General features: G+C 42.7%; 1 protein-coding gene across 1 annotated transcript; it reads left to right on the top strand.

Moving 5' to 3' along the window:
* Positions 1 to 27,625: 27,625 nt before the first annotated feature.
* LOC311245919 (uncharacterized protein) lies at positions 27,626 to 91,499 on the top strand (the record flags this gene model as incomplete). The annotated part of the gene is made up of 8 exons (XM_084335943.1): positions 27,626 to 27,725; positions 33,642 to 33,734; positions 34,378 to 34,539; positions 60,522 to 60,637; positions 80,222 to 80,453; positions 90,415 to 90,584; positions 90,717 to 90,753; positions 91,477 to 91,499. The coding sequence occupies exons 2-8, from the start codon at positions 33,653 to 33,655 to the stop codon at positions 91,497 to 91,499; spliced, it is 822 nt and encodes a 273-aa protein (XP_084192069.1). The 5' UTR covers positions 27,626 to 27,725; positions 33,642 to 33,652.
* Between the last annotated feature and the right edge of the window lie 52,680 nt (positions 91,500 to 144,179).

Genomic DNA, 144,179 nt, shown 5'->3' on the forward strand with positions numbered 1-144,179 from the left:
CAAGTTGTCGGCTAGGATAATCACAACAATACTTCCGGTCCGGTCGGTGGGCTTCAAAATAAAAGTCTTAAACCGGAAAAGACGGAACGGTGGGCTTCAAAATAAAAGTTTTGGGAAATAAATTTCTCAAAAAAATTCTCTAACCGGTCGCAATAATATCGCTTATCGCGATATTTTCGGGGGCAATTAATCGCCCAGCAAAATGTGTTATCGTGGCAGGCCTACATCTAGATCATGTTAACTCTTTAATTGCCAAACCCGAGATAAGTCGGGTTAACTCGTCGATATTTTTATTCATTATTCATCCAGGGACCTTGGTGTTACCATAGGGAATGAGTCTGAGATCGCCAAAGTGCAATACCGGCCGCATCCAGCTAGATGGCGGTATCGAGCACCCTTCGAAACCTTATATCTTGCCCTGCGTTACACTCAAATGTCACCGGGCGCAGTTTTCTGGGTCAGGTGAGTCGAGCGGTTCTCCCGGTTGCATTGAAGCGCGTCAAATGCCCCCGATCCATATGTTGTGGTGGGTTATGTCGTGGACCAAATGGACATCGGATGGACCAGATGGCGATCAAACAATTGGAATATTATTTTTGGAATACTCCCGATCACAGGTAAGGACGATCTGACGTCAATTCTAGCTTGATCGTGCAATGTTATTATACCGATCCAGCTGATCAGCGTTTTTAGTGTTCAATACTAATGCCGTTACTGGCAATCAAACCATTTTGTTAGATCCAACAAATGTAATTTGTTTGGATCCAACAGAACAAATGACCGGGGCCGGACCGCAAATGACATCACGTCATAAATCAAGCTCTCCAGAGTTGACCCATTACCTATTGGTAAACAAACATATTGATGAAAATATACATTATAACTGCTGTGTGACATGGTTATGTGACATGGTTATGATGTTTATTCTTGAATACGTTTGAAAAAGAAAACGATAATTTTGTCACAGTCTGCTTGATTTATGACATGATGTCATTTGCGGTCCGCCGGCAGACCGCATGGGCTAAAGAGGTTAACACAATTTGCGCCAACAACGTTTATATACATGTTTGCTCGACAAGCATACGTTATTTGGTCCGTTTTTCTTTTTTTCAATTTTAATATTCTATTCAATGTCACGGACCTGTATGTTGCCGTTAAAAGGCATACTGGGACCCCGAGGGTGCAGTACCGGCCAGATCCGGCTAGGTGGCAGTATCGAGAGTGAAGTAAACCCTGTTCCAGACCGTGTGTTATGTTTAAACCCCTCCGGGCGCTGAATTTAGACGGAGCCAAGTAGATCGCTTCATCCGACCACTTCGAAACGCATCTAGCACACTCAATTAGGGATGTCCGATATTATCGGCTTACCGATATTATCGGCCGATATCGGCATTCAAATGTGATATCGGAAAATATCTGTATCGGTTACATTTTTTTTTTTTTTTACATTTCTATAACCTTTATTTACCCAGGCAAGCAAGTAAGAACAAATTCTGATTGTATTTGTCAAAAGTATGCATAATGTTGTGTTAATTCCACAACAAGAGATATGTAATGTGAATTACCTGAAATTATTCCATTTTTGGGGGGGGGGGGGGGAACCCTGCATATATCGGTATCGGAAATTAAGAGTTGGACAATATCGGTATAGGTAAAAAAGCCAATATCGAGCATCCCTACACTTGATCCATAAGTTGTGCCAAATTATGTCCGGGACCAGTTGGACACCAATACTGGAAATCGCGAGCAGACAATTGGAATACATCAATCGCTTTTTGGAATACGCCCGATTAAAGGTAGCAGACGTCAATTCCAGCTTGATCGTACAATGTTTTCATATCGATCCAGCGGATCAGCGTGTGTGGGGTTCACAACGAATGCCGTTACTGGCAATCAAAGCATCAGAAACGACCCCCACCCCCCCTTTCATGCATTCATGATGAAACATAATACAATACCTATTATATACATTTGATTTGGAAATAGTAGCGTGTCAGGGGATGAAACGCCAATGCTTTTATTAGAATTCACGTAGGGCCCTATAACTCAGCTCTCCAGGAATTAGCCTGGATCACTCCGAAACTATACTTATATTCACCACGGGATAACGTGCGAATGTATTCATGAAAAAATTTATTATTTTTTGCATCTTGGACAGAAGATAGTTACGGTCAAATGACCATAGTATTGTATCCATAGCTATAATATAGAATATAGATATAGCTCTACAAACAAGGTGACGCAGTCCTATCTTTTAAAGCCTGGCCTAGCTAGAACAGGATGAGGAAAATGGCCGGCGCTGAATGAGTTAAGAGAGAATGGGGCCATTTCTCTTACAAGGTATAACTACCCTACCCAGAAATCAATGTAACCCCCTCCTCCTCCCCACCTTGCAGCTTCCAGTCTGAGGCCTTTGTTATTCCGATGACTGTCAGTGTCTTGTGACCCTGCGTCTATCCCCAGGCCGTCTACAACAACACCCATTCATCTACACTCATTGCACACACTCACTTTAAACAAACACTCAAACTTAAAACTTGTGAGATCTTATAAGAGGATAAAGGAAAATAGTCAAGATAGTAATCAAGATTCAAGATTTTATTATCATTTAAAATAAAGTACAAAATAGAGCTGTATTAACAATAGCTCAGATTAATCATACCAAGTCGCTTTGGATAAAAGCGTCAGCTAAATGACAAAATGTAAATGTAGGGATGCCCCGATCGATCGATCGGTATCGGACGATATTTAGTAGTATAAATATGAAAAACATGATCCAATTCTCAGAGGAGTTGGAATCTCGCTGTCTTCTCTCCTACAGCAAGTTGATGACACAGGCACACACACGCTGCTGCAGTGCACACATTGCCCCTCCCCCTCACAGACCCGTCTTGTCAACAAATCCTCTCATTCGCTCAGAAGATGGCAAGAGTCTAGTGCAATAGCCTCCGCAACTTGTCGTGACAGCTCCTCTTTCAACATCACTGAAGCATTAAACAAAATGGTCCAGTAAACCATTTACTTTAGCAGGGCTTGACATTAAGGCTTGTCCTATTGTCCGGGACAAGTAAAAGAAAATAGTCAGACAAGCATAATACAATTTAACTTGTCCGGAAGGACAAGTAAAAAAAAAAATATATATATATATATATATATATATATATATATATATATATATATATATATATATATATATATATTCCCCAAACTAATAGTAATGTTATTCAATCTGATCAGAAAGTGCCTGTCTCACAGTGTCATACTGAAAACTCACAATCTCTGTACGTCAATATTACTTGTCCCGGACATACGGTGCCCTTCTTTTTTTCTTTCTCGCCTGATTTTCTGTGCTTTTCCTCCCATCCCAATTGAGTCGTTATGCCAATTCCCCCCTCCCCTACCTGGTCGTTGTGCGCATGTGCCCCCTACTGGTCGGTCTAGGGAGCCCTGAGGTCTACCACATGCTTCCTCCGACACATGCAGAGACAGCCAGCGGCTCTCTTTTCACCTGACGGCGCGGACTCTCATTGGTGAAGTGTAACGCGTGGGAGGTCACGCTGCCTTCACCACTTCCTAGAGAATATCTAGACAGCGCCTCTATAACAGACGGTCCTGCACAGTAGCGCAGCGACCGGAACAGGAAGTTGAGACGCTACTTGTAAATACACCTGCAGTCGTCCGAGACTTATTTGTATATTGTTTTCTTCTTTATTAAACTGGATGGAACAAATGGAATATCGTTCTTATTTATATACAAATATCTGGATGTAGTCCAACGGATATGATCAGTGGACTGTGGATCAGAGGAGGACGACGAGGTGCGCAAACAGACCGGAGAAAGTCGGATAGTCGACGGAGCCGTCGGCAAACAACACGGCACCTTGTCGACTTAAAGGACCAGGACACTGTTAACGTCGACAATTGGTATGGATTTTTTTTTGCTTTCATGGGATTATAGTGGACTTTTATTATTAGTTCCAACGGAAGATGCCAAAAGGGATTATTTTTTTGGAGCTACAGCTGTAGTCTGAAGTAATTTTTATACATTGGAAGCAAGCTATTAATTATTCATCCAAATAACTGACAATGGTGCTTATAAATGCAGAGTGCCCTATTGAGGATTGTGACTATGTAGCTGAGCATGTAGCGGCGGCCGTGGTGGCGGCCATGTTAAGTGTACACGCCACTATACATGTCGCAGGCGCAGCCCCCTGGGCGCCGGGCGCAAATGCTAAAATGGAGAAGCTAAAGCGTCCCTCCATAGCACTGGCCGGAACGGGCGAGGCCTGGTCATACTTTGTAACCCGCTGGGGTGAGTATAAAACAGGCACCAAGCTGGTCGGGCCCGACATAGTTTCACAGCTACTGGAGTGCTGCGAGGAGGATCTGAGGAAGGACCTCACACGCGCGGCAGGCAGGAGCCTAGCGGGCAACGACGAGGAGGACGTCCTCGCTGCCATGAAGGCACTCGCCGTTCGTGCAGAGAACACCATGGTAGCTCGGGCAGCCCTGTCTAACATGCGGCAGGGTTATGAAGAGCCCATCCGGTCGTTCCACGCCCGCATCAAGGGGCAGGCGGACACGTGCAAGTACCAGATGAAATGCACTAGGACAGGGTGCGACCAAGTCAACGACTTCACGGAAGAGATCCTACGTGACGTGATTGCCCGTGGCATTGCAGATTCGGAAATACAGCTCGACCTGCTCGGTGAGAAGAACCAGAACATGCCACTAAAGGACATGATCGAGTATATCGAGGCTAAGGAGTCTGGAAAGCGCTCTGCATCGCGCCTGCTTGACCCTCAGAGCGCGGACACGGTCAGCAATTCGTACAGGCGGGTGAGACAACAGGACACCCGCGCCAGAGGAGGAGCCAGGCTAGAGAAACCAAAGGCCAAGCCCGAAGGGGTATGCATCCACTGCGGCGAGGTGGGCCACGGCAAAACACCCCAGTGGCACGCCAGACGTGCCGAGTGCCCAGCATACGGTAAAAAGTGTCGGAAGTGTGGCCGCCAGAATCACCTCGAGAGGGCCTGCCTGGGTGGCCGATCGACTAGGCCCCCACCCGGAGAGACAGACTGGACGTGTGACGAGCAGACAGCAGCATTCGTTGAGCTATGCACAATCAGCACAGATGGCGAGTTACGCACGCTTCCCCTCGCTCACCACCTGTACGATGATATGTGCGACAAGTGGATGAAGCGTGCGTCCAGCCCGCAGCCATACGTCAACCTCACTCTCACCACCGAGCACGAGGATTACAAGGCTCTGGGTTTTGACCTCCTAAAACGCACCCGTGCAGTATCCCTGCCTGCTATGGCCGATACGGGATGCCAAAGCTGCCTGATCGGCATTAAAGTCGCTCAACAAATGGGCCTAAGCACAGAGGACCTCATCCCCGTATCCATGACCATGAAAGCTGCGAACAATAAGGGAATTCGGATCCTCGGAGCTGCGGTAGTCAGATTCGCCGGCAACAGTGGTGACGCTCGAAGGTTGGAGACACGCCAAATCGCGTATGTGACGGACACCTCAGACCGCATATTTCTCTCCCGCGCAGCCTGCGTGGACCTGGGAATGATCTCCGCCCAGTTCCCAACACTCGGGGAGGTGAATCTGGCGACATCAGAAGTATGTGACTGCCCGCGGCGTGCGGAGCCGCCGACCAGGCCAACCACACTCCCCATGTTGGCGATCGAGGCTAACAGGAAGGCGTTACGGAGACACTTGTTAGAACTGTACGCTCAGAGCACATTTAACACATGCCCCCACCAGACATTACCGAAAATGACCGGCCCACCACTCCGCCTCATGCTTAATGAGGATGCGACACCGGTTGCCTGTCACACCCCCATCCCCGTGGCCCTACACTGGCAAGAGGAGGTAAAGGCAGGCCTCGATCAGGACGTCCGCCTCGGCGTGTTGGAGGAAGTACCAATCGGTACACCGGTGACGTGGTGTCATCGCATGGTGATCTGCGCGAAGAAGACAGGCAAACCGCGACGCACTGTCGACTTCCAGGCCCTGAACAAGTATGCACTCCGCGAGACCCACCACACCCAATCTCCATTCCACCAAGCGAGATGTGTGCCTAACGGGAAACTCAAGACTGTGTTTGATGCCTGGAATGGTTACCACAGCGTCCCATTACACAAGGACGATCGCCACAAGACGACGTTCATAACCCCATGGGGCCGCTACCGGTACCTGTCGGCCCCGCAGGGGTACATGGCATCGGGGGACGGTTACTCGCGACGGTATGACGAGGTTGTCGCGGACATAGGCAACAAAACTAAGTGCATAGACGACACGCTACTATGGTCAGATACGATTGAGGAGAGCTACTTCCAGGCGGTCCAGTGGCTGGACATATGCGGCCGGAATGGAATAGTCCTCAACCCGGAGAAGTTCATTTTTAGCGCACCCACGGTGGACTTCGCTGGCTTTACAATCACCATGACTGATGTGCGACCGTGCAGTCGCTACCTGGAGGCGATACACGACTTCCCACAACCACGTAATGTCACGGACATCAGGTCGTGGTTCGGGCTGGTCAACCAGGTGGCCTACGCCTTCAGTATGGCCAAGCGTATGCAGCCATTCCGGAAGCTCCTGAAGAGTGGAGAACGCTTCGAGTGGTCCGCGGAGTTGGAAGACATATTCCGTGAGTCAAAGGATGTGATCATCGAAGAAATTGAGCGTGGTGTACGCATTTTTGACAAAACCAGGCCAACATGTATCGCCACGGACTGGTCAAAGGAGGGCATTGGATTCTGGTTATTCCAGAAACATTGCCGATGTATGCCAGTCAGACCCTTCTGCTGCACTGATGGGTGGAAGATAACCCTGGTTGGCAGCAGATTCACGCATGCGGCGGAGTCCAGGTACGCGCCCATAGAGGGCGAGGCTCTTGCGGTCGCGGACGCATTGGACAAGGCACGCTACTTTGTGTTGGGATGCGAGGACTTGATTGTAGCTGTAGACCATAAGCCGCTGCTGAGACTCCTTGCAGACAGGGCGCTCGATGACATACCAAACCCACGCCTACGGAACCTCAAGGAGAAGACCTTGCGTTATCGTTTCCGCATCGTGCATGTCCCGGGCATGAGGAACAAGGCGGCGGACGCCATGTCACGTAGGCCGGTTGGCACCACACGGCCATCACTTATGGACCTTCCAGATGACAACGCCCACCTCCCACCCAGTACGCATACAGATGTACTGTCCTTCCTACGCCAGACCGAGCCAGGGAATGACGACGACACTGAGGAGGATGACCTGGCATGGTGTGCTGCGGGCCTTGAATCATTGCGGTCAGTGACATGGGATCGTGTCAGGGAGGCCACCAGCAGCGATGGTGAGATGCGCACCCTGGAGGAAATGGCGACGGACGGCATCCCCGACTCAAAATTCGAGATGCCGACGACGATCCGTGACTTCCACCAGTACCGTGAGAACATCACATCAACTGATGGGGTGGTCTTGTACAAGGACAGGGTGATTATACCACTCTCTCTCCGCAGAGAAGTGCTGAGCGCCCTACACGCTGCCCACCAGGGCGTATCGATGATGACCGCCCGCGCAGAATCCTCTGTGTTCTGGCCAGGCATGTCGGCTGACATCAGCGCCACTCGGAGGAACTGCGAGCACTGCCACCGGATGGCACCTTCACAGCCTGGAGCGCCGCCAACCCCGCCGATCCCAGTTGTTTACCCTTTTCAGGCGGTGTGTTCGGACTTCTTCATGCACAGGGGCGTGCACTACCTCGTGACGGTGGACCGGTACTCAAACTGGCCGATCATCTCGAAGGCGACGGGGGGCGCCGCCGGCCTCATAAATCACCTACGTCGGGCCTTCGTGACGTACGGGACGCCAGAAGAGCTCACATCAGACGGGGGCCCAGAGTTCACCTCCACCGAGACCAGGTCATTTCTATACAGATGGGGCGTACACCACCGCCTCTCATCTGTGGCCTTCCCCCACAGCAACTGCCGCGCTGAGATTGGGGTAAAGACAATGAAACGCCTTATCACGGACAACACCGGCCCAAAGGGGGAGCTTGACACAGATGCTGTGCAGAGAGCGATCCTGCAATATCGTAACACACCTGACCCTGACACGAAAATATCTCCGGCAATGTGTGTCTTCGGCCGCCCGATACGTGACTTCATCCCGGTTGTACCTGGGAAGTACAGACCACACGAGACCTGGCGTGAGACACTGACGGCAAGGGAGGAGGCTCTCCGCAAACGCCACATCCGCACAGCGGATGCCTGGGCAGAGCACACAAAACGCCTCCCGCCACTCATGGTAGGGGACATGGTCCGTGTACAGAACCAGACAGGGCCCTACCCCAACAAATGGGACAGGACTGGCAGTGTTGTGGAGGTACGCCAGCATGACCAATACGTGGTCAAGGTCGACGGCTCGGGCAGAGTCACACTTCGGAACAGGAGGTTCCTGCGCAGGTTCAGCCCTGTTCGCAACAACCTTCCACCTCCTCGATCAATTTACGACGACCTGGCGACCCGTGTCACCGTACCACCAGCACTCGTTGTCACACCACGTCTGCCTGACCCCAACTGCGACCTTGTGTCCCCCACATCGCCACCGGTACTCACGTTGGCGAGCCAACCCCGGCGCGGGACGCTGCCTGCTTCGCACACGGTCCTTCAGGCGTCACCACCGGCCCCTTTGGACCTGGGAGCCGATCCCCCACCGGGGCCCACTGTGTCGTCCCCTGCACCTAGGGCGGACTTACGCCGATCCACCAGGGCGACCAGAGTGCCTGCCTGGCACAGGGACTATTCCATGGGCTAGTCACATAATGGACACATGATTTATATTCACATAGCCTGGGTGTGGGTTATACAGGTATTTGTCCACATTTTTGTGTGTTTGTTTATTATTATTTCTCAGCCTTTACACAGTATGTTAAAGACTCTGGGGGAGATAGAGAATATCTAGACAGCGCCTCTATAACAGACGGTCCTGCACAGTAGCGCAGCGACCGGAACAGGAAGTTGAGACGCTACTTGTAAATACACCTGCAGTCGTCCGAGACTTATTTGTATATTGTTTTCTTCTTTATTAAACTGGATGGAACAAATGGAATATCGTTCTTATTTACTTCCTGTCTTTTGCTGTGCAGGCGCCCAGACCTGACCTGTAGGAGTTGCTGTCCACAACGCCAGATTACCACCCCTGACTTCCCTCCCGCTAACTCAGCCAAACGAGTTAGTATGACGGCTGGCCCAAGCCGGAGGCAATGCTGACACCCGGATTCGAGACCGGAGTCTCTCGCATTGGTGACGAGCGCAATCTCCGCTGCGCCACCCAGCCGCTACGGTGCGCGTCTTCTGAGTGCTCGCTTAGTAGTTGACAGTGGCACGAGATCCGCGAAAATATCGGAATGTTTAACATCTTCCACCCGGAGCCTATTTTCTGAAAATCCGCCTAAAATACAGATAAGTAAATGGAATATTGCTACACTTCTACAAGGTCCATTTGCATATTCTTGGTATCTAGGGACATCTATGGACCTCAGTGAATGTATTTCCAGTGTCAGAAATATTGTGTCTATTACTAGGCTTGCTTAAATTGTGATGAAACAAAGGAGAATATGAATTATGATTTTTCTTTGCATCTTTGACAGTGAATAACACCATACTAATAATGACCAAACATTAAAAACTGCCACTGATTTCGTTCAGTACCTTTTTGAGATGATGTGTACAAAAAAATCTAAGGAAATGAATAAAGGGAAGATGATTAAACAGAAGGTTCTGTAGATACAGTACTGAATTCTACGGACCAATGCAATTTGAAATATTATTATAGGATATAGAATAGCAGGCTTATAAATTACCTTATTATAGCCAATTCGCACATTTATATATATATACATATATTATCTTTCAAATGGCCTAGTTAAATTTGGATTTAGTATCACCAGGCGTGCATAAGAACAGATAATGAAATCTACTGTACTTTTTTATTTTCACAGTGCAACCGTTTCGAAACTAATTTCAGATCTAATTGTTGCTACATGCTAACAATAAGGAAGAGAAACGAACTGCGTTTCAATATTTGTCAATAACATTACATTTTGTCGTATATTATCCCGAATAATAAGAGTTATTAAAATAATAGATACAGAACTATGAACCTTGAACCCCATAGATTCGTTCAGGAAGTGTAGTTTTGAAAAATGCCAACACAGATTCCAACGCAGATCCAACGCAGATCCGGAAGAGGTTAATAAAAGTTCATGCGGTACTGGCCATTCTCTCAGTCAAGGGAGCACTCGCAAATATGCTGCAATATTTGAAGAGTATAACGTTAAAAACAGCAGAAGATGGAGAACAGACACAGACTGACCAACAGTCTGTGGAGTGGCTAGCTAACTAACTGTACAAATCGATGCGATTGGCTTAGACCGTATTGTGTACGGTTGGCTGGCTGGCTGACTTGTGTTGTGGATTGGGGGTGGCCAGCTGGCTATCTGGAAGTCAGTAGTGCAGTAGCTGGCTGTTGTATTGTGAATTAAAAAAGGTAGCCAGCTGGCTATCTGGAAGTTAGTAGTGCAGTAGCTGGCTGTTGTATTGTGAATTAAAAAGGTAGCCAGCTGGCTGGCAGTTTGTAGTGCAGTAGCTGGCTGTTGTATTGTGAATTAAAAAAGGTAGCCAGCTGGCTGGCTGGCAGTTCGTAGTGCAGTAGCTGGCTGTTGTATTGTGAATTAAAAAGGTATCCAGCTGGCTGGCAGTTCGTAGTGCAGTAGCTGGCTGTTGTATTGTGAATTAAAAAAAGGTAGCCAGCTGGCAGTTCGGGGTGCAGTAGCTGGCTGTTGTATTGTGAATTAAAAAGGTAGCCAGCTGGCTGGCTGGCAGTTCGTAGTGCAGTATCTGGCTAGATAGCTGGCTAACGTTGGCCAATATAGCTGTAACTGAACGCCAATGATGCTAACCTTATGTGATCTTATGAGTTTCAGTTCATAGGAAAATACTTTGACTATAATGGTCAGAAGTAAATTAACTTAGATGCTGTTATGCTTAACACCCAGTACTATTCACTTTACTTAATTTCTAAGTAGGGATGCCCCGATCGATCGGCCAGCGATCGGTATCGGCCGATATTGAGTAGAAATATGAGATTGGGGAATTCCGATAATGCTTTCTTTTCGCCGATTGCGAAAACCGATCAATGAGGCGACCAATTGGTGTCATTGTCGCATGTTAATTAACCTAAAACATGATGTCGGTGGTGTGGAACTATTACAAAGTGTCTGAGAGTGATCTGCAATGTATGCCAGGATAAAATACCTCGTGGGGGAAGCAAGGTAAAACGTTTCAACACAACAAATTTAATAAGACAAAAGTCCCCCCCTTGAGGATCACACAGAGGAGCATGGAGAGTTTGTTAAGCTTACCACGGACGGCGCGGAGTAAAAAGAAAAAGGCAGATTAAGAACCAAAACGACCGCTGACGCAAACCACTTTAGAGAGCATCCGTGAGTATAACCGTGATAGTCAGAAGGCTAAGCGATCACAAGAAAAGTCATGAAATTCATAGGGCTGGACGGCCAGCCATTAAGTGTACTCTCCCAGCTGGTCACTGAAAGGCACAACTAGCATGCCGGATCTGGACCGGAGTCCGGACTTTGAGAATGCCTGTGTTAGACCTACAGTATAATACTGCCAGGCGCCAGCTGCTATAACAAAACCAAAAACGTTTTGAATTTGTTAGTTAAGTTTAGATCTGTATTTCTTATTGTTGTCATTATTATTATTATTATTAGTGTTTGTTACTGTTGAAAAAAAAAAAAAAAAAAAATGTACAATAAAAAAAAAAAAAAAAAACGATCGGTATCAGCAGTGTATCGGCCGATATGGCTCATAGACAATCTGTGATTAAATTATGGCTGTCTAATATGGCTGTTGCTTATCAATGACTTGTTTGCAGTCAACATTGTCGAAACGGATTATTATTATAATATATATATATATTTTTTAAATCGGTTCATTTCCGGTTGATACCTTTTTAGAAAAACGCTCGTTTTATGAAAGTTCCAGAAGAAAATAAAGATTCTGTGATAAACGCCCTTTACTGGAATACACTGGAATTACACAAAACACGTTGTAGAAATAGATTCCTTACCTCAGATCAGATGTTCTCCAAAAAGATTATTCCAATTCCTGATCGCCATTCCAAATAACGATCGCGTTTATTGATCCAACGCTGGGTACTGGAAACACACATTTTCCGCTGTTCTGAGGGTGGGCGATGACTTCGATCGTCTCCGGTTACATGTCTGACAAGTAAAATGTGGAAGCAGGACTTTTTTTTTCTCCATGCGTTTCATTCAATCCAATCCAAAGGGGTGCAGTACCATCCGGAGAGACAATAGGGGGCGGTATTTTCCCTGTTCGAGTTCAGACAGATCCCCACTGGTAACGTGAGGCTAGATTGATGAAAAATGAAGGAAATCGATAATAAAAAAATAAAACGATATCTCTCGTTGTTGGCACTGAACGGTTGGCATGAACTAACGAGAAATCTCGTCGTTGGCACTCAAAGTGTTAAGGTCCCCAGAGTTTGCACTGAATTAGGAACATCTGCTTTTAGCTTCTGTGCCCCCGACACATGGAATCTTTTGCAAAGAACTTTAAACTCAACACTTGAGTATCCATTGGTCAGTTTAAATCTATAATAGCCAACCATTTCTTTTAATTAATTAAAATTGTTTAAATGATTTACTTTTTTATTTCTATATTATTTTTGTATTGTGTATTATACCTATCGACATCATTGTAAATGTTCTTTCGAGATTAAATAAAGATTGAAATAGAAATTATGCTTAATGCACCATTGTGGATCGGCGGAAGTCTTTCATCTCTGTGTACAACAGAACACATAGCCTATAGTTAGGCCTACTTCAAGGATTACCAAGGATTGGTTGGCAACATTGTGACAAAGATTTAAATGTATGTTAATTACTCATTAATTAATATTATAATAATGTTTGGTAGTTGAAGGAATTCAATTGCGATAGACCTTTTTGTCATCAACATCATGACAAAGATGCACAAACATTTTGGCAACAGCAGTATTGTTTTTCCACAGCCAATTTAAAGGGAATACGCCAGGTTAGTGAGCTCAAACATGGGATGGGCAGTTTAATGGGTTTTAATAATCAAATATTCTATACAAATTTAATTGGTTAATCGTTTAACTGATCGTTTAACAAGAAAACAAAAAGCATAGTGTGCAGCGCACTGATCATTTAGCTACTGTGATCCTCACCTTCACTGAACAAATTATCATAATTGCTACAAATTATCATAATTGTTATCCATTTAGTCATCAAATAATATGTGACTGTGACCTCAAATCCCCAAAATAATGTCATCACTGGAACCCCCGACCCCATAAAACCCTATGGGGAGGTGTAGTGGTTACGTCATTGCTGTTTCCGGCCGGTCCACCTAGTTTGAAATGGCATTAAATTCTCTCGTTTAAAACGAATAAAGCATGAACATTTGCATGGTCTACCTTTCTGTGCGTATTCATCCACAATCTATAGCTCAACATGAAAATATTCGCAATTAACACTTTGAGCGCTACGCCTGGTTTTCCTTTTTACCGGCTGAATGCCACCATTGGCGCCAATGTTAACGTTAATATCGCCTAATCTATGTTTTAAATTATGGCTATGTGTCTAATCTGCCCATCGCATTATCAAAGACTATTTTCCAGTCAGTGCTGTCAAGGCAGATTGGTTTTTTATCGCGTCGTTTCCGTGTCAGAGCAGTTAGAAAAGCACCCGTTTTCAGATAAAAAAAACAGCTCATTCTGGAGCATTCTATGAAAATCGTCTTTTACTGGAATATTCCACAACGTTGATATTCGTCTATTCGTTTTCAAATAAACGCTAGATGATCAATATTATACGTGCACGCAAGCACATTACGGCCGCGCACGGATAATCGCTCCGTTGATTTCCTCTCGGACTTTTACAGTGAAACCGAAAGAAGACATTTCACAAAACAGCTTATAACTTCATCAAACTTACTCTGATTATCCCAACACTGATAACATAGAGTCCTTACCTGACATCAGATGGTATCCAACTGGTATATTCCAATTCCTGATCACCATTCGAAAAAATCGATACGTGTATGGATCCAACGCGATACAGTAGTACTCCATGATCCGCGGGGCTCTGAGGTTCCAGAATGAACTGTGGTAACCCCGGCTGGATCAGTGGACTGGAAAATGTGGAGTACCGGATTTTTTTCCCCATTCATTTTCATTGAGTCCATTCCAAAATTACTTATGTCATCTGGGAGACGACAGGGGGCGCTTTTTTCCACAATGATCGCCGGCGCCGCTCGGCTAGGCTCGGGTGATGCAATATGATTTCAGATCGCTAAAAAAACAAAAAAGAAAATCAGAGAAATCTCATGAGTGGCTTTCAACCACCTATAAATAAACCTGAGTATTCTCGTGTGTGGCAGGCAAAGTGTTAATCATAAAATAATTACGTCAAATTTTATTTCAACCAAAAATGCTTAAACAATAATGTTAGTGATAGAAGGGAACTCATTTTGAGAAAAAATGTAAAGCTTGCCAATGTTCATGAGTCAGAATTGTTACAATAGCCGATAATCCATTTTCCCAATGATAAATCCCTATACGGGTGGACCTCGCGGGCGAACCAACGTGACGTCAGACTACACCTCCCTATTGCAAGATGGCTTATGTCAATTATTTTCCACCTTTTTGGGATGCATGGAAAATACGAGGGAGAGGGGTTCCATTTGATGATCTCCTAAAGATCCACAAATCACTCTAAAATCAATCTTAGCATAACATTTGCACAGAATGACAGAAAGTATAACCGCAAAGAACAATGATATAGTCTAGATGGAAACATGGGTCCACCTGCATAGGGTGGATTTTTTTTCGCCACCTGTTTTTTCTTAATCCTTGAAGCGTCTATTTTAAGATTCTGACAGGTAACAGGTTGACATAATGTCCCATGGGGTTTATTTTTAACCTTTTATTACACCTATCTTGAACGAAAACCTGAAAAAGAAGAAAAAGAAAACCGCATAAACTTTGAAGTTAACAACATATAGATATAGATGGACAAATTAAAACATTTTCCCAAACAAGTTTGACCCAAGGAATTCAGTACAATTGTTATTTTTAAGATTCAAACACATCTTGGTTAAATTTCAGGACAGAAAAAGCAAAAAAACTGAAAAAAAGTATATCACCTCTCTATTTTTCCTTTTTACTGAAATGTAGTGCATTGGACGAGATCGATTTAGGTTAATATTGGAAATAAATAATATTGTAATAATGATTTTCTCCATGCCGTTATGCCCTAAATATTGTAGATTTTGTGTAAACATGGCCAAAAGTGGAAGACGAATGTGAAAAGACTAATTTGTCCTACAAAAAATTTACACATTTTCCTATACAATTTGAAATCCTCATCCACATTACGTTTTGCATAATTTGCCTCCTTATTAAGAGCTTCTTGCTCTTCTGACTCCGCTTTCTGGGCGAGTACCACAACAAGAGAAGGAGGGAGGATGGGTCCAACTGTCCAGACAGGCTCTAACACCCCCTCATCTAGGGATGCACCGAAATTTCGGCTACCGAAAGTTTTCGGCCGAAAATGGCAAAAAATGGCCTTTCGGCTTTCGGCCGAAAGAGCTTTTTCACCGAAAATATAATACCAAAGCAGAAACAACCTGTAACCTAACGCGTGTTGTTGTGATGATGTCGCGCTGTCGGGAGTCGCGCTGTTTCTATGTAAACTCTGCGCGCAGCGCGTCCAATAAATGAGTCTTTAACATCCTTATTTACTATATGCCCGTCGCGGTTATTCACTGAGTGATCTAATACGCATATTCTTCAGAGCGAGAGAGGGGGGGGGGGGGGGGGTAGTGTTTCTCACATTGACGCCGTCTGTCGTTGATAATATAATCTTTCTCGAGCATATACACGTCGCGCGTCTACTGTGCCGAGTCAAGAGAGCACATTCAACTGGGGACTAGAAAGATGCGCTCAGTAGAGCACAGATGTCCGCCGCGCAGCCAGAGAAAAGATGGAATTAATGTGCTGTATGCATTCAGAAGTGCTGAATAAATGTTTTATGGACCCATAATAGTGATTATTTATTATTTAAGTTAAGTTTAGCCATAATCATATATTTTTCCATAATCATAATGTTCCACAACATTGGTAAAAAAAAATCTTTTTCTGCCTTTCGGCATTCGGCCAACTGTTTTCTATTTTCGGTATCGGTTTCGGCCAAGAATTTCCCATTCGGTGCATCCCTACCCTCATCCATCATCTTCTCCCAGCCCATATCCTGATCATAGGGTTTGGGCCTCTCAAATATTGGCTGGTCTGCTCTTTTGTAGCAGGCAACTCTGAAGTTGACTCGCTGTACATGTGGGATGAGACAGACCTTGGGAGGAGGCAGGCGTTCAAGGTCTACTCTGGATCTGGATATGCCCATCAAACTTCAAGAACTCATGCATTACCCCCTCTCGCCTCATGCACTTCGATTCCCGCTCCTCCCAGGTAGTGTGTCGAAGTGTCATTGAGCAAGACTTGGATAAAAGCTCTATATAAATGCACCATTTACAATTTTTTTTGCTTCTTCTCTCGTTGCATATTCTTTTAATTAAGACATAAAACATGTAGCCTATTGTTATGATTATTATATCACATGGTCATCCTTTGTTCTATCCCACCTTTCATGTGACAACAACTGAGCTAGATGAAGCAATACTCCTGCCGGTTGGTGGTGTGGGGATAACCATAGATATATATAACTAGATGGTGCAAGGCGGAGTCTCCAGCGTAGCTCACCGGCAGCCATCTTGTCACAGGCAGCACACCCACTCATAACATGAATGCCTATGGTGCATGTACAATTGAAATAACCATAGCTTGCAAAATTTACAAAAGGTTTGGTTTATTACAAACGTTAACATGGCTATGATTCAGGATGCTTGGCCATGTTGAAATTATTTTCATATGAAAGTCCATTATACATGTGCAGTATGATAACTACATCTGACGTTTATAACAAACCAAACCGTTTGTAAATCGGTTGAAAATTGCGCAAGCTATGGTTATTTCAATAGTACATGCACCATAGACATTCATGTTATGAGTGGGCGTGCTGCCTGTGGCAAGATGGCCGCCATGTGGCAACGTCGGTCTCCATTGGCCAACAGCGCGGGTGAGTCATCTAGCCTTTATATAGGTCTCTGGGGATAACGGCATGGGACAGTGCCCCTCCACTTGTGAAAATAGTTGTGGTTATGACATTACCTGCAAGATACATTAAGGACTATAATCCACACATATCACAACGTCACACCCCTGTCCCACAATGCCGGATAGTCCCATTCACACAGACACTGGGATGAACCCCCCCCCGGGCAATTTTAATATACCTGCTGAGGGCATAATGCCGTGTCAACTCTGACCCCCCATTCCGTGTTCGTACCCTTCTCACAGAAAGGCATGAAGGAATAATGGGGTAAGAGTCTCACCTTGAACGGGCAGTGTGAAAGGGGCTATAGACACATGCAGAGAGACAGCTACACTGAAATCCAATTATATTTTGTACAGAACCAAAATTATGAAGATTGTGTTGATGTCCAAATATTTATGGACCCGACTATAATAATATATATTTATATATATATATTTTTTTTAAACATTGTTCCCCTGAAAAGGGATTTGTATGGTTCTTTGTCTGAGATACTCAATTACTGATGTACCAAGGCTGTGTGTAACTGTATTCTCATGAAGTTTTTTTTGCTATACAATATGGCACAGAGCCACAACTCACTGGCCACAGTTGTCACTTAATGACAATCACCTGCTATTTGATTACAATCACTTCGTGACCAAGATGTCTGCGATTGAATACAATGAATTAAGGGTAGGGCTGGATGATAAGGCCAAAATATCACATCACAATATATTTCTTAGTTTTCATCAGCTCCTAGAAGTGTGTGCGTAACTTTATGAGTGTATGGCAGCGCAATGCTAAAAAAGCGCAAACATGCCCAGAGATTTCCACTATAATAAAGTTTAACATGAGAATAAAATACGGGCCACCCATTTTGAGATGTACAACATGTATGCAAACCCCAGTACTCACTCTTCTCCTTCAGCCTTTGAGGGCTCTCCTCTTCTTCCATTGACACCCGAGGGCTGAGAGGGCACACAAGGTCAGGAGGAAGTCCACTGCTGGGGTCTAGATCCTGGGGTGGAGAGACCGCTGGCTTGGGTGTTGGAGTCATTGGCTGCGGTGGAGGGGCTGAAACCAGAGAGGTGACCACCTGCTGCCGGGGCTGTTTCACCTCAGTTTTCCGAGGTATGAGGACAATACTCTTCCTCGCCTGTGTGGTGGCGGACAGTGAGGCGTGACACTTTTTCACCATAGTCTTTAGAGGAAGAAGGGTCAAGCTTTCACTGACCAACTTCAAAGCAAGAGAGGAAACAGTCCAAGCAGGTAAAACTGGAGTCTTCACACTAACAGATAGGAGGGTCTTACTACCTGTGCCCGAAGCCGGTAAGGCTGAAGTCTTGACAGCCGCGGATGCGTGGGTCTTGGTAGAAGCAAGAGAGGAAACAGTCCAAGCAGGTAAAACTGGAGTTAAAACCCAAAACTGGTAAGGCTGAAGTCTTGCTGAAGTCTCGACAGCCGCGGATGCGGGGGTCTTGGTAGAAGTGTCTGATGCTTTTCCCGCCAGACTCTTGGTGATCAGAGGGGCAGGAGCAGGGGTTTTGTAAGCCGTGACTGACGATGCTTCAGCTGGACTCTCGTGATCGGTACCAGGCAGAGGACAGGAGGCTGGTTTCATCTGGACGGTGGGCTGTTTCACCTCAGTTTTACTAAATCTGATGACAATACTCTTCCTCGCCTGTGTGGTGGCCACGTGGAACGAAGTGATGCCCACGTAAGTCTGAGGACCCGAACAGGGGGTCAATCTCAGCGGTTGTGGGTTCAATTGTCTGCCGGTCCGACTCATAATGGTGAATGTGCTCTGGCTGGCGGGACTGTAAGATGCAGAGGCGAGTGGCTGGTGATCGATGGCACTGCCATCAGTCAAAAATGGAGGAACAAGTGAAGCATTTTTTACATCATTCATGGCTTGATGAAGTGGGCAGCTATCGCCAGTTGTAACTGACTGAAGGTGGAGGCTGGCGGTCTGGACCAGTCAGGTTCATTTGTACTGTGATCACTGACTTTCCGTCTGTGGGGAGCAGTCCTGGACAGCAGGTGTCTGGCTTGGTTGGGTTGCACTAGCAGGGTTCTCTCCTCTCGGTGGTCATGGGTACAAGGAGTCCTGTGGGACTGACAGAATCAGGCTGTGCTGTGGTGGGTGACTTTGTGGATAATAGGCTTAGATATGAATGTGTTTGGCTCATCCCACTGATATCCTCCTTCCCAAGTCCTCAGACCCTATGAAAAGCAAAGAGGTGATATATTTTTAATATTATCTTTGTAGCATTTCTGCTTGTTACTGTACAAAGTTTTAAGTGGAGAGTGGCGGAAAAATGAGAGGGAGAGAGAGATAGAGAATGAACCGGGGCACCGGTTGAGAGAGTGAACAGTTTCAAGTACCTCGGAGCCCACATATCCGAGGACTTGACATGGACCACACACATTGACAGTGTTGTGAAGAAGGCACGACAACGCCTCTACTTCCTCAGGCGCCTAAGGAAGTTCCAAGTCAGTCAGAAGATCCTTAGGAACTTCTACTCATGTACAATAGAGAGCATCCTGACCGGCAACATCACCTCCTGGTTTGGGAATAGCACTGCACAAGACCGTAGCAGACTACAAAGAGTGACACGTTCAGCCGAACGCACAATTGGAGGGGGGCTTCCCACCCTCCAGAACATTTACAACAAGCGGTGCAAGGGGAAGGCTAAGAGAATTATTAAGGACTCGAGCCACCCGAACAACTGCCTCTTTGAACTGCTGCGGTCAGGCAAGCGATACCGGAGTCTTAAGGCGAGCACAGAAAGACTCAGAAGAAGCTTCTATCCCCAGGCCATCAGGCTGCTAAACGAACAATAAACACTATGCAACAACCATCAAATGCACACAGCACACACACCCACACGCACACACTCACTCAAACAAACAACACACTGCAGCACCCACTCTCCACACTTTAGATCACACAAACACACTTTACACTTTATATTTATTGATAAAGGATTTGCACTACAACTCGTACACCTACTGTGAATTGTACCTAAATTGCACCTCGTCCCATTTCTGCCTTGCACTATATAGTATTGTATATTAGTACACTGCACAGTATTGTATATTGTATGGTAACTACGTCTATTCTGCATCGAACATTGTACATATGTCTAAACTGAACACTGTGACCTCATTCTTTTTTACTTCTAATTTTATCATGTTATTTTATTTCATACTTATCTTGTCTTGCACAGTCTCTGGAGCGTAACAGTAAGAAGCATTTTGTATAAAAGTATTCTGTACTTCTGTATGACAACTATTAAAGAAACTTGAACTTGAAACTAACCCTGGCAGTGTTAGTGCCATGCTCTACTCATTGAGCAACACAGGGAATATAAGTTTAAACAAAATGTCACTTTAAAAAATGGAAAGTGACTTTAAAGGAAGGAGGTACTGTATAGTATAGTTTAGATACATTAAGAGTTAAAATTGTAAATTGTATAGTGTATACTGTATAGTAGTGTACATAGGAACCAGTTTCTCAGGAACTTAGCATGTATTTTTTTTATCATGCATATCTTGTGTCTTACCTATTTTATTTTTTTCTATGCCTATTTCTATTATTGTATTTTGCACAATCAATGCGGGCATGACCACCCGCATTTCACTGTATGCCTGGTATGTGACAAATAAACCTCTTGATTCTTGTGTATGTCATTATGAATTGAAAATGGGTTACCCTGATGTAAAGAAGACGAAAGTCTTTCTCTGGTCTGCATCCCCTTAACAATTGTGTGTATTGAGCTGTACTGTACCCATTCTGCAATCTGTTAATAAAGTTTTCAATCAATCAATCAAACAGGGAGAGATAGTGTGTTTGTGCATGTTGTGTGTGTGTTAGAAAGAGAGTAGTTGAGCCTTGTGTGATCTGCACTAGTAACTAGGCTGCACTAGTCTCTCTGATCATATTAGTACAGTAACTAGGCTGCACTAGTCTCTTTGATCATGTTAGTATAACTAGGCTGCACTAGTCTCTCTGATCATGTTAGTACAGTAACTAGGCTGCACTAGTCTCTCTGATCATGTTAGTACAGTAACTAGGCTGCACTAGTCTCTCTGATCATGTTAGTACAGTAACTAGGCTGCACTAGTCTCTCTGATCATGTTAGTACAGTAACTAGGCTGCACTAGTCTCTTTGATCATGTTAGTACAGTAACTAGGCTGCACTAGTCTCTCTGATCATGTTAGTACAGTAACTAGGCTGCACTAGTCTCTCTGATCATGTTAGTACAGTAACTAGGCTGCACTAGTCTCTCTGATCATGTTAGTACAGTAACTAGGCTGCACTAGTCTCTCTGATCATGTTAGTACAGTAACTAGGCTGCACAGCCGACAAACATAGTTGCTGCCTAAACAATATCCAGGTAAGATGGCGGACGGTATGATTTATGGCGTAATGTCGCATCTAATGTTTTATATATGGCAGCACCGCTGGTCTAACTGTTGGGTACATTATTTAAGGTTAGGCAATTGTGAAATACCGTAATCACAAATTACCTACCTGGGTTCCATCCTAGAGGCTAATCTTTCCTGTGACAAAATGGCATCCAATGTAATAAAAAAAGTCAACCAACGAACGCGATTCTTGTACCGGATCTCCTCTCTGGTAAACAAGAATACCCTGAAGACTCTAGCAGGAGCACTCATTCAAGGGTACTACGACTATGCTTGCACCTCATGGTACCAAAGCACCTCAAAGGCACTAAAAAACAAATTACAAACATCTCAAAACAAGCTAGTCAGACTACTGCTTGACCTGACTCCTAGAACCCACCTCACCCCTGCCCACTTTGACAACCTAGGATGGCTTAGAGTAGACGACAGAGTACAGCAACTTGCAATGGGCCTGGTCTACAAGATACACTACGCGACCAAGGTACCCATGTACATGTCAAAATACTTCCCAAAGGTCAGTGAATACCACGATCACAACACCAGAGGGAGCTCCACAAATCATGTAAAACCCAGATTCGGCTCAAACAAGGGACTAAACACGTTTCGCAATTATGCCACATCAATGTGGAACGCCCTACCTAAAGCTGTAAAGGAATGTGAATCACTACCCACTTTCAAAAACACTCTCAAAAAACACCTACGTGAGACTGCAATTCGAAACTGGCCCCTACAAATGTCCTAACCTAGTTGTACAGTAAATGACCAAGTAAGGCTTTGTCGGTATTCCAATGTACAGTGTAAAATGTGTATGCGTCCCCTACCCATATGCGTCCCCTACCCAACCCCCCCCCCCCACCTCCAATGTACAGCCCTCACCCACCCACCCCACCCCACCCACCCAACCTCCTCCAATGTACAGTTTCTACGCCAAATGTATATACACTCTTTTTCTGGACACTTTTGTATCACAAACAGTACTGTATTTGCAAATCTGATATGTCATAAATGTATAGATGTAGCAGTACTGTCTATCTGTAAGTCATGTATGTCATATATGTTATGATGAATTGAAAATGGGGGACCCTGATGTAAACAAGACGAAAGTCTTTCTCTGGTCTGCATCCCCTTAACAATTGTATGTACTGAGCTGTACTGTACTGTACCCATTCTGCAATCTGTTAATAAACTTTTCAATCAATCAATCAATCATACCTATTGATCAAAGAATAATGTCCAAATAACCTTCTGATTAAACAAACCTGCTTTGTGTTTCTTCATCTCACTTTCACAACACTCTGAAGTTTACGGCCAGTCTCGACTCCTCCTTAGTTCAGATGTGTCTCCAGCAGCTGCAGTTAGTCCGTTCTTTACACGATCACTGCATCTAGATCTGTTCAGAGAGTTAACGTTAGAGATTAGCAGCATTAGCTCGTTATAGCCACAGACAACGAGGTGAAGCATGGAGTGTTGTTGTGCCCCTGGTGGCTAGGACGAGATACTGCATGGCATTTCCGTATTTCCTGGTGACGTCAGGGAGGGCCGGACCAATCAGCTACGGCCGGGTCACGCGGCACCCTACGCCCCGCCCCTTTGTAAATAAACAGCAGCAGATATTTAACACCATATAGATATAAACATAGATAGAATATATCTATAGACATAAAGACACCCTCGCAGCAGCAGCGGAAGTTGGTCTTCTTCTTGGCCTTTTTTTCCTTTTCTTAATTATACACAGTTCAATAAAAAAAACATTCAAGTCAATCAATCACTATCACATAGTGATTACAAAAAATTATATACAAAGCCAGAATAATGTCCATTCATACAAATACATTAAAAGAGGTGCACAAATTAATTGTCTAATTGTCTTCTTGTTTTTGGAGGAGAAAATTGTTTTCATGATTTGCTAGGTTTCATTTTCAAATAATAAATAAGCGTTTATTCAATTTGGATTTGTGGATATGGAATCTTGCTAAAATAATGATTCGATTAGATTGATTGTATTGCCATTACATGTATTGAAACCAAACCAAACATTCTCTAGGCATAAAGTGAACTCGGTGTGTGGATTTGACAACATAGGAAACAGAGACAACATCACTCTGAAATAAACGATGTATAATGTTGTTATTTCTGGTAGACAAAGGAGTCTCGACTTGGACTTGAGCACTGATGACTTGGACTTGGACTCGAGCATTGACTGCATTCAGACTCTGAAGGTGCAGACGAGGACTCAGACTTGTTAATTGATAAATATATTGTATTTATCAATACAAGGGATGCATCACCTCTGCCTGTAATTAGTAAACTCCATTTGAACTTCCCAGACACCAAGAGAGCGCACCCTCAGGTGTAACACCCTCTTATACCTTCCCACAGGTCAGCCCCTGCCCCCTCCCCTCTACCAACCCCGGGCTCGTGCGACCAATAGCGTCGCCTGCCAGCCCCAGGTTGGTAGAGTGCAGAGTGACAGCTCGGCTGACCAATCACTCAAATCCCAGGGTCGCTACAATATAGATATTTTGTGTATTAGGCCCTAATCATTTGGCATAAGATATTGATGGCTAGTGCATTTGTTTGGCTATTGTGTCACAAAGTAAGTAAACTCTCTTTGAAATGGTGACCGCTGTGTCATTTATGTTTAATGTAGACCTTTTTTATTTGTACGTCAGCTCTTTGACTGCCCGAGAGGAGTGGACTCAACCTTGATGACTTGGACTCGGACTCGGACTAGGGTAATGGGGACTCGACTCGGACTCTTCTTTGGTGACTCGCACTCGAACACTGGGGACCTGAGACTGGACTCAGACTCGAGATTTAGTGACTCGACTACAACACAGGCGTGTGATGGCTTGGCTGCTGAGAGGTTGAATCTGAAAAGGACAGGTATTGACGCTGAAGTGATTAATACCATCCGGAGCGCGGCGCTGCACCTACTACTGTTGTTTACGGGGAGTGGTGTATTTTATTTGTAAGAGGATTTGTCTAAGGATTTGGACCCAATTTCTTTATTTTTTTTATTCGGTTTCATTCTTCCTTCAGTCTATCCTGGATAGGCTCTCGGCTTCGACGGTGGAAGTATATGCTGCGGCTATATCTTCCTGTCATAGGCTTTGAGCTTTTATTTAGTCAAGATTCAAGATTGTTTATTGTCATATGCACAGTTAAACAGACAGTTTGCCATACAATGAAAATCATACTTTGCTAGTCCGCCCTTCACACGAAATCACACAATACTTAACTTAAACATATTTAAATTCTCACGCCGGTCCTAACAAAGGTAAAGCGCTGTCAACACAAACGTCTGTCACATTGGTTGTGCGAGGGCATCGCCCTTTCCTATGTGGCTATGGCTGGACAGGTTCCCCCCTCAGGGATCAGAGAAGACAACACTTTGACAACCTAGGATGGCTTAGAGTACAGCAACTTGCAATGGGCCTGGTCTACAAGATACACTACGCGACCAAGGTACCCATGTACATGTCAAAATACTTCCCAAAGGTCAGTGAATACCACGACCACAACACCAGAGGGAGCTCCACAAATCATGTTAAACCCAGATTCGGACTAAACACGTTTCGCAATTATGCCACATCAATGTGGAACGCCCTACCCAAAGCTGTAAAGGAATGTGAATCACTACCCACTTTCAAAACCACTCTCAAAGAACACCTACGGGAGACTGCAATTCGAAACTGGCCCCTGTAAATGTCCTAACCCAACCCCCTCCAATGTACAGTAAATGACCAAGTATGGTTTTGTCAATATTCCAATGTACAGTTTTGCTTGTACAGTAGTACAGTGCCCCCCCCCCCCACCCCTCCTACCAACCCCCCCCCCCCCCAACCCCACCCCACCTTCCCAACCTCCTCCAATGTACATGGTTTCTACGTCAAATGTATATACTCTCTTTTCTGGACTCTTTTTGTATCACAAACAGTACTGTATTTGCAAATCTGGTATGTCATAAATGTATAGATGTAGCAGTACTGTCTATCTGTATGTCGTGTATCTCATATATTATGTTATGATGAATTGAAAATGGGGGACCCTGATGTAAACAAGACGAAAGTCTTTCTCTGCTCTACATCCCCTTAACAATTGTATGTATTGAGCTGTACTGTACTGTACCCATTCTGCAATCTGTTAATAACGTTTTCAATCAATCAATCAATTGGAGAATGGGTACAAAACTGTTTATTTAATACTTAGGAGAGAGATCAGCTCAGCTGGTTATTACTATGTGAATACTTAGGAAAGATCAGCTCAGTTATTTATTACTATGTGAATACTTAGGACAGATCAGTTCAGCTAGTTATTACTATGTGAATACTTAGGAGAGATCAGTTCAGCTAGTTATTACTATGTGAATACTTAGGAGAGATCAGTTCAGCTAGTTATTACTATGTGAATACTTAGTAGAGATCAGTTCAGCTAGTTATTACTATGTGAATACTTAGGAGAGATCAGTTCAGCTAGTTATTACTATGTGAATACTTAGTAGAGATCAGTTCAGCTAGTTATTACTATGTGAATACTTAGTAGAGATCAGTTCAGCTAGTTATTACTATGTGAATACTTAGTAGAGATCAGTTCAGCTAGTTATTACTATGTGAATACTTAGTAGAGATCAGTTCAGCTAGTTATTACTATGTGAATACTTAGTAGAGATCAGTTCAGCTAGTTATTACTATGTGAATACTTAGGAGAGATCAGTTCAGCTAGTTATTACTATGTGAATACTTAGTAGAGATCAGTTCAGCTAGTTATTACTATGTGAATACTTAGTAGAGATAAGTTCAGCTAGTTATTACTATGTGAATACTTAGGAGAGATCAGTTCAGCTAGTTATTACTATGTGAATACTTAGGAGAGATCAGTTCAGCTAGTTATTACTATGTGAATACTTAGTAGAGATCAGCTCAGCTAGTTATTACTATGTGAATACTTAGGAGAGATCAGTTCAGCTAGTTATTACTATGTGAATACTTAGTAGAGATCAGTTCAGCTAGTTATTACTATGTGAATACTTAGTAGAGATCAGTTCAGCTAGTTATTACTATGTGAATACTTAGGAGAGATCAGTTCAGCTAGTTATTACTATGTGAATACTTAGTAGAGATCAGCTCAGCTAGTTATTACTATGTGAATACTTAGTAGAGATCAGTTCAGCTAACTTATTACTATGTGAATACTTAGTAGAGATCAGTTCAGCTAGTTATTACTATGTGAATACTTAGTAGAGATCAGTTCAGCTAGTTATTACTATGTGAATACTTAGTAGAGATCAGTTCAGCTAGTTATTACTATGTGAATACTTAGTAGAGATCCGCTCAGCTAGTTATTACTATATGAATGTTTAGGAGAGAGAGCTCAGTTAGTTGTATGTATAGATGTAGCAGTACTGACTATCTGTATGTCACGTATGTCATATATGTCCTGATGAATTGAAAATGGGGGACCCTGATGTAAACAAGACGAAAGTCTTTCTCTGGTCTGCATCCCCTTAACAATTGTGTGTATTGAGCTGTACTGTATTGTACCCATTCTGCAATCTGTTAATAAAGTTTTCAATCAATCAATCAATCAGTTATTTATTACTACGGTACACTTTATTATGAGAGATCAGATCTAAATGTTCCCAGACAGGGAAAATCTCCTCTTTCTTGTTGGTTCCATCACAAACAAAGGATCGGGAACTGATAGCAAACAAACGTGACGTCATAGGAGACTCTATTGTGTTTCGTCGCGCGCCAAATGTCCTGATCAGTCACGTGGTACGGCGCGCGAGCCTAAACACGTCATCACTCACGTCATCAACACGAGACTCGATACACTTCACATAATCTTCCTGAGCACTCGAGGACACACGCGTTGTGTTTTTACAGTGTGAAGGCTCTTTGTTGCAGAACTCGACCGGACCAAGAAAGACTTTCTACTAAAACATCTGGATCAAAACGTTGATCTTGTGGAAACAGAGATCAGACTGTGGACACCACAACATCTGTAAGTACGATTATGTTCACATTGTTTTCCTCGTATCGCTCTTCCTCGCAGCAGCGCCACTCGAAAGGAGCCTTGACGTTGATTGATTGATTGAAAATTGTATTAACAGATTGCAGAATGGGTACAATACAGTACCGCTCAATACACACAATTGTTAAGGGGATGCAGACCAGAGAAAGACTTTCGTCTTGTTTACATCAGGGTCCCCCATTTTCAATTCATCATAACATAGACATACATAGACAGTACTGCTACATTTATGACATACCAGATTTACAAATACAGTACTGTTTTTGATACAAGAAGAGTCTAAAAAAGAGAGTATACATTTGACGAAGAAACTGTACATTGGAGGGGGGGGGGGATGAATGAATGAAAAACTTTATTTAACAGATTGCAGAATGGGTACAATACAGTACGGCTCAATACATACAATTGTTAAGGGGATGTAGCCCCTTTCGTGACTTTCGGTTTGCAAGCCTGGGGCTTTTGCAAACCGAAAGTCACGAAAGGGGCTAAAGGGGATGCAGACCTGAGAAAGACGTTAGTCTTGTTTCCATCAGGGTCCCCCAATTCATAGCTGTCAACACGCACGGTTTTACCGGGATTCTCCTGTATTTCGACCCTCTGCACAGCGTCTTTACGGCGCACGGATTGGTACGTATTTCGTGCGAGATGACGCACGAATGAATGTGGACTGTTCCATCAGAGGGCGGAGCTTCGGTGGTAATGTGTGTGGCTACAGACCGCTGCACTTAAATATAAACATTAGTCTACCTGGAGACTCAATGAGGTAATTGTAGATGTCGCCATAAGACGCGTCTGGCCATTTAGTGGGATAATTTTTTCATCATCCTGTTCGGCTGAAAGGACACTGGCCACCGAAGCTCTCCCCTCTGATGGAACAGTCCACATTCATTCGTGCGTCATCTCGCGTCGTCCAGACTCCATGGGCAATCTGCGCATGTGCATGCGGAATAGGTGCTTTAAAATGGGCTTTTTTTCTGCCGATTTTAGTTCTGATCGATTAGGAATGGGTCACGCCGTGTTCAGGAGAGTGAGGCGCATAAACGTCTATTCGATCATGTCTCTAGCACCCCCACAGCCGTATCGGCAACCACTTACATCACGGCTCTCGTCCACATTCATTCATATGCTCCCCCTGCAATCTCCTCCCCGATTTCAATGTAACGCGGAAGTGTAGTGGTCTATGGTGCTACTATACAGAACGTTGGCACTAGCTAACATTGGCTAGCTATCTTAACTTAGCTAATTAATACTCCAGTCTGCAAAAATACGACACTCAGTGCTAATTGACGGAGCTGTAAACATCGGTAGCCTATACTAGCCAAGCTCTAGTGTGCGCTAGTACGCTGTAAACTTGGCGCTGTTTAGCTAATGTTACACACAGCTCGTTGGTGGACACGCAGCCTCAACATAACTGAAATAGCGTTCGCTTAGCAAGCATTATCCATGGGACGTTCTGTTTTCCAACATGTAAGCTAACGTAAACATTACAATACTATGGCTACAAAACTAGCTCTTACCCATGTAGCAGTCATCACGGTTCCAGGGTGCATCGCTGTAGTGTTGGTGCTTTCTTCTTTGTCGTTATTACAGAATGCAGTCATGGCAGACAATGGAAATGATACTGACCCCAGCACTTTCTGTAGTGCAGCACCGTTTTGAATTAACGTTACCGGCTCTCTGATTATTTTTATACGACACAACGGTGCTAAAATTCCGCGTCAATGAGTTTTTATGATTGACGTTGTCGATTTTGTCGACTAATCGTTGCAGCCCTAGTGGTCAGTATATAGAACTATCCTACATGTCTGTGATCAGTACATAGAACTATCCTACATGTCTGTGGTCAGTACATAGAACTATCCTACATGTCTGATCAATACATAGAACTATCCTACATGTCTGTGATCAACCTACATGTCTGATCAGTACATAGAACTATCTTACATGTCTGATCAGTAGGGATGCCCCCCGAAACCCGGTTCTAAACGGGAACCGGTACTAAATTAGAAAAAACTGGAGTGTTGATAAGCTCCGACGTTTTCGGTTCTCCTATTGATACTCGAGACATTAAGGAGTTTTTTTCGAGGAATTTAAATGTTGCGAACTATCTCTCCTCTCTGAAGCTGGGCTGTTAGTTTACACACACTCGCGAGCGACACTCGCACAAATGCACATACGGGTACTTTGCTCCGTGCTGAAGCGTGCAGCACACAGACCGAGCTCTGCGCTCATCATGGCGGAGAGAACAAAACTAAAGTCTGGGTACACTTTACGAAAGTCGATGCCGACAACGCACGTTGCCACAAGTGCAATAAAACATTTGCAAGTAAGGGTGGCAATACAAGCAATTTGTCAAAACATCTGTTGTCAAAACATAACATTAGTCTGCAGAAATGCGCCGTTTTCGACTGCTTTGCTCGCAGTGTTCCATCTCCATCCACGTCCACTGCAGGTAAGCCAAGATACGGAGTTAGCTAGGCTAATAACGAATTATTACGAATAGGCTAATAAATAAAATATAATTGCTTAGCTAATTGTTTAGCTACAAATATGTTTGAAAGATGACACCTTTTTATAGATCGTCAATCATCATCAGGCTGAGGCTGCAGCCACCATGTCCCAGGCCACCCCTTCTCCCTCTACCACCACCGGTCCCAGCCAAGCCCAAAGTCCCTTCACCCTAGCTATAATATTTATTTATAACGTTATATAAAAGAACATTGCTGTTGCTGAAGAAATAATATTTATTTATTATATTTATTTATAATATTTATTTATAAAGTTATAAATAATAATAAGCAATGTCGATTTTGTTCTTAATTAATTGTATTTCTTTCTTGCAAAATAATAAAAAAGAACCGATAATAGTATCGATAAAGTACCGAACCATTAAGCAGTATCGATAAGAGTAGTAGTATCGATAAAATCCTAACGATACCCATCCCTACTGATCAGTACATAGAACTATCAGACATGTTTGTGATCAATACATAGAACTATCCTACATGTCTGATCAGTACATAGAACTATCCTACCTGTCTGTGATCAATACATAGAACTACCCTACCTGTCTGTGATTAGTACATACTTTATGTTGCATGGTTTGGAGAGCTAAGAGGCTACCTTACTCTCTAGCCTAAAGCTAACATTTCCTTTTTTTCTGTTTCAAATCTTTATTTCAACTTATTAGGAAGTGGAGGTTTCCCTCATTTAGATTAGATTAGCTATATTACCCCTGTCCTTAACTGCACGAGTCAACTCGGTTAAAATGAACTCCCTGCCAAAATTCTCATACCTTTTTCAATGTTTACCCATCTTTCTCACACAAGCATTTTTCCAGAAAATTTACAGTTTGGTGTCGCAGTTCATCTTGAATATAAGAGTCCCTAGGCTCGGTAAAGCTCTCCTACAAAGACCAAAACCTCTGGGAGGGATGGCTCTGCCCAATTTTTTATTCTATTATTGGGCAGCCAACTTTAGAGTACTACAACATTGGGCAAGGTTTGAAGACACACCTTCATCTCCTGTATGGTTGCTTTTGGAATCCTCTTCTTCCAGCCCTGCCTCACTGGCTGCTCTTGCTCACGCACCTCTACTTTTTCCCACCTCTCCCTACTCTAAAAATATTATTGTCAAATCAACACTTAGGATATGGAATCAGTTTAGACGACATTTTGGTTTACAATCTTTTTCTTTACTAGCTCCAATTACAGCTAACCCTGTTTCCCCCCCCTCTGTGATGGATAGAGCTTTTCTCTCCTGGTCGGGGTCCCCTCTTGGTATTAGAACGTTCAGAGATTTATATATAGAAAATATTTTTGCATCATTTGAACAACTGTCTGACAAGTTCTCTCTTTCGAGGTCACATTTCTTTAGATACTTGCAAGTCCGCAGTTTTGTACGTAATGTCAACCCACAGTTCCCCAAACTTCCTATTGACACTTTACTAAAGCCTACACTGGTCACAAAGGGTATTATATCTGTCCTGTATGGCTTGATTTCCTCACTGTGTCCTACCTCATTAGAAAAGATCAGGAGGAGATGGGAGGAGGACCTGGGTGAGGACATCACAGAAGACCTGTGGGAGGATATTCTACACCGGGTCCACTCCTCTTCAATTTGTGCCAGGCACGGACTGATCCGATGTAAAATTGTTCACCGTTCACACTTTACTAAAGTCAGGCTAGCCAAGATCTATGGCAACATTGATCCCACCTGTGACAGATGCCACCGTGCCCCTGCTACACATAGTCACATGTTTTGGTCCTGCCCTTCCCTACATAATCTGAAATATTTGAAACTATCTCATAGTATTGAGATCCCAATCAGCCCGAGTGCCATAACTGCTTGCTTTGGTGTCTCTATCTCCCCTACTACCATGTCTCTGCCACGATATAAAGCTGACCTGGTGGCATTTGTTACTCTCCTGGCTAGACGTCTCATTTTACTGCATTGGAAGTCACCCACTCCTCCATCTCACTCTATGTGGCTCAGGGATATTTTGCACATCCTTAAGATGGAGAAAATAAGGTGTGTCATAAGGGGTTCTACAGCTAGATTTAATAAAACATGGGGTCGTTTCTTTACTTATATTGGGGAACAAGGTTCAATCAACCCCCCCCCCCCCCCATAAATAATGCTCACTCCTAGCCTAGCACTGTCCAGTCGATTGACCTATCTACATGTGCAAATGTAACCTGATGTTTACCTTCTCACTTTAAAAAAAATTAAATAAAAATTTGTTCCATTCCTCTATTTCTGCTGTACAGTCCTTGTCCTGAGTGTACATATCTGTTTAATTGACTGTATGTCCGAAACAATATCTATATTTATTTTGTGGTGTACTCGCTTTAGTCTATATATTCAACAGACCTATACTTTGACTACTTATACGTAGCTTTGTGCAATATGTATATTATTTACATTCAACAGACCTATATTTTGTCTATTTATACATAGCTTTGTGCAATAGGTATATTGTTTATCTCCAACAGACCTATATTTTGACTAATTATATGTAGCTTTGTGCAATATGTATATTGTCTACATTCAACAGACTTATATTTTGACTACTTATATGTAGATATGTGCAATACGTCTGGCATATATGTGTACAGTTTGACCTTGTGCTCATCTCATATTGCAACGAAAAAAATTCAATAAACAAAGTTTTGAAAAAAAAAAAGATTAGATTAGCTATCATTATACAGCACAAGTACAGTACAACAAAAAGAAGTTTGGCACGGCGGTCAAGTGGCGTAGCGGAGATTGCGCTCGTCACTAATTCAAGAGGCTGCGGTCTCGACTCCCGGAGTCAGCATTGCTTGAGGCTTGGGCTGATCGTCATACTAACTCGTTTGGCTGGGTTAGGGGGAGGGCAAGTCGTGGGTGGTGATCTGGTGTTGTGGACAGCGACACCTACAGGTCAGGTCTGGGCGCTTGCTCACCGAGAGGCAGGAGTTGATGAGGGCAGCGTGACCTCCCACGCGTTACGCTTCACCAATGAGAGTCCTCGCTGCCAGGTGAAAAAAGAGCCACTGGCTGTCGCCGCACGTGTCAGAGGAAGCGTGCGGATGACTTCAGGGTTCCCTTGCACCGACCAGTAGGAGAACATGCGCACAACAACCAGGTAGGGGAGGGGGGGAATTGGCACAACGACTACATTGGGACAGGGAGAAAACAGAGAAAATCGGAGAAAGAGAGGATAAAAAATAAATGAAAGTTTGGCAGATGTAGGCTATTGTCACTCCATTATAAACCATGACACGAAGGCATCTTTTTCTCTTAACCTTCTGTAAATTAGCCTTTCGTTTTTTTGGCAAATAATCCACTGCGTCCAGTGCACCACGATGAATTTGTTTTGGGCATCTTTGTGTCAACATCTAGAGAAAACCCTAATGGATTGTCCAGACGTCCACACGCTTCCCATCACCCGTGGCAACAAGGATGGTCTGCTGGACATAGACGAGCTTGCCAGAGGTGATCATTTTACCACTTCATTTACATTCTTTAAAGTAATTTTGTTTGTAGTAAACTAACTGAGACATATTCACTACATCTGTACACATAGTAAACTAACTGAGAGAACAGATACATCTTCACTACATCTGTACACATAGTAAACTAACAGAGAACAGACATCTTCACTACATTTGTACACATAGTAAACGAACAGAGACATCTTCACTACATCTGTACACATACTGTACTAAACTTACTGCGATAATATAGAATCAGTATTTTCCCCAACATATAGTATTTTCCTTAACATAGATATAGTATTTTCCCCAACATAGAATCAGTATTTTCCCCAACATAGATATAGTATTTTCCTCAACATAGATATAGTATTTTCCTCAACATAGATATAGTATTTCCCCCAACATAGATATAGTTTTTCCCCAACATAGATATAGTATTTTCCTCAACATAGATATAGTATTTTCCTCAACATAGATATAGTATTTTCCTCAACATAGATATAGTATTTTCCTCAACATAGATATAGTATTTCCCCCAACATAGATATAGTTTTTCCCCAACACAGATATAGTATTTTGCTGGCTTGTCGCAGTGTTCTTGCTTGATGCAGACATTGGCTGTATATCTTTTTACTGTCCAGAGTCCTCGGAGGAGGATGAGGAAGAAGACGATGAGAGCGATAAAGACTGGAGCTCACATAGTGGACTTGCAGCAGAGGAAGAGAATGGAGGAGGTGGTGAAAACTCAGAAGATGAAAGGGGTAAAGAAGAGGAAGATGAGGCAGAAAGTGAAAAAGAGGAAGGTGAGAATGACGTGGGATGGGAAAACATTAAGTCTAAATTATATACAAGAATTAGAATTTCTTGGATAGTTAATCAAGCTTTCAAATATTTAGTTTGTGGCACTATGACTTTTAATTGGAATGCTATGGATTTGCACAAAGTTCCATCTCATTCATGAAAAGCTATTTATCGTGTAGAACAGGGGTTCCCAAACTTTTCAGGCCGGGGCCCAGAAAATAAGGCGTCAGAGAGCCGCGGCCCAATGCACATCGTCTGGCTTTTTTTTTTTTTTTTTGTCAGGCGACCGATTTTTTAAGCCAAATATCACTTCAATCCTATTAAGTTAGTTCAAGTTAGTTATTCATTTATATGTGCTATTTATGAGAGGGCTAACTTGTTGCAAAATAATAATGATAATAATAATAGCCTCATTAAAATACTATTGTTGCTTCGGTTGTTTTCAGCGTTTTATGTGCATAATCTGTTATTTAGTTTGAAATGTTCGTTGAAATAAGTAGATTTTTCGTTTTTGTTTATTTATTAAGTTAATATAAAACCATATAGTCACATTTTAGAATACAATAGAATAGAATTTTAGAATACAACTAGAAACACTGTCCTGGCCTGCTTCTAAGTTCAGTGGCCTGACAATTTTTTTTTAAATAATAAAAAAAAAAAAATTTATTTTTTTTAAATCATCTCGCGGCCCATCCGTGGCTGCTCGCGGCCCACCTTTGGGTCGCGACCCCGACTTTGGGAACCACTGGTGTAGAAGACAAAGAGTGTATTACAATGGCAGCATGTCTAACTGCAAAGGGCTAGATTGTGGCTTGCCACAGGGCAGCTGTCTTGGCCCACTCCTGTATTCACAAATTACTTACCATCTGCTTTGTGTAAAGCAAGTATACAAATGTACGTGGACGATTCCACACTGTATAAGTATAATAAGTATAAATAGAAAGTCAAGAAGTCAAGTACGTAAACAAGTGTAACAACAAAATTGTTCAGTGTATCTATATATACAGTATGTACAGCTGGTACAAAATGGTGCGGAGCGTGCCGCAGAGCTCCGTCGCGGCAGCATTATGTAGCAGTAATCCCCAATTTTTTACTATCCAGAACTAGCTCAACTGGCAGCGCTGCATTGCTGTGGATCCTACGGTCCGTTGCTGGCAAGTTCGATTCCCTTCAATTTTTTTTAACGTGCCGTTAAGTTTAGGCATGTTAACTTTAAGCATTGTTTCGGAGTTGGTTAAGGTTAGGCATTGTTTCGGAGTTGGTTATGGTTAGAAGGGTTAAGTTTAGGCGCTGTTAAGGAGCTGGTTAAGGTTAGAGTTTGTCTTAGAGAATGGCAATATTCTTTCGGAGTTGGTTATGGTTAAGGTTAAAGTGGAGATGAAGCATAGCGATAAATACATATTCATAGCATCACATTAGTATTTAGATAAGCCACAGAAAAAATCACGTTATAAAAATAAGCAGTTTCTAAGAAAAAACGATTTGTTATGTGCATTTTTGAAGCATTTATCATTATGGGCGTGGCCATTTTGTTGCTGACGTCATGGGGCTGGTTTGGTGTATACACTGCTGGTTAGCTGCCTATAGTGAATGGGTCAGTCAGTAAATAAAATGTTGCCTACAAAACAACGGGACCGCGGTGGTTCTGTTTGTATTGCTCCTGGCTGTTCAAACTAATTTTACCGTGTGAAAGAGAGGAAAGTTGGTTAATTTCCACAAACTACCAGTGAAAAAAACAGTGTTGTTGGCACGTTGGCTCAGGCTGGCTGCACTCAGGTGGCGCGACCAGCCTGTTGGACAGGGAAGGAGGATCTGCAGCGAACACTTCATTGCCTCGGATTATGTTGTTGGGGTGGGATGTTTGTCCAGAAGACCACTAATCAGCTGAAGCCGGACGCGGTTCCCTCGGTCTTCGACAGACAGACCGGCCCAGGCAGTTCAGCGTCGCGGAGCATTCAGCCTGCTGGCTACCTAGATCCACTTCAACCAGCGTCGCGGAGCATTCAGCCTGCTGGCTACCTAGATCCACTTCAACCAGCGTCGTGGAGCATTCAGCCTGCTGGCTACCTAGATCCACTTCAACCAGCGTCGCGGAGCATTCAGCCTGCTGGCTACACAGCTTGTCGGTGTGCTAATAGCCTCGGCAAGCTAACGGTAGCTGGCTACACAGCTTGTCGGTGTGCTAATAGCCTCGGCAAGCTAACGGTAGCTGGCTACACAGCTTGTCGGTGTGCTAATAGCCTCGGCAAGCTAACGGTAGCTGCCGGCTCCAGCAGCTTGTCGGTGTGCTGGAGCCTCGGCAAGCTAACGGTAACTGGCTCCAGGCTATTAGCACATCGACAAGCTGCTGGAGCTCCCGACGCTCGGCTGGTTGAAGTGGAGCTGTGTAGCCAGCAGGCTGAATGCTCCGCGACGCTGGTTGAAGTGGATCTAGGTAGCCAGCAGGCTGAATGCTCCGCAACGCTGGTTGAAGTGGATCTAGGTAGCCAGCAGGCTGAATGCTCCGTTGTTTTGTAGGCAACATTTTATTTACTGACTGACCCATTCACTATAGGCAGCTAACCAGCAGTGTATACACCAAACCAGCCCCATGACGTCAGCCATGACGTCAGCAACAAAATGGCGGCGCCCATGTTGAAAACAGGGATATTATATTTGATTTTTCAGACAAATAAGATAGATTTCACATTTTATTATAGAACCCTGTCTTACACAAGGTACACAACAAACAAACTAGGATCACATTGCTCACTGCTTCATCTCCACATTAAGGTTAGGCATTGTTTCGGAGCTGGTTATGGTTAGAAGGGTTACGTTTAGGCGCTGTTAAGGAGCTGGTTAAGGTTAGAGTTTGTCTTAGAGAATGGCAATAGACAGCCTATTTCCGCGCTTCAGCGCGAGGCAATAGACAGCCTATTTCCGCGCTGCAGCTCTCTCGCGCTGCCGCCAATAGTATCCACCTGCAGACCTGAAGACCAGCGCTTACAAGCCCCGCACATACAAGCACCGCACATAGCAACCCCTCGCTTCCATTGGCTGATTTTGGTGACGTGATTTTTGCACGTTGCACTGCGGGATTGATTGATTGATTGATTGAAAACTTTATGGTGACGTGATTTTGTGTCACGTTGCACGTTGCACTGCGGGATTGATTGATTGATTGATTGAAAACTTTATTAACAGATTGCCGTATGATTTGGGTCACGTTGCACTGCGGGATTGATTGATTGATTGATTCATTGATTCATTGATTGATTGATTGATTGATTGAAAACTTTATTAACAGATTGATTGATTGATTGAAAACTTTATTAACAGATTGTAGAATGGGTACACGTGACCTGACCGATTGATTGATTGATTGATTGATTGATTGATTGAAAACTTTATTAACAGATTGCAGAATGGGTACAGTGACCGATTGATTTATTGATTGATTGATTGATTGATTGATTGATTGATTTATTGATTGATTGATTGAAAACTTTATTAACAGATTGCAGAATGGGTACAGTGACCGATTGATTGATTGATTGATTGATTGATTGATTTATTGATTGATTGATTGAAAACTTTATTAACAGATTGCAGAATGCAGTACAGCTCAATACACACAATTGTTAAGGGGATGCAGACCATGCAGTACTGTTACATTTGTGACATACAGTAAATATATACAAGGGGGAGGGAACTGTACATTTATGATGAATTGAAAATGGGGGACCCTGATGTAAACAAGACGGAAGTCTTTCTCTGGTCTGCATCCCCTTAACAATTGTGTGTATTGAGCTGTACTGCAGATATATTTCAATTGCCTTACTTATTTACATAAGTATTATAGGCCTACAGCAGTATTGTACAGACAGTCTGTGTGAAGTCTGTGTGGTTATCCAGCTGCACAAAGGCAGAGCAAGAGGCTCTACAGAGGGTGGTGAAGGCGGCAGGCAGGATTGTCGGGACTCCTCTATCAAACATCACCTCCGTCTTCACCTCCTGCTGCCTCCACCGCTCCAAGTGTATCATCAAGGACCAGTCTCACCCAGCACATCACCTCTTTCAGCTCCTTCCCTCAGGGAGGAGATACCGGTCCATACATGCCAAGAGTTAAAGATTTAAGAACAGCTTTTTCCCCCAAGCAGTCAGACTGTTAAACGCTCATTGACTGTCCCCTCACGTGCACCATGCACTTACCTGGACTTGATAATCACTGTTACCACTCATCATGCACTTTATTTAAAATATTCTGTTATGTACAGTGTTATATGTGTTTCATGTATGTATATATTGTACTACGGTCTGTGGGAGCTCCCCTGAAATTTCACTCACGGTCATATAAGAGTTTTAATGTAGACGGTTTTATTAATGAAATGTTGGGTATAAACTGGGAGGAGGTATGTTGTGAGGATGACCCAGAGGTTGCACTGGACTTATTTATGTCAGAAACAAATCAGCCCCATGGATAGATAGTAGCTTTTAATGAATTTTAATGAATGAGAGAGACATACTGTAGCCAAAAAAGCATCAGTGTGTTCCAGTTCTGCAGATGACAGACAAAAGTACCGTTCCTTACGTAATCAAGTCACAAAGTTAAATAAGGTGAGAAAAAGGGAATATTTTAAACCATGGTTATATGATGTGAGAAATGATGGTAAAAATCTATGGAATGTTTTAAATCAAATTATGGGTAGAAAATCCAATGTCTGTACACCTTTTGTTGAGTCATATGGAATTGTCCTAACCAAACCATGTGATATTGCCAACCATTTTAATGGTTTTTATGCAAGTAAGATATCTCAGCTCAGGCAGGGAATGCACATCTCAAACAATACAAAATCAAATGACATAATTAAGAATATCATAATGAAAGATAAAGGGTGTACATTTGATTTTCAACAGGTTGAGGTTAGTGATATTGAAAGGTTACTCCAGGCTCTACCTGACAGCAAGTTAGCTGGCACAGACAACTTGGATAGTAAATTATTGAGAATTACTGCTACGATCATAGCAAGTCCAGTGTCATATTATTAATAGATGTATACAACGTATATGTACATTACATTTTCTATATTAGGTCTGGAGTTGCCCTCATTAAAAACTGATTTGGAGTCTTTGGGTAAAGGAGTAACCTTAGCCTCCTTCCATATCTTTGGACATAGTCCCACTTGTATACATCTATTAATAATATGACACTGGACTTGCTATGATCGTAGCAGTAATTCTCAATAATTTACTATCCAAGTTGTCTGTGCCAGCTAACTTGCTGTCAGGTAGAGCCTGGAGTAACCTTTCAATATCACTAACCTCAACCTGTTGAAAATCAAATGTACACCCTTTATCTTTCATTATGATATTCTTAATTATGTCATTTGATTTTGTATTGTTTGAGATGTGCATTCCCTGCCTGAGCTGAGATATCTTACTTGCATAAAAACCATTAAAATGGTTGGCAATATCACATGGTTTGGTTAGGACAATTCCATATGACTCAACAAAAGGTGTACAGACATTGGATTTTCTACCCATAATTTGATTTAAAACATTCCATAGATTTTTACCATTTCTCACATCATATAACCATGGTTTAAAATATTCCCTTTTTCTCACCTTATTTAACTTTGTGACTTGATTACGTAAGGAACGGTACTTTTGTCTGTCATCTGCAGAACTGGAACACACTGATGCTTTTTTGGCTACAGTATGTCTCTCTCATTCATTAAAATTCATTAAAAGCTACTATCTATCCATGGGGCTGATTTGTTTCTGACATAAATAAGTCCAGTGCAACCTCTGGGTCATCCTCACAACATACCTCCTCCCAGTTTATACCCAACATTTCATTAATAAAACCGTCTACATTAAAACTCTTATATGACCGTGAGTGAAATTTCAGGGGAGCTCCCACAGACCGTAGTACAATATATACATACATGAAACACATATAACACTATACATAACAGAATATTTTAAATAAAGTGCATGATGAGTGGTAACAGTGATTATCAAGTCCAGGTAAGTGCATGGTGCACGTGAGGGGACAGTCAATGAGCGTTTAACAGTCTGACTGCTTGGGGGAAAAAGCTGTTCTTAAATCTTTAACTCTTGGCATGTATGGACCGGTATCTCCTCCCTGAGGGAAGGAGCTGAAAGAGGTGATGTGCTGGGTGAGACTGGTCCTTGATGATACACTTGGAGCGGTGGAGGCAGCGGGAGGTGAAGACGGAGGTGATGTTTGATAGAGGAGTCCCGACAATCCTGCCTGCCGCCTTCACCACCCTCTGTAGAGCCTCTTGCTCTGCCTTTGTGCAGCTGGATAACCACACAGACTTCACACAGACTGTCTGTACAATACTGCTGTAGGCCTATAATACTTATGTAAATAAGTAAGGCAATTGAAATATATCTGCAGTACAGCTCAATACACACAATTGTTAAGGGGATGCAGACCAGAGAAAGACTTCCGTCTTGTTTACATCAGGGTCCCCCATTTTCAATTCATCATAAATGTACAGTTCCCTCCCCCTTGTATATATTTACTGTATGTCACAAATGTAACAGTACTGCATGGTCTGCATCCCCTTAACAATTGTGTGTATTGAGCTGTACTGCATTCTGCAATCTGTTAATAAAGTTTTCAATCAATCAATCAATAAATCAATCAATCAATAAATCAATCAATCAATCAATCAATCGGTCACTGTACCCATTCTGCAATCTGTTAATAAAGTTTTCAATCAATCAATCAATAAATCAATCAATCAATAAATCAATCAATCAATCGGTCACTGTACCCATTCTGCAATCTGTTAATAAAGTTTTCAATCAATCAATCAATCAATCAATCAATCGGTCAGGTCACGTGTACCCATTCTACAATCTGTTAATAAAGTTTTCAATCAATCAATCAATCTGTTAATAAAGTTTTCAATCAATCAATCAATCAATCAATGAATCAATCAATCAATCAATCCCGCAGTGCAACGTGACCCAAATCATACGGCAATCTGTTAATAAAGTTTTCAATCAATCAATCAATCAATCCCGCAGTGCAACGTGCAACGTGACACAAAATCACGTCACCATAAAGTTTTCAATCAATCAATCAATCAATCCCGCAGTGCAACGTGCAAAAATCACGTCACCAAAATCAGCCAATGGAAGCGAGGGGTTGCTATGTGCGGTGCTTGTATGTGCGGGGCTTGTAAGCGCTGGTCTTCAGGTCTGCAGCTGGAAGCATCTCGCTGCCGCGGTCACATGGGCGTAGTGGCCAATCAGAGAAACGCTAAACACAAGTTGGTTGCCGAAAATATTCACGCTGTCAGGTAGACCATTGATTGACAGTCGACAGTCTGCCAATTACGTCACACCGCTTGCACCCACCGCTGCTGTTGATAACGCTAGCCAAGTTAGCACACACACATACACACACGCACAGTGGGCCAGTGACTTTGGTGTAGGGGTGTAACAATGCATCGCAATGCATCGATCCTAAGGGTTAAATTCAACTGCATCGATTTGAAAATGTTAGAATCGATTATCGCAATTTTAATGTGTACAGTGTTATGTTATTCTCATGTCCGTTACAGCCAACGCAACGACATACGCTACTGCATCAACGTTATGATTAACAAAGCAAGGCATTCGTTTTGTTGCATTAACGTTATATTACTATTGCTATCTGTAACTGAGGGGTACAATTCCCTGACTGTATTGAGAGTATGGTATCATTAAACCACTACTGGGTTATGTACTTTACTACTGGCCATACAGTACACAGGTATATGTGATGAACACCCACACAATAACACGGCTTAACAAAGAAAGTCCTGTTTGGAATATTTATTAGAAGAGCATCAATATTATCTTACAGTATTGAGAATTAGAGTCGCGCTTGTAAGGCGAAGAATGTGCATGAATAGGTCAAGAGCGTAAGTCCATGAGCATATTACGATGGGGATAATTAATACCACCTGTAGCATAAGAATTATATAAGGCACACTCGTAGGTCAGCTGGAGATACTAAGGGGGTTCCCTCCGGTTGTAAGCCAGCAGGGGGGAGGAATGTTCGGATGCAAAATTCTGGATCAACGAGGAATCAATAAGCTCCAGCTACGGGAGTCGGTACATATACTCCCCTCGATCGGCAGACAAAAGCAGCAGCTATAATCCAAGTATGCGGGACAGCATGGATGAAAGCCAGCCAGCCTCTTCCTAGAGACGGGCTCGAGTGATGCTCCTCACGGGTAAATCCCACACAGCAGCGGGGTAGACGGTTCTCTGCTCCAGCAGCCACGGTACCAAAGCAATAATCCAGCCGGAAAAGGCTCTGCATTCACCGGTGTAGATTCTCCTGTGCACGGTACTTCACATTTAACTAGGTCGAACTTGACGTTATTTCACTAAGCTCTGACACTTTTACTATCCTATTCGCACGCGGTTCTAAGTGCTCTATTTAGACGCAAGGTTGCTCACTTCACTTGGTCGTTGACTCGTGGTGAAGGCTTTACTAGTAATGAACGGACGATACGTTGAACGAACGTTTTAGGATAAGACAAGACTACTGCTGTATCCACCTGCGACGTATTTATACGTAAGGTGAATAATCTAGTGCCAACCTCATTTCTGTCTCGTATTACTGCGCAAACCTGGGCATGTTGAGACATGTCTTAGCGGTGACTTTGAACTAGACATTGGGGGTATGGCCGTGGCGCCTAGGGGGTCGCTGTCCAATAGGAGAACGAATATTATGGTCTGGCCTGTACCTAGGTAAAGGGGTATTCCGTGTATATGTACAAAGAATATACAAGGGATATCAAACGATATACAAATATTATACAATATATCTCAAGTAATAAATATATATATTCGGTTTAATCTGACCCTTTGTAACACTATCGATAAATCTAGGTGTTCTAAAATCTATTGCTATTGGTAAGACTAGAATAAGTTACATTAACTTAATGTTACTGTCTCGGAAAAGTCTTGCGTAGCGCAATGGCGGACTTTCCGGAAGTAAAAAAGCAAATGAGAGCTTCCGATTGGTCATTTCCTTTCTTTCCCTTGAAACCAGTCATGTCACTCTACTGTGATTGGACCGTTGGCTTGAGTGCAATGTGGGACTTGTAGTTTTTGAATGATTAGCAGCGGAGAGAAAAAAGCACGGCTGAGGTTGTAAACTTCAGTTCGCACACTATGCGAGTAATTGATTTTTCCGGTTCGCACACACATATTCTTAGGGGCAAATGCGAGTAAAATGGTCGCACTGTAGAGCCCTGTAACATAATTGACATTATTCGTTTTTGCAGCTGTTGGCTAATTAGCTATCATGCTTCATAACTGAACACTGCGAACATCTTATACGTTTCAGACTCTGTTAGTCAAGTTGAACTATCGTTCTGACTGGGGACGCTGAGAGCATGCTGAATGTGATTTGACCAAAGCAGAGTATACACACAGACAGTGGAGCTGTTTGCAGATAGCGAGCATTTTGACTTGTTGCGTGGTGGCGATGTCTCGCAGATAATAAAACTACAAGTATAATTATATAATATATATATTCTATAAAAAATGGAGAAATTATATATTAAATATTTTTTTAATATAAAACCAAAAACGATTGGTATCGGCCGATATGGCTCATAGACGATCGGTGATTGGTATCGGTAGCAAAAAACGTGATCGGGGCATCCCTAGTTTTAAGCCACCTGGACTACTGCTTGTGATGTATGTGGCTGTGGGTGTTTTGACTACGTCACCTTCCCCACTCATGCCCTCTAGGGGGTGAGCACTTCTTAAGGTGACAGTTCATGCCGCTTTGGGCAATGTTTTTTTTTTTTTTTTTCAACTTTCCACTTTCACTTATGTAAAAACAAAAAAAAACATAAAAAAATTTGAAAACCCAAACCCCTTCTATCAGTGAGACAATTTCCAAGCCATATTTTTAAAAATCAGATCCTTCACTGTGCTTCCTAGGGTGTGTCATTCCCATTGTACTCTCCGCAGTGTCCCTAACACTGTCACTAGTGAAATAGTAGACACAAAACGTCTTTTGTGAATTTACTCTTAGTTCTTAAGGCAAGAGTAACTAAACCTCTGGTAGTCCAGCTACTCATGCATAGGCCCCTAACACTATGCCCTAAACCTAACTAAACTTACTGTAACTCATATGCCCTAACCCTAACTAAACTACACTGTTAACACATATATGCTATAGCCTTTCAATAAAACTCTGACATATGCTATAGTCTTAAAGGATAACTCCACTATTTTGGGAAATTAGCTTATTTAACATCTTCCCTGGAGTTAGACAAGAAGATGCATACCTTTTTTGTCTCTGTGCGTGCATTTTAGCTTTGGGAATAGATGCTCCGTTAGCATAGCTTAGCTTCATCACTGGAAGTGAGGCAGGACAGTAGCCTTACAGTGCCTTACAGTGTATTGCAAGGTCTGACATTGACCAAACTTGATATGCATGACCTTGGTGGGCTCTAGGTCAACTCCTGAAAAGGGGGTCAATGTCAGACCTTGCAATCAAAAGTTAGGGGCGCACTGAAATTATGGCAAGGGTTATTAGCCCCCTAACTTTTGATTGCAAAGTCTGACATTGACCCCCTTTTCAGGAGTTGACCTAGAGCCCACCAAGGTCATGCATATCAAGTTTGGTCAATGTCAGACCTTGCAATACACTGTAAGGCACTGTAAGGCTACTGTCCTGCCTCACTTCCAGTGATTAAGCTAAGCTATGCTAACAGAGCATCTATTCCCAAAGCTAAAATGCACGCACAGAGACAAAAAAGGTATGCATCTTCTTGTCTAACTCCAGGGAAGATGTTAAATAAGCTAATTTCCCAAAATAGTGGAGTTATCCTTTAAGCCTCGAACTCATCGCTATAGCCTTTCAATAAAACTCCTCCAACCCATACGCTATAGACTTAGTATCTTCTGTTCAGGCGGCCCCAGTGAAAGACATGGTTTGGTGCATCTTTATAATCTGTGCATAAAAGCTCTTCAAATTTGGAAATAAATACACATCACCTAGTTTATGACCGCTTCAATTTAGAGTTCGCTGGATTGGCGTGGAGTCGATCCAAGTCTGCTCTAGGTCAGCTGGCCTCCCATCCCTTGAAATGTCGGGGTTTGGAGGAGAAACACTCTGCAGTGGTTCCTGGTTGCGCAATCCCGCAGCTTTCCTCGGAGCGTCCTTGGACCGTTCTCGCAGCAATCTGGGTCACGGCAACATTTGTTGTGGAAATTGAAAGTCGTCATAAACCCTTGGTAATGCATGAAATAAATATAGCTTTGGATACAGAGTCTTCACAGTTAAAAGTGATTTATTATTATATTCTGCAGAATACAAATGGTGACAAGTCAAGGCAGAGCACATAAAATGCTCTCCCCCGAGTTGGACAATTATGATACATTTCAATGCTGCTTATATAGAAGGGAAAGGGGCAAACGATGGCATGATAGTATATTATCCAATCACTAGATGATAGTGTTTGACATCGAATCAGATACCTGCACGTTAAGGAAGTCCCATTCAGGGGAAAGCAGTGGTGTACAGTGGCGAATCCTTATGGAAGCCAACGGAAGCCAGGCCTCCCTATTAAAATATGAATTAATATCAAATATGAAAAAAAAATTATATATAATTTTTTTTTAATATAGTTTACATTCTTTTTCATCGTGTGTTATAATTTTTTTTTTTTTTTTTTTTTAATGTCTCCCTCTTCTCCTTCTCACTCCCTCTAACACACTGTCAGACTCACTGTGCTCACTGCAGCTATAGAGGAGAGGAGGCAGGGGGTAGGTCTCTTTCTCCAGCCTCAACCATGTGATTCATGTATCTAGAGTCCAAAACCGATCCTAGCCAATCAGATTCGAGCTGACTGCCACACCCTAAAAGTTTAAAACGGGGCTGTGAGAAGAATCATGAGTGTGGAATCCCCTCTGCACACCTCCCCTCTGCACTCTGAACATTGTATTAACCCGTGACTGCTCCCACGGGCCGAATATTGCCCCGATCCTCGCGAGATTAAATCCACGGGTACCTCTCGGCGTGCCGAAGCTTTTCCTAAATCACTTCCATCATCGAAAACGAGGGGAAAAGGTCGGCTCGCGACCCTGAAAATGTCGCGTGATTTTAAAAACGCTGTATTAAGTGAGCCTATTATGGGATCCACGCGAGCTTTCTATCGTGGAAACATCTGGGCGTCCCGCAACTTTTACTCATTCACATGTAGCCCCGAAAATGCTTAGAAAAGGAAAGCCGCAAGCGTGGAATAAACTCGCCGAAACGGAAAAGTCCGGTCACAGGCCCGCTCAACAGCGACCCCCACCCAACGGCTGAATTGCCAATGGCTGAATTGGAGTATTGCACTGTGCAGGCACAGCGGCCCCGCTCTGCCGGCTCTGCAGCTGCATATGCTTCTCGCAAAATCCAGCATCCAGCCCCGCTGCCCAGCCGTCGTTATCGGAACACTACACACATATCATAATGTTCACGGCAAACTGTAGTTGATCACCAGGTATGTTTTATTAACGTAGAATAATTCATATAAGAAAAACGATAGGGAAATCTCTTACCTTTCTCCACTGGTTAAAAATGCCAGGAACTGAAATTGAAACTTGCTGTGCGCCATGGTGATATGTGTTTATTATGAAATGACAATTGTGTGTTGACACCAGCGTTTCCGTTAGCCGGTAATTACCGGTATTTGACCGGCAAAATCTGTTGAAGTCCGACATATTTAATCTCTCCGGTCTTAATGTCCGGCGAAAATAATTCCTTCTAAGCACAATTTGATTATTTGAATTGTATTAAAATAGGCTAAAATTAAATAGCCTATGCGATGAACGAAACAATCATTACATTTGTTTCATCGTTGCTTCTAATAATGACACTGACGTTGTCAGCGAGAGCTTAGTGCTGAGTTTGCGAATGCATGTGTAGCTGCAGAGCCGGAGCAGCAGCGGCACAGTGCAGTACTCCAATTCAGCCATTGGCAATTCACCTGTTGGGTGGGGGGCGCTGCTGAGCGGTCCCCAGATAGAGCCAGAAAAGAGCCAAAAACAGAGCCAAAAACAGCTGAATCTGCTGCTCTGCATCGACATACTCTCGCAAATAAGTCGTTGGGAGGTGGAGAGAGAGAGTCGTCACGCAAACCCACGATAATGTTGCCGTCTCTCTGCCAAATTTCTCAGTTCTTCGCTTGATATAATTAATACAAATGTCCAATATAACGGAATTCGTTAGCTCATAAAAATGTGATTATAACAGACTGCCCACAGACACATATTTGATTTAAAGTCGGCAGCAGCACGGAGTCTTGGGACTTATTTTATTTGGAATATAATGACTATATATACGCAAAAGTAGCCCAGTTTTAAGTACAAATATTATAAATCTACATGCCTTGATGATGTCATTCTTTTGTTTTGTTGTCATTCTTTTGCCTATCAATTGTTTTTAAGCTCAATAAACTCTGACCGGAATTTCTCTCATTTGACCGGTAGATTGAAATCTACCGGACACTGAGGCCGGCAACAATTTTTTCTAACGGAAACCCTGGTTGACACGCCCACTGCGCGAAGCCTCCTAAATAACTTTTTCTAGTTTGCACATATCTATTATCTATGACTAATTCTATCTATTTTTAGGGGCAAATGCGAGTGAAATAGTCGCGCTGTGGTTACATGACGTCATTGCTATTTTAGAGCTGCTCTACCGGTTACAAGGTATAGTCAAAATCCATACCGTAGAGCAAATTCATACCGTTTATACCGTATACCGTTTATACCGTCCACCCCTACCACTAGGTGAAACTAGGGTTGCACATTTTACAAATCTATGCTCAATATGTTTACTTTACTTTACACTGGCTTACATTGATCTTTAACATTGAATATTAAGCTTGTATTGCCAAATGTAGATGATGAATAAAACGTTGAAGCTTGCTTAGGCACACTGACAAGCGGACAGAAAAAATTAACAACGCGCACTGACACTCTGCACTCGGCTCTCCCCTCCTCCGCTCACGTTTACTACACAGCCTAGGTGTCCCTAAAACAAAACCATTAACACTTTAACTGCCGGAAGACGTGTTTAGGCGTCCTTCCCCGCCATGCTCAAGTTGCCGAAGACGCCGTAACTCGTCTTTGATATCAATATTTCAAAAATCTGTGATCGGAATCATATTTCCTTTCCGGGGCCCTGAGACACAAGTGTGATCTCCTCTCAATCCTCTAGCGGTTCAAGAGCGCCATCTGGTGGCCGATCGGCAGATCGAAACCGGATGTCAACCTTTAACCCGGTAGGACTCACTCCATATGGGGTCCGGGCACTCGCTATCGTTAGAGAGACTCCGTCTTCACACAGTGAACATCAATCGGTGGAAATAACTCGAAAAAACAACATGATTTGGACGTATATATTATTATACAACCTGGAAATGGGCCGACTATTTCAACATCCCATAATGGAAAACTGTCTACCCCACGCTGATCGCCCAACGGCCCGCGGAGACTGGGGTGAGTTTTAGCGTGTAATATTACCGTGTTCGACACTAACTGCTATGATGAACATTTTACCCACATTAGATGAATGGTATAACGCTGCCCACGGAATTATAAACGCCCCCTCGCCCATCCGGTCAACATCAGATGACGTGTAGTAACTTCCAGAAGTCCGTCCAGTTGGATTTTTTTTATATCGCGCCGATTGCTATCAAACTGTATTTGATCATCAATATAATGCATTTGGGGCTATAAATCACGTTCTGGAGAAAGCTGCAGAATGAGATGAAAACATACTTATACTTTAGATCATATTTTAGTATGAATATGTGAATGAAAAAGTTTAACGTTCATACACCCTGAACAATACATATAGGACATTGAATGGGCCCTAATAATGGCAATTTAGCAATAGAATTTAAAAAGTTATAGCCCTGCAAAGAAGGGGAACTTCTCCATAGACAAATAGAGCTGGCAACCTATGGTACAGTATATCATGAATTTAGCCTTAGGCAATCAAAGTGTTAATGAATTATTATGTTTGTAACACAGCAGGGTCATTAAAGTTTTACAGTTATATAGCATACTTGGCTATCGTGTCTCGCTCTGCCAATGAGATAACCTCTTATCTCCTTGCACATATTGTGCACACGAAACAAACAAATGCACCCACTTGCACGTGACCAAGCCACGCCCATGCGTCTCCCTATATGACGCCGGAAATGGTCACGCTCCACCTTCCTCATTTCATTTCCAACACGGAAGTAGCAGTGCACTCCGTGAACTAGTTGTTATGAAAACGTAGGGAGAAATTACACAATGTTGGGTATTCACCAGAAGTTCACCAGCCCCCGGAACCTTCTCGGCACATCCTAACAGCGCAACAGGCCTGTCCTGGGTTTCCTCGTCTCGTGACAGCGGACTGAGGGACGTCGCGCGACGGTTAGCAGTCGAGCTAAGTCGTGCACAGGTAGGGCCTGCGCTATCAGGCATTGATACTAGCATGGGTAATACTGCTTGTTGTCTCGTGAGACGACCGAGTGATGTATTGGCGCGGGATATTGGGAAAACGTTACTCTCTTTTGGATGTTTTCCGAGTATCCTAGCTTGCAGCTAATGCTACAATGTTGCGGCGCCGTTCCCCTTGTTCCCCGCCGAGGGCTGTCTTTACTGTCTTCCCTCCTCTTAACCATTCATGCTGACGGTCAATCGGTGTCTAATGTTGGGGGTTTAACGGGGGCTTGTTTACCATTTACATGGGTGGATGGGCTGAGGCTCAGGGCAGGTGTGCTTTTTGTGAATTTATGAATTGAAAATGGGGGTCCCTGGTGTGGACAGGACTAACGTTTTCTCTGGTCTGCATCCCCTTAACAATTGTGTGTATTGGGCTAGCCCATTCTGCAATATGTTAATAGAGTTTTCATTCATTCATTCATTTATCCCTTCATGGGTAGGGATGGGAATTGATAGGATTTTATCGATACGATTCCATTATCGATTCTGCTTATCGATTTGATTCTTTATCGATTCCCTTATCGATACCTGATCAATTTGTAATTTAAATAAATTAATTGGAAATGCAACAGAACTAAGCTGGTTAGAATAACAACATGCAACTTGACATTTCTGATTGTCATTTATTGTTGAGCCCCCATGTCAGAAAAATACAAAAACTGTAAAAAATAAAACATTAACTATAGCCTACACTTAAATACAATAATGTATTTGAGATTCTCTTAAAATGTATTTCTTTTTTTATTCTTAAACTAATTTAATCTATTGAATAACAGGTCGTTATTCCTCTGACTTCTGTCTCACACACACACATACACATAAACATACACATACACACACACACACAGCGCTCCCTCCCCGGGCCCCTGTCCTGTAAGGTATTGGCTTGTGTTGCTACATGGACACATTTGTATGTTGCACCACGGTACTGCCTGGCTTACAGACTAGTAAACAAACACTCCGTCTCTTATTATATGTGAACTAAAGAGTACAAGGTTTACACAACAGCCCCCACCCGCTGTTTTATTGTATTTGTACCTGCACTACCTGCTGTCAGCTGTTTATCTCTCTCTGTGAGCTTGATTAGCTAGCGTTAGCTCACGTTAGCTAGCGTTAGCTCCGCGGCTAATATTACCTTACCCTGAACTAAATCAATGACTAGGTTCTAAAGCATTCAAGTAGTTTTCACTGCACATAGAAGTAGCCAAACAGCGGGAGCATTTCGGGGAGCATATGACCAAAACCCAGGCAATTTCGAGCCCTTAAGGAATCGAATAAGTCTGCCATGGCTACATGCTAACGTTGTTTTGAAAACCTGGCAGCGATAAGGGAATCGAAAGTCACGGGAGGCACGCGGTTCCAGGCATCGGACAATTAGGAACCGGTCCCATCCCTATTCATGGGTGCACACCGCAGTGGAGGTTGTTGCATGCCTACTAGGAGGCAGTGCTTCAGACTTTCACTCCACACGCAAATCTTTTTTTTCACTCAGGCTATCGGTGATCGCAGTAAGTTCATTCATTGCCGACAGATTCTTTCATAGCACCACGACATTGTGTCGCACTGTACAGCCTTGGTTGTAGGCTAATGTTTTTAAAAAAATTTATCCAATTTGTATGGATTAATTTAGGAGTGAAATGCGAATGAAGGGTTGAAATCACAACTCGCAACGTTGCTCCCAAATAATATTTCCAACTCGCAACGGCCAAATTAAGGGGCAATTTGCGACCATCTCGTCGCAGTGTACAGCCCTGAACATTATCGTGGGGTTCAACGTTGCGTGATCGATGAAACCAATGACAATCTCCGCCTCCCAACGAAGCGATAAACAAATCCCAATAGTATGCAACTGCAGAGCCAGCGGCGCTATCAGGTCCGGTCTGGGGACCGCTCAGCAGCGCCACCCACCCAATGGCTGAATTGCCAATGGCTGAATTGGAGTATTGCACTGTGCGGGCACAACTGTGAGCTCTGCAGTTGCATGCTTCTCGCTAATCCACCATCAAGCTCCCGCCCGCCATTCTCATCAGCAAACCACAGGTTGCGAGGGAATTATTTTCACAGGACATTATGACCGGAGATATTTAAATATGTCGGACTTCAACAGATTTCCCTGGTAAAAAAACGGTAATTACCGGACAACGGAAACCCTGATTAGAGTGAGTGTATGGAATGTCGTGCTGTTTTTGAGCACGTTTTAGTTTTCTCTGAGATGTCTTCGTTTGTTGTTTTATTGATATTGGTTGTTTTATTGATATTTGTTATTGTTCTATATTAGAACATTTAGCATACATGTTTGTATGTCTGATTTCGATTGGTTTAATGTTCTATAATTGTTTGTATATTTTATTGGTGTTTTATTGATATTTGTTTTGTTTTTAGGTGTTTTATTGATTATTCTTGTTTAATTTTATATGTTTGGATCCAGACCCCAGGAAGAATAGTCGCTGCTGAGGCAGTGACTAATGGGGATCTGAAATAAAGAAATAAAGAAATAAAGTCAGGCATGCATGCATGGTTTGGGTGGTAGTAATATCACTATGGGGCTACGGTGTGTAGGAACCCACCCTATCGGGCAGTGTGGGGACCACACGCCTTGCATGTCCAGCTGCAGAGCAGGCTATCCTCAGCAGTCCATGCCGGGAAGATGCTCAGTGGGGGAGCTTATGTCACCAAGTGTGATGGCCGCTCTCCCCGTATCAGACCGGCCCTTTCTGTCAGGGTCCTCCCTTGGGTGCGATTGCCTCGTTGGTAGAGTCAGGGTGTGATATCCCGGCTCCACGAGACATCCTGCTCGCGTGGTTGGCAAGACCAGGGTTGACAACGCACAGCTTCCTAGCGGACCAGCGGCAGTTGGCGGCGGGGGCGCTTTGGAATTTTACCACGTATGGCTGCAGTGGTAGCCATATGTCGGGGTGGATGGAGAGAACGCTGAGGGCGGCGCTTGTGTTACAGTTTACACACCCCCGCCCTCCGTTTTTGGGTTTGGTACAGACTCTATTATCAGAGTCTGGCCGAGGATATTTGTTCTCTGGCGGCGAAGCAGGCCGTCGTCGTGGTCCCATGAGAGGACGCGGTGAGCGGCGTTTCCTCCCCATATTCTCTGGTGCCCGAGAAATCGGGGGGGGGGGGGGGGGGGGGGGTGGTGTCAGACCCATACTGGACCTGTCCCATGGAAGGTTCAGAATGTTGACTGTCACCCACCTGTTAGGCGCTGTCAGGTGGGGGACTGGTTCACCTCCATAGACCTGTAGCTGTAGGAATGCGTATTCGCATCCAGATCTTCCATCCTAGGACATACCTACGCTTCCTTTGCAGGGCTTAGCGTACGAGTACCAGAGGCTGCTGTTCGGCTACTCTCTTGCTCCCCGCATCTTCACCAAGTGCGTGGAGACCGCGCTGGGGCCTCTGCGTCGTCGGGGGATACAAATTTTATTCTACCCTGGACAACATTCTGGTCCTCGGCCGGTCAGGGAAGTCTCATACCAGGCAGGTGGTGGAATTCCTCACCAGCCTGGGTTTTGCTGTAGACTGGAAGTATAGTACTCCTCTTCCCAGTCAACGGGTGGAGTACTCGGGCTTATTTCTAAGCTCAAGGTCTATATGGGCATCCCTCTCAGAGCGGCGGCAAGTGAATGTTCTCGGTGCGCTCGGGAGTTTCCGTCCTAGGACGGTTACGGCGCTGTCCGTGATGCGCCTGCTCGGTATGATGGCATCTGCTCACTCTGTGGTCTCTCTTGGCCTCCTCTTCATGAGGAGGATACAGAGGTGGTTTTTTCCGGTATGGAAATGGACCCGGTGAGAGACAAGTGGAAGCGGCTGAAGGTTCCCATGTCCGTACTGGGGGACCTCGTCCTCTGGGGAGGGCCTGGGGCCCTCTCCAGCGGTGTCCCCGTGGGCAGTTGGCTGTCACACGTCACAGTCTTCACCGACGCCTCCCTCACAGGATGGGGGGGGGGGACGTGTCGGGCCAACGCAGTAGGGGGCAGCTGGCAAGACCATGCTGCCCGGTCTGCACTACATTCAATGTGTTGGAATTGAAGGCAGTCCTTCTGGTCCTCAAACGGCTCAGCCACCTTGTGGTGGGCAACCATGTTTTGATCAGGACGGACAACACGACGTCAGCGTTGTATATTGACAGACAGGGAGGAGTGAGCTCCCCCCGTCTGCACCGGGCGGCGGTCGAGCTCTGGCTATGGGCGTTTCTCCATCTGCGCAGCCTGAGGGCTCTCCACATCCCCGGCAGGGAGAATGTGGGTGCAGATGTGATGTTGCGGGGCGGACAGGTCTGGGACCGATTCCGTGGCCGCCCGGGATTCTGTATGCATTCCCCCCCATACACCTCAGGGCTGTACACTCAAATCTGCCCCCTCCATCGAGTCTTTTAAATCAAAACTCAAAACCCACCTATATCGCCTGGCCTTCCCTGACTCACTTTGACTCTTGCCGTACTTGTTGACGTGTTGTTCTGTTTTTCCTTTGTCTATCCGTTGATTTTATTTTATTTCTCTGTTTATTTTATACTTTTTTTTGTACTTAGCTTAGCCATGTGAAGCACTTTGGTTGACAAGCGTCATGTTTAAACGTGCTATACAAATACATTTGATTGATTGATTGATTGACACTGCGACGAGATGATCGCGAATTGCCCCTTAATTGGCCGTTGCGATTGGTAAATATTATCTGGGGGCGGGCTTGCGAGTAGTGCTTTCAAGCCTTGCATTCGCATTTCACTCCTAAATTATCCAAGGCGTGTGATGACGCGATGACGTCACTCACGCGAGCTGAGCAGTGAGCACTCAGCAGGTATGATCAGCGGGAACAATCGACTGAGCACTCACTCTGATAGACTGGCTGACTGTCTGATTTAGCTATGAAGAAAAGTAAAGTTAGTATTGCTTCATATTTTCGACGCGTTCGACCTCCTATAGTGAGCCGAACTTAACTGAACTCAGACACACGGAGAGAGCTGCGGCGTCTGCTGCTCCTCCTCCCTCCCGCACCCGTGGCTGTTGTAAACACTAGTCTCTAGTGGGACACTGGGACCTCGGTGAGCCTGCCAGCCGGCTAGCTACTGATATCAACAAATGCTCCAGCAAGTCTAGTAGTGCATGATAGCTCGCGTTAGCTTATTGTTCAAAACGAAACGTCCCATTAAACTAAATAGTTCAGATAGCTCCTGATATCAATGTCTTATAACACTGAGTCGATGCGTATTCGAGCTGAGGGCACGCTGAATATAGTCAATATGGTCCAGCTGCAGCGCCGGAGAATCCTGGCCGTAGCTGGAGGCTACAGTATAGGGTCCAGCTGCAGCTCCGGAGAATCCTGGCCGTAGCTGGAGGCTACTCGAGTACACACAGACAGTGGAGCTGGTTGCATATAGCGAGCATTTTGACTTGTTGCGTGGTGGCGATGTCTTGCAGATAATACAACTACAAGTATGATTATATAATATATATATTTTATTAAAAAAAAATTATATAAAATATTTTTTTCTTTTTTTTTAAATCAAAAACAATCGATATAAATAATGGTAAATTGTTATTTAAAAATGTGCCCCTAAGGAAAAAGCTTAGCGTACAGCCGTGCACCTGATAGCTCAGCTGTTGGGGCGGGTACGTCAGGAGCGCGGGACTTGATCCTGGCTCAGCTGTGTGGTCCCAGCCCTGATTCAGCTCTTGGTGGCCCCGCCGTGGCCTGTTCTGCCTCCTGTTCTGGGGCAGCCTCTAGGCTTGGCTGCTGAAAGTGTGAATCTGGTGGGGATGCGTCTTGACTCTTCTGTGGTTAACGCCATCCGGAATGCGCACGCTCCGTCCACTACCGTGGCTTATGCTGGGAAGTGGCGTATGGTCGAGTGTGGGGGCAGAACATTGTTCAGCCACCCTCTCGTGAAACGTTTCCTGCTTGGCGCCTCAAGCCTGTGGAACGTTCTCTGTCTCCGAGTGGGACCTCCAACTGGTTCTGGGCCGGTTGTCGGAGGCCCCGTTTGAGCCTCTTGAGCAGGCACCATTGGATCGGCTGTCTTTAAGACCGTGTTCCTTTTGGCCATCACCTCCGCTAAGCGCGTGGGTGAGCTGTGTGGAGGCCGGCATATCCGGAGCTCATTTCGCTCAAGGGATATTGTGGTTCAGGCGTTCGTCCGCCTCCTCACGCTAGTGTGTTGGAGGCGAGCCTTCACCTGTCGTGTCCTGTCCGTGCACTGGGGGTTTACCTCAGTCGGACTCGCGATCTCAGGGCTTCCGATCAACCGTTTGTTTGTTAAGGTGGCCCTCGCGCGCGTGAGGCGCTGTCCAAGCAGCACCTGTCACATTGGTTGTGCGAGGGCGTTGCCCTTTGCTACACGTTGGCTGGACAGGTCCCCCCCCGGGCTGCTGCCCTGTTAGGGGGGGCCTCGGTGGAGGACATCGGTGCTGCAGCCTCCTGGTCCTCCCCAGGTCCTTTCGTTAAGTTTTACCTCGTGGACATGACTGGGGGTTCTGTCTCCCAGGCGGTTCTGAGGTCTGGGACCTCCTGCGTCCCGCCATTTGGTGGGCTAGCAGGGGTGTGTGGGTGTGGACCACGGAGTGCTGTGTCGCATGTGGTCCCGCCTGTGCTGTGCATTCAGGGGCGCACTTTGGTGGAGTTGACTGCCTCCCCCCCTTCGTTAGGACGGGCGGGTGGACGGGACTCCCACTTGTCGGGCCACGCGTCCGCTCTGCCCCATATCTCTTTTTTTTATCTACTTTTTCTCCCCATTTTTCTATTTTTCTCCCGTCCCCAATTTCGTATTGTCCAATTCTACCCTCCCCTCTCTCAAACGCTGTTAGGCCATGCCTCCCACAAGCCGGCTGCAATGTGGACGAAGCCTTGCATCACGTGTCCCCTCCGGTACTCGAGGAGGCAGCCGTCGCATCTTTTCACCTGCACAGCGCAATCTCTCAGCGGCGAGGGTCTGCGTGGGAAGGACACGCTGCCCTCGTCGCTTCCTGATTCTACTGCGCAGGCGCACCAACCGACCTGTAGGAGTCGCTGTCCACAACGTCCGATCCCCACCCACCAGCTTCCCACCCCCTAATACTGCCAATTGTATTAGTACGAACGACCAGCCAAGCTGGTAGCAACGCCGAGAGCTGGGCTCGAACCCAGCATCTCCTGCGTTGGTGGCGAGCGCCTTGCCCACTGCGCCACTTAGCCGCCCTCGCTCTGCCCCATATCTCATTGGCAGAGCGAGACGCGATAGCCAAGTATGCTATATAACGAAAGGTTATTTCATAACCTAGTTATATGAATACTGGCTGAGCGTCTCGCTCGTAGCGCCCTGAGGTCCCTTGGATGGTTTTTTACGCTTATGGAAATCGTTCTGAGGAAGGTGGAGCGTGACCATTTCCGGCGTCATATAGGGAGTAAGGCTGAGCCCGAACGTTCGAACGTTCGTTCGTTACGCTGACATTCGGACTTTAATTAATGGGTTTGAACGTTCGGTGAAAAAAAAATAAAGGAGGCGCAGGGGGTTGAGGCGATGTGAAGAGGCGCGTTCCCCGCGGCGCTCGGCTCAACCAGTATGGTCTGCCGGGCTGTAGCTGGATACTATTGTCTCAACCAGAGCTCTCAACCAATGCAATAGAACAATTTTGATTGACAGGCGATTCTGCCAATTACGTCACACCGCTTGCACCCGCCTCTGCTGTTATCGGCAAGCGTTTATTAGTTTTTTACTTCCGGCAATGCCGCCATTGATCTGCTTGCAAGAAGCACAACAGACTTACCGTAGCTAATACGTTAGCTCCCCGCCCAGAACGTAGATGAGGATGACCAAACGAGGCATAATGATTTTACTGCAACGAATGTTATAATAAAACAAAGCCTTTCTATACATGTGTCTGATTGAAAACTGTATTAACAGACTGCAGAATGGGTACAACTCAGGGCTCTTATGCGCAACGGAAGGACGAGTGCTTGCTACTTGCTATGTTTGGGTAAATAATAGGGATGTCCGATATTATCGGCCGACCGATATTATCGGCCGATATCGGCAGTAAAATGTGATATCGGAAAATATCGGTATCGGTTAATTTCTTTTTTTAAAACAATAACAATATTTGTTATATATATATCCAGTGAAATGATTAGTTACCTGAAATTATTCAGTTTTTTGGAGGGGGGGGGAACCCTGCATATATCGGTATCGGTTGATATCGGTTGATATCGGTATCGGAAATTAAGAGTTGGACAATATCGGAATATCGGTATCGGTAAAAAAGCCAATATCGAGCATCCCTAGTAAATAATATGCTGATGTTATTGAACGTGTAACACTAACTATATAACGTTAATGCCACAAAACGAATGCCTTTGTTTATCTAGCCCCTTACGTGACTGCGGTGTGCAAGGGCTATTGTTTATCATAAGTAGTAACTTTGATGCAGTAGCTTGTTTATTTTCTTCTGAGTGCTTTGTTTAATTACATGTTTACATACATGTTTACATGAACAGCCACCACTGTAAACAACATGTTTTTCACCAATAGACTATGCAATGCCGCCCTCCGTAGGATCTATAATAATACAATAAAAAAAAAAATTATTATAAAAAAAAGATTATTAAAAAGAAAATTTATTAATTTTTTTTTAAACGAACGTTCGAACGTTCGTTCGATAAACCCTGGTGAACGTTCGAACCCTAAAAACAGGGTTCGGGGACAGCCTTAATAGGGAGACGCATGGGCGTGGGCTTGGTCATGTGCAAGTGGGTGCATTTGTTTGTTTCGTGTGCACAATATGTCTCATTGGCAGAGCGAGACGCTCAGCCAGTATTCATATAACTAGGTTATGAAATAACCTTTAGTTTTCTTGTTCGCCCAATAATGGTAACCAAGGGAGCGAACATACGCTGACTTTCTCCGGACTTGCTCAGTCACAGCTGATAAAAGAAGAAAAAAAAGCACTACATACTTTTGGACTGATCATCTGAGCTCCTCTCCAGTTGCTGCTACTGTGTTTAAATCCAAAATATTGATAAATCCTCTGCCAATGCCATTGTTGTGTAACATGTCATCTGTTCTCTAGTCTTCTTCAGTCTCTGCTTCACATGAAGTTAAATCCTCTCTACAAGTGAAACTAAGTTGTTGCATAAGTTGTTAACTCATTGGACGCCACTGAATAAAGTCGGGTTAACTTGCAGACGGTTGAGCGCCAAACCCGAGAAAAGGCGGGTTTTCTATCGTTATTTCTTTTATTCGATATTCCCATTCATAATCCATTGAGGGAGCCTGTGTTATCAATGGGAATGAGTCTGAGATCGCAAACGTCCAATACCGCCGCCTTGCGGCCGGTATTGCACATCCTTGGAAACTCTCTGGCTTGGGCTGTACGTCGATCTAAAAAGTACGGTCCGGGTTTTCCTAGTCTGGCATGGCGAGCGGCTATAACGCATGGATTGAGGATAATCGAGCACTCCCGGTTCATGTTCTTTGGTGGATTATGTTGGCAACATGATCGACATCAATACTTGGAATGGCGATCAGATAATTGGAATATTCTTTTTGCAGTACATCCTAGTCAAGGTAAGGGCTATATGGTATCAATCTTGCATTGATCGAAGAATCCCTTCCCCGTGATCCGAACGTATGTGTGTAATGTGTGTGTAATGTATTCCGTTGGTGACAAATCAAAGCATAGAAAAGCGACCCCCCCCCCCACCCTTTCACGCATTCATGATGAAACATAATACCGATAATATAGCTGTGATTTCAGATTGATTGTTGATGTATGTGAGAAACGCCACGGTTTCCAGTGAAATGCACTAAACGCTGCATAGAGGCATTTTCTGGGATTACGCAGGATTACTCTAAAACTATACTCATCACCACGGTATTAAACGGGAATGTATGGATGACATTTTTTTTTTTTTCACAAATTGAACGATAGATACTCAGTGTAAAATGGGCAGGGCAATAGGTTTATATCCATTGTTATGATATAAAATATATTTTGAGCCCTGCAAACACCGCCATGTATCCCTATTCTTTAAAGCGGTGGCATTCTTACCACATGGTAAACGGCGACCTCTAGGCGCTGATTGAGTTAAGGGGGCAGTAGGCAGTTAATTTACTCATTGGATGCCTGAACACAGAATGACACTGACTACCACGGCAAGCCTATAGAATATCATTCTATTTAATAATAATAATTATAATAATAATTATAAAGATATAGTAATAATTATAAATATTTTTTTCCTGTTGTACCGAAATCGTACCGAACCGTGACACCAATACAGAGGTACGTACCGAACCGTGGCTTCTGTGTACCGTTACACCCCTAGTATGTATGTATGTGTAATTGTGTATACATGTATATATGAACGTGTATATTGATATGTGGGACTTCGGACCCCAGGAAGACTAGCTGGTGCCATTGGCATCAGCTAATGGGGATCCTTTTTTAATAAACAAATACAAATATGACGGTTCTCTCAGTTTCAGAAAAGGACACAGACTGGTTTGTAATCCAAGGTTATGAGGAGCTTGGAGAGAAAAGTGGAGCTAAACTACAGACAAGACACTTGGAAATCCCGCTCAAGAGATTGTCAACGGTAAGCGTAAAATATTACATTGGGAGTTGTTTTGCATAATCCATTTGCAGATTTTATATGAGAACTTTTACATGATAAAAAATATCGATGTACTATATATATATATATATATATTAAGGCTGTCAAAGTTAACGCAGTTTTAATATTTATATTTATATATATACCGGTATAAAAAAAATAAAAAAAAACATTTTACTAGACTTCACTCGGGTGTATTATTGATACTCTCATTGATACTATGTTTGTTTCTGACTCAAAGTGTGTGTGTGTTTGAGATAGAGAGAGAGAGAGAGGGGGGGGTGAGAGAGATGAGGAAGGGGCAAGAGAGAAAGAGAGCTGGGAGAGTGTGTGTGAGAGAGAGAGGGGGGGGCGGGGTGGGAGTCCTCAGCCCTTGTGTACGTGAATGTAACAAGTTCCTAATGTTTTCTTTCCCCTATTTCATGCACACTTTATTCATTGTTTTAAATTATTATTTTATTTTAAGTTATTTTGTGCATCACTCTGTTTTGAATTTGATGCAAATTTGCAATGCATGAGGGTCATCCTTTTTTGTTAAATGGCTGCATAAAGCCATTTAACTCATGTTGAGTATTAAAACTTGGAACTTGGAAAATATCTGTTTAACCTTTTAAGCCCAGAGCCTTATTTTCTGAAAATCCGCCTAAAATAAAAAAAAAAGTAAATGGAATATTGCTCCACTTCTACAAGGTCCATTTGCATATTCCTGGTATCTAGGGACATCTATGGACCTCAGTGAATGTATTCCCAGTGTCAGAAATATTGTGTCTATTACTAGGCTTGCTTAAATTGTGATGAAACAAAGGAGAATATGAATTATGATTTTTCTTTGCATCTTTCACAGTGAATAACACCTGTCATGACAATTATGCAAATTCACTTCACACAATTATGTAAATCACAGTTTAGCCCATACAGTGAGAATAATCATGAGTCACAATAATATAAAACAGAAGTCTTACCTTAAGGTATATTTGAAGAAAGTTTTATTAAAGATACAGACAATTTACACGATAACTGAGTCTCTGGGTCTCTGCTAATCAGAGATATCGCATCATTACCTCTGCCTGGTGCAGCTACGTCCAACAGAGATAACTATCTGTTTCTTAGCTGACTATCTCCAGTGTTCCATCAACTTCTGGAGGAGAGACTGTCAAAACATACAATAACATCAGCTTTTATAACAAACAGAAAGAGGAGGGGTTTCTTATCATACAAATCTGATCTTAACCAATCAATGACCTTTGTGTCATTTATCCTGTACTTGTTATTGACACTTGTTATTGACAGGCATGGCCTCAAGTGACCTTCAATATGACCTGATCGTGTCCTAGTGGAGGGATATGGTATTACAATCAATAATATTAATATAATAGTGTTAATTATGCATATTCTTCTACCACAATTCCCCCCTTAAACACTTTATTTAATATATAACATTATTATAATCACACACATAATATTCCTATAATTAAACATCTTCCATTCCTGTAAACTTTTTGTGAGGGAAATATTATCCACTTCGTACTTCGTGGTACAAAACTTTAACTAGTCTGACTAGTATACAGCCCAAACACTATAGGCGACAGTTTTAAACAGTGTCTGTCTCTTAACAACAGCCAAGGTTGAAGAGATATGACATGGCCTTTCCTCCAGTTCTAGTGTGAAGACATAACAGAGCCATAGACACAATTCTGTTATCACACTCTCATCTGGGACATTTGTTTGTTTACCTTTCTTGTCATATCTATTTTCCCTTTTAGCAATATATTGTGAACATGTTAACATTTCCCTATAAGCACAATTATTTCTCCACATTTCATAGAGTCCAGTGTACACTTCCATATTTTGCGTATCTTCTAACTGGGAAGTTATCCCAATAGTCAGTCCACCTGTTCCTTTCTTTCATCAACCTGCTCAATTAGAGCAGCGCTCAGCTTCTGTACTTTCTTGATCATCATGGTTGGAGGTCATTGAGGCCCTGTTGATTCCCACAGACATGCCCATGGAGGCCATGGGGAGCTTGGGGATGACAGCCTGGTGGGGTCCCGTTGGCCCAGTAGGTGAACAGGGAGCTGCCCTCCCTCCTGTTGCTGTTGATGGCAGCCTGGAGCTCATCTGGGTTGCTCAGGCCCCTCTTGTCACAAGTCCCATGACGCACAACTGCAAGCCGATGCTTGACTCTGTCTTTTCATTCCCGGAGTTTCCGGCAAATTCCTGGAAGCATATGAATCTCAACACTTCATGTTATATAATCGGTGGTACATTTATAATTTCTCAAACTTGACATATCATTTATGCCTCATTCATTTTAAAACATTCACCGCTTCACAGTTTTTTCCTTTTCATAAATGGACATTGTGTAAATTGTAAAACCACATGTTTATACAACTGTTTTTTTTCCGTTTCAATAGTTAATTCACCCCCCCTTCAGATAATTATATATATATATATAAACATCCCACTTGGGTTCCGTAACACTTTGAGTCGCTGATGTAATAACATTCAGTGTGAAGCTTTTTTTTTTTTTTTTTTATTTTTTATATATTATTTAATTTTTTTAATTTTTTTTTTTTTTTTTTTAAATATAACATCAAATTAGACACACAAGCATTAACAGTAAACATCCAATGAAATCACCATTTGAATCATTATAAATGTAGTTTACGAGATATATACCTAATACTTGCTATCTAATACCATACATACATATGCTCCTGCTCGCTCACCCCCCCCGGACCCTCACTTTGATAATCCATCCATTTTCATTCGTTCTAACCAGGCACTACAATTCATATGCTAGCTTTTATTCTCTCCACCACTTCTAACCAGATTGCAATGTTGGTTTCACTGACACCTAAAATTCTTGCTGTAGATATTTCTAGATAAATCACATCGAGATAGGTAAGAACCCATACCTTCCGGCACATTTTTTCCGGTTGAATCCATCGTGATGCTATCAGCTTTTTAGCAGCTGTGAGACCGGATAAAACTAGTCTCTTTAGCTGTATAGGGGCTGCAAACTGAAATACATCATTCAACAGCAATACAGAGTGATGTACAGGTATGTTCAGAAATAAGAATACTGATAATTGCTGGGACACTTCTTTCCAGAATATCTTAACCGGTGGGCAATCCCAATACATGTGCATAAATGTACACTCATCCCCATTTGTACATAAGGAACATAGGGAGTCTTGTTTAAGTCCCATTCTGTTCAATCTTATAGGAGTCAGGTATGTCCTATGAATATAATTAAGATTAATTTGTTGATGGTCCGGGTTACGTGACGCAATTCGAATGTTTGCCCAGACTTCTTGCCAATCAAAATCTATTTCCAAGTCTGGTATATCCCTCCTCCAGACTGAGTCTAGGGGGAGGATTCCATACGAAGACGTTAGTAAGTGATGATAAAAATCAGATACGAAGCCTCTCGATGTCTCTCTTTCATAGAAGAATTTGTGATATCTGTGGTGCTCACTTGGTATCCTTAATGGGACTCCATGAGCCTTCTGTGAGGTTTCTGTCCTTGCTCACTCACTCGTTCTGTTCCTTTAAACCACCTCGCTCTGTTTTCATTTGTTTCTGTTAATCATTCAATTCCCCCATTCACACGCTTCTTCCCAGTGACGTCGTCAGAGACGTCGTTGATTGGTTCTCTCCCGTCCGCACGCTTTTCAATCACTTTCCCCAGCTGTCACTGCTTGTCAATCAATCAATCCCGTATTATTTATACCCCGTTTCTCCACTCTAGTTTTGTTGGATCGTTTGATATTTCTCTGTTTGCATTCTCCGTTCCTGCTGCTGCTGCTGTTGCTCTCTGTGCTTTACCTCCAGGATATTCCAGGAAGCCTTCCTCTTGGACACCTTTTCCCCGTGGCGACGCGCTCGCTCCGCTGCTGTTCCAGCACTCATTACGCACTACGTCTGGGTGAGTTTTTTTACTGACTGTCTTGATCAAATTCCGTTTTCGTGTGTTTCTATAACACTGAAGATTACCACCTTTTTTATCAGACAGTCACTCACCCAGCGATCGCCTTTTTGTTGTTCTCACTGGGATAATATTTTTGGGACTTTACATCTCCCACTGTGTGTAGTTCACACCGAAGATATTATTCACATTGGATTGTTTTTTTGGACTTCACTCTCAGTGTCTATTTTTGCACCGAAGATATTCACTTGGGATTGTGTTTTGGAACAGTGCTCACCGTGTGTATTTACACGAAGATATTCACTTGGGATTGTGTTTTGGAACAGTGCTCACTGTGTGTATTTACACGAAGATATTCACTTGGGATTGTGTTTTGGAACTTTGCTCACTGTGTGAATTTACACGAAGATTAGTTCACTTGGATAACTTTTGTATTTGGGTACAAGTCACCTCTCCTGTTCTCCTGCTCGTTCCACCTGCACCCTTGTTGACTCGGTCCCGCAACACTTCGGAGATTCTGCCGAGAGAAGTCTGCAGAGCGGCTCAGACGTCAGCATCTGCTACCCCCTACTACCACCACGGGAGAAGCTGCAGAGCAGCAGAACATTTTCCCCCTTGCTTGTGTACCTGTCTTTTTTGACTTGCCTATTCTGTGCTCATTAATTAGTCTCAATAAACAAGCCCTTGTTTTTGGCAACTCTGAATTCCTACTCTCTTGTGTCGTGCGTTTGGGGTCGGTGTCAAACCATAACATTACGATCCAACCACGGTTAGAAGGCAGGTGTTCCCCTGGGAGGAGGGCAGACCAGTGACGAAGTCCAGCGCCACATGTGACCACGGACGGCTCGGAACGGGAAGTGGCTGCAAGAGCCCGGAGGGTGCCTGGTGAGAGGCCTTGCTGCGGGCACAGACCGTGCAGGCCAATACGAACTCCTTGACGTCGTTCCGCATGGTGGGCCACCAGAAACGACGAGCCAGGAAGGAGAACGTGCGATGGACGCCAGGGTGGCAGGCGAACCGGCTGGTATGGCCCCACAGCAGTACCTGGGACCGGACAGAGTCGGGGACGAAGAGACGATTCCTAGGGACGTTGCTAGGAGCACGTTGGAAGCGTAGGGCACGCCTTACCACACCCTCGATGCCCAAGGTGATGGCTCCAACCACTCGGGCCTCCGGGAGGATGGGAGAAGGGTCCTCAGAGGGTGGAGCCCCCTTGGAGTGCATCCGGGACAGGGAGTCGGCCTTCGTGTTGCGGGAACCGGGGCGGAAGGTCAGCGAGAAGTCGAACCGACTGAGGAAACTGGCCCATCTCGCCTGCCGACCGTTGAGGCGCCTGGAAGCGCGGATGAACGTCAGGTTCTTGTGGTCCGTCCAGATGGTAAAAGGCTCCTCGGCACCCTCTAGCCAATGACGCCACTCCTCCAGCGCAGCCACGACCGCCAGCAGCTCCCGATTGCCGGTGTCGTAGTTCCTCTCGGCAGGGAGGAAGCGACGCGAGTAGAAGGCGCAAGGATGCACCTTCTGGTCTGAAAGAGAACGTTGGGATAGGACAGCGCCTAGGCCAGAATCCGAGGCGTCCACCTCCACGATGAACTGTCTCTTGGGGTCAGGGTGGAGCAGGATAGGGGCGGAAGTGAACCTTCTCTTGAGGGATACGAACGCAGCGCATGCCGCTGGGGACCAGTCGAACGGCAGAGCGGGGGAGGTCAGCTTGGTAAGTGGCTCCGCCACTTGACTGTAGTTCCGGATGAACCTTCGGTAAAAGTTGGCGAACCCGAGGAAACTCTGTAACTCCTTCTGAGTGGTGGGTTCTGGCCAATCCTCCACAGCCTGGATCTTGCGAGGATCCGCTCGGGTCAAGCCCTTCTCAACGATGAAGCCCAGGTAGTCGACGGAGTTGGAGTGGAAACGGCACTTCTCCGCCTTGACGAAGAGCCGATTGTGGAGGAGGCGCTCCAGCACACGGCGGACATGCTGGATGTGTTCCTCGAGGGTCCTGGAAAAGATGAGAATGTCGTCCAGGTACACCACCACGAACACCTCCAGCATGTCACGAAGGACGTCGTTCATGAGTGCCTGGAATACCGCCGGGGCGTTGGTGAGGCCGAACGGCATTACTAGGTACTCGTAGTGGCCCCTGGGGGTCTTGAAGGCGGTCTTCCATTCATCGCCCTCACGGATACGGACAAGATGGTAGGCACTCCGGAGGTCCAGCTTGGTGAAGAACGAGGCCTGGGTCAGTGGCTCGAAGGTGGAGCTCATGAGAGGTAGAGGGTATTTGTTCTTGATGGTGATCTCGTTGAGCTGACGATAGTCGATGCAGGGTCGCAGGTCCCCATCCTTCTTACCAACAAAGAAGAACCCGGCCGCCACCGGGGAGGAGGAAGGCCGAATGAGTCCTGCTTCCAATGACTCAGAGATGTAGAGATCCATCGCCTTCTTCTCCGGGACAGTCAGACTGTAGAGGCGGCTGCCGGGAAGGGGAGCCCCTTGGCGGAGGTCGATGGCGCAGTCATAGGGGCGGTGAGGTGGAAGAGCCCTGGTCTTACTGAAAACCTCCAAGAGGTCGTGGTACTCGTTTCGTCTGACCTTTCGAGGTCCTGAAGGTACTCAGTCCGGCGGCCCTGCGCCTGAAACTTCCTGCATCCATGCACATCCACCCCGTGTTCCATGTCTCCCGGGTTAAGCCCGTCTCCCTCAGTCCCCTTATGCCTCCAGCTCCTGATCCGCCGCCTCCCGTGTTGGTGGATGGTCACCCCCAGTGGCAGGTCCGCCGGTTGATGGGCGTTCGTCGGCGGGGCCGGGGGTTCCAATACCTGGTGGACTGGGAGGGTTATGGCCCTGAGGAGCGTAGCTGGGTCTCCCGGCAGCTCATCGTGGATCCCGGCTTGATCACTGACTTCCATCGTGCCCATCCTGACGAGCCGGGTCGGCCTGGTCGCCGGGTGGCTCCCGTGGAGGGGGGGGTACTGTGAGGTTTCTGTCCTTGCTCACTCACTCGTTCTGTTCCTTTAAACCACCTCGCTCTGTTTTCATTTGTTTCTGTTAATCATTCAATTCCCCCATTCACACGCTTCTTCCCAGTGACGTCGTCAGAGACGTCGTTGATTGGTTCTCTCCTGTCCGCACGCTTTTCAATCACTTTCCCCAGCTGTCACTGCTTGTCAATCAATCAATCCCGTATTATTTATACCCCGTTTCTCCACTCTAGTTTTGTTGGATCGTTTGATATTTCTCTGTTTGCATTCTCCGTTCCTGCTGCTGCTGCTGTTGCTCTCTGTGCTTTACCTCCAGGATATTCCAGGAAGCCTTCCTCTTGGACACCTTTTCCCCGTGGCGACGCGCTCGCTCCGCTGCTGTTCCAGTACTCATTACGCACTACGTCTGGGTGAGTTTTTTTACTGACTGTCTTGATCAAATTCCATTTTCGTGTGTTTCTATAACACTGAAGATTACCACCTTTTTTATCAGACAGTCACTCACCCAGCGATCGCCTTTTTGTTGTTCTCACTGGGATAATATTTTTGGGACTTTACATCTCCCACTGTGTGTAGTTCACACCGAAGATATTATTCACATTGGATTGTTTTTTTGGACTTCACTCTCAGTGTCTATTTTTGCACCGAAGATATTCACTTGGGATTGTGTTTTGGAACAGTGCTCACCGTGTGTATTTACACGAAGATATTCACTTGGGATTGTGTTTTGGAACAGTGCTCACTGTGTGTATTTACACGAAGATATTCACTTGGGATTGTGTTTTGGAACTTTGCTCACTGTGTGAATTTACACGAAGATTAGTTCACTTGGATAACTTTTGTATTTGGGTACAAGTCACCTCTCCTGTTCTCCTGCTCGTTCCACCTGCACCCTTGTTGACTCGCTCCCTCTCTCTCTCTCTCTCGGTCCCGCAACACTTCGGAGATTCTGCCGAGAGAAGTCTGCAGAGCGGCTCAGACGTCAGCATCTGCTACCCCCTACTACCACCACGGGAGAAGCTGCAGAGCAGCAGAACATTTTCCCCCTTGCTTGTGTACCTGTCTTTTTTGACTTGCCTATTCTGTGCTCATTAATTAGTCTCAATAAACAAGCCCTTGTTTTTGGCAACTCTGAATTCCTACTCTCTTGTGTCGTGCGTTTGGGGTCGGTGTCAAACCATAACATTTTCAAACAATCCAATAACTGTGCGTAAAAATAATATGTGGAACTGGTGAGGTAATTTTTTTTATGTATATCTTGATAGCTACAAAAACCCCGTTTGTTGAAAACATCTCCCAATGTGTGTATGTCCTGCTTTTCCCATTTGGGGTATCTTATAGGTCGTTTTCCAATAAGGAGTGCATTGTTATTGAATAGGGGAGTATGGCTATGCCATTTCTGTTGGTTAGAATATTTCTTTTTGTGTTTCACGCCATATCCGGATCACATGTGTAATAAGGGGGCCAAATTTCAATTCGCATTGCTTAATTGATAATATGGTGTATACTATGTCCTGCAGTCTATGTGGTGCTACTATATTTTCTTCTAAGTTTCTCCAGGATACAGATGCTTGGGAGTCAAACCAGGTTGTCAGTGGTCTTAAAGAGTACGCTTTAAAATAGTGGTAAAAGTCTGGAAATGCCAAACCTCCGTCGGCTTTGTTTCTCTTTGTGGATCTTTTTATTCGTGGAGGTTTGTTATTCCAAAAAAATGTATATGCGGTGGAGTGTAATTTTTTCCAGTAACCATCAGGAGGGGAGTGTGAAGCTTTTTCACATGCCCCCCTCCCCCCTTTTTGTAGGGAAGTCAAAACCTTTTCGGTTAGATTCCTGTGTCTCTCTAATATTGTAGACAACACTGCTATCTCAGCTTGGGATCTGTAGGTCCCACATTGTGGAAACATTACACTCATAATCCGTGATCCTTGACTGATCGCACGTTTACTTTTTTATGGTATATATTAATTTCATTAGTACTGGCTTTTCTGATTAACCCTTTTCCCGCCAATCACATCGTATGACGGGTTTCAAGTTCATGCGAATTCTGCCAATAACGGCGTACGACGTGATTCTGATCAATATTTCATATTTTCGCCATGGTATTCATATTTCACTCACGGAGCCTTGTCATATGCTGCGGGACTCAGCACAACTCTGCAACGCTTCAATACTGCCACCTGGTGGCTGATCGGCGAGTTGCAACCGGAAGTGGATCTCTTGTGATCCCGGTGCGTCTCCCTATTCTGTCCGGCCACTTGTTTATCGTCGCGGGACTCAATACACACACCGTGGATATGGATCCGTTGCCATAACTCAATAATCCACATGATTTGGCCGTATATTAGTATTATACAAACCGGAACTGGATCGCATCGATCCACATCACATAACTGGGATCTGTTTGCTCCACTCTCATCGCCCAACGCTACGAGGAAGCTGCCATGAGTTTCAGCGTTTTTCTTTATCATTTTCGATACAAACTGCTCTGATCTATATATCACCCATACTACATAAATCATTTAACGTCGGTCACGGAATTATAAACGACCCCCCTCCCCCTCCGTTCACCCGCGGATGATCAGTCATAACGTTTAGGACCATGTACAGTTGAAATCTTTAATATAACGTTGATCGGTATCAAACGGCATTTGATAATCTAATATAATATATATCACGTTCTAGGAAATACTGCAGAAAATGATAAAAACATATTTATACTCTAGACGGTATTTTTGTATGAATGTGTGAATGAAAAAGTAAAACGTTCCTACATCCTGAACGATAGATAATCGATGTTGAATGGGCCATAGTAATGTCAATTTAGCAATACAATTTAAAAAGTTATAGCCCTGCAAAGAAGGTGAACATCTCCATAGACTTACAGTACTGGCAGAGAATGGTATAAGATGATCAAAGTGGTGGCAGGGAATGGGTTAATGGTGTCAGATAAGCTAAATAACAGGTACCCTTTGACATTTTCTCTAGGTATACAACTGCTCTGGGAAAGTAATATCCCCCTTTTTATTCTTTGTTAAATCCACTGGCCACTGCAGACAATCGCTGTGGCCCATATCCAGGATTGAGTCCTGTGCCTTATTTACTTTGACAAACTATCCTCATACAATGGCTTACGTTGGATAGAGGATATATTCAAGGGGAAATATTTAAGTCGGTAGCAATATTGTATAATGTAAGGATATACTAAATTACAAAGCCTTGCACCTCATTTACTGCTAATTTCCACTTTACATTTTTTCATGTTCCCTACTAAGAGTTAACAACTCCTTAAAGGTCAAAGCTACAGGGGTCACTGTAGGTGAAATGACAGGTTTATCTATATCAAACAAAATCTACCTTTCCTCCAATGTGTCTCTCAACAATACTCTCACATCTTCCTTCATGTTTATCAGTCACCTCAATCTCAAAGTTCTCAACAATCTTTTGCAGGTGTTCCTTTGTACACCGAGTCAATAACTCCATTGAAGGAGTGTGTATAAAGTTTTTCACAATGGAAGCCATATTTAAAACACTAATCACTACTTAGAACCACGAAGACTCACTGGTGCACAGCTGAAAACACTGCTACTGGCAAACTGGTCTATAGTGCACAGTTAACAAACTATAGCACCAAGACAATTTACACGAGGAACAAATATTAGCAATAGACACTACTATCAAACAAGTAGCATACTATTACACAGAATACAAACAGAAAACATGGTGAGCAAAAACGTCCTTGGTGTCAAACCCTAACCATATACAATGATATTTGTATTTGAGCAACCCTGGTTCCCTACCACTCGTATAACTACCTTAAACCTAACCGTCTTCTTTGAGGCGTGCCGGGCTCAAGGCTACTTTAAACGCTGAACTCCACAACCCTAAAGTCTGGAAGCGTACCCTCTACAGAGCCCAAAGTCTCCACCCAGGATTACCTCAAAACAAAAAAGGAAAAATAATAAAATAGTCGACTGTTGGAAGTACTGATTATTACTCGGCGCCTAACTAACCAGGGCTTCTCACTAATACTTTTGTTTGGTTTTATCATAGAAATCTTTAATCGTCTTTTTCAAGGATACTTTTAAGAAGGGAAGTCTTGTGGCTCGAACATTTCCTGCAGTGGCTGGCATGGATCCAAGTTTGGTTGTTCTTCTCAGTTGATCCGCTTTGAATCGGTTCAGATCTCCTTCACCTTTCCGTCCTCCTCTCCTCGTCCTCGTCCCTCGACCCATCTGCGCGCCTTCTCCAACCTCTGCATCAGCGTCGGTCTCTCTCCTTCTCCTCCCTGCACCCTCCATCCTCTCCGGTTCATGTCCCTCGTCGCTTCCCGCACGTCGTTGTACACCTTGATGCCTTCTTTCCAATGGACCTTCAGCGTGGTCATTGGTGATTGAAATCTGATTCCTTTCTCTTTCAAAATCTTTTTTATCTCAACATAGCTCCGCCTCCATATTCATCTGCCAGGCTGCTCTGAGAATGTTTTCTTTGACTTCGAATTTCAAGAAATTAACTATAACTGCTCTCGTGGTCAGTTTATCTGTGGCTTCGGCGCTGGGGCCCTGTGCACCCTTTGAATCTCTATCTTGTCGAGGTCTGACATTTCTAATTCTTTTTGAATTAGGTTGTCTACATATTTGGTCATCGAGTCTCCTTCTATCCCTTCTCTCAGTCCCCATATTCGTATATTATTTTCTCCTTGACCTCCCCTCCAAGTCTGTTAGCTTTTCTCTCAACATGTTTTGTTGTTCGAGCGTCACCATTAGAATTCCTTGTATTTCTGTATTCCATTCCTCTGTTTCAGCTGTCCTTTCTTCTAACATCCTTATGTCTTTCTCTTGTTCCTGTAGTTTTCCATCAATTGTCTCGAGTCTCTTATTTATTTCTTCTCTGAGCTCGTCCTGACCCTTCTTTAATTCTTCCCTGAGTCTGTCGATATTGTTCTGGATGTTCTGCGTGTTAGCTTGGATGCTAGCTTGTAGCTCCTCTACCCAAGTGGGCACCTCTGCTCTGTCGCCTTGCGCCATGCTAGCTTGATAAATTCCAATCTGGCTTTAAACCACAACACAGCACTGAAACGGCCCTCCTCCGTGTCTTAAATGACCTGATTTCAGCTGCTGATGCAGGCAACCCATCCCTACTACTACTCCTTGACCTCACAGCCGCCTTTGATACGGTAGATCACCACATCCTTTTAGCCCGCCTCGAGCATTACGTAGGCCTTAGGGGCCCCGTCTTAGACTGGTTCCGGTCCTACCCAAGTAATAGGACCTTCTCTGTCCAACTTGGTGACTTCACTTCCTCTGTGGCGCCCCTCACCTGCAGGGTGCCCCAAGGCTCGATATTGGGTCCCACCCTCTTCCTCCTATATATACTCCCCCTAGGCCAGATCTTGGCTAAACATAATATCTCATTCCATTGCTTCGCCGATGACGTGCAGGTCTACCTCCCCCTAAAACCCACCCAAGGGAAAACATCAATACAACCACTACTTGACTGCCTGGCAGAGATCAAGTGCTGGATGTCTGATAACTCCCTGACACTAAATGAAGGGAAAACGGAGGTCATTGTTTTTAATAGTGCCCCCCCCGGCCCCCCTCATCGACGCACTTGGTCCCCTGGGTCCAAACCTCTCCACCTCTGTCAGGAACCTCAGGGGTTATCTTCGACAGCAATTTTAAATTCGATAAACAGGTCGTGTGAATACTTTACCCAAGGCAGTTGTCCTTCCGCGTTCGGTTTGCGCGCCCTGATTGGCCTCTCAGCGCCCAATCGCGTTAGCCCTACTATCGCCTAACTACTCGCTCAATATACTACTATCACTCAAGCCCTGTGCATCAGCTTTCAGTTAACGTCGTATTGTTTTCGCCTCTCTAATAACGTAACGCGCTATTCATATCAATCGACATCACATCAATATAAATAACGTATTGTTTTCATCTCTCACATCAATATAAATAACGTATTGTTTTCATCTCTCTATTAATGTAACGCGCTATTCATATCAATCGACACCACATCAACCCAGCCTCCTCCAATGTACAGTTTCTACGTCAAATGTATACACTCTTTTTCTGGACACTTTTTGTATCACAAACGGTACTGTATTTGCAAATCTGGTATGTCATAAATGTATAGATGTAGCAGTACTGTCTATCTGTATGTCGTGTGTGTCATGTTATGATGAATTGAAAATGGGGGACCCTGATGTAAACAAGACGAAAGTCTTTCTCTGGTCTGCATCCCCTTAGCTATTGAGTTAGTATATTGTGAGACTCTTCGGCGGTAGCGAGTTAGGCGATAGTTAGTTGAGTGATAGTTAGTTTTAGTATATGATGCACGGCGGTAGCGAGTTGAGTGCTAGTGAGTTGAGTGATAGTTAGTTTTAGTATATGATGCACGGCGGAGGCGAAAACAATACGAGGAAGTTGAGTGATAGTTAGTTTTAGTATATGATGCACGGCGGAGGCGAAAACAATACGAGGAAATGGGGCTGTGGAACTGAGGTGATAATATTATATTGAGCGAGTAGTAGGGCTAACGCGATTGGGCGCTGAGAGGCCAATCAGGGCGCGCAAACCGAACGCGGAAGGACAACTGCCTTGGGTAAAGTATTCACACAAACAGGTCAGCGCCGTAGTCAAAAACAGTTTTTACCACCTCAGACTCCTGGCGAAGACAAAGGCATACCTCTCCCAAAGTAACCTAGAGACCAGACCTGGGCATTGTACGGCCCGCGGGATGATTCTGACCGGCCCGTGAAAGATAACATGATAATAATTTTTTTTTTTTTTTTTTTTTTTTTTTTTTTTTCATGTCAACGTTCACACGCACAATATACGCTTACCTAGGATTTGCCTTGATTCAACAACAAAGCAGTCGGGGCAAGCCGAAAACGGTCGAAAGTGTGGTTATTTGAAGTTTGGATTTCTTTTTTCACAACTGAGGTAGGTAGATAAAATGTTTTGAGACTAATGTACAGAAAAAAGGTACCGTTGGGTACCGGTATCGATTCACAGGTACCGGTACCGTATCGGTTCAAATTAGGGATGCACGATATTGATTTTTTGACACCGATACCGATAACGTTATGCTCCTCAAGCCGATAACCGATATCGATAACCGATATTTATTGTATTATTTTTTTTTAAATGTATATATATATAAAAAAAAATGTCACCATGTGCAGTGTTGTCCCTTGACGCCGAAAAGGCCTTCGATAGGCTGGAATGGGAGTACTTATGGCACACCATGAAGAATATGGCATTTGGAGACACATTTATAAATATGCTCAAAATCTTATATCATAATCCAACGGCCATGGTTATCACATCCAATCAGTGTTCCACACCCTTCCCTATCAGACGTAGCGTCAGGCAGGGTTGCCCCGCCTCCGCATTATTATTTGCGTTATCTCTTGAACCCTTGGCCCAAAAAATTAGAAATTGTGCCGAAATAAAACCCATAATAGTAAATAACACCTACCATAAAATTTGTCTGTACGCAGACGATCTGTTATTATTTCTTGACAATACACCACGGTCCCTACCTGTAGTCCTAGACACTATTAAACATTTTAGTTTTATTTCAGGCTACAAGATCAACTTGAATAAATCAATTTTACTTCCCCTAAATACAGCAGCAAGTAGTCCCCAACTACATACAGAAATACCAGTGGGCTCTGGTTTCAGATATTTAGGTATAGATATATACACATCCATTGACAAAATTGTGTCAAAAAATTACAAGAGCCTTAAGAAGGTAATATCTGACGAGTTAAACCGTTGGTCACTATTATTAATCCCATTTTCAGTCAGGCTTTCAGTAGTCAAGACCCACATTCTCCCTAAGATCAATTTTCTGGTAAGCATGATTCATTTACCGCCACCTCCAGGATTTTGGGAGAAGCTACAGGGACTAGTATTCAAATTTTTATGGCGTGAACAACATCCACGAATCAGCAACTCCACACTCCAAAACAGTAGGAAAGCAGGAGGGCTAGCTGTTCCTAATTTTGAACAGTACTATTTTTCCTTTATGCTCAGACCGTTGCTAAGATGGTTCAATAATGATTCTGACATACCATGGGTGAATATGGAGAGGCACATTGTATCTCCATATACATTCAAAGATATACTCTTTTCTGGTCTATCCCCAAGCTTATGCCGTACTAAATTCGGCCCAATTATAGCACATTCAATTTACGTCTGGAAATATATTGCCGAAACGGGACAGTGGAACACAAAATGGCACATAGATACCCCTATTTTTGATAACAACTTCTTACTGTTGGGAGGGAAACCAGCTACATTTCCCAATTGGCAAAGACAAGGTATTCACAAACTATCTGACATATACAGTGAATACGGTCTCAGATCATTTCAAGAGCTCAAACAAATATATAATGTCCCTAGTACATCCTTCTTTTTTTATTTACAGTTACGCACTGCAATGCGCACTTATGGTGTCCCATGGAATCAGCCTTTACCAGGTCACCCTTTAATGAATATAGTGAATGGCATAAATGTTAAAAATGGTTTTGTTTCTGGGTTATATAATAAAATACAAGGAAAACTAAACAGAACTACAGGTAATACCACTGTCTGGAACATAGACTTAAAGAATTACAATGCCTGCATAAATTGGCAGAATGTATGGGATAATATTCCACTAACCTCTCGTAATTATAATAACCAATTAACTCATTACAAAATGATACAAAGATTTTATCTGTCACCCAGGAAACTCTGTCAAATAAAAATATTACAAAGTCCTCTATGTGCTTTATGTCCGCAAAAAGTTATAGGAACATACATACATATGATGTGGGAATGTCCAGGAGTACTCGCTTTTTGGGCCAAGGTTGCATTATTTCTCACTAACATAACAGAGATAAACATACCTTGTTTGCCACACATTTTATTATTAAATGATGATTCATCTCTAAAATTAACACCTCACAAAAAGAGAGTGTTTCTGGCCGGTTTAACGGCAGCAAAGAAAATGCTCGTAATGAGATGGAAACCACCCCATAGTCTCAATATTTACCGTTGGAAACTGTCCTTCTACGAAGTATTGAGATTAGAGGCATCCAGTGCTAGAGCACAGGGAGCAAGGACAGAATCAATCCAAATATTACTTACCGCGGCCCAGAAGGTAAAATCAGTACTCCACTAGGTTGAACACTTGTACCTGGACACCAGAGAATGAACAAAAATCATGTTGCTGTTGTTTCCATTTATCTTTTCCTTTTCTGTTTACTGCTATAATTTGTTGTGGTTGTTTCTAAATTGTATTGTATTTTTCCCTATTACTTGGTTATCTAACAAACATAATTATGATTTCTTTTCTAATTAAGAGTATCCTATACATGTATGCATCAAGGTTTCCCCCTCTCCTAAAATGTCTATGCAAACCCGGGGGGCTGGGAGTGGGGTTAAGAAGCGACCTGGGCTGTCTCGCAGCCACAGGACCGCCAGAACGGAGGAAAGGACTGTCACAACTGCAACAGGCAGGCTACACAGTATATGAATATACTGACGGACAATATATACTGAAAAGACACTTTGTATGCCACTGTGTGAATTAATATGAAATGCTGATGTGAATGTCCTTCCTCTGAACTTGTTTTAAAAAAAGACAAAATAAAAAGTTGGTCACAAAAAAAAAAAAAAAAATGTAATCAAATTTTTTTTTATTTTTTTTTAGTATTTATAAGCTCCGACGTCATCGGTACTGCTATCGGTACTCGAGAAATTATGGAGTTTTTTTTTTTGAGGGATTTAAACGTCGCAAACTAATCTTGTTGGCCGTTTTCTATCTCTCCTCCCTCGGTCTCTCTCTGCCTGCGCGAGCGGGCTGTGCTCTTACACTCACTCACACACACACAGGTGCTGCCGAGTACAGACAGCTCTGCTCTCGACAGCACCCGTGTGTGTGTGTGTGTGTGTGAGTGTGAGTGTAAGAGCACAGCCCGCTCGCGCAGGCAGAGAGAGACCGAGGGAGGAGAGATAGAAAACGGCCAACAAGATTAGTTTGCGACGTTTAAATTCCTCAAAAAAAGTCTGGGTCTATTTTACTAAAGTCGATGCTGACAACGCTCGTTGCCACAAGTGCAACAAGACATTTTCCAGTAATGTATAAGCGCTGGTACTTGTCAATGTGGCTGGCGGGGAGCAGCTAACGTTATAGCTCCGAGTAGAATAATGGCCGACAATCCGGAGGTAAATAAACGAACGAGAGCTTCTGATTGGTGGTAAGAAGAAGAGGTGGGTGCAAGCGGAGGGACGTTATTGGCAGATCGACTGTCTGCCTCCGAATGTAACGTGACTACGTCACAGCCAAGAAAGGGAGCGCTGGATTTGTGTAAAACTCCCTGTTCCTAAACCACACGCTGTCAGTCATACCACAGTACTGGCAAAACGGGAGGAGGCTATAATAAAAACAAGCGCCCTTCATCCAAATCCACCCACAACGGATTTCTTTTAACCAAAACATTTATTATATATTATCGGAGCTATTAATAACGTTATCGGGTTTATCGGGATGACGTCATAATTGCTGATATCGGCCCGATAATTATCGGCCCGATAATTATCGTGCATCCCTAGTTCAAATGTGAACGGTACCCATCCCTACTGAACACACAACTGCAGGGCAAGGGCATTTTTGCTCATGAAATGCATAGCCATGTGAAAGCCTTCATGACAAAGTTGCAATTAATTTCAAGGCAACTAGGCAGCAACAATCTCAAACACATGAAAACCCTGAAAGAAGTCAAACCATCAGCTGATCACCGGCACAGGTGCTCATCCATGTTGGGAGCACTGCATGATGCATTTTCAAGGCGTTTTCAAGATTTCAAAAAGGTTGAGGATGAAATGCAGCTGGTTTCCTCTCCCTTTACCTGCAGTGTTGATAGTGCACCCACTGATGTTCAGCTTGAACTCATTGACCTGCAGTCTGATTCACTACTGAAAGAGCACTTTAAGTCAGCATCACTGCTAGAGTTCTACTCTGCTCTCAAGGAGGAGAACTTTCCAAACATGAGGAGACATGCTCAGAAGATGTTGGTTCTCTTTGGATCCACCTATATGTGAACAGACATTCTCAGTCATGACGTTTACCAAGTCCAGGTACAGATCCTCTCTCACTGATGAACATCTGGCAGCTGTGCTTCGCATCTCCACCTCAGACATGCAACCTGACTTTGATGGACTTGTTAAAGCTCAACAGAGACTGGATTTATCACACTGAATGAAAAAAAAAAAGAGCTGAAGAACACTAAAATGTGGAAATATAACAAGTGAAATGGGACACTTGATATTTTTTTTTCTTTTTTTTGCACAGTTCTGAAAACATTAAATGTTTAATATAGGCATGTAAAGTAAAAAAGGCTACTGGGACACTTTTCTTTACACAGTTCAGTGACATGTCTTGTTTATTTAGGCTATAAGATGATGTGATGTATTTAGAAAGCTAAGAAAATCCTTGTTTCAATAGTATATGAAACTCAAAATAATATATTTATTTTATATTTTATATATATAAATTTGTATAGCACTTTTTCATACATGCCCTTTGTTATTAATGTTTCACATTTTGTTTATCATTTTGGAAATAAATTCTATTTGAATAAATGATATTTTTGAAAGCTAACCTCACCTTTTAATTGCCAAATAATAACATACACTCTTACCAATGTCAAAACAATGCCATTTACTGCTTTTTATATAGAAATAAAATGTATATTATGCATAATTGAGTTTGGAATTTTGGCCCGGCCCTCCAACATATTTTCAGTTGCTCATTCGGCCCCCCTGGAAAAATAATTGCCCACCCCTGCTAGAGACGGTGATACATGCCTTTGTCACCACTCGTCTCGACTATTGCAATGCCCTCTACACAGGCATCGACAAATCCCTGCTTCGCCGCCTACGTCTCGACTATTGCAATGCCCTCTACACAGGCATTGACAAATCCCTGCTTCGCCGCCTACTACGCAGCCACGCGCCTCCTCACCAAAACAAAAAAACATGAGCACATCAGCCCAGTTCTGGCCTCGCTCCACTGGCTGCCTGTTCGCTTTAGAATAGAAATTAAATTAGCCCTAAATGTTTTTAAATCACTAAATGGCACGGCTCCTCCCTATCTATCTCAGCTCTTGCACCGCTACACCCCCCACCGATCCCTCAGATCAGCTGACCAGCTGCTATTGGTGGTGCCTAGAACTAGGCTCAAGACTAGGGGAGACAGCCTTCTCCACCGCAGCGCCTAGACTGTGGAATAGCCTCCTCCTCAACATACGGGCCGCCCAGACCGTGCTGGTTTTTAAATCACTTTTAAAAACCTACCTGTTCTTACTGTGTTTTTAATTTTATATCTTGCATCATATTATTTTGTTAAGACTGTTGAAAGAAACAGGCAAAAAGTTATCTTAATTCATGATCTTGATCTGATAAACATTACAAACGAATGATCAATAGGCTACTCTACTCTGAGTTTTCAATTACCGCCCTTGGAGCAGATTCACTGTTAGATCACATCAACAACAAAATTTGGAGCATACATTTATTTTTTTTTACTTGAGAAATATAAACTGAACGAATGCAAAACACACAAGATCTGAACTCTTCATTGGTGTACTTCTCTCTTCTCCAGGTACAATTACTGCATTGCTCCCCAACGACAAGCAGAGATATGAACGAGTCAAGGCCTCACTGCTGTGACCAGTGTGGAAAGACCTTCACCAGAAAGTCCCCTTTTCTAATACACCAGCGCATTCATACAGGAGAGAAGCCTTTCTACTGTGACCAATGTGGAACACGCTTCAGTACCGCTGGAGGCTTAAAGGAACACCAGCGCATTCATACAGGAGAGAAGCCTTTCTACTGTGACCAATGTGGAACACGCTTCAGTATCGCTGGAGACTTAAAGAAACACCAGCGCATTCATACAGGAGAGAAGCCTTACCACTGTGACCAGTGTGAGAAGAGCTTCAGTCTATCTGGACACTTACAAGCACACCAGCGCATTCATACAGGAGAGAAGCCCTACCACTGCGACCAATGTGAGAAGAGCTACAGTCAATCTGGCACCTTAAAGATACACCAGCGTATTCATACAGGAGAGAAGCCTTACCACTGTGACCAGTGTGAGAAGAGCTTCAGTAGATATGACCACTTAAAGAAACACCAGTACATTCATACAGGAGACAAGCCTTACTACTGTCACCAGTGTGAGAAGAGCTTCAGTAGATATGACCACTTAAAGAAACACCAGCGCACTAAGAAACACCAGCGTAATCATACATGAGAGAAGCCTTACCACTGTGACCAGTGTGAGAAGAGCTTCAGTCAATTTGGCAGCTTAAAGACACACCAGCGCCATCATACAGGAGAGAAGCCTTACCACTGACCAGTGTGAGAAGAGCTTCAGTAACTCTGGAGACTACAGTGCTGTAAATACTGAGCTTGGCAAAACTGGTTTTAGTTATGTCCCGTACAAATGACATCACGTCATAAATCAACCTCTCCAGACTGTCTGACAAAGTTATCGTTTTTTTCTCAAACGTATTCAAGTATAAACATCATAACCATGCCACAACAGCAGTTATAATGTATATTATCATCAATATGTTAGTTTACCAATAGGTTAAAGTGTTATTAGTGCGATTTTAGTATTTGTTTTTGTGTTTTGGTCACGAAAGTCTGCCATTTTGAAAGATTTACCATCAGTAATTGTAGTTTTGTTTATGCCATTTTGAAGAGGACATCAAGAGCTTTCAATGAGCGTTGGAATTTTTCAGAAACACGCAAGGGGTTCTGTATGAATTTTTTTAATATCTCTTATTACTCGGGATAATATACCACAAAACGTAACGTTATTGGCATATATTGGAGCACAGTTAGTTTGTCTCCCCTATTTTTAGCATTTAGCAACAATCAGATACAGTAGATTTCATTACCTGTTCTTATGCACGCCTGGTGATACTAAATCCAAAATTGAACTTGGGCATTTGAAAGGTAAGATTTGGCACAATCCATAAATGTTTGAATTGGCTATAATAAGGTCATTTATAAGCCTGCTATTCTATATTCTATAATATTATTTCAAATTGCATTGGTCCGGATGGGAGAATTCAAAAACCTGTTTAATCATCTTCCCTTTATTCATTTCCTTAGATATTGATGTGATTAATTTTGATGTAAAGCATGTAATTAATTAGATCAGCCCTAAATCATATACATTATTTTGTAGACCTGAATGTTTGTGAGCTTATTATTGAGGACATAGATTTTGCTGTGGGTGTGATCCAATCTAAAAACAAGAGATCTGTCAGTGTTTTGTACTCTGCATCAAGAGATCTGTCAGTGTGTTGTACTCTGCATCAAGAGATCTGTCAGTGTTTTGTACTCTGCATCAAGAGATCTGTCAGTGTTTAATGATTTAAATGTAACTTTACTATGAGGCTATATTTAGTGTCTATATCTAACAATTTTTTTCACAGGATTTTTCTAAGTACAATAAAACATTTTTAAAAGTATTTGTGTTCAGTGTGCCCTCTAGTGGTGAGAAGTGTACAATGTCAGTGTTGACCTGTTTTGACTTCATGTACTCTAGTTACTGGTGGTACATTCAGAGATGGTCTAGGTTGAGCAGTTTCAAGTACCTGGGAGTCCACATCACAGAGGACCTGACATGGTCAACACACATAGATGCTGTGGTGAAAAAGGTGAAACAGCGCCTCTATCACCTGAGACAGCTAAGGAAGTTCAGAGTATCGGGGAAGATACTCCACTCCTTCTGTTCCGGGGCTGTAGAGGGCATTCTGACTGGAAACATCACTGCCTGGTTTGGAAACAGCACGGCACAGGACAGGAAGGCACTCCAGAGAGTGGTGCGCTCAGCAGAGCGTACTACGGGTATTGCACTACCACCCCTGCAGGACTTATATAACAGGAGGTGCAAATCCAGAGCCTACAGAATAATGAAAGCCCCACCACCCCAACAACAGCCTGTTCAAGCTGCTGCGGTCAGGCAAGCGTCTACGTACACACGCTGCGAGAACAGAGAGACTCCGGCTCAGCTTCTTCCCCCAGGCCATCAGAACACTGAACTCTCTACCCACAAGTACACATGATCACACACACAACACATGCGGCAACCGCTAAAACAATCACTTTAAACAAAATGTCACTTTAAATAATAGAAGTCACTTTAAAGGAAGGAGGTATTGTATAGTATAGTTTAGATACATTAAGTATAAAATATGGCGGAGTAAAATTTTTATATTTTATAGTAGGAACCAGTTTCTCAGGAACTTAGCATGTCTTTTTTTATCATGCACATCTTGTGTCTTACCTATTATTATTATTTTGCCTATTTTTATTATTGTATTTTGCAGAATCGATGCAGGCATGACCACCCGCACTATATGCCCTGGTATGTATGTGACAAATAAACCTCCTGATTCTTGATTCTAGATGTGAAATGCCCAGTGGTGCCCCCACACTCTGGAGCCACATACCCCTTCTGGCCTGGAATCAGATCCTACAGCAGAATTCTACTTTCCTCTGTCTCCAAAATGCTGAGGAGGAGAAATTACCATAATGTGACATATTAGGAGCATAATGGTTTAGTAGGTGACATGTTAGAGATGTATCTGAAGTGGTATCCATTTTGTGACCACAATCACTGTTAGTTTGACTCCCGGCCGTTTTTGTTTCGGACTTTCGCCGGCGTCTTCACCAATCTGGACAACATGAACGTTCCAGTTTAATAAAACATGTATTAACTGTATTGGAGTTGTGTGGTGATCAGTCTAACCTCATCAGACCCAATTATGCTACTGTAAGAGTGAGGAGACACACGGGAGACATGAGGTCACTTCTCACCTGTTCTTTTTTTATTATGCAATTATTACCAATGGGGAAATGTTCACAATATGAATAAGAAATTGGCACAAACATCAAGTTTTCATGAAAAGGCTGTCACTTTTAGAAATGTGTTTGATGCATGAACGTTATTGTATCATTAAATCAAATCTAATTTATTTGTAAGGCCCGACAACACACGTTAATGTCCCCATGGGCCGTACACGTCTTCTTTAAACAAGTCAAGAAGAAACAGAACAATAAGTCAAGAACAGAACAAGAACACCATAAGGTCCAACAAATTTAAAATAAATGCAAATAAATGAAAGAATGCAAGCACTCCCAGACATACCCCACGCGAAGGTAAGGAAAAACTCACTAAAACCTAACAATAGGGAAAAATGCTCCACAGGCAGTGTGGGGGAGAGAAACCTTAGAAGGGCCATTCAAGGGGGGATCTCCCTTCTTAGATGTCGGCAGGGGTGTAAAAAGTACCCAGAAATTATACTTAAGTGAAAGTATGGGTACCATCTCAAAATCTGACTCAAGTAAAAGTCAAAGTATCTGGCTAAAAACACACTTGAGTAAAAGTCAAAAAGTCCTACTTTTAAATGTACTTAAGTACTAAAAAGTAAAAGTAAAAAAAAAAAAATTGAAAGGGATAGACCAGGGGTCTCAAACTCATTCCATCGTGGGCCAAGTTTTCATTTTAACTATACATTGCACCAGGTGAGTTAGTTGAAGAGGTGAGCCAATTAGTGAAATCATCAGCTGGTGTTTAGGCAAGGCTGGAATGAAACCAAGCATACACTCTGCCCACAATGGAATGTGTTCTGCGATAGACAATGCTGAAATGAAAGAACAGAGGACACTTTTTTTGCATTACAATTATTTAATGCACTTCTCCATTGAAGGTAAACTAACATGGACGGCATTCACATCACAGCATGAATAATATCACAATATTAAAAACAGAATGGTGTATCCTGAATAATATCACAATATTAACCACAGCATACTGGATTATCCTGAATAATATCACAATATTAAAGGCAGAATACTGGAGTACCCTGAATAATATCACAATATTAAAGACAGAATACTGGAGTACCCTGAATAATATCACAATATTAAAGACGGAATACTGGAGTACCCTGAATAATATCACAATATTAACCACAGCATAATGCGGATCTGACTGTCTATTCTTCTGATAGCAGGTGTTTAATCAAAGATCCCCGCTTTCTAGTGTTGCACAAGGACCAATCAGCATGGGTATGGGCGGGTTCATTTTCCATTGATGGGGATTTGATTGGCTGTTTACCTGCGGTCGCAGGATTAATAATGTTAACGTTAGTTCGGCTCGATAAACAATTAAAATATATTAATTAAAATGGTTGGACCTGTGAGATTTGTACTTTGTACTTTGTAGGTCTGCATTTTAAATGTAAGGAGTAAAAAGTATGTTTTTTTTCTCTGAAATGTAATGGAGTAAAAGTACAAAGTATACAAACCTAATAATACTCGAGTAAAGTACAAATCCCCCAAAACAGTACTTAAGTATTGTAACGAAGTACAATTACTCAAGTACTTTACACCCCTGGATGTCGGTGATAGTAGTGTTGCAGACTAACAGTTGGTAAGCATGCACTCGTGTGTAGTGAAACACAGATGAGTGCATGCAATAGCAACTGAACATTTAGAAAGATTAAACATAGAGCTGATAGCGATAGCAACTGAACATTTTGAAAGATTAAAGATAGAGCTGATAGCGAATCTATTTGAGGCACAGGGGCGGCGCAAAGAGGGTCGCATCCTCCCCGTCTTAATCACGGGACATTCAACACTCCGGTCATTGCTCCGAGACAGCCGGAGACACTTTGTTCAAGTTGAAGTTTCTTTATTAGTTGTCGTACAAAAATACAGAATACTTTTATATGAAATGCTTTTTCCTGTTCTGCTCCTGAGTGTGCTAGAACATTGTGTCAATGTTCTGATGTTATAGGAGATCATCATTTAAGATTCTCTCTGTTCTCGACCGTACTGGGAGTTTATTATTATATTATTATTATTGTTTGTTTGTTTGTTTATTAACACAGTTAAACAGAAGTAAAAACAATACATAATAAGTTATAACGATTGTGAAGGAGAAGTTAGAAGCCTAGAGGCTTATCAAGAACGTCCCCTGTTTTATAAAATCAAAAAAAATACAAAAATATGCATATTATAAAATACCAGAATACATTAAAAGATTTGTGTTAATACAAACATACATACACACAGTACATACATGCATATACTGTGTACATAATAATATATAACAACCCACCCACCTGCCTACAAACCTACCCACCCACATAACCAAATGCATACCTACATGTATGACCTGTTATCTATCTACTACTTTTGGATGAGAATTTCTTTGTAGTTTGCTTTAAAAATAAGCAGAGATGGAGATTTCCTCAGCATAGGATCAGCTGCATTCCAAAGATTGGACCCTCTATACCTCACTGAGAACTGCCTAAGTGAAGTACCACAATAAGGTATATGCAGGTCCCTGGACTGACGTGTAGCATATGAATGAACATCTGAATTAAAAGAAATAAAACTATTAAAACCATTTGGTAGATTGTGATCATGAATGCATTTGTACACAAATATACATATCTGTAAAGAATTAACCTCAGACACAGTCAGAATGTTTAGTTTCTTGAAAAGAGGAGCAGATGGTTCAAATCGATCTGAGAGGGTTGCCAGTCTAACAAATCTTTTTTGAAGTAAAATAATTTTTTGAAGATGAGATGAATGAGTGCTAGCCCAAATTATGTTACAATAAGATATGTAAGGAAAGATAAGACTATAATACAGGATTAAAAAACAACTTCTATTTATCAATGAACACACCTTCCTAATTATACCTACTGACTTCATTGCTTTTTTACAAACATGATCAATGTGTTTTTTCCAATTTAGTTTATCATCAACTAGGATCCCTAAAAACTATATGAGGCACAGGGGCGGCGCAAAGAGGGTCGCATCCTCCCCGTCTTAATCACGGGACATTCAACACTCCGGTCATTGCTCCGAGACAGCCGGAGACACTTTGTTCAAGTTGAAGTTTCTTTATTAGTTGTCGTACAAAAATACAGAATACTTTTATATGAAATGCTTTTTCCTGTTCTGCTCCTGAGTGTGCTAGAACATTGTGTCAATGTTCTGATGTTATAGGAGATCATCATTTAAGATTCTCTCTGTTCTCGACCGTACTGGGAGTTTATTATTATATTATTATTATAATGTTAATATCTTGGGTTGCCTACTTCTGGGGGAAATCTAACATGTTAATTAGGGACAGTGGCTCGGAGGTAGGGCAGTTGTCTTGTAATCTGCAGGTTCCCGGTTAGATTCCCGCTCTCCGGCAGTCGAAGTTTGTTTGTTTGTTTGTTTGTTTGTTTAATGATCCCCATTAGTCTCCACCATAGTGAGGACTATTCTTCCTGGGGTCCGTGCAAATATACAAACATACAACATATACTGCAGCATACTCAACACAAACAGTAAAAAAGTATTTTGAAATAAGAATACAAATATAAAACAATTAAAATCGAAGGGTTGTGTATGCTGCAATTAAATGTTTAACCCTTTCACTACCACACTTTCATTGCGAAAATACAGAAGGTTAACCCTTTCACTGTCGCACAACAAATGGTTAACCCTTTCACTACCACACTACGGACGGTTAACCGTCTGTAGTGTGGTAGTGAAAGGGTTAACCGTCTGTAGTGTGGTAGTGAAAGGGTTAACCTTCTGTAGTGTGGTAGTGAAAGGGTTAAACATTTAATTAAAACAATTAAAAACAAGAGCTCAATGTATCAATACAATTCAGGTTAGATTTAGTCTGATTTCCTTCTTGATAACTGCTTCGCTAAGTTTATTTTTGAACCCAGATCTTTTTTACCCGCTACAGTAAGATGTTGTGGGAGCTTATTCCAATATACAATGGCTCTATATACCACAGTTCTTTTTAAGTACATTGGTTCTAGGCAGAGGTAGTGTAAAGCAACAGCTTAAGGCCTGTCTGGTATTATAGCTATGTCCATCATTAATGGGTGTTAGTTGTGAAAACAAGCTAAAGGGTCTCTGTGAGGAATGTATGTTTTTTAGGTACAGAACCAGGCTGCATGCCACTCTGTCCTCCACCTTCATCCATGACAGCCTGGCATGCAGACCGTCCACACTACTGATGGAACAGTGAAGTATCCATGACAGCCTGGCATGCAGACCATCCACACTACTGACAGAACAGTGAAGTATCCATGACAGCCTGGCATGCAGACCATCCACACTACTGATGGAACAGTGAAGTATCCATGACAGCCTGGCATGCAGACCATCCACACTACTGATGGTACAGTGAAGTATCCATGACAGCCTGGCATGCAGACCATCCACACTACTGATGGAACAGTGAAGTATCCATGACAGCCTGGCATGCAGACCATCCACACTACTGATGGTAGTGAAGTATCCATGACAGCCTGGCATGCAGACCATCCACACTACTGATGGAACAGTGAAGTATCCATGACAGCCTGGCATGCAGACCATCCACACTACTGACAGAACAGTGAAGTATCCATGACAGCCTGGCATGCAGACCATCCACACTACTGATGGAACAGTGAAGTATCCATGACAGCCTGGCATGCAGACCATCCACACTACTGATGGTACAGTGAAGTATCCAATTCAACACTGGCCCCTGTAAATATCCTAACCCAACCCCCTCCAATGTACAGTCATTTACCTAGTATGGTTTTGTCAATAGTTCAATGTACAATTGTGTTTGTTTGTACAGTGTCTCCTCCCCCCCCCCCTCAATGTACAGTGTTACTTGTTTATACAGTGTGCCCCCCGCCCCCCCCCCCCCCCCAACCACCTCCAATGTAAATTACCCAGTATGGTTGTCAATATCCCAATGTACCCAACCCCCCCCACCCAACCTCCTCCAATGTACAGTTTCTACGTCAAATGTATATACTCCCTTTTCTTGACTCCTTCTGTATCACAAACAGTACTGTATTTGCAAATCTGGTATGTCATAAATGTATAGATGTAGCAGTACTGACTATCTGTATGTCATGTATGTCATATATGTCTATATGAATTGAAAATGGGGAACCCTGATGGAAACAAGACAAACGTCTTTCTCAGGTCTGCATCCCCTTAACAATTGTATGTATTGAGCCGTACTGTATTGTACCCATTCTGCAATCTGTTAAATAAAGTTTTCATTCATTCATTCATTCATCCATGACAGCCTGGCATGCAGACCATCCACACTACTGACAGAACAGTGAAGTACTAAACGAGCAGTTCTGTTTTGAGTGAGCTGAAGTTTAGCAAGTTCTTGTTTCGATGCACTAGACCAGATTGTTGGACAGTAGTTTGACTATACTATAGATTGTGTAACTAGTTTAGTTTAGTCAAATAGGAGATAGCACTCCTTCTAATCATGGAGAGGCATTTACTCATTTTCACTACAACATTATTACTATGAGTGGACCATGATAGTGTTTCATCAATCGTGACCCAACAATGTGGCTTCTTTAACCTGCTCAACGGCAGCACCCTGTAATGGAGGCACAGCTTCTGATCTGTCCTGAGAGCATGTTTGGAGCCCAGAACCATGCATTCTGTTTTTGAAACATTCAGCTTCAATTAGTTTCCTATGACCCGTTCAGAGACCAGCATTAACTCTTGTTGAAGCAGCTTGTTAACTTGGTCATTGTTCTCTGCAGATACATTCATACATAGTTGTATCATCTGCATACATCACCATTCCTGCATTTTCTGATACATACAAAATTTGAGAATAAAGGTGGACCGAGGCAGCTTCCCTGTGGAACACCACACTGAAGTGTTTCAATATTTGAAAAGGTACCATTAAAAATAACACATGGTCTTCTGTTAAATAAGTAACTCCTCATGAAATCAGTAGCAGAGTCTTTAAATCCATAAAACGAAAGGTTATCCTATAACCTAGTTATATGAATACTGGCTGAGCGTCTCGCTCTTCGCCATAATGAGATATCTCTTATCTCCTAGCACCTACTGTGCTCATGAACAAACAATTGCACCCATGCACGTGACCAGGCCACGCCCCAGCGTCCTGCTATAAGACACTGGACATGGTCACACTCCCCCTTCCTCGGAAAAAAAAGTTTCCAACATTGAGAACCCAACCAAGGGACCTCAGGGCGCTAAGAGCGAGATGCTCAGCCAGTATTCATATAACTAGGTTATAGGATAACCTTTCGTTATATTATCATACTGGCCAATCGCGTCTCGCTCTTCGCCATAATGAGATATGGGGCAGAGCAGACGCGTGGCCCGACATTGAAAAATGGAGGAGAAAAAGTGGGATGCAGGCCAGATAAAGACTTTCGTCTTGTTTACATCAGGGTCCCCCATTTTCAATTCATCATGACATTTATGACATACACGACATACAAATATACAGTACTGTAAAAATCAAGACTACAAACATCACAAAACAAACTGGTCAGACTACTGCTTGACCTTACTCCTAAAACACACCTCACCCCAGCCCATTTTGACAAACTAGGATGGCTTAGAGTAGACGACAGAGTACAAAAACTTGCAATGGGCCTGGTCTACAAGATACACTACACCACTAAGGTACCCATGTACATGTCGAGGTACTTCCCAAAGGTCAGTGAATACCATGCACGACCACAACACCAGAGGGAGTTCCACAAATCATGTGCAACCCAGATTTGGCTAAAACATGGGACTTGACACATTTTGCAATTATGCCACATCAATGTGGAACGCCCTACCCACAGCCGTAAAGAAATGTGAATCCCTACCCACCTTCAAAACCGCTCTCAAATAGCACCTACAGGAGGCTGCAATTCGAAACTGTCCGAACACCCCCTCCTGTTGTAATCACAGCAGGGGCCTTCCTCATTCCTCCTCATCATCCCTTCACATCCTCCACACACCTTCTTCACTCCTCCTCATCCTCTCCCACACCCTCGCACGCCGCCAGCTCTCCACTCAACACAGCTGTCACCCATCCCCTCATCAACACAGCTGTCACTCATCCACTCATCAGCCAGAAGGTACTTCAGCTACCGGATCCGGTCTCCTCGTCGTGGGAGTGTTAAACTACCTTCCAAGTAAGAAGACTGAACCTAAACCTTGCTGTACTCATTGCTATTTCCTGTTCTAACCCTTGTTCTCTGTGTGCCCAGGACCTCCTGTTCCAGCACCTAGCGAGTGTTTACATGAGTGAGTGGGGTGGTGGGTTAGGGCTGAGCAAATGGCCTGCTTTTAAAAGACACTTTATGTAGGATATTTTAGAGAAATAAAAAAGTAGTCCTCTTGTTATTAGTTTTATGGAGGAGATGAGGGGAGGGTGGGGGAGGGGTCGGGGGAGTTCTTATAGGCAGACTTTAATGCACAAGTGGCTCCTCTTCAAGGACCTCTCCACAAGGCAGGCTTACAGTCACATCTGAAGAGTAATTACACTGGATCTGGAGTTCTAAGAGAGGGAGGGAGGGAGGGAGGGGAGAGGGTTGATTTGTTAAACGAAAGAGTCCCTTTTTATTTTTTTATATTCCAGGGATTAAGTGATCTGAAGTTACACACAGTCTCTTCGCTGGTTGCGGGTGAGAGTGTGTTCTGTGGAGAGAGAGAGAGAGAGAGAGAGAGAGAGAGAGAGAGAGAGAGAGAGAGAGAGAGAGAGAGAGAGAGAGAGAGAGAGAGGAGAGAGAGAGAGAGAGAGAGAGAGAGAGAGAGAGAGAGAGAGAGAGAGAGAGAGAGAGAGAGAGAGCTGATATGTGAACATGACATCAGGTGCAGAATATGTCTGCTGTCTGTCAGGGTCAGGTGTGGGACTGAGACAAAGAAAAAACAGAAGAAGATTTATTTAAGAATAATAAAATGTAATCTCCGGACAAAGGAGTGCCCCTGCTCTCACCTCCCGACACAGCCTGTGTCTACCTTCTCCAGGACTGCACAAGGAGTGCACCTGAACTAACCCCCAAGAACATTTTCCATACCTGTCTGTCGCACATTCCATCTGTCAAAACTGTCTGCTTGGGAAACTACATTAAACAACCCTAAACCACTCCATTCTCTCTCCTCCTGTGTTTGCTATTGGGCTCCGCCAAAATCCCCTCCTCACACCTCCTAATGTACATTTCCCTCCCCCTCGTATGTATATATTTACTGTTAGGATCTCTGTTTAACAGTACTGTATATTTGCTTAACAGTACTGTATATTTGCATATCAAATGTAACAGTACTGTATATCTGTATGTCATGTATGTCATAAATGTCATGATTAGATTAGATGATTAGATTCGATTTTTATATCATATCTGTATGTTGTGTATGTCATAAATGTCATGAATTGAAAATGGGGGACCCTGATGTAAACAAGACGAAAGTCTAGAGCACCTACGGGAGGCTGCAACTCGAAACGGGCCACCGTAAATGTCCGACCCCCCCCAAATAGACAGTCTCCTCCCCACCGTATGTATATATTTTCTCGCACCCACCCACCCCCTCCTAATGTACAGTCTCCTCCCCATCATATGTATATATTTTCTGATAGGATCTCTGGGTAACAGTACTGTATATATTATTTGCATATCGTATATGTCACAAATGTAACAGTACTATATACCTGTATGTCATGTATGTCCCTATGAATTGTAAATGGGGGACCCTGATGTAAACAAGACAAAAGTCTTTCTCTGGTCTGCATCCCCTTAACAATTGTGTGTATTGAGCTGTACTGTACTGTACCCATTCTGCAATCTGTTAATTAAAATGTTCAATCAATCAATCAATCAATCAATCAATCAATCAACCTGTTGATCTAATGTGCCTATTGTTCAAATAAATTATTATTACGGTTTACATTCACTTTGGGACGGTTAAAATAGTATTTCGGGACGGTGGTGAAAAACGTTTGTCTGGAGCCCTGCCTGTAGATGTCAACTCTCGCTCTGACGCAGACCCGTTGAAAGAGACGACACCGTACTACAGTACTGTATTTGTAGATCTTGTATGTCATAAATGTCTGGATGTAACAGTACTGTATATCTGTATGTTGTGTATGTCGTGTATGTCATAAATGTCATGATGAATTGAAAATGGGGGACCCTGATGTAAACAAGACGAAAGTCTTTCTCTGGTCTGCATCCCCTTAACAATTGTGTGTATTGAGCTGTACTGTATTGTACCCATTCTGCAATCTGTTAATAAAAATTTCAATCAATCAATCAATCAATCAAGCAGCTCGCCTGTCATAAAATAGCATTTTCAACGCATGAATATTACACTAATTGAAGAGTTTATCGCCGGCCACTAGAGGGCAGCGTCTCACTACTATCGCTGACCGAATATGCCGTGCCCTGATCTGCCGAGCGGCCATTTTAGTTTTAATGTTATTCTTTCACTCCGCCTCGGGTCGAGACCAGCATTCACTCATTCACGTGAGATTGTTTACATTACTATTTAGTGCATATACTTGATATATCGTTATATATATGTGTGTTATGTTAGTGATGATGACATGCATGTATGTAATACGTTGTCAGCTTATCTTGCTGTATTGTTCTGTTTCAGGGTGTCGTCATCCTTGTCAATACTGAAACTGACATTGAGGAGTGTGTTTCTTCACTAATCACTGCATAACAAGTTTGGGTAGCCACTAGCCCCTTTCGTGACTGTGATGCACCGTACAACTGTCCTACCCCAGTTGTACAGTAAATGACCATGTATGGCTTTGTCAGTATTCCAACGTACAGTGTACAGTAGGCCCAGCAGGCCCACAGCTTCCATTCGTAGCTCTGCGCCATGAGCCCGCACAGCGTCGATCTCAGTCAGAAGAGATGTGATGTTGTCAAATGATTTTAGAATGACAGACACGGTGGCAAGGTGCCCTGTCCACCTCTGTTCTAGAAGGCGTTTAAGACGCACACCCTTAATGTAATGCACGGCAACTGTGGGCTTCTTGCAGAATTTGTACAACGTGCTACACACATTAAAAAAGTCCACTACAGCTGCCTCGGTTGACATCGCATGTACTACGACCAAATGTAGCTGGTGGTTCAGGCAGTGTATTTGGTATCTCACGATCCAGTGTCGGTTGCATTAGCTTCTGCATGCCACCGTGCCTCCCTGACATCACTGAAGCCCCGTCATACACCTGGCTGAGAATCTTTGATGAGTCCAATCCAACATTGTTTAGCTCAGCTAAGACTGTCTGTCAATGTCCGTGCATCACCTGCGTCAGCAGTCGCTATGGTTACCAGGCGCTCTGTCACTTCAAATGACTGCTCTACAAAACAAATGACAACAGATATATTTTCGCATCCCGTGTTCCGTCCACTTTCAATGTGAAATGCGAGTCGCCTACTTCTTCCACTATTGATTGATTGATTGAAACGTTTATTAACAGATTGCAGAATGGGTACAGTACAGTACAGCTCAATACATACAATTGTTAAGAGGATGCAGACCAGAGAAAGACTTTCGTCTTGTTTACATCAGGGTCCCCTATTTTCAATTCATCATAACATATGACATACATGACATACAGATAGACAGTGCTGCTACATCTATACATTTATGACATATCAGATTTGCAAATACAGTACTGTTTGTGATACAAAAGTGTCCAGAAAAAGAGTGTATATACATTTGACGTAGAAACTGTACATTGGAGGAGGTTGGTGGGGTTGGGGGTGGGTGGGTGGGGGCTGTACATTGGAGGTGGGTGGGGGGGGTTGGGTAGGGGGGGGGGGCACTGTACACTGTACATTGGAATACTGACAAAGCCATACTTGGTCATTTACTGTACAACTGGGTTAGGACATTTGTAGGGGCCAGTTTCGAATTGCAGTCTCCCGTAGGTGTTTTTTGAGAGTGTTTTTGAAAGTGGGTAGTGATTCACATTCCTTTACAGCTTTGGGTAGGGCATTCCACATTGATGTGGCCTAATTGCGAAACGTGTTTAGTCCCTTGTTTGAGCCGAATCTGGGTTTAACATGATTTGTGGAGCTCCCTCTGGTGTTGTGATCGTGGTATTCACTGACCTTTGGGAAGTATTTTGACATGTACATGGGTACCTTGGTCGCATAGTGTATCTTGTAGACCAGGCCCATTGCAAGTTGCTGTACTCTGTCGTCTACTCTAAGCCATCCTAGGTTGTCAAAGTGGGCAGGGGTGAGGTGGGTTCTAGGAGTCAGGTCACGCAGTAGTCTGACTAGCTTGTTTTGAGATGTTTGTAATTTGTTTTTTAGTGCCTTTGAGGTGCTTTGGTACCATGAGGTGCAAGCATAGTCGTAGTACCCTTGAATGAGTGCTCCTGCTAGAGTCTTCAGGGTATTCTTGTATACTATATACTATAGCATCAGTCACCACACTGCTAAGTTTACTTATAAGTTCATTTTGCATGTCATGACAAGTGTATGTGGCGTTTCGAGGGATAGTTTTCACTATGTCAGCCAATTCTGGGTCCTTTTTTAATTGTGTAGTCCAATAAGGACAGGAAAATACCACTTCCCCCCTCAGACATGTGAATGAATGAATGAATGAAAACTTTATTTAACAGATTGCAGAATGGGTACAATACAGTACGGCTCAATACATACAATTGTTAAGGGGATGCAGACCTGAGAAAGACGTTTGTCTTGTTTCCATCAGGGTCCCCCATTTTCAATTCATATAGACATATATGACATACATGACATACAGATAGTCAGTACTGCTACATCTATACATTTATGACATACCAGATTTGCAAATACAGTACTGTTTGTGATACAGAAGGAGTCAAGAAAAGGGAGTATATACATTTGACGTAGAAACTGTACATTGGAGGTTGGGTGGGGGGGGTTGGGTACATTGGGATATTGACAACCATACTGGGTAATTTACATTGGAGGTGGTTGGGGGGGGGGGGGGGGGGGGGCGGGGGGCATACTGTATAAACAAGTAACACTGTACATTGAGGGGGGGGGGGAGGAGACACTGTACAAACAAACACAATTGTACATTGAACTATTGACAAAACCATACTAGGTAAATGACTGTACATTGGAGGGGGTTGGAATGATTGGGTTAGGATATTTATTTACCAAAAGCATCTAGCTTTCCACGTAAAGGCAACTGGTTTTCTACCAGAAACCCGACAACATCCACGAGAGCCGAGAAATAGTATCTGTTTCTTCGTAGCTGGTCTGTGTTGACAAGTGTCGAAATCTCCTTGCCGGTATTGACACGTCTCACTCGCTCCTTCCACATGGTGTAGCTAGAGAGATGCGCCTTTGATGTTTCGTGGTTTATGAAATCCCCTGTCCCTGTCTGTGGCATTTTTCCAATTACGGTATCCAAGTTCCACAAAACCATCCAGTCTCCGATTGGTGCTACTGGCACTAGCACAAAAATTCCGGCAGCAGAAACAAAAAGCTGCATCAGCTTGTTCACTGTACTCGAGCCAGTCTCTGTTATGGAACCAAGTCGCTACAAATGACCGTTTCCTACCGCTAAAAATGCTGGCAGGGTATGGTTGTAAAACCATTTGTTTGGGATGCTCAGTCCCGAGATCATTTAACGCCGGTTGTGGATCATGATGGCTAACCAGGCTAACCATGTTAGCTTCTGCTGTAACTACAGATGCACCTGCAGCTGCAGCAGCACCGGGCCCGGGCGCTTCTTGGCAGACTTCGTCTTCATGGCGCCTTACCGAAAGCTCTTCAACGTTAGATGTTGGAGGACCGTCACCAGGAGGAGGCATTGGAGGAGGGCGTCTCCAAGAGTGTTATATTTTACCGTCCCACTGACTCTATTGTACTTTTCGCACTCACTCAAGTCACGCAGTCACGCTCCGACTACCCTACCCATCAACTCAGCGTGACCAATTACGTAATAACAAATTCAAACACACACACCAGTCACCGTGCGATCAAACATACACTTCTTTTAAGACTTTTTTTTGTTTAACTTAGTTTAATAATAGGCTAAATAGCCTATTTATAAAGGAAAACATCTGACTTTTACTATAATAAAAATTATTAAATGTTTAATAATGACGTTTGGAGGGGCACAGTGTGCCATCTGGGGGGGCATGGCCCGCGAATGCTCCCCCATGGCGCCGACACTGCTTTATACATATCTATGGAATTGCCCGCCAAATTTCCTGATCAGTCATGTACGTGGTACGGCGCGCAAGGCTTTCAACGTCACAATACACGTCATCAACACGAGACTCGATACACTCCACATAATCTTCCTGATTACTCGACACACGCTTTGTGTTTTTACACTGTGAAGTGTTTTTGTGGCAGAACTCGACTGGACCAAGAAAGACTTTCTACTAAAAACATCTGGATCAAAACGTTGTTCTTGTGGAAACGGAGATCAGACTGTGGACACCACAACATCTGTAAGTACAATTATGTTCACTTTGTTTTCCTCCTATTGCTCCTTCCGTGCAGCAGCGCCACTCGAAAGGAGCCTTGACGTTGTACAATCCCAGCTTCATTGTAAAAAAAAGTCAAATGTTTACCATGTGTAGTACTTAACCATCTCCATGGTCAACTAACTGCTAGCATCTGCAGTGACGTAATTATCTTTGCAATAAAATATTACATTTCTCCTGATACCGGAAGCTACCTCTGATAGCTCGATGTAGCTGTAGACATTCATTGTCAATGAATTTATCAAAAAGAAGTAAAACATCAGTGAAAGAAAGCTGCTGTTTGATAGTGTTTAATTTTTCTTGTCCTTTTTTGATAAGTGAATGACGATTGACAATACGGATGTATTGTTTAGCCCAAGAGTAGCCTTGATCATTTGTTTGTAGTATGTTTATCAGATCAACATAAGCATAATAGATCTAAATAACTTCTAGTTCACACGTATTTAACATTTATGGGCACAGAGGTAAATACAGCCATAGGCCACAATAGGATCAACAAGATTCAAGATGTTTTTATTGTCATGTGCACAGTTCAACTGACAGTTTGCCGTACATTGAAAATAGTATTTACCGACTCTGGATTTCCACAAGGGGGTCAATAGAGGAATATCTTATCTTATCTTACGGGAGGCTGCAATTCGAAACTGGCCACCGTAAATGCCCAAACCCCCCACCACCTCCTAATAGACAGTCTCCTCCCCACCGCATGTATATATTCTCTCCCCGCCGTATGTATATTTCTCTCCCACCCACCCACCCCCTCCAAATGTACAGTATCCACCCCACCGTATGTATATTTCTAGGGATGCACCGAATGGGAAATTCTTGGCCGAAACCGATACCGAAAATAGGAAACAGTTGGCCGAAAACCGAATGCCGAAAGGCCGAAAATGATTAATATAAATATATATGTTTTTTTTTTTTTTTTTTTAGCTACCTGATTATGGCAAAAGACATGATTATGGCTAAACTTAACTTAAATAATATTAATAATCACTATTATGGGCCCATAAAACATTTATTCAGCACTTTTGAATGCATACATTAATTCCAGACTGTTAAGACTAAAAGACTACAACGATTGATGACGACTTCCTGTCCTCGCATTTCCATTTCCGGTTTAACGATACATTTTCAACAACAGATTGCTGCTAATTAAACACTTCATTTAAACGGAGTAACGTTAACGTTATGTCGAGTTCATACGTGTAGTGTAGTATGAACTCGTCATAACGTTAACATTACTCAGTGTCCACTGTTGCTGCCACCGTTGCGTCGCAGATGGATGGTACACTGTTAGCTCCGTAGCTAATCCGCTCCTAGACTACTGATAGCAGTACCGTTAACGTCGGAGCTGATCAATACTCCGGTTTTTTCTAATTTAGTTTAGAACCGGGTTTCGGGGGGCATCCCTACTCCCAAGAGGAGTTAGTTATCACAGGCTGTAGAATGCAGGAAGAGCTGCCAAGCTGCTCACGTTACATGTTGCGCATGCTACCGGTATGTCTGTAGTCGCGTTTTGATGACGTCATCACAACAACACGTTATTTGACTTTCGGTCATATTTTCGGTGCTAAAACCCTTTCGGCCGAAAGCCGAAAGAGCCTTTTTAACCATTTTCGGCCGATAATTTTCGGTAGCCGAATTTTCGGTGCATCCCTATTAATATTTCTCTCCCACCCACCCACCCCCTCCTAATGTACAGTCCCCTCCCCATCATATGTATATACTCTGTCAGGATCTATGGGTAACAGTACTGTATATATTATATTTTGAATACCGTTTATGTCACAAATGTATCGGTACTAAATACCTTTATGTCCCTATGCCATAAATGTCATGTATGTTGTGTATGGACCCTGATGTAAACAAGACAAACGTCTTTCTCTGTTCTGCATCCCCTTAACAATTGTGTGTATTGAGCCGTACTGTATTGTACCCATTCTGCAATCTGTTAAATAAAGTTTTCATTCATTCATTCATCTTTACTCACAAACAGTTTCTATCCACAGGCCATCAGGCTTGTGAATTCTGGCTCCCCCAGCTAGCCCCCCCCTCTTTTCTTTTGTGCCAGGCAGACACTCTGACTGCTGCTGTGTCACCCTTCCCCCGAACTGTGAATCACTAAAGACACTTTTAACTGCTGCTGCTGTGACCCATTGCCAAAAAAGATCTATTTTTACCTTATTTTTTAGCACTCGCTTGTATTTAAATTGTAAAATGTTTTAGTTAAGTATTGTGTGATTTTGTGTGAAGGGCGGACTAGCAAAGTACGATTTTCATTGTATGGCAAACTGTCTGTTTAACTGTGCACATGACAATAAACAATCTTGAATCTAAGTGTTCACAGTTCGGGGGAAGGGCGAGCAGGGCTGTACAGTGCAACGAGGCCATCACATATTGCGCCAGAATTTTGCCTGTGCGAATACAGAAAAATATTTGGGGGCACCCATGCGAGTACTGATTTCACAACCCTTTAATTTGCATTTCACAAATTTTTTTCCGAGGAATTTAAATGTCGCAAACGAATCTTGTTATCTTGTTATATCTCTCCTCCCTCTGTCTCTCTCCGTCTGCCCGGAGAGGGGCTGGTTACACACTTGCACTACTCTAGTCGCTCACACTCACACATGCACATACGGGTACTTCACGTACTTGAGAGGTGCAGCTGTCCATGCTGAAGCAGAGCAGAGCTCAGCATAGTGGAGAACGAAACGTTCGAAAAAAGCATGCATAGCGTGACCTGTGTAACATTAAGTTACACTGCTATCTCCTATCTTAACTCATTCTGCGCTATCGCTTAATGCGCCAGAGGGCGCTAGTATGCCAGTGCTTTAATCAATGGGGGGACTGCGAGATTTGCGAGTGCTTAAAATATATCTTATATTATAGCTATGGGTCAAATACACCCTTCGATTATCAGTGAGTTGCTTCCAGTCAACATGTACAAAACGGATAGTTTTTTCATCCGTACATTTCCGTTTGATACCGTTTTGAATATGAATATAGTTTTGGTGATTCTTAGTAATCCCAGGAAAAGACGCGATAATAGCCCTTTGGTGGAATACACTAAACACGTTGTCATTGTTTGCCTGATTATCTAATCATCCTGAAATCAATGCTAGATCATCGTTATTATCCTTCCTCATGCAAGAATGAAAAGGGCCTCGTAGCGCGAGGCTCCCCCAGTCCCCTCCTGCACCCAACGGCACACAGCCACACACAGATACACAGACAGCCGCGATCGGGGTAGACAGAAATATTGGATCAACGCAAGATTTTATATAGAGTCCTTACCTGGTATCTGATGTAATGCAAAAGAAATAATCCAATCATCTGATCGCCATTCCAAATACTGCTCGTGGAGGTCCGTCCCACATTACCGAGCGTTACACATGGGCGGGCGGGGTTACTGTTCCATGCCATCGTTGTAAAGCCCTACCTCGCCTGAGTATTTTAAACCCCGCCTGCACGGCTCGGATCGTCCCAGAAAAGAAACTACACCATTTCTAATGGAGTGCAATACCAGCTGGAAGGCGTAGGCGGTAGGAATGCCCCGATCACGTTTTTTGCCACCGATACTGATCACCGATCGTCTATGAGCCATATCGGCCGATACCGATACCGATCGTTTTTGGTTTTATAAAAAAAAAATATATATATATATATATATATATATATACTTTTTTTTATAAAATATATATATTATATAATTATACTTGTAGTTGTATTATCTGCGAGACATCGCCACCACGCAACATGTCAAAATGCTCGCTTTCTGCAAACAGCTCCACTGTCTGTGTGTATACTCTGCTTTGGTCAAATCACATTCAGCATTGCCCTCAGCGTCCCCAGTCAGAACTAGTTCAAGTGTAAAACGACACTTATTATGAAGCATCTAATTAGCCAATGATGTTCAGCTGCAAAAACGAATAATGTCAATTATGTTATAAGACATTGATATCAGGAGCTATCTGTAGCTACTGCTAGCCGGCTAGATGACGTTAGACAATGCATCATGTATTAAAATAAAGTGAACTATTTTGTTTACGGGGGCATTTCGTTAACGTGAGCTAACGTGAGCTAACTAGCTAACGGAGGTCTCATGCTGGTGCATCCCTATCATTCTTAAACTGAAATGCGCATTTGTTGATATCAGGAGCTATCAGTAGCTAGCCAGTTAGACAACACCTCATGTATTAAACTAAAGTGAATAGTTGACTGACTGTGTAGTTTTGTTTAAACAGTAACGTTAGCTCGTAGCTAACGTTAGCTCACGAGCGATAGCTAGTTAGCCAACGCTAGCCAGCGCTTGCGAAAACGAATGCCAAACTGTCACGTTGATAGCAGGAGCTATCAGTAGCTAGATAACATTAGACAACGCCTCATGTATTAAACAAAAGTGAATAGATAGATTTTGTTTAATGCTTGTTATGTTGAAAGAGGAGCTCTGAGCTGCTCATCCACTCGACTCTTGCCGTAAGAAGGGTTTGTTGACATGAGATGGGTCTGGGAGGGGGAGAAGGAAGAGGGGCAAGACGTGCAGCAGCAAAGTGTGGCTGTGAGAGAAGAGCGAGTGAGAACTCCGCAGAGAATTGGATCATGTTTTCCCTGTCATTGATCGGTTTTCATGATCGGCGAAAATAAAGCATTATCGGAATTCACCGATCTCATATTTATACTGAATATCGGCCGATACTGATCGCTGGCCGATCGCTGGCCGATCGATCGTGGCATCCCTAGTAGGCGGCGGTATTTGCCCTATTGCAAGCTCAGACCCATTCCCAATGATAACATCAGGCTGGATGGATGAAAATTAATGGATATCGCTAATAAAAGAAATAACGATTAAAACCCGACTATACTCGCTATTATCGCGGATTTCTCTGGAATTACTAGAAATCTCAAACTATACTCGTATTCAAAACGGTATAAAACGGAAATGTACAGATGAAAAAACAATCCGTTTCGTACATGTTGACTGCAAGCAAGTCATTGATAAACGACGGGTGTATTAGACCCATAGCCATAATTTAAGATATAGTTTAAGCGTTCACAAATATCCCCGTCCTCCCATTGACTTCAGTGCTGGCACGCTAGACCTAATTTGGTCATATGGCCGTGGCTCTGAATGAGTTAAGCAGTATCGATAAGAGTAGTAGTATCGATAAAATCCTAACGATACCCATCCCTAAGAACACTGTTAAAGGGGACATGCATTGCTATTCCTTGCACTATTTGGGCCACTTTACACAATTCCTGAGAGTCTATGGAACACATCTGTAAGTTTTTTTTTTTTTTATTCATTGTTTTATATATTTGATCAAGTACTCAAAAGCATCATTTTCAGCCTCAGGATTTCAGGCTATTTTTGGATGGGCTCCGCCCATAAGCGCTTTGAGTGACAGTCACCCACAGTCTGCGACTGGCAGACGGAGAGAGAGGGAAAGAGAGAGGGACACGGAGCATAAAGTTATCTCTCCACTGCTTCCCCCGCACTGTCCAGGTTGTGTGTGTAAAAGCGTGTGTGCCGTGCGGTTTGTTTCCCAGACAGAAGCTCCTGTCTCTCTCTCCCTCTCTATCTCTCTCTCTCCCTCTCTATCCATCTCTCTCTCTCCCTCTCTCTCTCCCTCTCTATCTCTCTCTCTCTCTCCCTCTCTATCTCTCTCTCCCCCTTTCTCTCTCCCTCTCTCTCCCTCTCGCTCGTTCTCTATGCCTCGCTCTGTTTGAGGAAGTGAAGATATTTCCACTCGCTCTGCTGTCGCTGTCAACCATAGTTGCATTAATTATGCAAATCAGTGCTATATTCACGTCAGCAATACTGTCAAATCAGAACAGCTTAGTTGAGTGAGGGAAGATCTTGTGAACTCGAGACTACTGCTGAGTCAATATGATAATTAACGACACAGACCACATTGATATAATCCCCATTGCTAGGATACAATGCTAAACACTGGAAAATGCCATTTATAATGCATGGGACTGTTATCAATGAAAGAAGAAATGTTTGCAGCTGTGGTAATACTTCAGTTGATTCATTATAAAAGATACAAACCTGAAAATAAAAGCACTTAAAGGGGAACTATTTTACTATTTCTTTCACTATTTGGGCACTTTTACACAATTCCTGTGAGTCTATGGAACACCTCTGTAATATATATATTTTTTTTATTCATTGTTTTGTATTTCTAATCAAGTCCTCAAAAACAGCATTTTTCTACCTCAAGATCTCGAGCCGTTTTGAGCCTGGGCTCCTAAACCACTGCGCAGCGTCGTCTTCGCCTGAACATTAACATGCAGCGGTGTCTTTCTGACATCACATATCATCACATTTTCAAATTACTCAGTTCAGTGAGGGTGAATATTGTGAGAGGAGAATTGGAAGAATGCGCCAATATGAGAATTTTGAGACATAGATCATATTAATATAAGTTCACATAGCTAGGAAACAATGCTAAACACTCAAAAAGGCCATTTATAAGATAGTTCCCCTTTAAATGTTAAATAAAAGGACCACAGTAATGAGGCAGGAGGAAAAAATTTTGCACTATAATCCCCTAGTGAAAAAGCTTAGCGTACAGGTGAGGTCACAGCAGCAGTCAAACACAAAAGAAAAAAGGGGGTGGGGGGTTCACAGTTCAAACTCTATGATGGGGGGGGGGGGGGGGGGGGGCTAGCTGAGGGAGCTGTTCACAAGCCTGATGGAAAGGCCTTAATTAATAGTCCTGGATTTCAGACTCCTGTAGCGCCTGCCTTAACACTTTGGATGCCAGCGACAACATATAAGATAAGATATTCCTTTATTGATCCCCTTGGGGAAATTCAGGCATCATAGCAGCATGGGGGGAGGGGGGGGGGGGTACAGGTAGTAAAATCATCACAGGCAGTGTAAACAATTAGGTCAATTTGGTCAATATAATTTACTATCTAACTAGCTGAAGAAAATATTCACATTATTCACAGTGTCACATAAGGTGCAGTATGCATAAGGTAGTGTTATAATTTACTATCTACTGAGTATACATTATTCACAGTATCACAGTATCCACTGAAATGTACATTATTCACAGTATCACAGTATCCACATAAGGTGCAGTAAGCCTAAGGTAGTGTAGGTTGTCCTCCTTGGGTTCCTATAAGTCCCAGGTCAATGTCTGGTAGCAGTCGCTGTCGCTGCCCCCTGTTGTGGAGCCTGGAGGCTGCTAGTCGCTGCCCACTGTTGTGGAGCCTGATGGCCGCTGGTATGAAGGACTGTCCGAGGCGGTTAGTTGAGTGTCGGGGGCGAATGAGTCTGTGGCTGAACGAGCTTCTCATCTTGACTAGCTCGTCGTAGAGGGGGTGGTAGGGGTTCTCCATGATGGCAGCCAGCTTCCTTATCATCCCCCTCTCTGCCATCACCTCAAGTCTAGGTAGCTCGACTCCCACCACGGAGCTAGCCTTCCTCACCAGCTTGTTGAGCTTGTTGGTGTCCCTTGAGTTGATGTAGCCTCCCCAGCATGCCACAGCATAGAAGAGGATGCTGGCCACTACAGACTGGTAAAAAGACTGCAGCAGTCTGTTGCACACATTGAAGGACCTGAGTCTCCTCAAGAAGAACAGCCTGCTCTGTCCCTTCCTGTAGAGGGCCTCTGTGTTATCCGACCAGTCCAGTTTATTGTTCAGGTGTACCCCAAGGAACTTATATGAGTCCACCATCTCCACATCCACCCCTCGGATGGAGATGGGAATCGGGGGGGGGCTCTTCTTGCCCCTCCGGAAGTCCACCACCAGCTCCTTGGTCTTACTGGTGTTGAGTTGGAGGTGGTTGCTGTCGCTCCACCCCACGAAGCTCTCCACCAGGGCTCTGTACTCCTCCTCATCATCGTCGGTGATGTAGCTTACGATGGAGGAGTCGTCTGAGAACTTCTGCAGGTGGCACCCGCTTGAGTTGCGGCAGAAGTCTGAGGTGTAGAGGGTGAAGAGGAAGGGTGACAGCACAGTTCCTTGGGGGGCGCCGGTGTTGCTCACCAGTACGTCAGACTGACTGTCCTTTAGTCTGACGTACTGCGGCCTCTCAGTGAGGTAGTCCTTGATCCAGGCCACCAAGCCGTGCTCCAGCTGCATCGCGGAGAGCTTCTCCGCTAGCAGTGACGGACGTTTAATCAGATCCCCCATTGAGTGCCGACGACGCGATTTGTCGTTTTATTTTTTTTATTAGCGATCTGAATTCATATTTCATCAACCGAGTCTCCCGTTGGTACAGCAGCCCCTCCAGGAGCTCAGATGGGAAAAAAGTGCCCCCTATCGTCTATCCCTGTGTAACTGCAGGTCAGTCGATTAGACTGACCTGGGATCTGTAGATCTGTAGAGGTGGAGCCAACTGGCTCCATTGTGCTGGCGAGCCGTCTGATCAAGAGCGATCTGATCGTGAGACGGAAAGCAGCCTGGAATATATATTTACAGCAGCCAATAATCAATCAATAAGCGTGATCGATATTTGGAATGGCGATCAGGAATTGGAATAATCTTTTTGGAGAACATCTGATCTAAGGTAAGGAGTCTATGTTACCAGTCTTGGGGTAATCGGAGCTGTATTCACTGAGATAACAGCGTGTCCCTGTGTTAAGGCTGTCCCCGAACCCTGTTTTTAGGGTTCGAACGTTTGCCAGGGTTTATCGAACGAACGTTCGAACGTTCGTTTTAAAAAAAAAATGTATTAAAGTTTTTTTAATACATTTTTTTTTAATTTCTTTTAATAATATATATATATTTTGTATTGTATTACTATAGATCCTACGGAGGGCGGCATTGCATAGTCTATTGGTGAAAAACGTGTTGTTTACAGTGGTGGCTGTTCATGTAAACATGTAATTAAACAAAGCACTCAGAAGAAAATAAACAAGCTACTGCATCAAAGTTACTACTTATGATAAACAATAGCCCTTGCACACCGCAGTCACGTAAGGGGCTAGATAAACAAAGGCATTCGTTTTGTGGCATTAACGTTATATAGTTAGTGTTACACGTTCAATAACACCAGCATATTATCTACCCAAACATAGCAAGTAGCAAGCACTCGTCCTCAGAGTCTGGCTATTCCCATCATGTCACTGCCATTGGCTCCGCGCCGCGCTCTTACCGGCCGTCTTACCCCACGGATGCGCGCCCGTCCTGGGCATCGGTCAACCATGGTGCTCACACCTAAGTGGGAGCACCATGCGCCCCAGCCGTCCCCTTGGGCTTCCGTTGCTCATAAGAGCCCTGAGTTGTACCCATTCTGCAGTCTGTTAATAAAGTTTTCAATCAGACACATGTATAGAAAGGCTTTGTTTTATTATAACATTCGTTGCAGTAAAATCATTATGACTTGTTTGGTCATCCTCATCTACGTTCTCGGCGGGGAGCTAACGTATTAGCTACGGTAAGTCTGTTGTGCTTCTCGCAAGCAGATCATTGCCGGAAGTAAAAAACTAAACGCTTGCCGATTGGTGGTAACAGCAGAGACAATAGTATCCAGCTACAGCCCGGCAGACCATACTGGTTGAGCCGAGCGCCGCCTCTTCACATCGCTTCAACCCTGTGCGCCTCCTTTATTTTTTTTTCACCGAACGTTCGAACCCATTAATTAAAGTCTGAATGTCAGCGTAACGAACGAATGTTCGAATGTTCGGGCTCAGCCTTACCCTGTGTGTGTGTGTGATCTTGAGGAAACGAGAGAATAGATTTTTCAGCCCGCGTCTATAGCGTGCATAAGTACACATATACTATCGATAATCTAGCGTTTATTTGAAAACTATTCATAAATAGGCAGACAAATGACAATGTGTCTAGTGTATTCGAGAATATTCCAATAAATGCCGTTTATGGGGGAATCTTAAAATTTTCCGAACATTTTCCAGAGAACGATAGCTTTTCGAAATGCTATAAAAAGGATATGAACCGATTAAAAAAAAACAATCCGTTTCGACAATGTTGACTGCAAACAAGTCATTGATAAGCGACGGGCATATTAGACACATATTTAAAACATAGATTAGGCGTTTTCTTTTTTTTATCTATTTTTTCTCCCATTTTCTATTTTTCTCCCATCCCAATTTCGTATCGTCCAATTCTACCCTCCCCTGTCTCGAACGCTGTTAGGCCATGCCTCCCACAAGCCGGCTGCAATGTGGACGAAGCCATACATTGCACATGTCCCCTCCGGTACTCGAGGTAGCAGCCGTCGCATCTTTTCACCTGCACAACACAAACAAGGTCGGCACTGATAGTGTTAATGATGTCATGGGCTCTCCTGGTGACCCTGGTAGAGTAATGTCCTGAAGTGAGGGGAAGGCAGCTCCTGAGATGTGCTGAGCAGTTTTTATCACTCGCTGGAGTGCCTTCCTGTCCTTGGCAGTGCAGTTTCCATACCAGACTGTGATTGAGCTGGTAAGGACACTCTCATCCGTACTTCTATAGACATTTCAAATGAATTCTTTCACGATAACATATTTCTCTCTCTGTCTGTTATGAAGTGAAGTAGGGCTGTCCCCGACTAAGGATTTGGATGGTCGACTAGGATTGGCCAAAATTTGTCGTTAGTCGACTATTGGTCGACAAAAAAAAAAAATATATATATATATTTTTAACAATTTCATTTTTTATTTATTTTTTATCATTCCATTTGGGCTGTGGGGGGTGCTTAATGTCTGAAGGAGTTGACTGAAGGCTTCTTGTCCTCTACAAAAGCATGCAATTGGTCCACTGATGGATACATCTTGATATTTGGTTCTCGATTCAGCGTTTGGAATGGGTGGGGGTTGGGAGAAGGCGCTGCGGATGTTCTCCACTTTTTCCTCAAAGAAGATCGCAAAGTCTTCGGCAGAAAAAGATGAGGAAGGAGGGGGTGGGGGGGAGTGAGGAGGGAGGACATGGTAGCATGCAGTTTGTGTAGATTCTTGACAGTGAAGTGTGTAAAGAAAAGTGTCCCAGTTTTGTAGCCTTTTTTACTTTACATGCCTATATTAAACATTTAATGTTTTCAGAACTGTGCAAAAAAAAGAAAAAAAAATATCAAGTGTCCCATTTCACTTGTTATATTTCCACATTTTAGTGTTCTTCAGTTCTTTTTTTTCATTCAGTGTGAGAAATCCAGTCTCTGTTGAGCTTTAACAAGTCCATCAAAGTCAGGTTGCATGTCTGAGGTGGAGATGCGAAGCACAGCTGCCAGATGTTCATCAGTGAGAGAGGATCTGTACCTGGACTTGGTAAACATCATGACTGAGAATGTCTGTTCACATATGTAGGTGGATCCAAAGAGAACCAACATCTTCTGAGCATGTCTCCTAAGCGTATATTGTGCGTGTGAACGTTGACATGAAAAGAAAAAATTCAAAAAAAATTAAAAAAGATTTTTTTTTTTTAATTTAAAAAAAAATTAATTATCATGTAATGTTTCGCGGGCCGGTCAGAATCATCCCGCGGGCCGTACAATGCCCAGGTCTGCTCTAGGGGGTGAGCACTTCTTAAGGTGACAGTTCATGCCGCTTTGGGCAATGTTGTTATGGCAATAAAGTTAGCTGCAGCCATGGTCTGCAGTACCTGCAAACATTGTATACCATGTGATTAATATGCTACCGTGGTCCAGATCACATATATAATACAGCTCACCTGTTTGGTCCTCTGCATCTGACGGTGCACAGAGGAAACTACAAATTACCCAGAACAGAGCTGCCCGACTAGTCCTACATTGCCCCATAACAACAAACATAAACAGTATGCATAGGGAACTCTTATGGTTATCCGTAGATAAGATTTAAGAGGTTTATTTATCACATACATACCAGGGCATACAGTGAAATGCGGGTGGCCATGCCCGCTTTGATTGTGCAAGAATACAATTGTAAATAAAATGTGTAGAAGATAATAAAATAGACATGATAAAATAGACATGTTAAAAGTCCTGAGATAAATGCAATACAATGTTGAGCTATGAATTAAAGGCACTGGGTCCTATGTACACTACTATACAAGTACACTTTTACGGTAGATAAAAGGCTCGTCTTAAATACAGTCACATTCTACAATAACAGCATCCACACCTCTAAGCCTGAGTTTTTATATAGTCAAATTATCAGACGCAGTCACTTACACAATAATTTAACTAGAATGGCAGGATGAGGTAAAATCATGTCACCTCGCCCAAAATCTAATGCCTTACTGAAACCAGTAATTTATCGAGCCAGTACTTATTGGAATAGCTGCCCAGAACACAAACGTCAATTAAATAGCAAATCATCATTTAAACATAAATTACGAATGTATTACTTAGCTAGTGAGCAGTAGTCCAGTGGTTATTTATTTTAGTTTTTAATTATTTGTTCTTATTATTTTCTTAACTGTGACAAGCTGAAGATGGTAATGCTGCCCTTTACAGGCAATAATTAGCTCTTCATCTTTCATGTGCAATATTGTTTTTTTCTTTCTTTTGTATGCTGTCTTTTTTTGGATGATTGTAATAAGTTAGGTTGTTGTATTGTGTTTATACTGAATATGTGTGTGTACGTGTATGTATATAGTGTGTGTATGTATTAGGGGTGTAACGGTACGTGTATTCGTACCGCAGATTTACGGTACTGGCTTCATGGTGCGGTACGCGCAGCCATACGAAGAATACGTCTCATACCACTAGGTGAAACTAGGGTTGTACATTTTACAAATCTATGCTCAATATCTTTACTTTACTTTACACTGGCTTACATTGATCTTTGACATTGAATATTAAGCTTGTATTGCCAAATGTAGATGATGAATAAAACATTGAAGCTTGCTTAGGCACACTGACAAGCGGACAGAAAGAATTAACAACGCGCACTGACACTCTGCACTCGGCTCTCCCCTCCTCCGCTCACGTTTACTACACAGCCTAGGTGTCCCTAAAACAAAACCATTAATGAATTATTATGTTTGTAACACAGCAGGGTCATTAAAGTTTTACAGTTATATAGCATACTTGGCTATCGTGTCTCGCTCTGCCAATGAGATAACCTCTTATCTCCTTGCACATATTGTGCACACGAAACAAACAAATGCGCCCACTTGCACGTGACCAAGCCACGCCCATGCGTCTCCCTATATGACGCCGGAAATGGTCACGCTCCACCTTCCTCATTTCGTTTCCAACACGGAAGTAGCAGTGCACTCCGTGAACTAGTTGTTATGAAAACGTAGGGAGAAATTACACAATGTTGGGTATTCGCCAGAAGTTCACCAGCCCCGGGAACCTTCTCGGCACACCTAGCTGCCCTCGCTCTGCCCCATATCTCATTGGCAGAGCGAGACGCGATAGCCAAGTATGCTATATAACGAAAGGTTATTTCATAACCTAGTTATATGAATACTGGCTGAGCGTCTCGCTCTTAGCACCCTGAGGTCCCTTGGATGGTTTTTTACGCTTATGGAAATCGTTCTGAGGAAGGTGGAGCGTGACCATTTCCGGCGTCATATAGGGAGACGCATGGGCGTGGCTTGGTCACCACGTGCAAGTGGGTGCATTTGTTTGTTTCGTGTGCACAATATGTGCAAGGAGATAAGAGGTTATCTCATTGGCAGAGCGAGACGCTCAGCCAGTATTCATATAACTAGGTTATGAAATAACCTTTAGTTTTCTTTAGTTTCCTTGTTCGCCCAATAATGGTAACCAAGGGAGCCAACACACGCCGACTTTCTCCGCGGACTTTCTCAGTCACAGCTGATAACAAAAGAAAAAAAAAGCACTACATACTTTTGGACTGATCATCTGAGCTCCTCTCCAGTTGCTGCTACTGTGTTTAAATCCAAAATATTGATAAATCCTCTGCCAATGCCATTGTTGTGTAACATGTCATCTGTTCTCTAGTCTTCTTCAGTCTCGGCTTCACATGAAGTTAAATCCTCTCTACAAGTGAAACTAAGTTGTTGCATAAGTTGTTAACTCATTGGACGCCACTCACGAATAAAGTCGGGTTAACTTGCCGACGGTTGAGCGTCAAACCCGAGAAAAGGCGGGTTTTCTATCGTTATTTCTTTTATTCGATATTCCCATTCATAATCCATTGAGGGAGCCTGTGTTATCATTGGGAATGAGTCTGAGATTCTTGGAAACTCTCTGGCTTGGGCTGTACGTCGATCTAAAAAGTCCTGTCCGGGTTTTCCTAGTCGGGCATGGCGAGCGGCTATAACGCATTGATTGAGGATAATCAAGCACTCCCGGTTCATGTTCTTTGGTGGATTATGTTGGCAACATGATCGACATCAATACTTGGAATGGCGATCAGATAATTGGAATATTCTTTTTGCAGTACATCCTAGTCAAGGTAAGGGCTATATGGTATTAATCTTGCATTGATCGAAGAATCCCTTCCCCGCGATCCGAACGTATGTGTGTAATGTGTGTGTCAGGTATTCTGTTGGTGACGATCAAAGCATAGAAAAACGACCCCCCCCCCCCCCCCCCCTTTCACGCATTCATGATGAAACATAATACCGATAATATAGCTGTGATTTCAGATTGATTGTTGATATATGTGAGAAACGCCACGGTTTCCAGTGAAATGCACTAAACGCTGCATAGCGGCGTTTTCTGGGATTACGCAGGATTACTCTAAAACTATACTCATATTCACCACGGTATAAAACGGGAATGTATGGATGAAAAAATTCTTTCTTTTTCACAAATTGAACGATAGATACTCAGTGTCAAATGGGCAGGGCAATAGGTTTATATCCATTGCTATGATATAAAATATATTTTGAGCCCTGCAAACACCGCCATGTATCCCTATTCTTTAAAGCGGTGGCGTTCTTACCACATGGTAAACGGCGACCTCTAGGCGCTGATTGAGTTAAGGGGGCAGTAGGCAATTAATTTACTCATTGAATGCCTGAACACAAAATGACACCAGTATCACTGACTACCACGGCAAGCCTATAGAATATCATTCTATTTAATAATAATAATTATAATAATAATTATAAATATATAGTAATAATTATAAATATTTTTTTCCTGTTGTACCGAAATCGTACCGAACCGTGACACCTATACCGAGGTACGTACCGAACCGTGGCTTCTGTGTACCGTTACACCCCTAGTATGTATGTATGTGTATACATGTATATATGTGCGTGTATATGTGACTCGACGTGACCAAACCCGATTTGATCCGGTGAGAAACAAGTGCCAGAAAAGGAACAATTGTCTTGCTCTTCAGAAAATCGAAAAAATCGAAATCTGTTTTTTTTTTACATCTTTGAAATGTCAATAATGTGTTCTCTTATTTGCCCTTATTTGCAAACTTAAATACAACTTGTAAATGAGGTAATTATTGTTATATAGTTCGACAGTATTGTCTCAATACTGTGGAAAAACTACAGGCGAGGGCATTTACGGTGTGGGTCTGTCAGCTTAACAGGTACTTAAGAGGTGTTGAAACACACACAGCCAAACGCTCTCCTTTCTTAGCAGGGAGAAGAACAATGTTTATACACTTTATCTTAATGTTATAAGTTATAGCAACGCAACAAACGCAGTGTCCTGTCCATATAAAAAAGATTAAAAAAAAACGCGAGTCCGCGCGGGTGTATTGTCATTAAATTAAACAACATTAAAACACATTTAGAATGTCACGAATTTGATGAGCGAACGAATTTCATTCGAGTGAATTTATTGCAACCTAATGGTATAAGAAGTAAATTCATTCAATAGGGAAACTCAAAGAAAATAACAAACAACTTATTATCATTATAGGACGCGTTGGTTGTTGTTGTAGACGAACGCGCGCTGGCAATTCATTTGATGACAAGACAAACGTCTTTCTGGGTCTGCATCCCCTTAACAATTGTGTGTATTGAGCTGTACTGTATTATTGCAACTTGGCTTGAATCCGCAGCAATAAGCCAGATAAACAAAATTGTATTAACGCGCCTCGTTAAATCCTCCGCTGTTTCCTCTCTCTCAGTGCTCCACTGTCCGGCTGGCTGCTCTGCCTGTCTGTCTGGCTACTCTGATCCAATCACATTCAGCGTTTCTCCCCCCCCACCCACAGTCTGCGAATCAGAGCAGAGTAGGGCGGGTTTTCACGGAATGGAAACAGTCTCTTTGCTTGTGAAGAGTGGCAGAAACGCAGCTACGAAACAAAACAGTTATTTTGATGCAGCCTTTCCTTGCTGGTGTTTGTGAGGTTTAGTGAGTTAACAGAAGGTTAACCTTTCACTACCACACTACAGAAGGTTAACCCTTTCACTGCCACACTACAGAATCAAATCAAATCAAATTTATTTATAGGGCCCGACAACACACGTTAATGTCCCCATGGGCCGTACAGGTCTTCTTTAAACAAGTCAAGAAGAAAACATAACAATAAGTCAAGAACAGAACAAGAACACCATAAGGTCCAAACATTTTTAGATGAATGCAAATAAATGAAAGAATGCAAGCACTCCCAGACATACCCCACGCGAAGGTAAGGAAAAACTCACTAAAACCTAACAATAGGGAAAAAAGCTCCACAGGCAGTGTGGAGGAGAGAAACCTTAGAAGGGCCATTCAAGGGGGGATCTCCCTTCTTAGATGTTGGTGATAGTAGTGTTGCAGACGGACAGTTGGTAAGCATGCACTCATGTGTGTGGTGAAACACAGATGAGTGCATGCAATAGCAACTGTACATTTTGAAAGATTAAAGATAGAGCTAATAGCGATAGCAACTGAACATTTTGAAAGATTAAAAGATTATTAAAATTACAGAAGGTTAACCCTTTCACTGCCACACTACAGAAGGTTAACCTTTCACTACCACAATACAGAAGGTTAACCCTTTCACTGCCACACTACAGAAGGTTAACTTGATTGATTGATTGAAAACTTTATTAACAGATTGCAGAATGGGTACAATACAGTACAGCTCAATACACACAATTGTTAAGGGGATGCAGACCAGAGAAAGACTTTCATCTTGTTTACATCAGGATCCCCCATTTTCAATTCATCATAGAAAATAATGTTATGAATGCCCGAAAACATTTGTGATGTCACAGTATGATGTCATAATCAAACATTCTAGAACATTTGTGTATCTATTCAACAATTCTCTCACAGCTACAGAAGGTTAACCCTTTCACTGCCACACTACAGAAGGTTAACCTTTAAATCTAAACATCTAAATGCTTATTGATGTAGCCTTTCCTTCAGCCAATACATTGACCCCCAACATTACATGGCTTATGTGAGGCTTCCAACAAACCTTTCACTACCACACTACAGAAGGTTAACCCTTTCACTGCCACACTACAGTTGAGCTTATAGGACTAGATATTACAATCCCTTAGATAATCAGCACTTTTTTGAATGGGGTAGTGGTAAAAGCTTCACTGGGGTCTTCAGGTGGGCACCCTCCTTCATTGGTGTTTCGTTGACAGGCCCACGACACCTCCGAAGGGCTCAACGGCACCACCTGGCGTCCCAGGTGTGCCCCCCTCTGCTTTTACCCCTCGATGCTCTTCTTTCAGCTCCAAAGAAGGTTGCAAGTGACTTGGTTCCAAGTTCTCTGATGTGCTTGAATTACTTTCAGCCGGGGTACTGATGCTCGGTGGACTGTGGGTTAAATCCTGCCGCTGAGCTTCACTCGCCTGACTTGACCTTTCTCTCAGAAGATAATGGTCAATGCGAGATCCCGGCCTCACTTTCTTCAAGCACTTCATCCGGCCTTGAAGGAAGGTTAACTTGATTGATTGATTGAAAACTTTATTAACAGATTGCAGAATGGGTACAATACAGTACAGCTCAATACACACAATTGTTAAGGGGATGCAGACCAGAGAAAGACTTTCATCTTGTTTACATCAGGATCCCCCATTTTCAATTCATCATAGAAAATAATGTTATGAATGCCCGAAAACATTTGTGATGTCACAGTATGATGTCATAATCAAACATTCTAGAACATTTGTGTATCTATTCAACAATTCTCTCACAGCTACAGAAGGTTATATTTAGTCATTTAGCTTTTAGACTTACAAGGCAAATACTTCAACTGCCACAACAACTTGCCACAAGACAGAGTCATTGCCATAACAAAAGAGCCTGATGCAAGGTGTTAATGTCCCCAGAGAGAGGGGGGCCATGGAATACAATGCATTCTGGGTAGGGTTGTAGTTGATTAAATCACAGGTGTGAACCTCTCCACAAGTTCGAAGACCATTCATCTCTGAATGCGTTTACTGATATCTCCATTATTCATAGGATGTAGCTTGAAAAATATCCCACCAAAATATTCAAGTGATGGCTTATTTTTAAGGTATGAATCTGTACTTTCACAATATGTAAAAAAAAAAAAAAAAAAATTGGACCTTACCTCTTACCTCAACCATTGGCATCAGCTAATGGGGATCCTTTTTTAATAAACAAATACAAATATGACTGTTCTCTCAGTTTCAGAAAAGGACACAGACTGGTTTGTAATCCAAGGTTATGAGGAGCTTGGAGAGAAAAGTGGAGCTAAACTACAGACAAGACTCTTGGAAATCCCGCTCAAGAGATTGTCAACGGTAAGCGGAAAATATTATATTAATATATATATATTATGGCTGTCAAAGTTAACGCAGTTTTAATATTTATATTTATATATATATACCGGTATATATATTTTTTAAACTTTTTACTAGACTTCACTCGGGTATATTATTGATACTGATAATATATTGTGTGTGTGTGTGTGTGTGTGTGTGTGTGTGTGTGTGTGTGTGTGTGTGTGTGTGTGTGTGTGTGTGTGTGTGTGTGTGTGTGTGTGTGTGTGTGTGTGTGTGTGTGTGTGTGTGTGTGTGTGTGTGTGTGTGTGTGTGTGTGAGAGATAGAGAGAGAGAGAGAGGGGGGGGGTGAGAGAGATGAGGAAGGGGCAAGAGAGAAAGAGAGCTAAGTTATTTTGTGCATCACTCTGTTTTGAATTTGATGCAAATTTGCAATGCATGAGGGTCATCATTTTTTGTTAAATGGCTGCATAAAGCAAGTATTTGTTGACTTGCATGTTGATATGAGTATTACAACTTGGAACTTGAAAAAGATCTGTTTAACTAAGCTTGCATAGTCTCGTTCTTGGCTGTGTCTTGGTTAATAAATCATCTTAACACGCAACGGCCCGTATACGGGCCCTCTAGCGGCTGGGGTGTGCATATCTTTTAATACAATATATAGATCAAATTAAAGCCATATTTGTTGATTGACGTTTCAGGCAACAAAATCCGTTCAGCGGTTCTCGAGTTACATGCCGATATGCGAGGCGTGCGCCAAAGTCTTTAGCAGACTTTTTTGAAAAATTTTAGTAACAAGTTTTTCTACAACTCAAGTTCAGACCTACGTTACTATATTTCATTAGCACTAAAAGTGAATTATCTTTATTGTATCAGAAACTTCAGAATGTCATCTTTCAAAAGGGACCAGGCTCATGCATGTGCTATAAGTATAAAGTATAGTATTTTGGTTTGCAGTCCTCAAGTTTAAAAAGAAAAAAAATCTCAGACCAAAACCCGGCTCAGACTAGTGTGAGTAAAACCCTGCTCAGAGACATTGGTGTAGGATTATTCCTGATTCTTGGACGTTTAGTCAGTTAGCTAAGATACATCCAAATAAATCAACCAAATCAATAAAAAATTTAGATTGCGGTTGAGGCATCATCTAGCCATGATATCTATTCTAGTGAGTGTAAACACTTCTACTTTTAACAATACAAGTCAGGGTTCTGAAGTGGTGTTTTGACTTTTGTGTCAGAGAGAATTAGAAAATAGATAGATAGATAGATAGATAGATAGATAGATAGATAGATAGATAGATAGATAGATAGATAGATAGATAGGTTTAGTTGTCACAGCTTTTAGAATCTATACATTCCAAAAACTTGAGATTCTAGTTTTCCTAGGCTCCTCAACCGTAGTAGTGTGCACATACATTAAATAAATAATATACATTATATACATAAAATACATTATATACATAAAAATACAATGCATTGCAATACAACAAATATACTTAAAATAATTCTATACTATACAATATTACTTTAACAAGACATTTTGTACGTGACCATGATGGTTCAGAGTCTCTCAGTCAGTAGCCTATTGGCCCGGTGGAAGTAGCTGTTCAAAGTTCTTTTGGAGGTGGATCTGAGACTCCGGTACCGTCTGCCAGACGGCATGAGCTCGAACAGTTTGTGGTTGGGGTGGCTGGGGTCTTTCAGAATCCTGTGTGACTTGCTGACGCACCGCTCGGTGAAGATACTGACTATGGTGGGTAGCTTGCTTCCACAGATCTTCTCGGCCGTTTGCACTACTCTCTCCAGTGCTCTGCGGTCGCTTTGGTTGGCATTCCCAAACCATGCGGTGGTGCATCCTGTCAGTACGCTCTCCGTGGTGCCTCTGTAGAAGGCTCTGAGGATCTTTGGCCCCATGCCAAATTTTTTAAGTCGCCTGAGGTGGTAGAGGCGTTGTTGGGCCTTCTTCACCACGTGGCCAGTGTGCACTCCCCAGTCCAGCTTCTCTGTGATGTGGACCCCGAGGAACTTGAAGCTGGCGACCCTCTCCACTGCGACCCCGTTGATGTGGATGGGGTCGTGTCCCTCTCCTCCCCACCTGTAGTCGATGATCAGCTCCTTGGTCTTGTCGACGTTGAGAGTGAGGTTGTTTTCCTGGCACCACTTTTCCAGGTTTACAACCTCACTCCTGTAGGCTGTCTCATCGCCATTGGTGATCAAGCCAACGACCGTCGTATCGTCTGCAAACTTGATCACCAGGTTGAAGCTGTGTGTGGCTACACAGTCGTGGGTGTACAGGGAGTAGAGGAGGCGGCTCAGGACGCTGCCCTGAGGGGCTCCTGTGTTGAGGGTCAGGGGTTCAGAGATGTTGGAGCCCATCCTCACCACCTCGCGCGTTCTCGCCCTCTCGCTCTCTCGCCCTCTCTCTCTCGCAGGGCTCCAGACTAACTTTTTTCACCACCGTCCCAGAACCGTCCCGAAATACAATTTTAACCGTCCCAAAGTGAATGTAAACCGCCCCAAAAATCAAATGCAGTACATTATTTGTGCCGTTTGGTCAAATTCAATAAATGGATAGGAATGTTTCCATTCTAAAATAAATTTTCTTTTCCTTTTGGCTTCATAGCCAGAGCTTTGTTTCTGTAGAGAAAGGGAGAATAAATTGATTTAGTCAAAGGCTCCCAGGTGGAAAGATTTCACAAGAATAATTATGATTAAAAAGAATATATATATATATATATATATATATATATATATATATATATATATATATATATATATATATATATATTAGGGCTGTCAGTTTATCACGTTAATTAGATTAATTAATTACACAGCAAATTATCGCGTTATGAAAATTAACTAAATTTTTTTTTTTTAATAATATATTTTTTGTATCTCATTCATTCCATAAGAATGTAGAATACACATTTACAGATTTTTTTTTAATATGGTTCATTTGCATGTTCTTGGTATCTGATTCTAGGGACATCTATGAATCTCAGGGAATGTATTCCCATGCCAGAAATACTGTGGGCTAGATCCACAAAGAATGGATTGCACGGTGCAAGTTGCACCCTTACTTACAATTCATTATGAATTAAAAATGGCGGACCCTGATGTAAACAAGACGAAAGTCTTTCTCTGGTCTGCATCCCCTTAACAATTGTGTGTATTGAGCCGTACTGTATTGTACCCATTCTGCAATCTGTTAATAACATTTTCATTCAATCAATCAATCTGCGCGGTGATTGATTGAATGAAAATTTTATTTTTAGTAAATTTTAATGAACCAAATGAGAATATCAATAATTTCTTTTTTTAATCTTTGACTGTGAATAACACCATGCTCAAATTGACCAGACCTTAAAAATCTAAGCAAATTAATAGATGGAAGATGATTAAACAGAAGGTTTTGTAGATACAGTACTGAATTCTGCCATCCGGACACATGCAATTTGAAATATGATTATAGAATATAGAATATCAGGCATAAAATGGTTATGCGATTAAAATGCGATTAATTTGATTAATTAATTACAAATCCTGTAATTAATTAGATTAATTTTTTTAATCGCCTGACAGCACTAATATATATATAAAAAAGTGTTTAACAAGGTGCTAGTATAGGGATATTTGGTCACGGTGCTGTTATAGTCAACCAATTGGAGCCATGTTGATTATTCCTTCCATAGGAAAATATATTTAAATGTATTTGTATTTTATTTCGTTTTAGTTTTTTTTTGTTATTACAAATGTGTGTTTATGGTTGAAAACGTTAGAGATAAATAAAGATCAAATCAAATCTAACTGAATAAGTTATCCCTCTTCTAACAAGAAAGAAAAATGTAGTTTAGCTTTAAACTATATAATGTCATTGCTTATGTCCAGAGATTCCACCTTTGATAACCAAAGTAATGACACTTGACTAGTAATGAAACATGTCCCTTAGATCGCGCTGTCCTCCTGGTCGTTTGGCCATTACGATATTGATAACTGGCTGCGCTAAATTCGCGCAGGCCCTGAGAGCACTGTCGTGGTGTGAACTATGGATTCATCGTGTAGCTGAAGTGAAGTTCGCCTATAGCCTGTCGTCTATTTCTCCGCGTTTGTTTCGATAAATGTAACGTTATGCCAATTAACTCGCAATGGTAGTACACACACATTACGTGTTAGTATAGAATCGAATAGAAATCCTTTAATAATCCTGAGGGAAATTCGGCACTACAGAGCAGACTACACACATTACGTGTTAGTATAGAATCGAATAGAAATCCTTTAATAATCCTGAGGGAAATTCGGCACTACAGAGCAGACTACACACATTACGTGTTAGTATAGAATCGAATAGAAATCCTTTAATAATCCTGAGGGAAATTCAGCACTACAGAGCAGACTATCACTCACATTGAACAACAATAAACATTTAGGTCAATAGGACTAAAATAGGAATAACAATATAATAATATTAAAAATAAGAATAAAATAGTGTGAACTATGGATTAATCAGTGGCAGTCTGATACGTTAGTCAGTAATGTTAGCTAGCAATAAGCAGCTATAACTAGAACGCGTCGATAACTGTATACAGTTCCAATAGACTAACATTACACTTCTGTGATTTAAATGTGTCCTTACCTTAGACTCAGGGGTTGTAGTGTTGGATGCAGTTCCCTGTTGGTCAGTTTGGGTCTGTTCTCCATCTTCTTCTGCTGTGTTTATCCTCTTCAAATAGTGCAGCATATTTGCGGTGCTCTCTTCACTGAGAGGATGCCAGTATAGCGTTTTTTTTTAAATAACATTCTGATCTTTTCGCGGTTCTTGTACAGTGGTCTCGTGCGACTGTCAATTACCAGCTGTCACTCACTGTGTCAACCAGGGTTAAATACCAGTGGAGAAAGGTAAGAGAGATTTCCCTCACCTTAACACGTTTTTCTTTTTCGATGTCGAGATTCATTTGGGGTGTGACGCCGCTGCAGCGGCTGATGAGAATGGCTGATGAGAATGATGGGCAGGAGCTGCAGCTGGATTAGCGTATCGCTGCGTTGGGAGGCGGAGATAGTCATTGGATTCGGCAAATCACGCAACGTTTAGATTTTGTTGCCGTCTCTCTGTCAACTAACAGTCAGCACGAGACAGCAATATATGCGCTCACTGACAGTCGGCTAATTGACATTTCCTGTGAAAAAAATTAAATCCTCTTCGTCCCGTTTGTGTCCCGGCAGCCTGTTCCTTAATGTCAAGCAAGCAGTGCAAGAATGCGGAAGCATTCTACCGTAGTGGCGTGCAGTAATGCGCCTTTCATTTTCCGCCGCCCAGCGCCCGCGTGCGTGCACCGGCGGCGTGCTCGCTCAGGTGCGTGCGTGCGCCGGCGTGCTCGCGCGAGGTGCCCGCGCATGCGCATGAGATCCCGCCTTGGTTCGACACGAGCGGAGCTCAATATATATAAGTCACCGCCCCTTATTCAGTATCTAGAAATAGCTCAATTGGCAAGAATGCATGGCTGTGGATCCTAGGGCTCGTTTGCTGGCGAGTTCGAATCCCATCAAATATTTTTTTTTTAACGTGATTTTTTTTTTAGCGTGTATTCTTTCGCCGGTTAAGGTTAGGCATGGTTAAGGTTAAGGTTAAGGTTAGGCATTGTTTCGGAGTTGGTTAAGGTTAGAACGGTTAAGTTTAGGCGCTGTTAAGGAGCTGGTTAAGGTTAGAGTTTGTCAAAGAGAATGGCAATATTCTTTCTATGGTTAAGGTTAGGCATGGTTAAGGTTAAGGTTAAGGTTAGGCATTGTTTCGGAGTTGGTTAAGGTTAGAACGGTTAAGTTTAGGCGCTGTTAAGGAGCTGGTTAAGGTTAGAGTTTGTCAAAGAGAATGGCAATAGACAGCCTATTTCCGCGCGACAGCTCCCAAAGCGGGCCTGAAAAGAAAGGCGCTTTACCGTAGTGGCGTGCGGTGACGAATGCTTCCGCATTTTTGCACTGCTTGCTTGTCATAAAGCTACACGCGTCCCGGCAAGGATTTCTGTTCGTCCCAAATCAATATTTGATCGTCCAAGGGACGACGGGACATCGTTAGTCTCGAGCCCTGCTCTCTCGCTCTCTCTCTACATTCAATGATTTAAAGTGGCCAAACGTTACAGTATAATTACTAACTGGATAGTTGATGATATAAACATTTAATTTCATTATCTGACATATTCTAAAATCATTAAGTCTGCTATAAGCCATTATCCCTTTGTGTGTGATTATTATTTTCTCACAGTAGTGTGTGTATATATCTTAGGCACCCAAGAGTTTTTATATAAATTGTCTTAGATGTAAATAATTTTTTTTATTAGTGTGTCAGTAGACTACTCTTAGTACATTTTCATTTAATTATTTTTTAAAGCATCTTTATGGTTTAATAATGCAAACATATGTTGCAGGGACTTATTAATTATAATCATCATATTGGCGTGACTGTATGCATCAAATGGTTAAATCAAGCACTTTTAAGTGCTTTAGAGGAAATGTCAAAATATTGCGATATATCGTGTATCGTGATATGGCCAAAAAATATCGCGATATCATTTAGAGGCTATATCGCCCAGCCCTAGGTGGAGGGCAGTGTTTATTGCGTCGTCTGTGGAACGGTTTTGTCGGTAGGCAAATTGTTGGGGGTCTAGGGTGGGTGGGATCTCTTTGAGGATGGACTTCTTCACAATCCTCTCTAGGCTTTTGCTCACTATGGGAGTGAGAGCAACGGGGCGCCAGTCGTTCAAACAAGTGACCTTGCTTTTCTTGGGCACTGGGATGATGGTGGCGGATTTGAAGCAGGCTGGAACTTTGCATGTGCTGAGGGAGAGGTTGAATATTTTGGTGAACACCCCCGCTAGCAATGTTGCACATGCCCGGAGCACTCGGCCTGGAATTCCATCCGGGCCGGCTGCTTTCCTGATGTTAATGCGCTGGAACTCCTTGCGCACTTCCACCTCAGTGATGACTGTAGTGTGGACAGGCATGATGGGGGCGGGGGGGGGGGGGGGGTTGTTGACCTCGAACCGGGTGTAGAACGTGTTATGTTCATCTGGTAGGGAGGCAGCGATGGTGGCTGTGTGGTTGTTCCTCCCCTTTAAGTCTGTGAAGTTCTGTAGGCCTCTCCAGACACTCCTTGTGTCGTTGCTGTTCAGCTGCTCTTACATCTTCTCCTTGTATTCCTTTTTTGCAGTTTTTATTTCTCTCCTGAGATTGTATTTATTATTTTTTATTTTGTCCATATCTTGAGATTCGAAGGCTTCGTCTCTTTCCTTGAGGGCCACTCGAACTGCAGTGTTTATCCAGGGCTTTTGGTTGGGATAAACCCGGATTGTCTTTTTAGGTACAATGTCTTCCGTGCATTTTTGGATGAATCCACAGACTGCTTCTGTGTATCCATCAATGTTCTCTGGCTCCTCAAACACACTCCAGTCTGTGCATGCAAAGCAGACTGAAAGCGTGGCCTCTGATTCGTCTTCCCACCGAAGTACTTCCTTCACGGTGGGCGGGGCCTGCTTCAACTTCTGCTTGTAGGTTGGCAGCAGCAAGACAGAGGAGTGGTCTGATTTGCTGAACGGTGGACGGAGGAGGGCCTTGTACCCATTGCGGAAACAGCTGTAGACATGATCCAAGATGGCGGACCCGCGGGTTTGTTTATCAATGTGTTGATAACATTTCGGCAGGACTTTCTTCAGGGAGGCGTGATTGAAATCGCCTGCTACGATGAGGGCCGCGTCCGGGTGCTTCATCTGTGTTGCTGATTGTCTCATGCAGATCTTGAAGTGCCGAGACCGCGTTGGCAGACGGAGGAATATACACCGCGTACACAATCACCGCTGTTAGCTCCCTCGGTAGCCAGAATGGTCGACACAGGGTGGATGTGTATTCCAAGTCTGGCGAGCATGACGAGTCGTGGGGATGCGTATTCTCCGGTCCACAACAGCTGTTGTTGACCAGAAGACAAACACCTCCACCCTTGCCTTTCCCCGAGAGATCCTTTGTTCTGTCCCTCCGGTGAATGGAGTAGCCGGCCGGGGCGATGGCGTGGTCTGGAACCTCTTCTTTCAGCCAGGTCTCCGTGAGGCAGATGATGTTGCAGTCCCTAGTTTCCCGTTGGAAGGCAATTCTTGCCCTCAATTGGTCCAACTTGTTCTCTAAGGACTGGACGTTCGCCTGTAGAATGCTAGGCAGTGTTGGTCTTGTGGCTCAGCGTCTCAGCTTCACCAGGGCTCCAGCTCGGCATCCTCGTCGTTTCCTCTACCAGCGTCTCCATGTTTTGTTGTTGTGCGTTGTCGTGCCAACCATAAACAACAACTTGGTTTCTTCGTCAATAAACTCTGGATTCAGGTCAGTAATCATTGAGTTCTTAATACTCAGCAGTGTGTCTCTGTTGTATCGAATTTTTCTTGTTGAAATAATTATAAAAGTGTGCAAAAAAAACAGTACAATAGCAAAATGTTGTTGCGTTGTCGTGACAACCATAAACAACAACTTGGTTTCTTAGTCAATAAACTCTGGATTCAGGTCATTCATCATTGAGTTCCTGATACTCAGCAGTGTGTCTCTGTTGTATCCAAACACCTTTTGTTGAAATAACTATAAAAGTGTGCAAAAAAAAACAGTACAATGGCAAAACTACTAGGTCTAGTGAAGAGCTCATGGAATGTGCGACCTTCTCTCCCGGCGCACACACACTAGATCACACAAAATCAGAGCGGTTTTAACTTTAAAGCCCAACTGTCAAATCTGGGTTGGATAAGAGTTACTTTATCTCTTTATGTCTCTTTCTTATGTGTGTTAAATGGTAAATGGTGCATTTATATAGCGCTTTTATCCCAAACGCTTTATGATTTTGTTCCTCACATTCACCCATTCACTCACACATTCACACACCAACGGTGCAAGGTGCCAACCTGCGCATTGGGAGCAATTAGGGGTTACGTTTTCTCGCTCAAGGACACTTCGACATGCTGCCTGGGAGGAGTGGGAATCGAACCGGGAACCTTTCGATTACCAGACGAGCCACTGTCGCCTCATGTTAGGAGTTGAGTTGGAATTCAGAATCAATGATTGAAGTGATGATATGGGTGGCCTTGATGTCAGAAACCTGGTGGGACCAGGTGGGTTTGCAGGACTGGAGTTTTGAGAGAGTTTTTGTTTTCTCTGTTTTGCATATATATATATATTAGAGGTGGGCATAGATACATTTTTTTAATCTAGATTAATCTATCTGCAATCCTGGATTTAATCTAGATTAATCTAGATTAAAATGGCTAAAAAAAAAAAAAAAAAAACTGCCGAAGGCATTCAAAATATGTGTGTTCTACCCAAATAATGACCAGAAGTAAGTCCTTACTTTTTCTTTCCTCATGTTTCTCAGGCCAGGTGGCCCATTACACCATGAGCCCATCTCCCGTTTCCAAAATGCATTACAGACTGTTTGAAAAAGCTGTTTTGCTATGATAATTGGTAATGAAATATCAAAATAATGTTAAATAAGATGTACTTGTGTTTAAGTTGTTTTATTCAGAAGTTAACACAAATAAATAATATTACCAGTACAGCAGTGGCGGCTCTACCACTAGGGGCGCTAGGGCGCCGACCCACCTGTTAATTGAGAGAAGAAGAAAAAAATACTTTTTCGTTTTTTGTTTTATAGCCCTATAAATAATATAAACATGTTTAAAATGAATAATATTTACTCATTTTAAGTATGTTTGTGTTTCCAATGCACAATATAACTTAATTTTACAAAGATTAATAATAGTTTTCCTGAACAGGAAGTGACGATTCTGTCTGATATAGACCTTTTCATTACGTAGCCGCAGGCATTTCTCCTCGCCGTATTTCTCTCTGGGCTAGGCGCAATTGCGCCTGGAGTGCGCGTGCCCGCCGTGCACTGGTTCATCGCTGTATCCGTCGCAGCCACGCGCTTTGCGTTGAATATGATGTATTATGATGGAACTCGGGCGCTGGTTTGAAACGACCTAGCAAGCAGCCGAGCGTCTAAAAGCTCTCTGATTGGCCGACGCGGTACTTTCCGTAACCGCAGTTTGAAACATGAGTTTATGCTGTTGTTGTGTTGTGTGATGCAGATATTTGTCTTGGAGCGTGATGGCAAGTTCTTTCAACGGTTAGGCTTAGGCACTCTTTCAAAGTTGGTTAAGGTTAGAGTTTGTCTTAGAGCATGGCGATAGAACACCAGGTAGTTTGCAGGCTGTTCGAGGCGGAAATGGACAAAGACACAGCTCTTCACTCACACAGTACTTGTTGGCTAACAACAAGCTATATATGGATGCAGTGTGGAGGGACATGGATGGACATCAACACAGGCTGGATGGACAATGCCATGGAGTGGATATACTTTATCAACAAGCCAACAACAAGGTAGATTAGCGATCTTAACTCTAGTTTAATACATGATACGTTGTCTACTGATGCCGCATAATATCAACAGCTGATTCGTTGTAACGTTACAGCTTTCAGCTAACGTTAGCTACTGCTAGCTGTTAGCTCCCGTTAGCTTAGCTGGCCACTTTTATAATTACTGCATGGAAACGGAGTAACGTTAACGTTTAAACGTTATGTCAAGGTCATACAATACTACAGTCGACATAAGGTTAACGTTACCCCGTTTCCATGAAGTGTTTAAATAGCAGCAATCTTGTTGAAAATGTAACGTTACTCAAATGCTCTCTCTCTCTCTCTCTCTCTCTCTCTATCTCTCTCTCTCTCTCTCTCTCTCTAATTTCGCCGCGTGTGGGGCATAACCACTCAGACAATGAATGGTAACTTGTTTAAAATGACGAGATATACAAATGTGGTTATTATTGAATGGGTCTGACATCATCTGAGAGAGAGAGAGAGCGAGAGAGCGAGAGAGCGAGAGAGAGAGAGAGAGAGAGAGAGCTGTGCGTGTTTGTGTTGGGCTATTGGAAACGTGGTTGCATTTGACTGACTGATCATATATTGATCGATGGCAATGGTGATAATATTCGCCAATGCGTGACTTGTACATGTTTGCAAAATGTTTGGTATAGCGCCCCTAGTGGCGAAGCATCCACGAGCCGCTACTGCAGTACAGTACAGTATCTAGCACTCTCAGGAGCAAAACAGAAAGAATCATTTCAAACTTGAACTATGTGACATGGCTTGAATCAACTGCTCCAGTGGAGTTGCTCAGTGGCCAATGGTGTCAACTGTGGTTGTACTGGGCAGCTCCCAGGTGTGAATGGAACTGTGTGAATGTGAAGCAGGGCGTTCCTGAAAAAGAGCATCTGTGCTCAGCGAACCTACCCTGGGTAAATAAAGGTAAAAAAAAAAAATGTAAAAAAAAAGAATTTTTTTTTTTTTTTTTTTTTTTTTTTTAGATTAATGCGTTAATTATATTATCGCGCGATACTAGTATAGCGTTAACGCAGCACGTTAACACCGTTAACGGCCCAGCTCTAATATATATATATCTTTTTTAATTAGTACACTCATTTGAGTAGTGGAAAAGGGGTAGGATTAAATAAGTGTATACTTCTTCCTACTTACATTTACATTTAGTCATTTAGCTGACGCTTTTATCCAAAGCGACTTACAAGTTCTGTACGACAAGTCATCAGGAAGGGTACAACTCTTATCAGCTGAGTAACAATGCTCATCAAAGTGTTGCGTGTTACAGTGTAGGTTAGTTTATTAGGACAAGTGCATGACAGTAAGGTTAGTTAGGGTTCGTTTATTTTTATTTTTTTATTATTATTTCAGATAATGGTTGAAGAAGTGCGTCTTTAGTCGACGGCGAAAGATTGGACGGGATTCGGCTGTCCTAACTGGGGTGGGTAGTTCATTCCACCATTGTGGGGCAAGGACTGAGAATAGGCGGCTCTTTGATGACCCTCCCGGAGCTTGGATAGGAGTAGGTCTGAGGCGGCCAGAAGATGCAGAGCGTAGGGGTCTTGAGGGTGTGTAGTTAGACCATTGACCGGAGGTAGGCAGGAGCGGTTCCCTTTGCCGCACAGTATGCTAGGTCGAGGGCCTTGAAGCGGATACGTGCAGCAATGGGGACCAGTGCAGGTCCCTAAGAAGTGGGGTGACATGGGCCGACTTCTGTAGGTTTGAGATCAGGCGGGCCACTGCGTTTTGAATGAGTTGAAGAGGCTTGGTGGCCGGGAGGCCAGCTAGCAGTGCGTTGCAGTAGTCGAGGCGGGAGATGACTGTTGATTGGACGAGGAGTTGGGTGGCTTCTTTTGTCAGGAAGGGGCGGATCCTTCTGACGTTGCTCAGGAGGAATCTGCAGGTTCTGGTTGTCGCTGCGATGTGAGCAGAGAAGTTCAACTGGTCGTCGAGGACGACACCAAGGTTCTTAACGGTCGGGGACGCGGTCACAGCTGCATTCTCGACCTTGATGGAAAGGTCGGTCAGGGGGGAGGATTTGGCCGGCAGGTGGAGCAATTCTGTTTTGCTTAGGTTCAGTTTGAGGTGGTTGGTCGTCATCCAGGCCGAGATGTCGGACAGACAGGCCGAGATCCGCTCAGAGACGTGGATATCTGAGGGACGGAAGGAGAGGAAGAGTTAAGTATCATCGGCATAACAATGATACGAGAAGCCATGAGACGTGATAATGTTACTAGAGAGAGAAGAGAAGGGGTCCTAGGACCGAGCCCTTGGGGACACCCATCCGCAGGGGGCGGGTGGCCGACAGGGTCCCTCTCCATGACACTTGGTAGGAGCGGTCATTGAGGTATGATGACAGCCATGTCAGCGCAGTTCCAGCCACTCCCATTCCTGCGAGGGCCTTTTCGAACATGTAAATTGAGTTATGTTTTGCTTTTGTTTAGTTATTATTTTGTTTGAGTTATGTTTTGATTTTGTTTAGTTATTTATTTTGTTTGTATTCATTTACATGTTCAAAATAAAGATTTCAAATCAAATCAAACATTGTGGTCTTGGTTGACCAGGTGGAGAGCATTAATAATAATAATAATAATTGTTGTAGCCAATTTAATGATTTTCTGCCGTTATGTTATTGTATGAAGGCACCGTGTCATCATGAAAGTGTTGACCAATTAGCAAGCAGTGGGCACAGGAGGCGGGGCTCATGTGCGCTTAGGTGCAGTCTATATGTATGTGTTCACAGGTGTGCAGCGGCAGGGAATCTGGGTAATTATCACAGGGAAGCCACACTATCTTTTTACCGTGCTCGTTTGTTTTGTTTTCAGTTATATTGAGTCACTTTTTGGGTTTACTTTGTAGCAACTATCCTGTGTTTAAAGTCCAGTTTAAACACAGAGTTTACAGTACGCTTATATTTGTCCACACTGCAATTAAGAATAAAAACTCTCAACAGTACTCAAGGAGAAGACATCTTTTTATTATCAACAAGCATCACGCGTTGGAAAGAGCTTCAACCAGTATTCCCTCACTGGCATCTTTTCTTGTTAGGTTGCCCTTATAATAATAATAATAATAATAAGAAGAAGAAGAAGAAGAAGAAGAAGAAGAAGAAGAAGAAGAAGAAGAAGAAGAAGAAGAAGAAGAAGAAGAAGAAGAAGAAGAAGAAGAAGAAGAAGAAGAAGAAGAAGAAGAAGAAGAAGAAGAAGAAGAAGAAGAAGAAGAAGAAGAAGAAGAAGAAGAAGAAGAAGAAGAAGAAGAAGAAGAAGAAGAAGAAGAAGAAGAAGAAGAAGAAGAAACTTTATTTGTATAGCCCCTTTCATACAAGAATAGTAACTCAAAGTGCTTCACAACAGAAAAAAGACGGGCACAAAATGAGCACATAAAGTGCAGACATATAAAATCAGTTTTTCACATTAGGATCTAACATCCCAATAGGCCACCTTGTTTATTGTTTACTTAATAATTTGGTTTGTAGCTCCTTCTCTCTCTCTGTGCTTCAGCCCTCTTCTGTCTCCCACGTCACCCACGTCCTCGACATCCACGAAAGCCACCATTAGTCCTTTTCAGCTCCTCCGGGACTGTTAGTTAAGTCCGAGTTGGTTAGCTGGCTGTGGAGCGCCGGCTGGTTGCGTAGCGACAACAGCTGACCTCATGTAAACAGAGGACCCGGACACTCCGATCAGCTGTTGTCCACTTGCAAACTTGAAAAGTTATTCCACCATCAGCCAGACGGACAACTGTTCTAAACTGCGTGTTTAGAGGGGCATAACTTAAATAAAAAGGACTTGTGTCCAGGTAAAAAAGAAGAAATATAATTAGGGATGCGCCAATCCGACTTTTTCAGTCCCGATACTGATACCTGGGTTTGGGTATCGGCCAATACCGATCCGATACCCATTGTTAAATAATTTTTTCCAAAAATGTAAAAAAAAAAAAAAAAATTTAATCCGCGTTTTTTTTTATATATTAAAATAGATTTTGTTTTTAAGAATTGTAAAGGATCACAAGTGTGTTTTTGATTTGTTGTAAACAAAGACAGAAAATAAACTTCATTCATTCAATTAATAAACTGTATGCCTCACTGTCACTGTGTGGAAGAGACTGGGATCATTCTTTTGTGCAAGAGGCAACATCAGGCTAGACTTAAAACATTACTTTCCTAACTTAGTGAAACTAAATGTAACAAATTAACACATAGATATAAATGTACTGAATTGTTATCTCTTATTTTATTTAAATTTTCTTTTTAAAATCAGATTTTTTTTTAACGATACCCGATCCAGCTATTTTACTGATATCGGCATCCGATAACGATACCAATATCGGATCGGTGCATCCCTAAATACAATAGAAATGTAGAATTAGATGAAAAGTACAGAAACAGGTAGAGCTATCTGCAGCAGTGGCCGTCTCAGGCGACGCATGCGCACAAATGTCATTGTCCACAATTAGGGGTGTAACGATGCATCGATTCTAATGTGACGATTCAACTGCATCGATTTGAAAATGTTAGAATAGATTATAATCGAAATTTCGAACGTCTTTTTTTTGTGTATTGTTTTTATTGACCTATAGTCCATTCGTGCTGAGTGAATCAGTTCCCCCAGCCACATTTGTGTATTCAACATTTTTTGGGGAATTAACTGATAGAAAATGAATCTAATCGAATCAAATCTAATTGTGGTCAAATGAAGAGATTTCATGATGCATTGAATCGTTGCCTGAATAATCGTAATCGAAATTAATCGTTGTGAGGTTGCATCGTTACACCCCTAGTAGGAATACAATACATCAACAAGGGCCGGGTCTAATGAGTGCAAGATTCATTTAATGCCTTAATGGCATTAGGAATGAAGGAGTTATTAAAATAAATTCTGTTTACCCTAGGTAGTCTCACTAGTCTGTAATGACTACCAGAGGGAAACAGCTCAAACCCCCATAGAGTGGGTGAGAGGGGTCACACACAATCTTCCTAGCTTTCTTCCTAAGCACTTCGTTGTAGATGTAGCGTGGCTGTTTTTGTAAAACCCTATGGTTTTAAAGGCCAAATTCACTATCCTCTGCAACGTATTCCTTCCTTTTATGTTCAGATTTCCGTACCACATGGCCATGTTAAAGGTTAAGATTCCCTCCGCTAGGTTCTTTTACTGTTTCCATGATTGGCTTACTTACACAAAGGTTGTTGAGCTTAAAAGGTGGAGGCGTTGATTGCATGATTTAAATATGTGGTCTGTATTTTTATTGAAGTTAAGATTGCTATCAATGTACATGCCAAGATATTTAAAATGATCCACTTGCTCCGTCGTTTGTCCGTTGATCATGCGAGGCTGCACTGAGATACTGTTATATATGACAAGTTCCTTAGTTTTACTTACATTCATCTCTAAGGAACTTTCTTCACACCAGTTCAGGAGAGATGACACATGGTCCCTGTATGTACCCTCTCTCATAGTATCCCTCTTCTTCAGTAAGCCAACCAAGGCCATATCGTCTGCGTATTTAAACAAGCAAAAGTTATCACAGTCAACTTGGAACTCGTTTGTATACAAAGAGAAAAGTAAAGGAGATAAAATGGTCCCCTGCGATGCCCCTGTGTTGAGCGTAGTGACATCAGATAGACTTCCATTAACACAGACCTGTTGAGGAAGTCTCTGATCAGATGGATGATATCTCCATTTACCCCTGTGTCAATAAGTCTATGTATGAGAGTGTGTATCTGCATGGTGCTAAAAGCAGACATGAAATCTATAGATGTTAGTTAGCTAAGATTTATAAAAAATATATATAAAGAAAAAGTCAAAACGGGTAGACAATTTCCTTTGACAACCAAAAAAAACACTCTTTAGTGTAAAACATACTTACAACTATTCTCATGTACTTCTCTCCATCACATCCAGATAGAAACGATGGGTGCTTCCTGAATTTATGGCTGCATGATAAAAATCTGTACAGTTGCCTACAGGGGGCGGGTCAACTTACCCACTGGCCCAATCTCCCTAAATTAAGACAGTGAAGGCTTTTGCAATTTGGTATTTGTTTGAGCAAGTTGTCCAAGTTTAAAATGTCTGGGGTTTTAGGAATTTAGATTTAGGAAATTACCTTGACCTTAAACATTTTTAATTTTTTTTTTACTTACATTTTTATTTGCAGTCTTTTGATAAACAACATAAACAGTGCATTTCGACATAGACAATTATAAAGACATAATATCAAAAATCTCTATTCATTGTTCCTTCGTCTGTGCTTCTACCCTGTACCACAGTTTAGTCAAAGCTTTCTTGACTGCTACTAATAGTATCTTAATCAGATATTTGTCTTCTCCCTGAATTTCTTTCTGTGTTAAGTTCCCTAGGTATAGTACTTGACCTGTCTGGGGTATTTCATATCCTACTATTTCATTTGTTATCCCTCCTATCTCCTCCCAGTAGTTTCTTATTTTCTGACATTCCCAGAATATGTGTGTGTGGTTCGCTACTTCTTGCCCACATTTTCTCCAACATGGCTTTTGTGTTGGCATGTAATTGCCCTGTATTTCTGGTGTTATAAAGAATCTAATTATGTTTTTCCACCCAAACTCCCTCCATATCCTTGATCCTGTGGTTGATTGTTGTATCTTACATGTGTTATACCATTCCTCCTCTATTATCTCTATTTCTAATTATTTCTCCCACTTTTCTTTTATATACAAGGTTGTAATTCCCTTACTGTCCATTATTGCCAGTTCCTGTCTAAATGTTTTGTAGATTTCAGAGGGGAATCCGTCGCTACCCGGTGACTTACTGTTCTTTGCTTTACTGATCGCATTCCCCACTTCCTGTTCTGTAATCTCTGCGTTTAATATTTTGTTCTATCGGTTGTGTGTATAGTTTCTTATAGTATTCTTCAAATGTCTTCTCTATTTCAGCTGGTTCTCTTAGTATTTTGTTTGTGTTTGTGTCCCTTATTGTGTGTATTGTGTTCAGTTTTTGTTGTGTCCTGATTTGTCTAGCTAAAAGTCTGGTCGCTCTCGGTCCTCCTTCATAGTATGTCTGTTTCATGTACCTAGCTTTCTTCTCTATTTCTGTCAGCAGTTCTTTGTTTATCTTTCCTCTAACTTCCTTTACCTCTCTGTTTTGGTTTTTTGAGCGTTGGTGTTCTTTCTCTAATTATTTCAGTTTCTTTATCAAGTTCTGGTATGTCTCTATTCTGGCCTTCATGAGTAATGCCGTCTTTGCTATACATTTACCACGTATTACCAGCTTTAGTGCATCCCATAAAATTGTGAGGAGCCAGCAATGCTGGTCGGATCTGTCCACTTCCTCATCTGTTGTGTGTGTCTGTGTGAGCGTGCAGTAGCGCTGCCCATAAAGCACTGAAAGCGGGGCTTCTCTTGGTAACGTCACACGCAACAGGTTACCATTAGGGATGTCCCGATAAAAAATGTTTGCTCCCGATCCGATCCCGATCATGTGATTTTGAGTATCTACCGATACCGATCTTTCCCGATCCGATCAAAAAATATATATAATATATATATATTATTTTTTTTTATCCCAATTTCTCACATTACATTCACCCTGAATGTTGACGTTATCCAGGTGAAAAGTTAACTTCATTCAAGCGAGGCATTGCAATCCTTGACATAAATCATTTGATGTATAATTAAATCAAAGGAAATGTGTTTGGGTGTGAGAGTGTGGCTGGTCTGCCGTTCTGCAGCTGGATACTATTGGTTTGTTTTGGCAAAATTCTTCTGCTCTGTGTGACAATAAATAAATGAATGATGATATGCAATTTAAAACCAAAACTAAGGCCTCAGTATGAGTTTAAGACGTGAACATGGTGATTTTTTTTTTTTTTTTTTTTTTCGGCTGATTTCAGATGTGCGCGGGAGCGTTTTGCCATGTGCGCGCGCGCACGGGCGCACCTTAGGGGGAACATTGGTGGGGAGTAGTGGCTCTCCTAGTGAGAGGGCTCCCCCTAGTGGCTAAAAGATGCGCACTATACATGTCCAACTTGTTCGGTGTGCGACCTCCGAGCTCCTGGTCAAAAGCTCTGCATTAGTCTCTTTCATGTTCCCGTCTATTTGTATTATGTGTCACGTGTAATCCTGTGTTTCTTTCATGTCCGTCCCAATATATCTCTTGAATCTCCATGTCCTTTTTTATAACTTTTGATATAATTATCTCGTATGTACTTTACCATCTTCTCATTGCATAAGTCATTTTCATGTTTACATTTACTTGTATTCTGTGTGTCACATGTGTACCAGTCTAATGTGTATTGTACTTATCCTTCCTTGGATCACCGTGTCCCCTCTCGTCTCCTCTCTGCTCCCCTTCCCCGTGTCTTTTCGTCGTTCTTCTCAGTTGATCCGCTTTGAATCGCTTCAGATCTGAGAATGTTTTCTTTGACTTCGAATTTCAAGAAATTAACTATAACTGCTCTCGTGGTCTGTTTATCTGTGGCTTCGGCGCTGGGGCCCTGTGCACCCTTTGAATCTCTATCCTGTCGAGGTCTGACATTTCTAATTCTTCTCGAATTAGGTTGTCTACATATTTGGTCATCGAGTCTCCTTCTATCCCTTCTCTCAGTCCCCATATTCGTATATTATTTCTCCTTGACCTCCCCTCCAAGTCCGTTAGCTTTTCTCTCAACATGTTTTGTTGTTCGAGTGTCGCCATTAAAATTCCTTGTATTTCTGTATTCCATTCCTCCGTTTCAGCTGTCCTTTATTCTAACATCGTTATGTCTTTCTCTTGTTCCTGTAGTTTTCCATCAATTGTCTCAAGTCTTATTTATTTCTTCTCTGAGATCGTCCTGACCCTTCTTTAATTCGTCCCTGAGTCTGTCGATATTGTTCTGGATGTTCTGCGTGTTAGCTTGGATGCTAGCTTGTAGCTCCTCTACCCAAGTGGGCACCTCTGCTCTGTCGCCTTGTGCCATGCTAGCTTGATTTTCCTGCGTCACCTCCTCGTCTCGATAACTTTCCTCGGTGCTTGTATCTCTTCTGGGGTCGCTTTTCGTTTGCTTTTTCTCGTGTTCATCCTTCCTTTTCTCTTATATCATTGAATTGTCACTTTTTATTTTGTTTTAGATATTTTAACTTCCTTTTTCCTTGTTCTTTGACCGGGAGCTAGATAGATAGAAAGCGCTGCTGGGATACACATACATAGTAAAACATCAGTGAAAGAAAGCTACTGTTGAAAGAAACAGGCAAAAGGTGATGTTAATTCATGATCTTGATCTGATAAAAGTCAAGTCAAGTCAAGAGTTTTAATTGTCACGGCATACAGGTATACAATGAAATGCGGGTGGTCTTGCCCGCAACGATGTGCAATACAGTGGTACACATATAATAGAATCAAAAAATGAAAAAACAACATTGTGCAGTAAACAGGTAACAGGTAACATGGAGTGTCATCTCGGTATCTGTACATAGTTATTTACAGAGCATATGGGACATGCTAGTTAGCTTTGGTAGTGCAATACACTGTTCCTGTTATTCTAATTTAAAGTGTCCTTTAACATTACAAACGAATGATCAATAGGCTACTCTACTCTCAGTTTTCAATTACCGCCCTTGGAGCAGATTTACTGTTAGATCACATCAACAACAAAATTTGGAGCATACATTTATTTTTTTACTAGGCTACTCTACTCTGTTTTCAATTACCGCCCTTGGAGCAGATTCACTGTTGGATCACATCAACAACAAAATTTGGAGCATACATTTATTTTTTTACTTGAGAAATACAAACTGAACAAATGCGAAACACACAAGATCTGAACTCTTCATTGGTGTACTTCTCTCTTCTCCAGGTACAATTGCTGCATTGCTCCCCAACGACAAGCAGAGATATGAATGAGTCAAGGCCTCACTGCTGTGACCAGTGTGGAAAGAGCTTCACCAGAAAGTCCACTCTTCTAAAACACCAGCGCATTCATAGAGGAGAGAAGCCTTACTACTGTGACCAATGTGGAACACGCTTCAGTACCGCTGGAGGTTTAAAGGAACACCAGCGCATTCATACAGGAGAGAAGCCTTACTACTGTGACCAATGTGGAACACGCTTCAGTACCGCTAAAGGCTTAAAGGAACACCAGCGCATTCATACAGGAGAGAAGCCCTACCACTGTGACCAATGTGAGAAGAGCTTCAGTCAATTTGGCACCTTAAAGCAACACCAGCGCATTCATACAGGAGAGAAGCCCTACCACTGTGACCAGTGTGAGAAGAGCTTCAGTAGATATGACCACTTAAAGAACCACCAGCGTATTCATACAGGAGAGAAGCCTTACTGCTGTGACCAGTGTGAGAAGAGCTTCAGTAGATATGACCACTTAAAGAACCACCAGCGTATTCATACAGGGGAGAAGCCTTACCACTGTGACCAGTGTGAGAAGAGCTTCAGTCAATCTGGAACCTTAATGAAACACCAGCGTATTCATACAGGAGAGAAGCCTTACCACTGTGACCAATGTGGAACACGCTTCAGGACCTCTGGAGAATTAAAGAAACATCAGCGTATTCATACAGGAGAGAAGCCTTACCACTGTGACCAGTGTGAGAAGAGCTTCAGTCGATCTCGAACCTTACAGGAACACCATCGCATTCATACAGGAGAGAAGCCCTACCACTGCGACCAATGTGAGAAGAGCTTCAGTAGATATGAGCACTTAAAGGTACACCAGCGTATTCATACAGGAGAGAAGCCCTACCACTGTGACCAGTGTGAGAAGAGCTTCAGTCGATCTGTAACCTTACAGGCACACCAGCGCACTCATACAGGAGAGAAGCCCTACCACTGCGACCAATGTGAGAAGAGCTTCAGTAGATATGAGCACTTACAGGAACACCATCGCATTCATACAGGAGAGAAGCCCTACCACTGTGACCAGTGTGAGAAGAGCTTCAGTCGATCTGGAACCTTAAAGAAACACCAGCGCATTCATACAGGAGAGAAGCCTTACCACTGTGACCAGTGTGAGAAGAGCTTCAGTCGATCTGGAACCTTAAAGAAACACCAGCGTATTCATACATGAGACAAGCCTTACCACTGTGACCAGTGTGAGAAGAGCTTCTCTTCTACTACAGCGCTGTAAATACTGAGCTTGGCAAAACTGGTTTTAGATATTATGTCCCGTACAAATGGACTGAACTACAGAAAACTGAAGTCAGAACAGTTCCTTTCTTTTGAAGATTTTAATGTTTTGAACACTGATGTTAGATGTTGCTTGTACTTGCTTTAGTTGACATACAGCTTGTTTGTCCAAAGTGTTTTCATGTCTATTGTACCTTAATTGTACCTTAAGTGGTTTAACCTCCTCCGAGGCCGGACCGCAAATGACATCACGTCGGACTTCCGGTTTTAGCACAACATGTAGTGCACGCGTTTTGCAATTGCTCCGCTCCCACCAACGCTAATTTCGTTTAAAAACATTATTTGGACAGTAAAGAAAGAGAATAGACAACATCGTATGTATTGATAAGACCCTCTACTAACCATATCAAAAGACAAAATGGTTAAAGGTAGAAGGACGGTAGAGAAACCAACTACGGTAACTCCAGCGGCGCAGGACGTAATAAAAAAAGGGACGCGCCCTAACTGTCGCTGGTTCTGAGCCGACGGCGACAAGCTCCGAAGAGGAGAATGAAGAGGAAAATTCACCGGGACCATCGACGGTCCCCGAAAGAGAGTTAATAGATACCAACATAACAGAAGGGGCAGAATCAAGCTCCGTGAAAGAGAGAGCAGCCAAATATATGGATAAAAGAACACCAATAGCAAAAGATTCCACCGACACCGCCACTACATCTATGCCGCCAATTGAAGCAAGCAGTACTACCACTCCACCCGATTTCAACACATTGACTAACCTGATGGTAGAACAGATTACACACATCAAGGCGCTCGAGGCAAACGTAGATGCTAAATTCGATCGCATCGATGCTAAATTCGATCACATCGATGGGAAATTAGAAGAAGTCAAGAAAGCGATCGATGCACAGTCAAAGCGAATCACGACAGTGGAGAATACGGTGACAGAAATTACACGGGCAGTCAAGGCGAACGAAGGTGGCATGACAGAGATGGAAAGAGAGATAGAAAGTGTGAAAGAAGAATACCGGGGAGAAATACAAATGCTTAAAAACGAAGCGACGGAGAGGCAACTAGAATCCCAACGCTACCACAGGCGGAATAACATCCGCATTGTGGGGCTCGATGAAGCAGTAATCTGCGAGGATGCCAACTTTCCAACAGTGCTATCAAAGATTTTGGGTAATAACGATCCAAACACAGTGCCAGAAGTGGACCAAGTTTACAGAATAGGTTCTCGGGGGCTAAGAAGCATCGGGCCAAGAGTCATCATTGTCACTCTGCGGAAGACTACAACAAGGGATGACATCATCAAATATGCTCGCAACCAACGTGGGAATCTGAATTATGGTGATAAATCAATATTTATCTACGAAGATTTGAGCAAAGAAGCCATCATTCGACGTCTACCATACAAGGATGTGATGCAAAAGTTGTTCAAATCTGGACACAAGCCAAGGTTATCATACCCGGCGCTGTTATCATTCGTGGGCAATGACGGCCTCAGGTCTGGTGTACACACACCTAAAGAAGCTGAGGATTTTCTGAAGCGAAATGAAGCTAATAACCCAAGGCAGGACGACAATGCCGGAAACAGATAAGCCTCTTTCTCAATGTATACCAGTGTTAGAATGACTTTATTGTGTTCATCAAGGTAGAAGACGATATGCAAGCCGTCTATAACTATGTGTACTGTGTATAATACGATTCGTAATACATTATAATTTCAGACTCTGGTCTCTGGGGAGACAAATACATATCATTGCAAAAAGATCTTCTGGAATATTCTGGGTTTATCGCTCAAATGCCCTGGGTCTCTTAGATCATTCTGGAACATAAATATATTCTATTGCACTAGTATATTCTACAACCTTCTAGAATATAAGGCACCATGACAACGATGGCCTACAACTCTAACAATAAACATCCGGTGTGTATACACATGGAGACAATCAATTGGATGAAGTTCAATCTGTCCTAAATAATACTTTAAAAATTAACCACACCTAAACATATGAACACTACAAGGTTATTCTAACAATTTAAGTAATCAATCCATTGATGTTGACTGGCACATTGAAGCTCTAAAAGGCTCTGCTTTTCTATCTTATCTAATCTGTTAATTCGGTTCTAGTGGCTTCTCCACGTAGATAATTATTCTATCTCTCATTCCTTATCTATATCTTTCCTTTAATTTTTATCCTATTTAATTTTTTCTTCTCATTACTCTATTTTTTATATATATTTTACCTTACATTGTTCTTTTCCACTGTTCATCACATTAAGGTGTCAATATTGCTCTACAATCTTTTCCTTTTTTCCTTTTTTCCCACACGTTAGTGGAGGGTTCAAATGAATATGTCGATGAAAGTTTATTCTCTTTTTTTTAATTTTTTATTTTTTGTCATTTATCACAATACTTCATTACAGTAAGGGAAGGTGCAAGACCAAAAGCGACATTCTATTGCAATAGAATAGAAATGTTAGATCCTATGGCAATTAGCATAGGAAGATTAAGATTACAATGCTCAGTTTGGGCAATCCGGCGGACTATGGGAGAAAGTCAATCGCGGAGGATGTGTTTTTGGAACACAGGCCTGTACGACTTTCTGGGTGAGGGGAAAATAGGGGATTTTTATTTGTATATATATATGTTTTTAAGCTCAGCTCTCAACGGGACCTCACTAATTGGATGTACATCTATTGTAGCTTCGCACTCCAGAAGCATTACCAAAAACTACACAAAAACATGCATAGATTATGGCTAGTTTGAATATAATGGTATGGAACACCGGTGGGATAAACAAACAACACAAACGCAAAAGCTTGCTCACACTGATGAAAAAAGAACATGTGGACGTGGCTCTATTAAGCGAAACGCACATTTTAGAGGAAGACATAAATACGTTAGCGGATAACATATACCATAATATTAGTCACTCATCTTTTGTTACGAGAACTAGAGGGGTAGCCATAGTCGTCAGACGCAAATTAAATATCGAATTGAAAGGGGTATGGTCGGATGCTGAGGGGCGCATAACGATAGCTAGGATTATACACAATAACAGGAAAATTGCGTTGGCAGCGGTATATGCCCCAAATTTGTACGAAGTGGGTTTCTTCACTTCACTAACCGGAGAAATGTTAAACCATCCCGAGTACTCATATATAATAGGTGCGGATTTTAATGCCATTTGGAACCCAAGGATGGACAAAACTTACCTTACCTTTTCCAGCGAACAAAAAAATTCATCTAAAGCATTAAAAGATTGGTCAAAATCAACAGGGGTAATTGATTTATGGCGTTCACTCAATCCCATGACCCGCAAGTACTCCTGTCGTTCGGCGAGACACAACACACTATCCAGAATTGATTACGTCTTTGCATCCCCGAGAATATTTGATAAATATGAAGTGGAAATGACACCTAATGCGCTATCAGATCACTGCTACTTAATCCTGAAAGCAACATTTGGTACACTATCTTCCCGGGCCCCAAGATGGCGTTTTAATTCTATGCTGCTTAACAACAAGGAATTCATTACACAATTTAAAGAAGCTCTCACAGTATTCCTACAGGATAATGCAAACTCGGTACAAGATCCCAGAATATTATGGATGTCGGTAAAAAGTATGATCAAGGATTTCACGGACAGATTTTCCTCCATATTGCGCAAAAATCAATGCACAAAACTGTCTGAAATGGAAACGCTTTACTCAACTTTTTTTAATTCTTTAAAATACAACAACTCTACTAGACTAGAAAACCAAGTTAACATTCTAAAGACAGAGATCAAAGCAATATACAGACAAAAATCGGAATTGCAAATACGCAGCACAAGACAACAGCAGTACTTCCAAGGATCTAAACCTAGTCACCTATTAGCCATGCGACTAAGAGTTAATGCAAAATTTGCAGATATAACTGCCATTAGGAAACAACAAGCTCTAGTAACAGAACCCAAAATAATAAACGATACATTCAAAAAATTCTACTCCGATTTGTATAATTCAGAGACGACCTTTGATCAAGACAAATTAGACACATATCTTAATCAAATTACTCTCCCTAAACTTTCGGAGGACGACGCTAAACAGTTAGAAGCACCGATCACATTAGAAGAAATCAAGAAGGCCATATCCGAAATGAAAAACGGCAAGGCTCCCGGAATTGACGGTATCCCATCAGAAATGTACATTTCTTGCTGGGACATATTTGGACCCTTATTACTAAATATGATCTTATACTCAGTCAAAGAGGGAAGCTTCCATAAACACCAAAATATCGCACTCATTTCAGTTCTTCACAAAAAAGACAAAGACCCCACTGAGTGCGGTAGTTACCGACCTTTAAGCCTCCTCGGAACCGATGTCAAACTGTACTCTAAGATATTAGCCATCAGATTGCAAAAGCATATGACGTCTTTAGTTCACCCGGACCAAACAGGCTTCATAAAAGGTCGCCTGATCAATGATAACATAAGGCGAATACTGCACGTACTAGACGCAGACAAAGAGGACACCACACCTAAGGCGATGCTATCCCTGGATGCTATGAAAGCATTTGACAGGTTGGAATGGTCGTTTCTATGGGCAGTATTAGAAAGGATGGGGTTAGGAAAAGGATTCATTGATATGATTAAAGTACTATACAAGGACCCATCGGCCAGGATTACAACAGGCACACTCATCTCCGATATCTTTCCGGTATCACGCTCAGCCAGACAGGGTTGCCCTCTTAGTCCCGGACTATTCGATCTATCATTAGAACCTTTAGCACAATTTATAAGACAATCCCAACACATAGAACCAATAGTAATCAAGGGCACACAACATAAAATTAGTTTATATGCGGACGACGTAATATTGTTCATGCAAAACCCCAACAACACATTGCCGCAAATACTCAAGTTGATAGAGAACTTTGGTGATTTATCGGGATTTAAAATAAATTGGCCTAAGTCGGCTTTTCTTCCTCTTAACATCAGTGCAAAAAAAGACACAACCCTCCCAGGTGCGATACCCATGGTCAAACATTTTAGATGCTTGGGAGTGGAAATATTTCCCACCATAAGACAAACGGTGAAGCACAATTACACAAAAATACAGAACAAAATCAAAGACGACCTGGACAGGTGGGCAAAACTTAAAAACTCAGTACAGGCAAGGGTATCAATAGTTAAGATGGATGTATTACCAAGAATCAATTTCTTCAGCTCAATGCTTCCGTTACCCCCTCCAGAGGGCTACTGGAAAAGGTTACAAACCTCCACATACAAATTTATTTGGAATAACAAACCACCTCGCATAAAAAGATCCACCGCACAGAGAAATAAAGCAGACGGTGGCATGGCAGTTCCAGATTTTTTACAATATTTTAAGGCCTTCACATTAAGACCACTGAAGATATGGTTTGACCCCCAGGCCTTGGTATCTTGGAGAGAATTAGAAGAAAACATAGTAGCCCCACAGAGACTAAAAGACATAGCACACACTAAACTTTCAATCAAGCATTGTGAGCGAGAATTTGGCCCAATAATTACCCATGCAATCAGAACATGGCGGGAAACACAAAAGAAATATCCTAACCCTCAAGAATGGCATAATCACACTCCCATATTCAATAACAATGCACTCTTAATGCGGAAACGCCCTATAAGATTCCCTATATGGGAAGAGCAAGGCATACACTCATTAGGGGATATTTTTAATAACAAGGGCCTTTGTAGTTATGTCGAAATATGCACAAAGTTTAACCTCACCGAGTCCACATGGCTTTTTTACATACAGTTACGACTTAGTCTGAGGTCTCACGGTGTTCCATTACTCATACCAATTGAACACAGATACCACAAATTTTTCTATGAAAGAGAAACATTGGGAGGTTTTGTATCAGGTTTTTATTATCAATTACTAACGTCCTCGTATGAAACCCTTCAACTAGACACTGTCTGGAGGAGGGATATACCAGACCTGGAAAATGACTTTGATTGGCAAGGAGCCTGGGCAAATGTCCGACTTACATCAAGGAACCCGGATCATCAACAAATCAATCTGAACTATATTCACAGGACATACTTGACTCCTATAAGGCTGTGCAAAATGGGGCTTAAACAAGACTCCAAATGCTCCCAATGTACAAATGGGGACGAAGGAACATTTATGCATATGTATTGGGACTGCCCACCAGTTAAGGCATTCTGGAAAGATGTGTCCCAACAATTATCAATACTCGTATCTTGGAATATACCTGTACACCCCTCGGTATTACTATTGAATGATGTTTTTGAGTTTGCAGTGAATCCACAACTAAAGAGATTGGTTTTATCGGGTATCACAGTAGCTAAAAAACTGATCGCATCACGTTGGTTTCAACCGGAAAAAATGTGCCGAAAAGTGTGGTTTCTTACATATCTCGATGTGATATATCAAGAAATATCTACAGCAAGAATTCTGGGTCTCAATGAATCCAAAATGTCAATGTGGTTAGAAGTGGTGGAGAGAATAAAAGCTAGCTTATAATGGTAGTGTCTGGTTAGGAGTGAGGGATAATGGAGGTACTATCCAAGAGGGGGTCCGGGAGGGGGGGGGTTAGAGCTGGAGCATATGTGTGTAGGGTTTTAGAAAATAGGTATTAGGGGTATATTATATACTAACATTTATATAATTGTAATTTCGCTGGATATACACTGTATACGGTTAAAATGTTATTATAGACTAATTTTGTTTTATCTTGTTTCTGTACTTGCATATATTTTAACCACCTTTACTGAAAGTTTCATTATGCATTGTGTGTTGAGTACTGACTTTTAATAATTTTTGTTTTGCAATAATAAAAAAAATATTAAAAAAAAAAATGACATCACGTTATCAACCTCTCCAGACTGTCTGACAAATTTATAGTTTTTTTTCTCAAACGTATTCAAGTATAAACATCATAACCATGTCACAACAGCAGTTATAGTGTATATTATCATCAATATGTTAGTTTACCAATAGGTTAATGTGTTATTAGTGCGATTTTAGTATTTGTTTTTGTGTTTTGGTCGCGAAAGTCGGCCATTTTGAAAAGAATTCCGTCAGTAATTGTAGTTTTATTTATGCCATTTTGAAGAGGACATCGAGAGCTTTCAATGAGCGTTGGAATTTGACATTGAGAGCTTTCAATGAGCGTTGGAATTTTTCAGAAACACACTACCCACTACCTAGGTAAAAAAAAAAGCAAAGGGTTCT

Source organism: Notolepis coatsorum (genome assembly GCF_963971535.1).
Source record: "Notolepis coatsorum genome assembly, chromosome: 19".
NCBI lineage: Eukaryota > Metazoa > Chordata > Actinopteri > Aulopiformes > Paralepididae > Notolepis > Notolepis coatsorum.